Source organism: Tachypleus tridentatus, chromosome 2 (genome assembly GCF_004210375.1).
Source record: "Tachypleus tridentatus isolate NWPU-2018 chromosome 2, ASM421037v1, whole genome shotgun sequence".
Taxonomy (NCBI): Eukaryota; Metazoa; Arthropoda; class Merostomata; order Xiphosura; family Limulidae; genus Tachypleus; species Tachypleus tridentatus.
Window position 1 is genome coordinate 48,739,569 of NC_134826.1, and position 121,681 is coordinate 48,861,249.

Here is a 121,681-nt window from a genome sequence, read left to right on the forward strand (position 1 = left end):
AAGTTATATAAACACTATTTTCGTGATATGCAAAATGCTAAAAGTTATCTTTTCTCAAACGGGTCACCGTTTCCTTTTATAGAATTGAAGAAAAAAGATATTTTTTCAAGGTGTATAAGATATACGCAAATTATTTGTTATTTTAAATATGTTTGTTGGTTTGTGTGTTTTCTTATAGCAAAGCCACATCAGGATATCTACTGAATCCACCAAGGGGAATTGAACCCCTGATTTTATCGTTGTAAATCCGTAGACTTACCGTTGTACTAGCGAGGGATTTTTTGGTCTGGTTTTTAGCACAAAGCAACACAGTGGGTTATCTGTGCTTTGCCTAGTGTAAGTATTGAAATTCGATTTTTAGCGTTATAATGGGCCAGACTTACTGTTATTCCACCAGGCACCTCAATGGCTCAGCGATATGTCTGTGAACTTACAACGCTATAATTCGAGTTAGGTAAAGCATAGATAGTCCATTGTATAGCTTTGTGCTTAACTTCAAACAAACAAAACTGTTCCAGGGGGAGTTGTTGTAAGTTCAATAAAATCAACGTAAGAAGTATTTTCATATAATATAAAATATTATTTAAATTTTGAGTTACAGCGATTTAACATTTTGCAAATTTTTATAATACACATAAGTATGATTTATTCATGAATAACTTGATTTTATATACAGTTGTGGCAGGCTCCCCAGTGGCTCAGCGGCATGTCTGCGGACTTACAACGCTAAAAACCGGGTTTCGATACTCGTGGTGGGCAGAACACCAATAGCCCATTGGGTAGCTTTGTGCTTAGTTCAAAACAATAACAACAAACGTTGCTGTAGAATAGAGCATGTTTTTGTTATGTAGATTAGTTGATTATTTTACATGCAAATTTCACATATAGATCTTCAAAATTTAAAAATATGCGGATTTTATTAGATGTATATCAAAATTATTTTACCAAGACTGTGACAGCTACGTATAAAACATTATTTTAATAATAAAATCTTGATCAGTTTAATTATCAGTCGCATTATTTTTAATTCCTTAGTAGAACTCTTAAATTTATGAAGCTAAATATTGTATTTCAGTAAGAACGATGGCCACAACACAAATAGCCAACTGTGTAGCATTGTACCTAACAACAAAACAAACAAGCTTTGCCACACGTACAAATACTTTTCATTAATGTGATACTTCAGTACTTTCATTACAAGTTGTTACGTGAAAAACAAAATAAGGGAGGATATATCCTCAACTTGACCTTCATTAGTAAAGATCAACAGGAGAAATGAAAGATGCACGTGGTGAAGAATTATGCAAGGAAGAAGTATGACATCATCGGATAAAGCATTCAACATGTAATGGCGATTTTGCAGATTCTTGGAATAGTAAGAAGACTTCCATGCCACCAAGACTTACTAACGAGAGCTTAAGACCACATATTATAGTTGAAGTGGACGTGAAATGCACTAGTAATCTTAGTCCTTAGATGTTGCTTCCTCTTGCAGTTGTCCTCACAAAAGGAAATGAATTTGTCAAGATTTGCGTGTCCGTAAATTTCAGAAAAAATAGAAAGGTCTCTTTTAAGCATTGAATTGTGTATCACAGATAAACAGCATTAGAAATACTAGCAGCGGGTATCTTTCTGCACTCCAATTTCACGAAAGTGGTAAGGTGAAGCAGGGTAAAGGAAAGATTGGGATTGTTCCCTCAAACGGTTCAGACATCTTGTCTGCTGCAACATGATGCTAAACTTGAGCAGTTCAGTACTGATGACTTAGAATAGTTTTATTAAGAGAAATTCATTAAATTGAACTGGTAGTTGTTGAGATGTTTCATAGCTTTAAAACCATGGGAAACCCAAGCACCCTAATACTTAAAGGCATGAATCTCATAAGAATGTAATCGCTTGAATAAGTTACCTGAACATATTTCATCAAAAAGCCTCTGTAAGCATGTCACATGCTGTTCTTCAGGAAATCTTTATAGAGGAAATGCCTAGTGAATCCATGCATGGACATTAACATTTTATCTATAATAAAAACTGTGTTTGTAGCACAATATTTTGAAATGGTTACATTAAATCTGACAATGAAACATGTGAATAATGATAGCAGTGGTAACTGTAGCTGATTCGATTCTGAACATCCTCAAGAGTTGAAAATTATCATTTAGGGTCGACCGACAACTTCATTTCTACATTTATAACATGATGTTAAATGTAGAAACTGTGTTTCTTAATGTGAAAAAGTACTTTCCAGGTCCAGATGCACTATCACTAATAGTAAAGCAGGAATAAAGAATTACCAAGTTTAGCTGTGGCTTATCAAATCACAGGATTAACCATAGCTTGTTGTGAGGTCAGTACAGTACATATCAATTCTGTTCTCTTTAATACTGCAGGAAATTGCAGAAACGTCGAAGGAAAATTTTGTCAGCATCTTCTCTGACTAGACTAGTGAAGTTTGAGTAAGTTCTAACCATCAACTTAGTTAGACATAGTAGCAACAAGACACCTAGAAGGATAGTGACTGATTTGGAAATTACATTGTACGTACCTCTAGTTATATGTGGATGGCTTTGAGCTTCGAGGATCTGTTGAAAGGGTTAACAAAATTAAAGAATTAAACGTTTAAACAGATTTTTAAACTAGAGTTACAATTTTAGACCATAAAAACAAACATTATAGGCATATGTGTCATGCATAAAAATTTCTAATTTGGAACAGATCACAATATTCCACCAATAACATAAACAAAGCAAATGTAAACAATAAAATTCCGTTATCATTTTAATAACAATGCAAAATACTTGAGTCATAATACTGTTATTTTATCATGAATGTTTATAACTGAACGTTTTAAAATTCTTTTAATGTAAGCCCAGGATTTTCTTCTCTTCTTACAATGAATTTTGTAATATTAAACCATTGTAGCCTGGCATGGCCAAATGGTTAAGGCACTCGACTCGTAATATGAGAGCCGCGGTCTGGAATTCCCGTCACACCAAACATGTTCGCCCTTTCAGCCGTGGGGGCGTTATAATGTGACGGTCATACCCATCATTCACTGGTAAAATAGTAGCCCAAGAGTTGGCGGTGAGTGCTGATGACTAGCTTTCTTCCCTCTAGTATTACACTGTTAAATTAGAGACGGCTAGCGCAGATAGCCCTCGTATAGCTTTGTGCGAAATTTAAAACAAACCAAACCAATCTTAGAGCTGAACATTACCATGTCGCTTGCTAATAATAAAGTCCAAGGTTCCAGTCAGTCTGTGAACATGTTTCTCGATTTCAACTATAAAAGTATTATAAATGTGGCAGTCTATCTCATAGATGGCGGATACAGCTAACAATTATCTTCCCTCTGGTCAGCAGCTATAAATTTCGGAATGACCACTTTTGAATCTTGAATGTCTCTGACCTGGCCATTCAACCTATGTGTTGTATATATCATTTCGGTAGGAAAAACCAAATAGGATTCTTCTCAACACACGTAAGAAACGAAATCGCATTTTACAAATCTTCAGACCCGGCATAGCCAGGTGGTTATGAAACTCGACTCGTAATCGGAGGGTCGCGGATTCGAATACCCGTCACACCAAACATCCTCGCCGTTTCAGTCGTGAGGGCGTTATAAAGTAATGGTCCATACCGCTATTCGTTGGTAAAAGAGTAGCCTAAGAGTTAGCGGTGGGTGATGATGACTAGCTGCGTTCCCTCTAGTCTTACACTGCTAAATGGGGCCGGCCTGTCCAGGTGGTTAAGGCACTCGACTCGAAATCTGAAAGTCGCGGGTTCGAATTTCTGTCACACCAAACATGCTCGCTCTTTTAGCCGTGTGGGCCTTAAAAAGTAATGGTCAATACCGCTATTCGTTGGTAAAAGAGTAGCCTAAGAGTTAGCGGTGAGTGGTGATGACTAGCTGCCTTCCCTCTAGTCTTATACTGTTAAATTAGGGATGGCTTGCGCAGATAGACCTCGTGTAGCTTTGCGCGAAATTCAAAAACAAACAAACAAACCTTTTCATATACGACTGTGTCAACATGCAGTATTGTGGTGTAAGTTATCTAAAGTTAAAACAAACAGTGATGCTGGAAAAAATATCTGACGAATAGAAAATACTACCAAACAAAACTGATTATTAAGCAGCCGTGTGGTATTTCCAATGCAAAAGCGTTTTCACATATAGTAGGCAGACAAGCCTACTAACTGGAGAGTTTTAGTACAGTGGTAAGTCTATGAATTTACAACTCTAAAACCTGGGGTGTGATTCCCCTCGATGGACTCATCAGAAAGCCTGATGTGGTTTTGCTATGTGGAAAATAGCACACATACAAGCTGTAGATTAAGAAAACACTGGACGATAAAACATAATGATACATTTGCTGTCATACAACCACAATTACAAAAAAGAAAGACTCGACACCAATAGAAATTCAATAAATAGTAAAGTGTTTATTCTAAGAAAAGAACAATAAAACGACATTTATAAAACAAAGGAAAGTTTTGAGTGCTATGTGTCGAACTAATAACAGTGGTATAAAACCTTTAAGTAAAATATCTTATTAATTCTCTGTGTCTCCCAATCACTTCTGTAATACGAAAAACCCTAAAGTTAAGCTAAAGCAATGTGAATAAAAAAATCTAAGTTATGTTTGGTGACTGATCTGTGCCTCATGTGATTTACCGACAGCAGAGATAGCTTTTTGTGGTATTCTGAGATAATCTTATTTCCATAACAGCTGGAGAATTTAATAAAAAATGCGCAGGACATTCTGAATTTGGAAGCCGATTGAGTTTTACGCTATAACTATATGTATAAAGAAGAAATGCGCGTTTGTTTGCAACCTGAACCCTCTGAAACTATTGGACTGATCTCAACCAATAAACAAGAAACAGTATGAACTGTAAAGTATCTTATACTTTGACGTTTTTATCAAAAATGATATCAGTTTTTCAAATCACGTCTGATGATTTTTTGGAATATAGTCGTTTGTACGTTTTGCGTTATGGTTAAAGTTCCAACAAAATATCACGATAAACAAGAACAGAATTACCTGAACTTATTATTTCCATTTCTTTTGATTCAATGGATATTTTAAAATGCTACAGCGTCCTCTGAAACTTAAATGCTAAATTAAAATAGTGTTGATCGTGCTATTAAATTCCATAAGATTGTGAGTCCTTCGTCTATATAAAGATGACATCTGCATTTGTTTGTACCCTAATTCCTCCGAGCCTATTGGACCAATCTCAACTAAAATCTGTATGTAACCACCATGAATTATGGGAAATGTCTTTAGGAGTCAAAATTGAACTTAACCCTATTTCTCTATTGTAAAACCTGTTGGTTAATTACTCCCAGCCGATTGAGTCAATCTCAACCAATCTTATTAGTTTGACGCTTTAGACAATGTTGAACGTTTTAAAGGGTTTTAAGGTCAAAGTATAAAAGTTGCTGGACTGTTTCTCAAACAACCATACTTTTCTCATGGTTAATTAGACGTAAGGTATTCAAGGATGGAATCAGCTCAAAATCTCTAATTTTTGGTAGATGAAAAGTGAGCTGCAAATGTTGTTTATTAAGACGTTTTTTTATAATTATAAAATGGCTATAAAGTTTGTGTTCAAATTATTAATTTGAAATATATGATTGGTGTTAATAGTGTCAACAAGTAACTAGTCATTCTCTTACGACATTCATTGGTTTTTTCATTTAGCAATCATCCAGTTAATCAGTCAAGAACGTTCATAGTGTGAAGTTGCTGCAAGATTTCTTGTCTGTAAGGTTGATACTGTGTGCTATATAATAGCAACAAACACACGAAGGCAAATAGAACAAAATAGCTTCAAAAGTTTGATAGGCCACTTGCTCATGCTCAACTGCATAGATACAAATAAAACAATTTTTATGACGATAGTAACTATATAATAAACCAACATATAACATTTCTATTTTTAACATCACTTGTTACTATCGTTTTATTTCAGCGAATCTATGCCCCCAAACTTTGTTGAATTTCGCCGGTATCTACTCGAAAGCTATTTACTCTAGCCATCACTAACTCTGAAACGATTGAGTAGAGGGTAGGAAGATATTCAACACTACTCACTTCTTACTTTTGAGCTACTCTTTACCAAAAAAGTGTAGTTGACCATCACATTACAATGCCCGACAGCTGAAAGGGCAAAGATGTTAGGTGACGAGAATCAAACTCCTGCCCCACATACTGAATCAAAGACCCTAGCCACAAGATCGTGTCAGCACCTGATGATGTTGAAAATAATAATTTTTAAAAAAATATACAAATCGTAAGTAATGGGATACCAAGTTCATAACACCATCCTGTACTACAAACTCCCTCCCCTTTACCTCCAAGCCAGCACAGCCATCTTTAAATCTAGAACTACAATAGATCAGCCTTAAATCATGTGTTGCTCAAGAAACAATAGAAGTCATCTCAATCCAGTAAAAACATTTGCCTACAATAATAACACAAAACACATTTACATAAACACAAGTCATAACTTACCTAACCTTCTTTAGTAGGGTTAATCTAACAAACTAGGTATCCATAAAATAAAACAAAACAGACCCTTCAATAAAGAAAAATGTATTTATAATAATATTCTAAAAAAGGTAAAACCTTTACATTTTGCTGGGAAGTAACATTAATAAAGACGATTAATTGCATAACACAAAATAATATGAAAACCCTTAAACAATAAAACATTTGACAAACTTTTTACCTTATAAACTAACAAAAATGGATGCCTTTAAGAAAAAAGTGAATCTAAAAATGTTATTTAAAGTCAGTACTTTACATAAAATAAGACCCTCAAATGAATATAAAACATACTGCAAAACACAATAACTATCAGAATAATAGCAAGACAAATCCTTTAAACTAAAATTATACATACAATAAAATGTTATTTTATTAATACCTAAATACGTCTAAATAGAAAATGTAACAAAACAAAATACAAGCGGGAACATTGATAGGACACATGCAACACAAAGCATAAGCCAGTTAGGAAAAAAAATAGATATTCTGTACAAAGTAGCTAAAACCGTTAAACATAAACTTAAAACCTCTAAATACATATGTGGTATTTCACGCATCATGTGTAGAGCAGAAAAGTAAGACCAGTTAACAACGTAAGGTTTCTCAGACTTTAGAAATGTAAGATATGAATTATGAAGAAAGAGACAAGGTACAAGTTACATGAATCACCAACTGTTTAAAGGCACAACTTATAGACCAATAAACAACATTACAAATAGTGCAACGAATAAATGGGCAAGTAATCTCTGTGTGTGCGTTTGTCTGGTAGTGAGTGTATCAAAAATAAGTGAAAAAAACCTTTATTAAACATCTCACCGTTTTCAAACTAATTCCGTTGCGTATGTGTTTTCTGATAGCCAAGTCACATCGGGCTATCTATTGAGTCCACCGAGGGGAATCGAACCCTTGATTTTAGTGTTGTAAATCTATAGACTTACCACCGTGCAAGCGGGAAACATATCTCCCTTCTAAATGAAAGTAAAAAAATACACTAAAAGTAATCAATATAAAAGAAATTTAACTGACAGAAGTTCAGATTTTACTAAGCCTACTTTCTTTAACATACAAAATTCTGACTCCTTCAGAGATCAGAATCCAAAATAAGCCAAATAAACAAACATAAAAAACCGACAAGAACAAACAACCAATTAATTAATAAATTTGCTTAAAGTCGAAAGTTTGCAATAAACTTTGTGAGAATTCTAAATGTCAATACGATCTCAAACAGTCAAAGTAAAGAAAGTTAATAGAAGCCTATACTGAAGGTTTGCTGAATAGTTACATTTCAGAAACACATTAAATCCATATTGTAAATTTAATGCCCCTGAAAAAATGGAAGTTAAAGCAAAGAAAACTTATTAGAAACCTACAAGTTTGTCATGAATAAATTATAAGAGCATAAAAAATACACATGATTCTGAAACCTAAAAAAAACAAAAAACAGTATAAAACATAGCTCTAAATATAGACATTCCCATATAACACATTTTAACGCCTGAATGGTATACACAGATAAAAATGTTAAACCTAAATATGACAGGAAATGCATCAGTATATTATAGAAACAAAAAATATTAGTCTTTAACACGTGCTTTACAACAATAAGTTAAAATGCTACATTAAACAAATAAATAAGTACTCAAATACAATTCAGGTCCAACATGGCTAGGTTGTTAAGGCACTCGACTCCTAATTTGAAGGTCGCGGGTTCGAATCCCCGTCGTACCGAATATAGTCACTCTTTCAGCCCTGGGGGCGGTTTAATGTGATAGTCAATCCCACTATTCGTTGATAAAAGAACAGCTCAAGATGTGAGGTGAGAGGTGATGACTAGCTGCCTTCCCACTAGTCGTACACTGCTAACTTAGGGACGGCTAACGCAAATAGCCCTCGTGTAGCTTTGTGCGAAATTCAAAACAAACCAAAAAAATACAATTAATCAACTATTATTTAATTTTTAAGAACCCCTACCCTGCCAAAAAATTTTCCAGTGCAGCTGAAGATTTAAGTTGCAACAAGATGGCCTTCCAAATATTTCCTTTACGTCATGCACGATCTTTACAAGTATCCTTCAGGTCCTTACAGGTGAAGCACACTTCCTTCTTAAGTTGTGTTGATTTCTACACCTCAACAGACAGTTTTCCTCGCGATTATAAAGTGCCCGGATCTCCGTCCATCTAACAGTTATTCTTTAAAACCGCTATCTGTTTCAGTGTGGATTGCTATGAATTTCATCTGGGTTTTTTGAGAAGCTCTATCCTTTTAGCCTTCATCTCTGGAAAACAAAATGCACATGCGGAGCTCGTCCACCAGCTGCTCCTCACGCCTCTTCTATGTCGACAGCTTTGACCAGAGTTTAGATTGTGTCTCTCTATTCACTGACTTCTTTGGAAGTTCTGTGAAGACTATATCACATGGTCTTGGAGGTTCTGGAACACAGGTCACCCTGACAATGCTTGATCAATCTGGTTACCTTGCTTTCCAAAATTTAACCTGAGGGGAAAAGCTCAAAAAAACCTTTTAAATGCCTCAGATATTTCTTGGTCCCCATACCAAATTCTAAGTTTTACTGTTATGTTTGCTTCGAACCTTAGCATCATTGGTGAAAGTTTATGATCCAGGATAGAACTTCTCCTAGATTTGGTCACTCTTTCTGCCGATCTTTCAACCCTGACACAATACATCTAAGAATCATACATCGTTTGTCCACTAGACTGATTATTACAAGTGCTAAGAAAATGGTTTAATATCAGTTTTTGTTGTTAAAGCCAGCTAAGTGGTTCGGAATGGCCAAGAGGCTAGGGAGCTCAACTCACAATCTGTTGGTCACGGATTCGAATCCACATCCTGTGTTATAATATTATATTCAATCCCACTATTAATTAGTAAAAGAGTATCCCAAGTGTTGGCGGTTGGTACTGATGATTAGCTGCTTTTCTCTAGTCTTACACTGTTAAGTTAGGGACGGCTAGAACAGGCAGCAATCGTGTACCTTTGCACAAAAATCAAATCAGATTTTTCGCTACTACCCTTGTGGCACAGCAGTATGTCTATGAATTTAAAACACTAGAAACTGGTTTTCAATACCCATGCTAGGCAAAACAGACATAGCCCATTGTGCGTCTTTGTTCTTAACTTCAAAGAAACAACCAAACACCCAGCTGAATATGATTTAGATTTAAAAATAGTATCGAAATGGTTCAGTGGTAAACTTATAAGCTACGAGCAAAAGAACCTGGCATGGCCAGGTGGATTAAGGCATTGGACTCGTAATCAGAAGGTCGCGGGTTCAAATTCCCGTCACACCAAACATGATCGTCCTTTCAGCCGTGGGGGGAGTTATAATTTATGGTCAATCCCACTGACCGTTGGTAAAAGAGTAGCCCAAGAGTTGGCGGTGGATGGTGATGACTAGCTGCCTTCCCTCTTGTCTTTCTTTCACTGCTAAATTAGGGACGTCTAGCGCAGATATCTCTCGAGTAGCTTTGCGCGAAATAAAAACAAAACAAACAAATACAAACAAAAGTGACCGACCCCAGTTACGCGAAGAATTTAAGTTAGTCTGAGAATTTAAATAATTACATGGACTTTGAAAATGTTAATTGTGTTGTACTTTTGGTTTCACTCAGAGCCAAAGGTCTGAAGTACTTATATCGCGCGCGGATAACCCTAGTGTAGCTTTGCACGAAATTAAAGAAAAAACAAACAAAAACAATACTTATATCGCTCACTGAGAAATGTAACTGTTGAGTATTTCAGTTTTGCTAAGAGCCGCTCAACAATAGCGTACACTAAATCTACATTTTTATTTTTTAATTTACGCTACATTTTAAAATGTGAATGATAGTGTGGTGTATTTATAATAATTTAATATAGAATTTCCTGCTTGCGAAATAAAATTCGTCATCAACGTTATTCACAGTTGTTCTTCCGTCATCTCAAGAGTGAAGATTAAGTTTTACTTACATGTACAGCTTTTCAAATGGGAGACAGATGAAAGCTCAGACAGACACCACAGTTCGCAATATATATAACATAAATCTAAAATCTAAAATTCGTGTCTCGGTCACAGCAATCGTCGCAGTGTAAATAGCCTATTATTCAGTTTTGTGCTTAATCGACAAAGATTTGTTTTATTTTCGGACGTATGTTAATATCTAAAGGAGAAAAACTTCGGTTACAGTATGAATTGGTATTTGACTGGCATATTCAACTATATTATTTCACTCTATCCCCATTAGAAATAGCATTGTAATTGTTACCTTCCAAAACTCAAAATTTTCCAACCTTCCATCCGACAAAAAGCATCAGGTATTAATTTTTTTAGAAACTGAGCATTGAAAATATATTTGGAAAATAAATGACTTTGAGAGCTTACACTGTGGCGTCAATTTATGAAAACAATTTGTTTCGCAATTTCCCTTGTATGTATTACATATAACTTATTTTTCAATATTACTTAACATTTGAGTTTGTTTCGAATTTTTGTTTTATAATTTTCTGACCTATTAGGAAAGATCGAACTGGATAGGAACATTACGCTGTAAACACCACAAATAAAATTTACGATTAAAAATATAATTCTACCATACATTTTGAAATTATATAACGTAAATAATTATATATCAATATATAATAATACATCATTTAAAACAATAATTTTTATTGTTATGTGGGTCAATCGGTGTAATGATAAAAGTTTTATATTAATTTCAAAGTAATGTATTATTACGCTGAAAGTATTATTCCTTTCTTGTTCCACCATTTTTGTGTGAACGTGTGTGTTGGGTGACTGCACGATATTATTGTAAGTATTTTTTAAAATAATGTTGCGTATTTACGTATGACGCACAATTTGAAAAATAAATTACGGTTTTGATATATGAAATTATGCTTCTGGTAATAAATGAAAACAAAATTAATGAACAAAAAGTTAAGTGATATTAGACCAAGTAACGTTAACACTTTTACTTAGTGTTAGGCTTAAGGCGTATTTGCTTCGCCACGTGCTAAAATCTGATTTGTAATTATAGACAATTCTGCATCTGACACGTTAAATTTTTAAGGGATATTTACTTTAAATATGTAAAAACGAAACTTTAAGTATCCAAATAAAGAAAAGAAAAAAGATCGACCTTATGAGATTGTTTATTACTGGCATTAAAATGTTTTATACTGAACATACGCTACATGAGTGATAAGACTTAAAGTTGTATACTTTGGTGCAATCATAAATAATATAAATTGTACTGGAAATATTTTGATTACTCATCAAATTTGAAAATCTGAAGTTGTAATATTGGCCAGTTTCTTATTTTCATAATATTTTTCCTGTTCAGTTGAATATTGTCTTCCCCTTTTGGCTATTCTCTATGTCAGTACAACTCTGAGTGAATAACTTTTTTTTTTCTTCAATCGATGTAATTACCCAGCATTACACTTGAAATGAGGTATGTCCTATTATATTCAGTTAGCAATAAGAATTATTTGACAGATTGTTTAGGCAGTGTTCATGATGAAACTTTGTAGAACGGATGGCAACTACCTGTTGTGTAGTGTAGAGTATGACATTTTGAAAGTCTTCTGCCTTTTGTCTTCAAGTCAATGTGTGTTAATATAAGACCATCAACACTTACGCACACTGACTTGAAGACAAAAGGTGAAAGACTTTAGAAACATCATCATTTACACTTGTATCTCCATAACAGGCAGTTGCCATCCATTCTACAAATTTTCATCACCAATAAGAATGTTTTATACTTTCATATTGTTTTATTCATTATTTACTGAAATGGACAGCCTGCAAGCAAGTCTGCTTGATCCAGAAATGAGTCAAACAATCACAGTAGTGACAGTAAGAAACTAGTAATTACTATTAACCTACATTAAGACATCTAAAGTACATTTGTCTAACAGAAACCCTGGATCAGTATGACTGTTGTTTTTGAAACAGACAAGGTAGGCTTTGTGACTATAATATTTGTCTGCAGTCTACATGGACTGCATGCTATCATTGACCATCACTATATATGCAGTTCACTCTGTCACATATGAAACAAATTTCTACGTGTTTATTTCATTGGTTGTTGTAGAGGATAATTTATCAAAAGTATTACAATACCTCTTTGCTTATAACATTAGGGTTAGCATGTATGCAAATCTTATTCTTCAAGAAGTGTTCTCTATGATGATTACTTAAAAAAAATAATAATGCCTTATTTTATAGAAACCATGTTTGATAATTGTTGTAAATAGCTGTTTATTGAATTTTCAGTCCATAGCCTACTAAAGGGATACTGCAGATAGCCTAGTTGCTTTGTGCCATAAAACACCACTAAAGGGATACATTTGTGTTGTCTGATTAGATTCAAGGTGTTACACTTTCAGTTTTCTTTGAGATAAATTTTGCAGTATTGTGGTAATCCTCTCATAAATTGGTAGATAATGACTTGAATATGGGAGTGTAATGAAACTTTCATTTGTGTGATACATTGCATTAGAAGTGTATAACACTAATTTGTATGCTATGGAATAATGTAATTTTGTAATTATTCAGTTTGTCACCACATTTCTTCTAGGGTGTATATATTTTTGTTGTTCATGTTGTGTGCTAACCCTAATAAAAGTTGTGATGTAATTGGTTTATGGAGCTTCACTCCACATCTTATTATAATGAATATTTTATACTTGTGACTAGTTGGTCCATAGTGTAACTTTTCCAAGTTATAGTGATGAGGGTTAAGGTTGGTGGTGTATGTATGGTCAGAAAACTTAATCTTAGATTGACCAGAATAAAAATACAAATAGTAGTATTAGCAAGCTATAACTTATTATTAACTATTATAATATATTCTATATTTTTATTTTCACCATTAATTTGTGCTTAAATGTTGCAACTGGTAATTTAAGGTTACAATTTACAGTCTGATATTCCAAAACTTGAACACAACAGCAATTATATCTTTAAGCCTAATGTTAATTTTGGATTTTTGTAAAAAAACAAATTGTGTATGATGTTACATTATGGTCTTTTGAAAAAATTCATAATTCTCTAAAGGTAAGAGTTGAATAACAAGAAGAAAGCAAACTCTAGAACTAGTGGTTGACTTTTTTAGGAGTATTGGTTGGTTGTCTTGTGGCTTTGATGTATAATTATTAAAATTTCAACTGCCCTGCATCTGACATTTGTCTACTTAGATTATTAAGAATTGTACATTTTACTTTTAATGAGGGACAGTATTTACTATTTGTTTTGTTTTTTCCCTTGTGATTTCAAGCAACATGTCAGCAGACTTACAGTGGATGGTGTTAAGAAACTGCTCTAGTTTCATTGTGAAGAAAAGAAATATTAAGAAGTTTTTCAGCAGAGTAAGTATTTTCTCAAATTCTAAATGGCTTACACTTGTTAATTTCATGATATTCATTCAACTATGTATGTACATGTATTTATTTCTCAGTTATTTATATTGCTATCACATCATATACACACAGAAATCAAATTTGTATTATTTTATATTTATATATACATATAAGCCCAAATTTGTATTATAGTGATAACTTGTAGAGTTGGTTTATAAAATGGATTTAAAAGATATTTCAAAAAATAAGTAGTAAAATTATATTATTAATAAAAGTAATTACTTTTTTGTTGCAGAAAATACAACAAGAACTTAATTAAACTGTATTTGTGTATAAAATGCCATTTTGGAAGAAAATACATTGTATAATAAAAAATATTTGACTTGTGTTTGGAGATTTGAAATGTACTTTCATTTGAAGCTTCAAATTTCTGACTTAGGTGATGTTACGAATTGGTTTTGAATTTTTTGTAGGATTTTGTTAGTGAAATAAAGTTTAACCAGATGCAGAGGTGAAGTAATGCAAATATTGTATTATGCAGTTATTTTATTTGATAAACTTACACATACTGTTAAAGTTACATGACAGAGAATTTCTAAATACATTTAGTTACTTGGAGAATGTGTATTGTTTTGTTATTTTGACCAAAGTATGTAGTGTGTTTGTTGGATTCTTTGGATTTATTATTTTTAAACTTTCTAAGTGTATCAGGTTGTTTATAAAGTTATGTAACAATAAGTATAGAATTATCACAAATATTAATTATTTAAAGATGAATAATATGAAGAATTGTACAAAAGGTTAATTTTTTTCCAGTATTGATAGTGGTACTTGTATCTGTTTCACTATTTATTATTAATAAATTTAAATTGCTGGTGAATGTATTTATCTACACGTGTTATACAACTCTAGCTTATATGGTGCAATGCTAAGATTGGATTGTGTTTGGGAATTGTGGGCTTTATTGTGATTTTCAGGAAGCTGTGAAAGATGCATTTTACTAGAGGTGTTTTTACTCGCATAGATTGGAGATTATTTTTAAAAACTGTTCTACTAATAGGGTGAAAATAGTAAATCAGGAACAAGGAAGGAATTAGAATTATGGTGGAAACTGATTTTGGAGAGGAAGCAAGATTGATAGTGTGTGTTACAGTAGTAAAGTTGTAGCTTTAGAGTCAGGCTGAGTTAGTGTTCTGATACCAGACTTTTAAAATATTTAAACCTTTGTATTTCCAAGACAGCTGGTATGGATATTAAAACTAATTAAAATCCAAACTCTCTTTGTTAACCAGAAGATAACCTAAGAAGGTTGAAATGTTGTTCTGTAATTTATTTTAATTAAAGTATTAATACCCAAACTAGCCATCTTGAGAATACATATTTACTTCAAGTGGATATCTTGGCATCACAAATTCATCTACTTGTAATGAGAAAGGATATCTAAAGTTTTATGTAGTAAGAAATCTCTCGTTAAATATACGGATAGTTATTTTCAGTGAAATGAGTAGAAATAGTGGGTTTAGATTTTGTTTCTTAGCTTTGAAGACAACTTTGGAATTAATGTAAAGTTTTGGAGTTCAGAATAAAGAAAATTATTTAATTTTGATTTTTAGTAAAGCAGGATTGGAAGCTCAGCAACTTTAAAAATAAAGTAAAATAAAATAAGAACAGTATGTTAGTATTTGTTGCTAATAATTATATTGGTGTTTTGTTTGTTTTTAGACATTCATAAAAAGTTAGTTGAGCATTCTGACTATGTTTAACTTAATGTAAGTGAAAGATAAAATTTATATGATATTATTTTACCTTGAATTTAGGAACCACTGAATCCCAAGAATATTCATTCTCCAAGATACACTGGTACTATTCATAAGAAAGCTCTTACCGTGGAGCCACACCCTGGTGGGAAGGGTGTGAATTTGGTGTACAAGAAGAGAAAGTGTATGGTTTTTGTTTGTTTTTCTGTATGTGTGTGTTATTGTTTAAAAATTAAAAATATTCATTGTCAATTACCAACCAATTCTTGTGTGTTTTTTTAGTTATGATAATTCTAACCTGCAATATATAAGTTACAGAAGAAAATATGATGTCTGAAATTTTGTTTAATTTCTTGTTTCTGATGCTTTGCTAATCTTGAGGCTAGCAAACACAAAAGTAATGATTGTTATATTGTTTATTGCACATACAGACCAGAAGCGGCCAGACAAGAATATCGCTCGAATACAGTTCACAAGAGATGCCCGTCGCACTATGACAGGCATTAAAAAATTTGTTAATTCCAACCGGTATAGACGTGATCTTAAAATGGTTAGTTTGGGTTTGTTTTAAATAAGATTTTGACTGTTTTTATGAAGTTATAATATTTGTTTTAAATTATGATACTAAAAGAAAAAGGTAATTCAAGTTGATGGCAAATGCCAGATGTTCAAAAGTGTTTAATTATTTTCAGAAATAGTAAATAATTTTATAGTTGTAAAAAGAACTATAATACTTTGTTCTTTTACCATTTATTACTATATGAATTTTAATGTTTAGAAAAGCCTTACTCTAAGATTGTTTTATGAAATATCATAATGGTGGTTTTTTTGCTTTCTCAAGCCTTTTCCATGGTGCATTACCTATAATGCTAGTTAATAATAATTATTGGTTTCAGTGTGTTTTACTGCTACTACATTTATTCTTAGTTTTAAGTGTTTAAAACCCTTATTTCTCTATCTGTACTTAGGTCTTTTGAGTAAATATGTTTTTTCTGTTACCTGATTCATATTTATGAATCTGTTAGTTTGTTTTGGGAAGTGAGCCAAATGGGTAGTTTGTGCCATAATTACAGTCTTAATATATCTGTTGTAGGATGTTGGTATCATTGTTGATACTGTTATCACTGTTTATACGTGACTAAAATTGTCCCTTCAAAATGAATACTTGATTTCATTTAGCCATAGCAGACCATATGTTCCTCATTGAATTTTTGGCTCTCTAAACTGTGTATTTTCTTGATTTCCAACGTAAATGCTTCAAGATAACCTAAGAATGTTGAATGTGAAATATTTTATTTAAAGTTTTAATATCCATATCAATCGTGTTTACAATACTGAAAGAAAAGGATTGTTTCTTGATAAGCATACTGAGGGGTATTCTAGCTATATTTGTGCACTAATATTTCTGTATGTCTTTTTATGGAACAGCACTTTTAATTATTATTTCTTTGTGGTCAGAGTTGGTAAATGTGTATAAACATTTGTTGTAAAAGTGTGATTTTGCATAATGAAAAAAGCCTTGCATTCAATTTTAGTGTGAAAGTAACAACAGCTTGCATTACTGTTCCACAAGAAATAAATGAGAAGTTTTTACGTCTTCTGTATGATTGTTTAATGTTTTCAAGGGAACATCATACACTATTTTAACAGGTTACACTATGTAACACAAGTTTTGTTCCTGGATAGTATGTGTTATTTCTTAATTGCTTATGTTGTAAAAGTACAGAAAATGGCCATTATTCCCTTCAAACTTTGCTTTTGTGATCTAGATAAAGAAGTATAGAAATTAACCTATTTTCTATGTAAAAATGGGCAAATTTGCACATTTTTATTTACATACAATCTGAATAAAACAACATGTGAATGAAGATTTACATGTATTTATAGTAAAGTGACACAAAAATGTTTATAGGTGAGTAGTTTTTCGAAATTTGCGACTGTAATGTAAATCACTTTCACGTATCAGCCCCAAATATAGTCTCCCATCATGTTTTCATTATACGTTCCTTGTTAGTGGCATTCAAAGTCCAGTATATCTTGGTGGAAGTGCTTGTCTTGCTCTTGAGTATGCTCGCATGTTCTCCTTGAACTTATGAAGATGAGCAACAAGGATATGGACTTTCAGGGACATCCTTCATCTCATTTTTCTGTAGTTCTTCAAGAGAGCGTCAACCAGTTCCACATAATTTTTGGCCTTGTGATTGCCCAAGAAGCCCCCGAACAACTGCGACAAAGCTACTCCAAGCTTGTTTTTCCTTCCTACTGAGTTTCTTGGGGAGTTTTGTACACTCCAGGATCTTCTTTATGGTCCAACAAAGACACCAGCTTTGACTTTTGCCTCAGGCAGCTTAGGGAAGAAGTTTTGAAGGCTGCAGACTCCTTATCAAGAACTAGAGTTGTGATAAATTGTTTAATAAGACCCAATTTTATGTGCAGTGGTGGGAACATCTTCTGGAGGTCCACTAGTGGCTCACACTTGACATTGTGCCTCCCCTCAGAGAACTCAGTTCGTTATGGCCAGCACTTCCTATTGTAGTGCATTGCGGTGTCCCTGCTGTCCCAAAGGCAAAGATAACAGGGAAACTTGGTAAAGCCTCCTTGGAAACCCATGAGGAATGTCACCATTTTGAAGTCACCGATAATCTCCCAGCCATATTCATCACACTTCAAGGCTTCTAGCGCAGTCTTGACACTGTTGTATTCCTCTTTGAGGTGCACTGAATATTAAAAGGTCTAAAATTTGTATAATATAAAATCTTACTATTCAAGCAAGCAAAAATTGTCTGTCTTACCTTCTAAAGTTTTTTTGCAGTGCTCGCAGGTTAAATGAGATTCCCAGGGTTTATCTTTATCCCCGACAGGCCCTGTAGGCTTCATGCATTTTAGCAGGTGCTGTCACAGAGTACTTTTTTGCTCTTGTCTTGATAAATTGGCCACATACATAGCAGAATGTATCTGGAGAATGCTTGCAGCTTCTTGATGCCATCTCTGAAAAAATCAGATTGGTCTATGTGTTCACTTAGACAGTTAGAACTAAACTGAAGTGGTGAATGGTGAGCCCCTGTATATATATTACTATGGAAAGTTCTAGAAAATTCTAAAAGATTCTTGTAAGTTCTACAACATTCTAGAACGTTCCTGAAAATTCTCTATCAGCTACTCAGCACTGAATCTACCTGGAATGTTCTGGAAAATAGGTAATTTTGAAAATTTCATTACCCAGGTCACAAGAGCAGAGTTTGTAGAGAAAAATAGGTCTTTCCCATTTACTTTAGGCACAAGCAATTGGGAAATAACATTTTCTGCCCAGAAACAAGAAAAAGTAAAACTTTTGTTACATAGTGTTGATTTTTTAATTAATAAGCAAGGTAGTATTCTCTTGTAGCAAAGTGCACATTTTTCAACAATATTCATACATTCTTTATAAATGTAATCTTTTGAAGAAGTGATTTGATTTTAAAAATTAATTCTTTTTGAGGATTAAGGAATTAGTATTTTTAAAAATGTGCAAGTAAATTGTGCCCTCATAAAGGGTCTCATGTAGTGATTTTTCTTTTTACTTTTCTAGCTTGCACTCCGTAGAGCCAGTGCTATTCTCCGCAGCCAGCGACCTGTATTACCAAAAAAAGGACAGCGTAAGAAGGCAGATTAAGAAAAATTATTGTTTGGAACGTATGTAAGAAAAAGTGAATAAAACTTGCATTCATACTCTGAGAAAGTATTGGGTGTGTTATTTGTGAGATCAGCAGTGTTTTCAACAACTAGAAAATTCCAACATATAAGTAATTTTTCAAATTAATAACATTGTAAGTCTAGGAATTTAAATTGATGACACAAAACACTTTGATCATATAATCTTGTTGAAATGATGTATATTTGTAATAAAGATTATGTCACTATCATTCAAGCAAACTTTGACTTTGAAATCTAGAATTTTTTTTCAACTATGGTGGGAAAAGAAGCAATCTCGTGAAGGTTATTTTTCAAAGAAAATTCTCAGGTTGGTGATGGCATTGGGCTGATTGTTTACATTTGCTCAAAACAAGTGAAAGGACTGATTTTGATCTGTTATAATTATTTGCAATCAATGCTGATTATGTATACATTGTGTTTTGCAAAAGGTAACACTAAATTCAAAGTTTATATTTATTAAAAATTACTATTCTCAAATCACAAGAGCTCCATGGTGTTTACTGCATTTTTTTCAACAATCAATATAGAAATTTTAGTTCTAAACTTAACTATATAGAATTAGTCAGGGGTTAATTTCCTTCTGAATATTGTATTTCTTCTATGCTGTATTGTATTCATTGTCATAGAATATTTTTCTACATTCAATGCAGTTCTTTCTTTGTGTACATTAAGTGCTTCTTGTGTTGTGTATTTAGGTTTGCCATTTCACCTCCTTAAGCCTAACTTAGGATAATTGTAATAAGAAGCAGTTGAAGATTAGTGTAGAAAACACTTCTGATACAATTGGTCACTGCCATCCATCTCATTCTGTCCTGCCGTTTTTTCCGTGAGAGATACCACAATTCTCTTCAGTTATTCTGAACATTCAAAATGTACAAGCTGCCATTTGTTTTGGTCATCTCCACAGTACTAATTAATATTTCTTATGTATCCGTTGCAACACATTCCAATCTAAAATTTAAATTGGGGGGGGATAAGTAAACAATTTTTTGTAACTACTCTACCAACACTTGAACTCTTTCATCCCCTCATGTGTTGTAGTTACTGTTTGCTTATGGGTATTTGATTAACTTTATTTCTTAACTATAAGCAAGAGTAAGACAGTTTACACAGAAATGATATTAGGTTTAGGGTAAGTATTTTATAATTTAAATGTAAAAATTGAATATCACGTTTCTTTTTTTTTTTATAAATTTATAAATATTAATATAATCAATGATTATAAAGTATTGTGTAGCCCAAATCAGACAATTTTATTTAGTGGCAAATTAATTTCCATTGTCTTTCAACTAGGCAATAACTTGTTTGTCTTAGGCGGATAAATTATATCATTTACACATTTTGAGATGTTCAGAAAAAAATGATTTAAGATTAAATTTTTACCACAAGGAATGAATTATTTAATTAAAGTGAACATATCACTTGTGCATAGACTTTCTTGAGTCATTGGATGTAAATTGCTGAATGTAACAGAACCACTTGTAACTACCCTTGGTCAAGTAAAAGTTACTAAAGCATTTTCGATTTTCCTAAACATTTACCAAGTTATCAAGATTCATAACATTACCCTCTGTAGGCACGTGTAAATTGAGACAGGAACTACTGATTGAAATGTGTTATTTGCAGGGTATGGGTTAACCTTGTAGTAATGTTTTGGATATGGTAAGCTAATTCCGAATGTGTGTGATACCACTAAATATTCCCAAACTCTAATTTGTGAGTGTATTACAAAAGTGACCAGCAATCCATCATATGTGGGCGATAGGATGTTTCTGACTGTCTGCCTTCAAAATTATGGACAGTAGCGGATAAAAATAGTAGTTTGCCATAAATTTGAACACAAAATATCATAAGTTTATTACAATAATACCCTGTTTACGCCAGTCGTTAAAATGCTCAGACATGTGTTTAAAAATGCGCATGCTCGCGCACTTTTTCAACGGATGTAAATAAAGTGTGTAAATATACTTCAGTGAACATTTTATACAACGAATTAATAATTTATTAACATTTTAAAAAAAGTAACGACAGATAGTTTAATTATAATTACGCGCAATGGATTATCTTTGCCCACCACGGGAATTGAAACACTGTTCCTAGGGTTGGACGTTTGCATCTATACCGCCGTACCACTGGGAACAACAGGTAGTTTAATAATAACAATACAATTTTATGTATTAAGTACCTTAAAGGTTATCCTTAAATAAATTAAAACTGTATAGTGATAATTACTTTTTTTATTGAATAGAGGCAGCATTTCACAAAGGAGCCTGGCATGGCCACGTGGTTAGGACGATTGACTCGTCACCTGAGAGTGGCGAGTTCGAATCAAAGTCACACCAAACATGTTTGCCCTTTCAGCTGTGGGGGCGTTGTAATGTAATGGCCAACCAAACTATTCGTTTGTAAAAGAGTTGGCGGTGGGTGGTGATGACTAGCTGCCTTCCCTCCAGTCTTACACTGCTAAATTAGAGACGGCTAGCGCAGATAGCTCTCGAGTACCTTTGCGCGAAATTAAAAAAACAAACAAGTGTTGCTCCACTGTTTTTACCAATTAGACTCCTAACATAGTTTGTTCTTTGCCAAATTTTAGTTTTTATGTTATTTACGTGGTTTGTCCAAGTAAGTTTAGAATCATACGTTAATCCTAGAAATTTTACATATGTAGCAGTCTGGAAAAGTGGTCCATTCGTGTAAATCTGTGGTTGTGCTTTTTAATGCTTCGTTGACTTTGAAAATAACACTAGTTGAGTTTCCGCTGTGTTTACTGCGATTCTATATTTTTGGCAGTATTCACATATTCTGTTTAGTTGCTGTTGTATGTTTGTGGCTGCTATTGGTGGTGTTGGGACACTTTTCCAGATTGCAATATCATCAGCGAACTGTGACGAGTATTCATGATTTGGATCTTTAAGAGGCGTATTGTTCACATACATGATGAAGAAAATAGGGCTAACCACCCCTCCTTGATGCCGGCTTCTGGAGTTAAAAACTCCGAGAAAGTTTCCTCTACGTTTACTTTATATTGTCTGTTTTCCCAATAGTTAGAGAGCCAGCGAATAATTCTACGCGATAGTCCCATTTCATTCATAGGGGAACGAAGACCATTATGCCATACAGTGTTGAATGTCTTCTCGATATCGAGGAAGCAAGCGACAGTGCATTTTTTAAAGCTATTTATTATTGTTTCAGTTAACCTACCTAAATGATCTGTCGTCTGTCTAAATATTCTGAATCTGTTTTGTTCCTCAGGTAATTTTGATGTTATCTCCAAACATGTGGAGAGTCTATTACTTATTATTCATTAAAGAATTTTGTCAACAACACTGGTCAGGCTGGTTGATCGATAAACTGATGCACTTAATGGTGGTTGTTTGTTACATAAGTTTGAAGTTACATTTCAGGAAATATATTCTCCAGACAGCTGGTGTAGGTATTAAAGCATTAATTAAAGTACAGAACAACGTTTCGACCTTCTTAGATCATCTTCATGTTAACAAAGAAGGTTGGAACGTTGATCTGTACTTTATTTTAATTAAAGTTTTAATATCCATACCAGCCATATTGAGAATACGTTTCACGTCATCACGAATTTCAGGCAATGGTATTTTTACCCAACTGATGGTACCCTGACTATCTACAAATAAATGTTGATCCATTGTGCCATTCCCTAAGGACCAGGATCCATATTCCTACAAGACAGTTATCAGAGCATAGAGCAGATGATGAAATTTTGATAAAACCTTTTAGACATATGTATCCTAACCATGAAGAAGCCGCAAAGGCGAGACGTTAGTTTACATAAAAACATTTTACATTTATTTTGAATGTAAAGGTCTTTTTTAAATTTGTATTAAAATGTGTATGTTCCTCCAGCATGCATTACAACTTTTGAAATACAACAAAAAATTTGATATACCCCTGTGTAAAGCTGTATTCAATTCCCTATATGTGCAGTATAATAAATCTGTTCGGGTTTAAACGGAAACTGAGAAAGCCAAAGACAACCATACAACTTGATTGAACTGTGAGAAATAATACAGGACTGAGAGACAATGTTTCACAGTTGTATATTGGTAAATTGTACTGAAGCATATATATAATGCTTCAAGTGAACCAAAGGCTCACGTACAAAATACTAATGTATTGTATAATGTATTCACTTTTAAGTTTTCTGCAGTCGTGTTTTGTATGATTAATAACTTTACTATCGGCTGCCACTACTCATTGTTTGTGGTACTATGGTTTGGTACTGGTAAATTAATTAAAGTTCTTTTTATTATATTCAAGTTCCAGCTATAGGAACGACGCAAATGGGTAACTTTGTTAGTTAATAGTTACATGCGAAGATTGAAGACAATAAATACCAATTCATGTAACATGAGAATAATGTGGTAAAACAATCAAAATAACTAATACTCTTAAAATATGTGTTTGATGTCATATATAATAAATTTATATTTTTATATCCTTTACTACATTCATTTTTATGTTTGAGTAGCAGAAAAAATGAATTTTAGTTTTGTTTGTTCTTCATTGAATTTCGGCTACTCGAGAACTATCTGTGATAGGAATCTTTAATTTAGACCCCGCTTTAACAAATGATTGACAGTGACATCATATCGCCCCCGGCCTGGCATGGCCAAGCGCGTAAGGTGTGCGACTCGTAATCCGAGGGTCGCGGGTTCGCGCCCGCGTTGCGCTAAACATGCTCTCCCTCCCAGCCGTGGGGGTGTATAATGTAACGGTCAATTCCACTATTCGTTGCTAAAAGAGTAGCCCAAGAGTTGGCGGTGGGTGGTGATGACTAGCTGCCTTCCCTCTAGTCTTACACTGCTAAATTAGGGACGGCTAGCACAGAGAGCCCTCGAGTAGCTTTGTGCGAAATTCCAAAACAAACAAACAAACAACATATCGCCCCCATTGCTGAAAGAAGTGAACATGTTCAGTAAAAAAAAAATCCCACTCCTGACTCGTAGATTGCGAGTTGAGTTTAGGCCTGGCATGGCCTAGCGCGTTAAGGCGTGCACTTCGTAATCTGAGGGTCGCGGGTTCGCGCCCGAGTCGCGCCAAACATGCTCGCCCTCACAGCCGTGAGGGCGTTATAATGTGACGGTCAATCCCACTATTCGTTGGTAAAAGAGTAGCCCAAGAGTTGGCGGTGGGTGGTGATGACTAGCTGCCTTCCCTCTGGTCTTACACTGCTAAATTAGGGACGGCTAGCACAGATAGCCCTCGAGTAGCTTTGTGCGAAATTCCAAAACAAACAAACAAAAGCGAGTTGAGTATCCTAACACCTAGGACCGCGTGAAACACCAAATAATAAAGTATGGATTATATTTAATTTGTAGTAACTTTAGAAAAATAAAACTTTAAGGTTAAAGTACAAACCTGGTTAATTATGAATTCAAAAATAATACAGTACATTCTTAAATAAACCCTCTTTGAGCATTTTTGATTTAAATTTACCTGCTTCAAGTTTATTTATATTTTGAGTATTCTTGGATTTGTTTTAAAATAAATGTTGTAGTCTTACAGAGGGCGGTTGTCGTGTGCGTGGAATCATCAAAATGTTGATTTTGTGGTGTTCAGCGTAGAGTACAGAGTGTATTTCGGTGAAATAGTGAAGTAATAGTTCTTTTTTCCTTATCTTGGGATATCATGGTAAGGATTCGGTTTTGCAAATTTGTTAAATTTTTTTATTGTAATTATTTCTGCGAATAATAAATTTAAAGTGAACTGTTCATTATTACTATCAATATCACAAGTAATCGAATATTACTAACTATTATTTAGTATTGTAATAATAGTTGTGAATTTATATTCGATTACTCTTTTTATAAGTCTTAAAAATTCTTCAGCTAACAAACAAGTAGTAGTAGGGTGGGTATGATTTACTTATCTGAGAAGTTATCAATCTTCTAGTAGAGCTAACTAATTCAATACTTTTAACAAATTATTACACTTATAAGTTAAATACGTGTCTTTTGAGAGGTTATGGAAATGAATACATTACAACTTTTTTTATGGTTCTTGTAACATATGAATCTATGATATTGAGATTAATAGATTATAGTGTAATGATAGTAAAAGGAGTACATGCCACTAACCTCTCGGCGCTGTTACAGTTATGACAAGTATGCGTGTGAATCATATATACACCTGACACAATACCGTACGATGTTTGGATATTCAGCTAATAGTTTTACATAATATATATGTATATAATTTTAATGAACTTTATTATATACGTGTACATAAATACTTGTATCCACGGGCTAGAACCATACTATGAGAATGTAAAGTATTTGTACAATGTTTCTAACAGTAACAGCCTGTTAACATTTACATTATTGTTTGATATTTAACAAAATCTAGTAATTCAGCATTATGACATATGTGGTATTAGTAACAAAACTGATAAAAAGCATTGTGTATATGGCTCTTTATTAAAAAAAGTTTTTTTTTAATGTAGTAATATTTTTTAGTGAAAGTATGGACAATAATACTGTTAATGTTCCAAAATCTCCTTAAATTTTGTAGTGTGGAATTTAAACAAAGAATTTATATTGTTCTATGCATACATTATTGTCAGGAACTTTATTAGGTAACCAAAATACATCATGATTTTAAAATTTGTGTAATTATAATATATGTTCACACTTACATTACATCATACCTGTTCATCATTTTTGTTGATATTATTAAGCTAGTATAAGTTTCACAAGAAAGAGTATGATTGTAACCTATTTTGTAGAAAGTACATCTAATTTTTATTCTTCCAAAAATTCAGTTTTTACATAAATTTTTAGTTATATATGTTAGAGATAATTGACTTGTAGAACTAGTGCAAAGAATAATTGAACATTTTTTTTACTGAAATGTATATTATTCTGCTGAAATTAGGATAAAATTATTTGTAAATTGTGAGTTTAAAATGAGTGGGTGAATTAGAATACCCATAGTTATATTAATCATATTATAATTGGTATTAAAACTTTACAAACTTAGTTGCATTAAATGTAACTTTTTTCTATGAAGTAATTTCTTTAAATGCTGATTTCTTATCAGTATCAGTTTTTATGGTAAATGAAAATATTAGTGCACCTTTTATGGCACTCTGTTTTTATTCACACGTTCACAAGTTTTACATGCACTTTTGTAATTATGTAAATAATTTTATGCTAATTATCTTTCAAATATACAAGTAAAATCTACTTTGCATTATGAAGCATAAATTATGGGTTTATTAAGTATTACCTTTAGTTTTCATATGTAAGTATGAAACATTTGGAAATTTAAATTCATGTATTATGTTTTACTACCTGTTTTAATTGAACTGCTTTTGGTTTGGAAAGTGTATCCTTGCTAAGTATTTGCGTGTTGGTGCTTAACTCTAACTTTTTGCAATAACGATATTCAAATTGGCCAAATTATTCAGAGTATGAGACATGCAGAAGCAAACTAGATGTTAACCTGGCATTGTTATTACTTCTACCTTATTGTATTTTCAGTTTTGAACAGCAATTTAGTATCGTCTCCAAATTATGAAATACTTTGAGTTCAGATAACTCTAGTGATAACTGAAGTGTAGTTTAAGAAAGTAGTAAGCCATTAGTGTGTACATTTCAATCTAGGTGCCATTTGGAAAAATTGTATGAAGTTGCTAGTTTACAAATAGATTTTTTTGTACAATAAGCTATGGTTATTAATTCCACCTCAGTATGCTTACTAATCTCATAAGTATTGATTATTCTGTTTTCAATCAAGTATTTTTTTCATTCTCAAACTCATTTTCATGCTAAGATTCAGGGTTTAATCCAACCTTGCATTAAGCATGTGTTTTGCAGCTTCTTGCATGGGTTTCTAAAGTTTTTGTTAATTTTGATATCTAATTGTTTTGTTTTTGAGCTTAACAAAATTCAAACCAAATACTGGAGCTGGTAAATTTAACAGTAAATAAGCAATGAAATATATGCGTCAAAAAGTAGTGTAACCGACATTGTACTATCAACTACTGTGATGATTCTGAAACTTGAATTTTTGAAATTTCTTCAAAAAACAACTGTTTGAAGTATTCTGAGAGTAGTTGACTATATTATATGCCATTTTTATTTCTTTTTGCTGAGACACTAACCTTAAGTAATTTGAGAATGTGTGCATATCTATTATTTTTACATGGTTGTGTTTTGTTTTCCAGTTTAATTTACAGTATCACAATGCTGTTTTAAAACATTTTGGTTCTATTTAATATAGATTACAGTGAGGTACAAATATAAGTACAGGTTGTTATAATGCATTCTTTGATAAGTAGTATTGAAAACTAATGAACAGTATTTCTAAAAATCAATGGATAGCCAGTTTTTGTGGATAAAAGTTTAAAGACTAAGTTTTAAATATGTATGTAATTATTATTTTTTCCTTGCACTGTTTTTCTATTGTTTATCTGATATACAAAAACTACTCATAAATGTTTCGTTGATGCTGACAGAAAAAGAAACGAGCTGTTTTAATGTATATTTTATTGTTTTTTACTTACGGAGCACCGTAGAGAGAATTGATTGCAATTATGTGCTCATCATGATAATGTAATTTTTGAAACTGAGATTGTTATAAAATGAAATAATTTCATGAAATGTTGATACCTAGATGTACATATATATTTTAATATCACTTTTGTATATGCACATGCATAGGGGCCGAGGGTGGGTGGGGTCACTGAATCTCCTATTTTTGTGATGCAAAAAAACACTGCTGCCAAGTTTGTGTTCATGCATATGTTTAACATCTGCTCTCTGCAGGTTAAAATATTACCTGACGTATACACATATCAAAGACATTGTGCGTGTGTTCTATCTTTAAAAATAATCAATAAATAACGCTACTGTCAACATTGAAACTGTACACAAGAACATGTTAACATGCTATTCCAGTAGAACATACATGTGTGTGTATATATATATTACTGAACTAGCAAATATACTTTAGTGAAACATACATGTGTTAATTTAAGTCTAGTTTCCCATGCGATGTTACAGCAGACTGTTGATTAGTTGACTTTTCATTGGATATTTATGAATTTTATCTATACAGCCATGCAGTTGTTCAAGCTGTATTTCGTGAAAAATTTCTTCCAAATTTAATCTTACATCACTATTTTTTTTAATTAATTTTCTTGGGAGGCATACCCCCCAGACCCCCATAACATTAGCATCCTTTGTATGCTGATTGTGCTTGGTACAATATGTGTTGGCCTTTGATATCAAGAATTAGACCCCTTCCCCTAAAACATTCTGCGTATGGGCATGTTGCATGTTGGCATTTTATGTCATGGGATTCATATTTTAGCAAGGTGTAAAATTTTGAGAATTGTATAAACAAGCAGCAAAGGAAAATAATTAAAAATGATTGTCCTGCATGAAACAACTAAATTATGTTGACAATTGTTTCTGTACTGGTCAGTCAGTGAACTTGTGTAGTTATGAAACAGATAGGGAAGAGGGGGAGATGTAAATATCAGTGAGATAAGGATTATTCTTCTGTCTGATGTCATCTATCTGAACGAAAGTATCATAAAGAATGGTGTTTATTTCTTTGTTGGGCCAGACATGGCCAGGTGGATAGGGTGTTTGACTTGTAATCTGCTATTTGTTGGTAAAAGAGTAGTCCATGAAGTTGTCAGTTGGTGGTGATGACTAGCTGCCATCCTTCTAATCTTGGTTTGATTTGAATTTTGTGCAGGGCTATCTGTGCTAGCTGCCCCTAATTTAGCAGTGTAAGACTAGAGGGAAGGCAGCTAGTCATCACCAACCACCACCAGCTCTTGGACTACTCTTTTGCCAACGAATAGTGGGATTGACTGTGACATTATAACTCCTCACAGGGCTGAAAGGACGAGCATGTTTGGTGTAACGGGGATTCGAACCTCTGATCCTCAAATTAGAGTCGAGTGCCTTAACCACCTGGCTATGCCGGGTCCCCTCTAGTCTTACAATGCTAAATATAGTTTTGCGCGAAATTCAAAACAACAAACTATATATCTAAGTGAATGTGACCTACGTAGAGAAAGGAGTTTGTTCCTGAAAAGCACCTAGATAAACAGACCACTTATTTATTTTTCATGCCGTATTTAATGTATGACGAATTTAATTTTTAATAATAAGAATTTTAAATTGTGAAGTTTCGCTTGACCTTAAACAGTTTTAAAACGGATACATTATGCGAAAATTAAGGATTGATCTTATTAAATCTTAATATTTAAACATTTCACGTCGTTTTTATGTAAATTTATTGTGTAATATTTCTTTAAAATTCAGATGAATAAAGCTATGATTTGCTAAATTTTAGTATCAAAACCACATTGCGCTAAGAACAAACAAAATCTGATTTGTTTATTCGAGAACACACACGATGTACGTAAAACTATATTTTTATTTCTCACTTGAAATGCCGGTTTCTTGTGTATATTTCTTACACAACCATGTTTTTATCTGTTATAATAATACTAAGTTTTTGTATGCCCTGAAAATGCAAGTGCATTTCATTTCAATAGATGTAAACAAACAAACAAAAAAAACTTTAGTCGGCGTTTGTATAACATAAGCCACGATAGTGGTTCATAATAGACGTCGCATAGGAAGTTGCTCAAAACGAATACAAACTTTGGGTAAAATAACCATCTTCAAAATTAGATGTATTCTTCAAATAACACAATCTTTTTTTTAAGTAGTTGAGATCGTACAAGTATTGATAATAAATAAGTGATTTAACGATTGTTGGGAAAAAAAATTAAAATTTGTTCATATTATTACTGTTATTCATGTTATTATTTCACAAGCCTATAGATAGGTATTTTGCATCAAAACCAACAGATATACTGTACAGAACTCCGTGAATGCCCATGACTTATTAAAAATTGATTATTTTTCAATTACACTTGATTTACGTGGTTATAAATACGTAATAATGCATGCGAAGCTGTTCTGAGCGATTGCTTTTGTATTCGACACGTGTTGAATGCGTTAATACTCGAAACCCTAGGCACAAAGTCTCCAGCGTTAGTAAATAATTACTTTAAAAAACATTAAGCTTTATTTAAAGTGATGTTTCAGACGTGTTTATAAGAAAAGGCTGCTTTTGTACGCCCATTGCTTTGCATTAAAAAGCCACATACAAAATAACTGAAGATTGAGAATATAAAATATGCAGATAACTATCACAAAAAGTTAACAACCAACACTGGACATCAAGTGGTGACAGCTTGCTCAAACTACAAATCCATATTATGACTCCACTATAACATTATTGCAAGTAATATCTACTGTGGTGTGTGATCACACCTGAATTTTTCAAAAAAAAAAAAACAAAAAAAAAAAATGAGTAGTTTTAAACTTAATTCAACCTCCATAATTTTGTTGGTCTGGCATGGCTAGGTGGTTAAGGCACTCGACTCGTAATCCGAGGGTCGCGGGTCCTAATTCCCTTCACACCAAACATTCTCGCCCTTTTCATCCGTGGCGGTGTTATAATGTTGCTGTCAATCCCACTAATCATGGTAAAAGAGTAGCCCAAGAGTTGGTGGTGAGTGATGATGACTAGCTGCCTTCCCTCTAGTCTCACACTGCTAAAATGGGACAGCTAGTGCAGATAGCCCTAAATTAGCGCAAAATTCAAACCAAACCAGTAAATGTACCACGAATGCTGTTTATACTTTTCGCGACCATTAAGAACCAAACGTAATAAAGGAAGTTTTCTTCATTCTGCTTCTTGTGAGTTAAAAAAAAAGTTAGTGCTCAATCATGAGAGTGTTTTATGTTAGAAGAGTAACAGTCAAACCCTAGATAATGGGTGGTGAAGTGCTTCCGACGGTCTGCTTTCCTCGTGTTCAATAGCTAAAAATTAGGGATAACAACAGGTAACGTTAGTAGTTTCACCATAAATTCAGAATACAAATGAGATTAGTTCGCGTTCCGTTTCTGTGCCAACGTGCACTTCCACGCACTTTGTAGCCGTGGGTGCGCAATAAGAGTGACGTTTAATTACACTATTCAGTCTCCAAAGAGTAACCAAAGAATGAGAATTTTGTTCTGTTGACTTCCTGTCTTCCATCTTGAGACTAGTCTGTCACTTCCAAGTTAAGGACAGCTATGTGTAGATAGCGTACGTTGGATAGCCCACGTTGTATTGACTTTAAATGCAGCGACTTTCTTGGGTTTATAATTCCGATGTGCGATTCTAATTTTTGTGTAGTCTGTTTGGCGATATTTTTTTATGGAAATAAAGCGAAATTAAGGTCGCGAGTTCGAATCGAACCAAATATGCTCGACCTTTCCGCCGTGGGGGCGTTATGATGTAACGGGCAATCCTACTATTCGTTGGTAAAAGAGTAGCCCAAGAGTTGGCGGTGGGTGGTGATGACTAGCTGGCTTTCTTGTAGTCTTACACTGATAAATTAGAGACGGCTAGAGTAGATAGCCCTCGTGTAGCTTTGCGCAAAATTCAAAAAGCAAAACAATTCAAAGCTAAAAGAAAACACAACTCGTAGTCTTTACGAAATTGACAAAACACAAAAAACAACAGCCAGAATTATATGTGAATGGCACTCTACTCCAGATTGCCCCATCGGCAAAATTTTTAGGTCTGACCTATGATTCAAAACTAACTTGGATCAATCATGTGAACTAAATTAAAAATAAAGTCTGGCGAAGAACTAACTATGCTAGGAGTCTAACTGGTAAAAACAGTGGAGCATCTACAGATAACATACTAAAAATCTATAAAACATATATAAGACCTGTAATAGACTATGCAGCTCTAGCATGGATAACTGTGAGCAATAAAATAATTAAAACCAAACTGCAAACAATCCAAAACACACTCCTCACAACTACATACAGAGTTTCAAGAACTATATCATCTCAATTCATTCACAAATACTCGAACATACCAACCATACCAGATAGATAGATACCTACATATTACAATAATGTACTTTAATAAGAATTGGATGAAAAACGAATTACTATGCGAACTAGACAGGTACCTCATACATGATGAAGTTAGTCCTAAATATCTCTCCCCAGTTAACTTATATTTCAAATATAAAAATAAATAAAAGGAAAAAAAATTATAAAAAATAATAATAAATATATATATATATATATATATATATATAGTTTATTTATTTATGTATTTAAAAAATGCCACCAACAAACTTGACATTCTGCTAATAGAATAAAATAATAACTGTATACGAGCCAAAATACATGGACATTGCTCTGAAAAGGACCAAATAATATTCAGTTCACAGTTACAAATATCAATCAGCCAAGAATATAAGTACGGGGAGGAGGAAGAGGTCATAGAGAACCTGACCCTCCAGGGTATGAACTTTTATTACCCAAACACCGACGACATTCATTCATAAATTAAGTTTGTGCCATTATTATATTATATTATATTATATTATATTATATTATATTATATTATATTATATTATATTATATTATGTTATGTTATGTCTTTTCTATGAAAAGAGGGGAGCTTTTCTTCAACAGTTACGGGTTTGCCCCACTCTCTTAGGTCATTTTTAGGTCTCCGTTCGGATTTTAGGAAATCTAAAGTCAAACATTATAATATATATATATTTGTGGACACGTTTTATCGGTTGTTAAACCTGAAATTTTACTTTTGCTTGTAAAAGGAATATTCCCCAGTACCCTCCTCCCCCTGCAGTAACATTGCTATATGTCTGCGGGCTTACAACGTTATAAACCAGGTTTCGATTACCACGGTGGGCAGAGAATAGGTAGCCCGTTGCACAGCTTCGTGCTTAACTCCAAAAACAAACCGACCAAAAAAGTACCTAGTGTATTGGTCCGGCATGGCCAAGTGTGTTAAGGCGTACGATTCGTAATCCGAGGGTCGCGGGTTTGAATTCTGGTCACACCAAACATGCTCGCCCTTTCAGCCGTAGATGCGTTATAATGTATCAGTCAATCTCACTATTCCTTGGTAAAAGAGTAGCCCAAGAGTTGGCAGTGGGTGGTGATGACTAGCTGCCTTCCCTCTAGTCTTACACTGCTAAATTAGGGACGGCTAGCGCAGATAACCCTCGAGTAGCTTTGCGCGAAATAAAAAACAACAACAAAAAACTAGTGTATTTCGCGCTAACAACGTTACGACACGGACCTAATAATTTCTCTCTCCCTGTTTAATTTCTATGCAGTAAGAGTTGCTTTTGCCGGAGGACAACTGAACCCGGATGGGCACGTTGAACAAGAGAAATATTATGATGACTGGGAGCTCTTGTAAGTGGTTTCCCCGTCCATTGGACGGGAAGTTTATACTAGAATAAATTATCCCAAGAATTCTAAACAGATAATTTAAACAATAATTCCTTCCGGACGTGCAAAATATTGGTAACTCTTTACTTTAGGAAATCGTTCTAATACGACCGAGCAACATTAATAGTAAAAAGGATTAAAGTTTTGAACAACCATATCATCAACGTGCCCATGCTTTCTGGATGAGGTGAAGAGGGTTCACAATCAAAAGGATAATGATACGTAAGATAAACAGTAAAGAGGTACTCCTGGAATACAGGGGTGGATAATTTAAAAATAAAGGTGTCTTAATTCCTTCTGTATCTCTAGCAAAACAAATTCGACAGTAGTTTTTCAAATGAAGGTTTAAGGAAGGGTTAGGTTATTAATTTCATTGTTTTAATATGAATAAGGATAAAGTAGCGGAAGTTAGTCAAACTTTGTACATTTATAAAAAAAAAAAAAAGTTTAACAGTAATCGTATTGTTTCCGTCGTCACTTTTTCCAACCATTGGCATACTCGTATAATTGTATTTGAAAAATGTAGTTATATATATATATATATATATATAAAAGGTAGTCAAGTCTTGTAGTTGTGATAGGTAACATTCTAGAAATGTGTTTAGGGTACTGGTCATAGGATCTAATTTCCCTGGGATCCTTTAAGGTACTGATCATATGATTCAGTCTTCCTGGAAACGTTTAGGTGCTGGTCATGTGAGTCAGTCTTCCTGGAAACGTTTAGGTGCTGGTCATGTGATTCAGTCTTCCTGGAAACGTTTAGGTGCTGGTCATGTGATTCAGTCTTCCTGGGAATGTTTAGGATAATGAACAGAGGAGACGTGTATCATGAGATTGATCGCTTTCATAATAGGTGGTATCAAGTGTAAGATGTGTTAAGTTGTAGGACTGGTTAAACAACTCCTAACTATGCAAGCAGATACTGAACAAAAAGTACTTAATATTAAGTAAGGGATACACAGATTGTCAGAACTAACTAAATACTGAACAAAACCATGTGTTGAAAAGAAAGTTTCTCATTTTGTTCAAAAGCTATTTCTACTCAACAGAGACTTCAGCTTTGGGGAAATAGAAAGACATTGAATGAAAGCTCTGGAGTGTCCTTGAACTTGGATGATGGAAGTAGAATAAAGAATTTGGAACTTCCCTGAAGCAGATTGTTGTTGAAGACAGGTCCTCCAGCCTTTATGTAATGAACAGATCTTCTGTTGCTTCATGGAAGTAGAGCACAAGGGATTAACAGTTTCTATAATCTATAGTATATTAGAGAACAGGGGATTAACAGTTTCTACAGTCTGTAGTGTATCACAGAACAGGAGATTAACAGTTTCTACAGTCTGTAGTGTATCACAGAACAGGAGATTAACAGTTTCTACAGTCTGTAGTATATCACAGAACAGGAGATTAACAGTTTCTATAGTCTAGTATATCACAGAACAGGAGATTAAGAGTTTCTACAGTCTGTAGTATATCACAGAACAGGAGATTAAGAGTTTCTACAGTCTGTAGTATATCACAGAACAGGAGATTAACGGTTTCTACAGTCTATAGTATATCACAGAACAGGAGATTAACAGTTTCTATAGTCTAGTATATCACAGAACAGGAGATTAAGAGTTTCTACAGTCTGTAGTATATCACAGAACAGGAGATTAACAGTTTCTATAGTCTAGTATATCACAGAACAGGAGATTAAGAGTTTCTACAGTCTGTAGTATATCACAGAACAGGAGATTAACAGTTTCTACAGTCTGTAGTATATCACAGAACAGGAGATTAAGAGTTTCTATAGTCTGTAGTATATCACAGAACAGGAGATTAAGAGTTTCTATAGTCTGTAGTATATCACAGAACAGGAGATTAACAGTTTCTACAGTCGGTAGTATATCACAGAACAGGAGATTAAGAGTTTCTATAGTCTGTAGTATATCACAGAACAGGAGATTAACAGTTTCTACAGTCTGTAGTATATCACAGAACAGGAGATTAAGAGTTTCTACAGTCTGTAGTATATCACAGAACAGGAGATTAACAGTTTCTACAGTCTGTAGTATATCACAGAACAGGAGATTAACAGTTTCTATAGTCTAGTATATCACAGAACAGGAGATTAAGAGTTTCTACAGTCTGTAGTATATCACAGAACAGGAGATTAACAGTTTCTACAGTCTGTAGTATATCACAGAGCAGGAGATTAACAGTTTCTACACTCTGTAATATATCACAGAGCAGGGATTAACAGTCTTTGCAATGGGCTATTTAATCCACCCTCCGAGAAAAGTAATTGTTAGTGTTTCAGTCATGCTCAACAAGAACATATGGTAGGTTTACATTTTTATTATTTAAGTTACGTCACATTTTGAATTGTGAAAGATAGTGTGATTAATTATATCTCAGAACGGTGGTATGTGTATTAACACTTTTATTGATAAAAAAAAAAAAAACATTTCGATCTTCCTGGGTCTTCAGGTTAACAAAGAGAGAGTTTGCAACTGACCATTGCCGAGCACGTCTTTGGGACATGAATATAAACAGGTACATCCCTAAGACATGTGCCCGGCAACGGTCAGTTGCAAACTCTCTTTGTTAACCTGAAGATGGCCAAGGAAAGTCGAAACGTTGTTCTCTACTTATCAATAAGTGTTAATATCCACACCAGCCGTTCTGAGAAACATTTTAATTTCAAGTGGGTTTCTCGTCATCAGGAGTGTGGTTAATTCCTAACAATATAGTTTAGAATATCCTGCTTACGAAATGGGAAATAGCATTTGGCATCAACATTATCCATGTCTGTTCTCCCTTGATGTCAAAAGTGTTGAGCTTTGTCTGCGTGCGCAGCTTTTGAAACAAGAAACAGACATCACGATACGCAATGTGTATAAGGTGTCTGTGGTTATAACTCACACCCAGAAATACATTTTTACGTACATTCTTAACCTTTGCTAAGAATTACTGTAATTAAAAGTATGGTTGACGATAAAAGTAATAAATAAAGTAATTTAAATATTTGTAAAATAATATTAATTTTAATTCTTGTGATGTTTTGTGTTTACAGAGAAGTATTTTCAGCTAAGTTGATGCTGAAAATTAATCACGATAGAACTAAAATTGAAACAAAAAGCTTCCTAACTTACAAATATCGAAATTGGTTTGTGTTTGTTAGGTTTAATGTTGGGTAATGAAAGATGATTGAAACAGATTATTTCGTTTTTACATGTTATATGTATTATTTATTTAGACCTATTTGTACGCTTTATTCACTACTGAAAGAACCCATGTTCAAGAAGTGAAATTGATTTGAATACATGTGTCGTCATCTGTGGTAAACGAAGCTTACTAGCTAAATTTCATGCAAAGAAAAAAGTTTAACTCGCAGAATGTAGTTGCAGTACCTCCTAAATCAGCATTTGTGACAGGTTAATGTATTTATTTTTTATGCAGACGCTTTTTTTTTTTTTTTTTGCAGAATAGGCTTAATGTGTATATGGCTGCTAGTAATCGGGGTATAACTGCATTAAATTTGTTGTGGCAGTTAGCTAAGTGAAAAAAAATCTACCAAAACATTCAGCTAGTTTAGAGAGAAGAAAACACGTTGCAGTGTTTTTTATGAATGTTTACAGTGTAGTGTGCAGTACGACCATCTTTCAAGGTCAAAACAAGGAAATTTCTAACATCTTGTTAAAAAAAAAAAAAAAAGGTAGATTGAAACGCATAAAGAATTGTTTATCGAGCGTGGTTAATACATTTTTTTCTTGCACTCTTAATCAGTGTTTTGAAATAAATTCATTCATCTTGGAGACCTTGTAGTTGTCCTTTAACATTAAGTGCACGATATGCCACAGGTGTAGGAACCACGTGACCGTCATATAGAGCACACAAGGCCGTTCGTTACGCTGGCGCGGAGCAGGATTTTGTTGCCAAGACGTTATATGATGACGTCAATACCTTTTGTTGTGTAATAATATTGGTATTATTCCTACTTGTGGACGTTTGAGTTTATTAAAATATAACAGAGAGAAAAAGCTGTTATATTGTTGTAAACGTGAAGGCAAAGTAGTAAAAGATACATATAAACAGTAGTTACATACTGTAGCCAAGAGAAAAAAAAGTGATATTTTGAACAATAGAAACACGAAATACGCACTTGGTGATAAATAAGAATATTTTATCATCTCTTCATGATAGAAAATAGCGTATTGCAGAAATTAATATGTATTTGAAAACTGAACTATTAATCTTGAAATTTGAAACCTAAAATTTGCATGTCTTTTCTGTGGCCTTAAGGGAATTGTGGGAACCGAGTTGAGAAGCAGCTCTGATGTTTATTGGTCAAGCAGTTCGTGAAAATATCATGCGAACAGCAGCGTATATTCTGTTTCATTTCAGCTTTCAGGAAAGCTCACTTTGCGAAGTATTCTAGTTTGAGGATTACGTTACAAATAAACAGTTCTGTTTTTATTACTAAACGAGTTCATTTTTTTATTATCAGAGAATATATTTACAATGGCCATTGGAGAAACCATTGTTTTGTTTTTGTTTTGCACGGTTTTACTGGGATAGTAAATAATACCTATCAATTTGTTATACAGATTCGTGGTGTGGAACTTGGATCCAGGAAAATGTCTCGCATCCATGTTTACTCACTCTCGCTGTAAAACAAGCTAACTTTTGATGTTGCATTCCTGCTCAAAAATAGAATTTTGCAAAAATTTGGTGTTACTGTAATAAAGATAAGGTGCATTTGTTTAAAATTATAACTTTAGAACTTGCATGTAGTAATCAAATAAAGTCGACCACCAACATTTCTCTAATTTTTATAAATATTCTAGAAGTTTTTTTTTTTTAACAATGTTTCAATTTTGAGCCTTTGCTCTTATGTTTTTCTTCATAGGAATTGAATTGTATTTTTGTTTGTGTTCAGACAATTTTTTTGTATTTTGTATTTTCCAATCATGCTTTCAAAATTTTTAGACTTGTATTCGACTGAAAAATGTGTTTGACAATTGTTTTATTGAAATAGAACCATTTCTTACTAACGAGATACCAATTTTATGCAACAAAGTGCCGAAATTTTGTGATGTGTACTTTCTCCATAGTACCAAGTTACCTATCTAACTAGTTAGATTTTAGCTTGGAAACAAACACTTTTGTTAACGTAATTTAGTTCTCACTTAAAAACCAACAAATTTTCAAGATGTCTTTACTTTTTCATGTATTTTTATTACTTTTTAGACCATATAAAAATATTTGGGTGAAACGTTACCCCTTTATGTTGTTATTACCAAACCTGGTGAGACATTGCCCTATACCGTGGAACTTGTTCTGAATTTCGCGCAAAGCTACACAAGGGCTATCTGCGCTAGCCGTCCCTAATTTAGCAGTGTAAGACTAGAGGGATGCAGCTAGTCATCACCACTCACCATCAACTCTTGGGCTACTCTTTTATCAACGAATAGAGGGATTGACCGTAACATTATAATGCCCCACGGCTGAAAGAGCGAGTATGTTTAGTGTGAAGGGGATTCGAACCCGCGACCCTCAGATTATGAGTCGAGCGTCCTAACCACCTGGCCATGCCGGGCCTCGCACAGGTATTGACTAGAGAATCACAAAATTTTATCTGAAAGTACAGGGTTAAAAACAATTTTAAAATGTACCGTGGAAAATATCGCTACTGATAAGTAATATGTATTGTAACAACAATTAATATGAAAAGTAGATTATGCGTCACTGCTATAAACAGCAAAAATTTGTAGTTAAGCCTTTGAGTGGAGGAATTTAACGGTTAAATAATCAGTTTTGAGAATCTTTCAAACTAATTATAACAAAAAAAATCAAATGAGTCGATTAATTGGATTACACTGGTTTTCTTGGGGTGTGACAGTAATAAGTATTGTATATTAAGGTACGGGTGGCCCATTGAATTTTATGTTAAATATTTGGAAACTTAGTTGTTGTTTTTTTGCGCATTGTTCAATATATATAGGCTTTTAAATAACACAGCCTGCGATGGTTTTATTGTTTAGAATATTTTACATATTCTACAGTAGCACCTGTACACTGAATCCGACAACGATGTCCATTTCTTTCCATCGCATACAAAACTTTCACAAAACGTCATGCACTTTACATAAGCCAATCGTTTTCACTGAAATCGAATCACATTTTGCTGTGCTTCAAATGTTGATAACCACTGGATATAGATTTCTATAGACCAATCGCGACGTGAGAGCCTTAACGATCGTGTTAGAATCCAAACGCAATAAACAATAATAAAAACATTTGCATTGTGGTAAACGAATTAATAATTTGATTTAAGTAACAATTTTTTTTTATTTCCAATTTTTTAAACATTTTTTCGTGATAGAAAAAAAAAATAATATTTTCGAAACCTGCGTAGCTAAATTATGGAAAATTCGTTATTAAAACCTAAACAACTTTTATGAAGTTTAAATTCGCAGGACTGTATTTATTAAAGTTATGAGCGAACTTTCTGAAGTAGTATTTTCTCTACCCCAGTCTTTTTTCCAATTTTTGTAGATTTTAAAAATAATATGGTTAAAATTACCTTTAACTAAAGATGTGTTCATGACCTATGATACCCAGACCAAATAGTCTGGTGTTGGAGTTTATTGTCGTGGTCTGACTCTCGGCTTTTGCTCTACAGTGTTATTTATACTTCTGATGTCATGTTGTCCCAGTTCGAAGATCCGTTTCGCTTACGCAGATGTACAGAAGTACATGGGAGATGTTTATGAATATGGTATAGCATAAATTAACGTTTGCACTTGTGTTTTGCATTGCAACTGGCATATTGACTTGGACAAATGGTTGTAGGCGAGACGTAATGAAGCCGTGTCTCATTGGCACGTGGCTCATATAAAAATTATATTTCCTCACTGAAGAGTAGTGACAACAGTTTAGCCTAATATGGAAAGTTCACTTTCTGATAAAAAAATAATAATTAAAAAAGCAAAATACTTTTATATTCCACATAATTATAAAATAATTTTATTTTCAACCAGCGTTTCGCTGTTGCGGTTTCTTTAGTAATACACAACATTTTTAAGACTTTTTCCTGATGTTCAACTTAATACGCGAGCTACAATATGTGACCATCATAAATCCATTGGATGAACCCTTGTGATGCACTTCGTGCCGTTTTTGAGAAGCATAACTGGCAGGATGAGTAAATTTTACATTTTTGTAGACATATTTCATTCTCGATAACAATATACTTTCATCTGTTATGCATGTCTGGTACCTCTTTGTCCAACAGTTTGTCTATCCTCTGTTATATGTTGTTGTTTTTTCGCATCTGTACTACTGCTTTTACAATGTGGTTTTATTAACAGAGTTCCTAGTGGCAGAGTGGTATGTCTTCGAACTACAACTCTAGAAACCGGATTTCGATACCTGTATTGGGCAGAGTCCATTGTGTAGATTTGTGTTTAAATACAAATAAACAAAATAAATCGTATTAACAAGTTAAATTTTATAAAACAACATACAAGCGCCATTTTTTTTCCAGTTCGTGGTGAGAAGCAGTTAAACATTTTTTAAGAAACTTTTCTCTCCGATAACACTTTCATTGACCTCTGAATCATCCAATCAGCTTCTCTTACGTCAAAATTACCTGGGTAATAAAAGTTATCGGTACAATAGTTACCTCCACAATACTGTATTAAGAACTATATAATAAATTTTACTGAAATGTATATTTGTTGAAACCTTAAAAAGGAAAATAAATGAAACCATACGGCATGTTGATCAGAAAAAAAATTAATTGTGGAAGCTGATTTCTACGGCTCGAATAAAGTAGTGAACTACATAAAGCTACTGGGTTTAAATAAGAGGATAGAATTTATTATAAATTATTTGTATTGGATAACTAGGAATGATAGCTTTTCCATTACAGATAAACAGTTCTTGAGATAACGTGTAGAATATTGTATCTTGTATGTAAAAATATATATAACATACACTTGGTTTCAGATTATAAATCTGAAAGACAAAAGGGGCGCATAAGCCACTGATCTAGCCGTGACGTATTATTTCGCAATATATATTTGATTTGCGTTCAGCAGTTCGTGTTTTGTATATTACAAATGTAACTCAGTGTGTTTGCTTATTTACAAAAATGGCCCAGCATGGCCAGGTGGTTCAGGCACTCGACTCGTAATTTGAGGGTCGCGTGTTCGAATCCCAGTCACACTTAACATGCTCGCCCTTTCAGCCGTGGGGGCGTTATAATGTTACGGTCAATCCCACTATTCGTTGATAAAAGAGTAGCCCAAGAGTTGGCGGTGGGTGGTGATGCCTAGCTGTCTTCTCAGAAGTCTTACACTACTAAATTAGAGACGGATATCGCAGATAGCCCTCGTGTAACTTTGTACGAAATTCCAAACCGAAGTATGTGTATCATTAAACTGACGTAACTTCTGCTAAAAAATTATGGGAGCTACAAAACAAAACCAGGGGAGTTTTTAGTTCAGATCTGTATTGGTAGCTTGGCTTTGTTATAAGTTTACAATAATAATTCATTCATTTATTGACTTAAACATTGTCTTTCTTCCTTTTCGATTCAAGCGATCGATACACCTTTCTTCTTGCACGAGCCTAGAAAGCAGTCTTGAGATGTTATGATACAACTGGTCTACTTCATTTGTTATTTAAGAAATCAGGTCTTAATTACCATTACCATAGAGTTGTATTCTTCAGGAAGGGTGTCTGGAGTTCAACAGTCACCCAGTGACGTCACATACATATATTTTACATTCATCTTTTGATCCACGTGCATGTATTATTCTGTACTTTTCCACGAGGACAACAGATAGAAACAGGTTTCGAACTCAAGATTTAGTTTTTTCAGAGTAACGAACTCGGATACCATTTTTTTTTGTCTAAACAGCAGTTGTTGGATTTCACTTCACTGATGTAGTGAGAAAAAAAAACGTATTAAGTGCAGAAGGAAATTTAGCAAAATTTTGTTTTAAAATTCGTCTTGAAAGCACAAAAACTTTTGTACAAAATAAACTGAGAAAATGGTATTTTTTGGTATTTGGGACTCAACAACTTGGTCATTTGGTTGATATATACACACACATGTCTGGTTTGGAAGGTTGCGAGTTCGAATTCATTTTAGCATTAGTTTTAATTTAGTTAATCATATGGTCAACTTTCAGATAATCAGCGGGACTTGTTACAGTCACGCGTAACCCAGCTGAATTATATTAACACCAAAAGTGTTACACGGTGTTCATGTTTTTTCATGTACAAACTTTTAGTTCATAGCTCCGTCATCACTTGACCGATTTTAGATCTAATTACAGTTTTAGACTCGGGAGGTCAAACCTTTTCGATTAATATATTTGACCGCGTCCTAGGTCTCGTAGATTAAGTCTGTCTCACAAAATTCAGTTTGAGGGTAGGTTGGTAAAGATCCTGATGAGCGGTAAAATCGAATCGAGTGTACGTATGACCCCCTCCCTGCTTAGCATTGTTGACACACAAAAATATAGCTTATAAGGGAAAAAATGGCCCGATTGATTTACTCTCATTCTCCCTAAAAAATTTCAAATACCGCAGTTATTGAGGATTACCTTTTGTTTAGAGTTATTCTGTATGTGGACACTCCGCTGACTTAGATAATTCTCACAGCACGATAAACTGTTGCAGCCCAAATCTATAATGTGCGTATAAACTTTTTCCACTTGTACGAAGATTTTATTCAACTAAGCCTAGATATTGGATAGCTTTGCCATGTTTAAGAGACAGTACACCACCTTTCATCAATGACGTTATAAAGCATTATCCAATCACGCTTGCTGTGGTTATAGAGTACAGGCGCTCTGACGCTTCAGCACGTGTGCGCGTGTACACGTACATGGTGTCTCCTTGACACTGGGTCGTGAAGGCTACCGCGTACTCTCACTTTATTCTCGTGACGTCTAGCAACATAACTGTGGAGAAGGTCGCTTCCAGTGAGAACAGTTTGAGTTATAAACGTGTGAGTTTTTTACTTGTTATTTTTTTCCTCTTTCATTCTGTCCATCTGTTTTCCACTAATTGTTGTTGTTTTTTTCGCCATTTAAATTTCTGTTTGACTTTCGCCTATTGGAAAGTTAATTGAAAGATTAAAAAATATATCAGCTCAGAAAGAAGTTTAATATTTCTTTCTTCGTCGTATAAAAATATTTGTTTCGTGTGTATATAAACTGGAAATATATACCTTGTCTTAATTTAGTCATTTTCGTTGCACGAGCCCCAGCTCATGTGGATACTTTTATCTTGACGAACGTATACGAAACGGAATGTTCCGATGTCTTGTGTTAATCATTTGAGGAAATGCAAATGTTAATTCTTATGTAACGTGAGCCATTTTTTCATATTTTTTGTAAGTTAACCTACTTCTTAGTAAAAACCAAGACACTTATTTATTCATGATGTATAAGATTTATTAACAGCAACTGTTAAAATATGCGTATACTATAGTACATCCGTTTGTGTATATGTGTAAGCTAGGTTTATAAAAGATGTCAGTCCATCTTAAGGCTCGTCGGAAATTTCGTCGTTAGGACTGTTAGAACAAGTAAATAAATAAAAACTAACTGTAACCTTTAACCTCACATAAGGCTTCTTTGTTCCTTCGGGTAAAATCGATATATTTTAAGTCTAAGCACTGCTTCATTATCTAATGGAACCAACAATTATCGTCGAAAAATGATTTATGGTATTATTTATTATATTTCCCGCAAAATAAAGATGGCGTTTTTCTGTTTGTTCTTTTGAGTTAATGACGAATGAGTAGAAATATATATAAGTTGTAAATATTTCAGTTTATATTAATGCAATGATTAAAGATGCACACCTCCTCTGGTAGGTGAGATTTGAGGTATTTTAAACTGTGTGCGTTAATTTGAGTGGACGAAATACAAACTTCTATTTGGCTTCGGCAGAGTCTTCACGATAAACAGTCTGCTTGGAATGTACAGTTCTGAATGACGTTTGAAGAGAACCACTTTTATAGACTAGTCCTATATCTCCTAGCTGCTAGTTTCCACCGATTCCAACTTTGTAAACTGTTTAGCCCTAAAGCAATATGTGACACGTTACAACATACAATGGGCTGTTAGCTCATCTTTCTCAAAGTCCGGGTTCTTTCGCCAAGTATATCCTAAATATATATTCTCACAAATCAAAATGGTTTTTATCCTAGTCAAAAGCTGTAAATACATTATTACATTCAGAGATTTTCAAAGTTAGACAAGTATTATAAGCACCATTAATAACAATTTATTTTTTTTGTCTTTGTAGATTATAAAAGGTTTATATATGTTTTTAGTTTAAAACCTTTTTGCCAAAAAAAAAATAGACGGATAAATGACATGAAAAATGTATGGTAATTTTTCTGTCTCGTGGAGTGATGTCATCCGTTGCGTGGTTACGTACAACCAAATCTGGATGTGCCTTATTGGGCTCTTAAGTTGATATCCATGAGAAGACGTCGGTCTATATTTATAGGCGTCGTTGCAACTCACGCATGCAAGTATACTGAAGTAACGTCATAATACACAATTTTGAAACTGTGACGTTTTAGTTTTCATTATGTGGGTTACTTTTAAAACAATATTAAATGATTCAGACAACAGAGAAAAACGCATTAGTTTGTACACGTTTCAAAAGTTCATGTTTGGAGTTTGTTTTCCATCTGGTGACGAAATACATGCTTGTAAGTATCTTTGTGGAAAGACAATTGTTAAACTGTTTGTACATTTATTATTCTGTGTTACAGAAAAATCAATTATCGTCAAGTTTTAAAAGCTTTAAGAAATCTCAGTTTATTAAATGCAATAAAAATTTTAGTTTTGTATAAATATTTTTTGTAATCGACAAATGTCTCTGAACCTAAGAGAACTAAGTGTAGCGCCCCTATAACCATTAACCAAATGGAATAAACTGAAACCAATTATTTCAGACTGTAAGTCGTTGATTATATTAGTTAGTGCGTTTAGATAAGGACTTGTGAATGATATCTCAGTAAAGACCTGTGTTATGATTGTGTAACTAAGTGAAAATTGTGCATTGATTAGTTATTATGTGAAGATGGTTCAGTGGTGGTATTATGACGTCAAATGACTGCGCGTGTTCATTTAATGGAATGTGATAGTAAAGAACTTGAATTGGATTTTGGAAATATTTAATTTTCTTTTATCACGTAATTTGTTGTTTTCTTATTCGAATAATGTATTTCAAACTGTTTTATTAGTCCACTGGTGACCAGAAAATTGTTTATGGTAATCAAAAGTGATTGTGAAAAGAAAAAATTCAACTTACCAGCAGGACAGATCCACAACCTGGAGAAATGTTACGAGTGATTTTGCAATAACGTGTTTAAAGCTTATGTTATTACACACACGCACATACAAACATTGACACTGATGGTATTTCACTCTTAAGTAGTAACTCCGTAGTGAATTATACTTATTTTGAATGAAGTAACCAAAAATAAACATCTTAAGTTAAATTTAAGTATTTACTACGTCATCCAGTGTATGATTGTTATTACATTACAATATTTGTAAAACAATAGTCATGGACTCTAACTCTTGACATTGTTGATAAATTGGAAATTTTTATGAACACAGAACTAGTAGGCCTAATTTTCACGCCATACTATTTTGTTAACGTTTGTTCTTTTGTTCATTTTTTGTAATTTCGCGCAAAGCGATATGAGGGCTATCTGCGCTAATCGCCCCTAATTTTGCGGTGTAAGACTATAGGGAAGGCAGCTAGTCATCATAACTCACAGCCAATTCTTGAGGATTTGAACTCGCGACCCTCAGATTACGAGGGTTAATTCTGTAGCTTTTTTGCGAAATTCGCCCCAAACCAAACCATATCTTCTTGTCCAGAAGAAGAAGAGGTAGTTAACCCTATTCTATTCATCATGTATGTGACTAATGTGCCATTAAGAGACCCAAATTATGGGGATGCATCGCAAATTTGAGGAAGATGTTGCGGTCTGGAAAAGTGCCCCCCCCCCATTCATAGCAGCGACAAATCTACAACCGTTATTAAATAATATTGAATAATACTGCCAAAAGTATCGCATGCAAATAAACGTAACAATAAATGAATTATTGAAACTTTGTAGAATGGACGGACACTGCCTGTTGTGGAGACAGTGTTGAAAGTCTTTGCCTTTCGTCTTCAGGTCCACTACACTTGTCTCCACAACAGAGATTTGCTGTCCATTCTACAAAGTTTCATCATGAATACTCTGCCTAAACAATCTATCAAAGCACAAATCAATTAGTAACATTCACGAGACAAAACATGAAAATAGTTCCTTCAAAATTGTACATGAATGGAACACTTCTCCAAACCCTAACCTCGGGAAAATTGCTGGGTTTTATATTCGACACGAAGCTAACGTGGGCGAAACAGACAATATAATAAAATCTTAAACACATATGTAAGACCTATCATAGAATACACATGCCCAGCATAGTTAAATATAGTACCTTAACACAAGTAAAATAATCAATACACTTACTATAGCATACCAAGTTCTTACAGTACGTCGTCAAAAGTTATATGCAAGTATACAAACCATAGCCGACACTTGTATAATTCTCTAAATTACTATCAGAAAGGTCCCCCGCTGGTACAGCGGTAAGTCTACGGATTTACAATGCTAAAATCAGGGGTTCGATTCCCCTCGGTGGATTCAGCAGATCGCCCGATGTGGCTTTGCTATGTCAAAAAAAAACAACACGCAAACACAAACTTTCAGAAAGAAATTGGCAAAAAAAACACACGATCTTCTATGAGTAATTGATTGCTACTACATACATGATAAAAGTAGACCTAAGTACCTCTCTTCTGTTAATATACATTTTAGAAAAAAATACCTAATAAGGCCACTTATTACTGAATAATAAAACAGACACAAGTTTTGGGTTAATATATTAACATTTTAAAAAGGATTTTAAATGTAATTTGTTTTTGTGTTAGTCGAGAACTGGTAATATGTGTTGACTGTATATACCGAACTGTTCGTTGAATGAGAGAGATATCAAAACCGAACATTAGAAACGTTATACACAACACAAGAATGGTAATTAGGAAACCTACATGGACATTTGCTCTGAAAGGAGTAGGGGCACATGCGGTTTACTCTGACCCTCATGTAGCATCAACAGGAAACAAAACAACAGTACAGACAGGAGGAGGAGGCCCAAGTGAGCCTTGACCATTCGTGGTCTGCAAGACCAAGAACTATGTAAGAAGTAGTTCTTATTTCAGTGGCGTCAGTCCTCATTCACATATTGTAATAACCTTTCAACTTGTCTCGCCCACTCTGTTATCGTGTTAGTCACACCCATACTCGTGACATTACCTGATCTATTAATGTCATGAAACCTGACATAAACGTAATTATTAACAATACAAATCGTCAAGAATAAACTAGCTGGTGTTTTTCTCCCAGACTTATAGCACCCACTGCCTAAGTTACGCAAGTAAACGTTGTTGAGTAAAAGCTTGACCTTGTCTGTATTTCTTGTCTTAAATGACGTGTGAAGATTCTTTCAAGGACACGGGAACACCGATATTTTTTATAGGAACTTCAGTTGCATGCACTTGTAACAGACGTTTTACAGTAAGTTGTCAGATGTAGGGGTAGAATGATACCCTCTGCATCCTCATACATAGGAGCTTTTTATGCCGTACAGAACTGTTTAACAATTACACACCAAACCCCTCGCGAAGTATCGCACGTGCACGAACAAAGTTGTTGTTTTTGCGTCTTTAGAACATTTAGTGTAATTGTTTGATGACAAATTTTGGTTGAATACAAAACGTGCAATATTAACTTTTATTAGGGTTTAGATATTAACTTCTAGAGAGGAAGTTGGAAATCACCAGGGGGTGTGAACGAAAGGGGAATTCTCCTTCAGTAGCTGAGTGTAGAAGCTCTTTTTTTTTTTTTTGGTAGGTGTAATACCATTTGTTTCCATGCATATGGTTGTATGTGTGTTGATATGGTTCAGATATATCTAGTGTGTGTGTGTGTAACGCCCTCTTCCTCTCGAGATAACGGTAAAATTTAAAATCTGGATAAGACTGGAAATCATTATAAATATGACGATCAAGAGAATAATTCCAACGAACCCACTTTCATTTTCTGGAAGGTTAATTAGGATCACTGGTTGTGACTTTAATAACATTAAAACTGTTTCACAACATAAAAGTGATAAATATTTTGTTTCCAGTTCTGTGTGGGTTTAATAATAGTTTATTGACTTTGTATTTATATTTCACACAAATTGTTTTTGCACAACACATCAGGCTGATAAACTAAATTTACGTGGATTGTAAAAGTAGGATGATGTTTAGTTGACTTGTATATATGAGCAGATCCAGTGGACTTGCACGGTATTAAGACGCCCTTTACGAGTCTCCTAACCATTAATGAACTTGTGTGATTGTAATATCACATCACGTTTCCCTTGTTGAAGTCAACGGCCAGGGCGAGAGTGTTCCTGGATGAGCTCAGTGGTCACGTGTTCGCGACTAGGGCGTGACACACTGTATGATGGATTTCGGCTGTGGTCAATCAAGTGTGAGAGGAAATGAGCGCCATAACACGTAATGACAATCAATACTTAACCCATACCGGGTCAGTCGCAACCCTGGTTGCCAGTGACCACGCCTTCTGGTATCACACCAGGTCGAAGGTGGTAGGTATGCTACTGATTCTCCTATCAATAAGCTCTATGAAAGAAACATTACCATCGGCACTTGGAACATAAGGACATTGAAAATCGCAAGGAAATTGAAAGAACTTGCACATGAGATGGACAAGTATCCCTGGAATCTACCTGGGCTCTGAGAGATGCATTTCAACACTTTGGGAAAACATCAAGCAACGAACGTAAGGTTTATTTCAGTGGTAAAGAGAATAAATATGAATATGGGGTTGGATTCCGTGTACAAACAATATCATGAACGTTGTTATGCTGTCCAGTGTACAGCAAACTCATTACCATCTGCCTGAGGTCAACTCCATTCAACATTACACTAATACAAGTGTATGCCCCAACCTATAACTACGATGATGAGATGGAAGACTTTTACAAAAAGACTGCACAGCCAGATGGTTAAGGCGCTCGACTCGCAATCTGAGAGTCTCGGGTTAGAATTCCCGTCACACCAAATATGTTCTCCAATTTCAGCCGTGGGGGTATTATAATATCGATTAATCCCACTATTCGTTGGTAAAAGAGTAGCCTAAGAATTAGCAGTGGGCGGTGATGACTAGCTGCCTTTTCTCTAGTCTTACACTGCTAAATTAGGAACTGCTTGTGCAGATAGTCTTTATGTAGCTTTGCGCGAAATTAAAACAGACAAACAAACAACCCAAAAGGACATCTTCGTCATACAAGGAGACTGGTATACAAAAGATGGTGAGAATGTATAGATGGTTCTGCAATACTGAATCAAACGAAAGAGGACTCAGGCTGCTGGAGTTTGTCACAATCTGTGTTGACTAATACTTTTGTGGCTCACAAATGATCCAGAAGACGGACCTGACACAGTTCAGGTGGACAACATCAAAACAAGATTGACTATATTGTGGTGAAAAAACACTTTCGAACATGGATTTAACATTGCCAGAACTTGAAGTTTTCTGGGAGCAAACATTGGAAGTGATCATAATTTGTTGATGATATTCCATCTCCATCTGAATAAAATCAACAAACCAAAGCACACAAGAATCAAATTTGACCTTTGAAAGAGCCTTATGTGGCAGAAACCTTCCGAACAATGATTGGTGAGAAATTTGTATATATTACCATTTTGGGTGACGAAGATATGAGATTCGATGACCATCAGCTTCAACACAACATTGACAGACGCAGCCAACAAAATCCTTAGTAATCACTACTGGACTAAGAAACTCTGGGTCACACCAGATATTCTGAATGTATGTGATAAAAGAATCGGAAAAAAGGAGAAGGCATTCCTTAAGGAGTGTAAAGAGTTAAGTCAACTAGAAAGTAAAGGCATGGAGTACTGGATAGAAGAATAGTGCATTGAAATTGAAAAAGTCTTGAATAAGAATAGCAGTAAAAAACGTAACTTCTAAAATATCTAACAATCGTAAAACCAGGGCTAGCCACACCACCAAGACAAATCAGAAAAAAATGTCTCGTAGAAGAACAATATATCCCTCATCAGAATATTGCTCAGAACAATACAACCACAAGACCAAAAATACTACACTGCCCTCAAACAACGGAAGAGGATAACTATCCTGTACTTCGCAAGGAAGTAGGAAACGCAGTGAGATCAGTGAACAAAGGGAATTCGGTTGCAGTTGACAATATAACAGCAGAGCTGGTTTAGGCTGGGGGAGAATCTTTGATCACTGCCCTCGGAACAATCTGTAGTAAGATCTGGCAGACAGGAGAATGGTCCATCTCTTGGACTCTGTCACCAGAGTGAAGTCATGTTAAAAATCATGAAACAGACTCAAACCCCAAAAAGGAAAAAAAACAACAAAACATTGCTGAAGAACAGGCGCTGTTTCGAGAAGAATCAAATACTATAGAACAGATCTTCAATCTTAGATATTTTTTGTGGGAAATATCTCTGAAATCAAAAGGCTTTTAAGAGGATTATGGCATATAACCATGAAGCGACAGTCTTGTGTGAGTCATTAAAAACTTTTCTGACAAGGCCATGAGTGGATTCCTTATAAATAGCAACTTAGACGACTGGTTTTAAACGACGGTTACAGTTCGACAGGGATGTTTGCTGTCACCAACCATCTTTGACATATTTATAGAAATAATTATGACTGCCTTGGAAGTGCAAGTACTCGTGCAAAATCAGAGGTAATCCAATCGCTAACCTTTGCTTTGCAGACGACACTGATGGCTTAACAGGAGAAGAGCAGAACTAACCAGATTGGAGGAATGTCTTAATAAAACATCTACAGCTTAACGTAGAGATCAGTGTTTATAAGACTAAACTGATGACAAACAACATCAGTATTGAGATCAAAGATCTTGCGCATCTCATATAAAGATCATGATGCTAACGAAAATCCAACAAGCTATTAGAGTATTAGACCATACGAAGGTCTCTTGACCACTGTCAAAAAAACTGCAACTGAAGTGGTATGTTTACCTATCACAGTTATCTGGCTTGGGAGAGACCATCTTGTGAAGACACCGTGAGAGGGAATATGAGAAGAGGTGAGAAGACAACATTAAGGAGTGGACAGGCCTGGAGTTAGTCAGTTCCCGGAGGGTGGTGAAAAATCGGGAAAAGTGGAGAGTGGTGGTTGCAAAGTCGTTAGTAATGCTCCAACGACACCGAGTGTTATGTGACAAAGTGAAGCGATAACTTGTATTTTAAGAATTGTAAAATCTTGTTTTTGTATTATACTTCTGTTTATTTATGTTTTTGTTTGTGCGTCTGTATGCGCGCGTAAATATTTTCGTATTGTATAAGTGTGCATAATAGCGAAAGTGGATGTGCCCTTACCGACTATTAATATTTGGTTTAAAATTAGTCTTGGGTTAAAAAGCACACAGCTGTCAGTGATATCGACTCTAGGATGTTTCATGTATTAATTTTGTGTGACTGACTTGATTTGTTACGCGTTACATATGACGTCAACTTTTCTTGCAATTATATCATATCCGGTTAGGAGTCATATACAAGTTTCAACGGTTATAATTATAATTAACATTACACTTGTAGAAGTAAATTATAGCAGTGTAATAGACCGTCTAAGAAAAACATATGTATTATAGAAGTAAAAAGATTTTAAACAATGGTAAAAGTGAAAAAGATCGTACATAAGAAAAAACGTGATATAAACGTAACATTTTTTATTGTTTAAAACGATAGTGGAAGTGAATAAAACCGTCTCTGAGATAAAAGTGCGTATTATAGCCGTGAGTTTTTTATATTTTCTCTTATTGACAAAAGTAGTTAAAACGTTCGCTCATCGCATCTTTTTTTATCAAAAATAATTATTGTAGATAGTACAAGAGAATTACTAAGAGGGTTAAGGTTTGAAAGGCACTAATTGCCTAGACTTAAACTATAGGGTCCGACAGGTGGTTAAGGCGCTCGACTCGCAATCTGAGAGTCGTAGGTTCGAACCCCCGTCACACCAAACATGCTCGCCCTTACAGCCATGGGGGCATTACAACTTAACGCTCAATGCCAATATTTGTTGGTAAAAGAGTAGCCCAAGAGCTGGCGGTGGATGGTGATTACTAGCTGCATTCCATCTAGTCTTACACTATTAAATTAGGGACAGTTAGTGACGATAGATCCAAAGTCTTACGTATAGAATGTTTTCAATTTATTACAAAGGCAGTGAGGCAGTTTGGATGAAACTACAAATATGATGTCGAACCATATATGAAATATATTAATGCAATATAATAACACAACGTACAATGCGTGAATTTTTTTAGCTTCTTGTGTATTTTAATTGTTTATGGTGCAAATTTAGGATTATAACCCCAAAATCATCCCCTTTTCTCTTTCATTTGGGCTTATTTAAATAGGCATAGTTGAATAGCATCTTCGAGCTGTGTGTACAGAAGGATTATGATAGACAAGACATTCCTTTTATTTCATTCATTTTTATGTGCCATTTATGATAAATTATTATTTTTTCCTTTATCAGTTCTTTCTCCTATTTGCAGAAGTTCCAGTTGAAGTTTTTTTTTTTTTTTTCCAGTTATCTTACGTGGGTTATTTTTCATCGCATAAAGAAATTATTGCCGCTCTATGAACTGGCGTAGCTGTACTCGGCTGTAGTTTCATGTGTATTATCTATCTAAACTGTGAGGCTTAGCGTTGCGAAATCTCGCGAGTACAATAAGCGGCGCCGTCGTTCAGAACAGGGGGCGCTCGCTGCATTTTCGAAATAAGATACACGTACAAAACTGCTCTTTTATAACTTACCCTCAAAATGGCAGTTTACTTGGTTTAATTGGAATATAGAATGTGTCACGTTGGTCAGAAAGTTTGCGATCGTGGGCGTGTTTTTTAGTTAAACAGGAGTGAAATGAGAGGATTCTAAAATTATAATGATGTGTAGGCTCTTTACTGATTTAGTGAATCACCAAAACCACTCCTACAGTTATATTGTAGTTTGTTTAGCTGAAGTAATTATTAATACGTGAGAGAGTAAAGCTTAAAAGCTGTTGCGTTTTAACACATTAACAAATATAATTCACTTATTATTATTCGGAGCTCTGCATAATGTAGAATTGTTTTGTAGACGACGCTTTTGATCCATCTCGCGACTTGTTTTAACAGAAGTTCTTGTGGTAATTTTATGATATACACTTATCATTTTTAGTTTTTTTGTAGCGTTAGTTTACACAGTGGGCTATCGCTTCTCTGCCCACCTCGAGGAAACGTACACCAAGCGTCCGCTTTTTCAAATCAGTAAAATTATCGCTGATTCAACAAGGGATTTCATAATATTAGAATTGCTAATGTTTGTAGTATTTGTAATGTGTTTGTTACGTATGAAGTATTGTGCGTTCATACACACTTACATTACACAATGTTATGGCATAAGTTGCAAGTGTTAAGAACACTTACGACCGACCATTGTCATCAAACGTACTTGATATCTCAAGTGTATATCAATTGCATGTACAATTCTACGTGAACTAGTTATGTTCGGTACGTTGTAATAAATACATAGCGGTTATTTCGATGAATAAATCTCTGTGCTTGGCTCCACCTTCCTTCCGTTTATGAATGTATTCTCGTAAATTTAGAGCTTGGGATATAAAAAAACAAAACAAACCTTGCACACATTCAGTTGGAATATGATAAAAATAAGACAATTAAACAAAAGCAAGCAAATTAATAGTTTTGTGTTGATTTTGTTGCTAAGTGTTGTTATATTACAAGGCGTCGCTTTTGCAGTGAAAGATAATTGTATTAAAACCGGGTAAAGAACATTCTGTGTGGTTGAGAATGATCGTATTAGTGTTGGAAAAGTTGAATCTGTTTTAAACACATTCTACCTTGCTGTAAAGGCTTTAATTTCTAAGAAAATAAGACTATTAAAAATAAATGTTCTAACAAAAATAACTAACTGAGAAAGGTTATCAATGTTTTCTGTAACTTTTAACCGTGAAAATGACTAAAATATAATATTTGCATCAAATTTAAATTGTGACTTCTTAAAATCTGAGTACGTGTTCAGTAAATATGAAAAGTTCATTAAAATTTAGATGGTTAACTTTGTCCCTGAACGATTTCGCGGAATGTGTTCTAACAGAATTGGATTTCGAAGTGGTTGGTTAGACGATTGTTCTAACCACGAGTAATAAATTTGTTTTAACAGTACGTTATTTCTCTGTTCGTAAATTCAGTGTTAACTGACTTCTGATCAAAGTAAACTATTCTCGCAAGGTAGAACCAGATATTTACACAGTAATGGGTGCAGGTTAATTAAATGTACTATTCCAACATTACCATTTATATAAGTGGTATTGTTACATCAATGTACGAAATTACGCATGGTGATTAACAGAAAAACATGGAGTACGTTGGAGATTAAGCCACCGTAGACTTGAAGGTGCTAATTATTCGTTGTATATTAAATCACCGTAGAGTGAAAGGTGTTAATTACAAATATACAGTTGTTGCTACAACGTTTTTGGTAGTGTATTTCATGAATTTGTAAACGAGGTATTATTTCGAAAATCACGGTATATCATAACGCATGTATAAACACAGATGTGTACATGCAACCTTACAAATATACACGTGAACTGTAATGTTTTAAAATAAAGATCGAGAAGTGAGAATTTGGTAAAAGTGAATGATTAGTAGCCGCAAGTTATGTAAGAAAAAATATGACAGAAAATATAACTAATTAAATACATACTGATTAAATATTTAAATAATAATTTTTAAAGTTAAAAAGCACGTGGACTTTGCAATTAATTATTTTACGAAGGATCATGCATGACCTTTTCGTTTTTTTTGTTTGTTTTTTCCTTTGGTTGCTCTTTGTCGTGATCAATGTGGGGTTATTGAACGCGGTCTGAAGAGCCTTTATAAGATAAATAGTGATTTTTTGTTGTTGTTGGGCCCCTCAAGTGGTGATGTACTGCGGGAGAAAGCACGTGGTACTATGGCCGGTGTTTCCCCTTAAGGTATATCGTCTTTTTCACGTGCACATCCAGGTCTCTGACTCATCATAAGGTCACAAGTCACTCGAGGTCATTGGATTCATTTGTGTTGTTATACGGTTTTAGGTGACGTGTTCACAACACCACCCACGGACTGACATCCATCGGTATAAAAGAGGGAGAGGGAAAGATTTCTATGTTCATATTGTACAGAAATGGTTATTGACGTGGTATTTCCGAGAAAAAGATTAGCGTATTGATTAAAACCAGAGCAAACGAATAAACAAAAACTGAACTTGTATCGAAATATTAAAACTTTACAAGATAATTTGTTTCAGCTGTTTATCCGTCTTTTTAAAAGGCAATACAAAAAATGCATTAGTTTCATAATATATTTAATGTGTATCTTTATATATTTTCTTCACATTATCAATACAGCTATCTATCCGGAAAAAAGTGTGCTGTGTCGGTCGAGGTTGACTTTACTCTGTTTGAAGATGTTATTAATTCAACGATTTTCATGGTTTAAGTAATTAACTAAATCCATTTAGAAGTGGTTTACCATCAGGCTTCAAAATTTCTTTACCTGATAAAAAGTCGTGAATAATTGTGCCTACTTCAGCCGTTTTTGATATAAGTATGAAAATTTATACATACGTAAACAACAGAAACACATTTATGCGGTTTAATTTGAAATTAGTAATACTAATACTATCGTAGAGTCTCATAAACAGAATAATACATCAAAGTCGTAAAGGTTTTGTAATACATGTATTGATAGTTCTGTTTGTTTTTATTTACTCTCTTGCTTACTTAATATCCACGGTTGTCAATTGTATAACTTTGCCCCTGACAAAAATCTCAAGTTTATTATACCACTACTGTGTTAGTGTTGAGTTTTAATATGTTCAATGACTTCTCTCCCCAAGTTAGATAACTACACAGTAGATATGCACATATCAAAAGTAAACGTTAACCAGTGAACTAGTGAACCCAGTCATACAATACTCGGGAAATATTAGTTTAAATAATTTAGTTAGGCCTGTTAAAGTGGTTATCATACTTTAACTCAATTTAAGATAAGCAAGTATAAGAGAAAATATGCCACACAAAGGGACACTAATTTATGAGGGGAACCTCCAAATTAATGTAGTTCGTTAATCTGATTTTAGATTTGGCTCCAATATGTGTGTATTATTGCTTCCCTTCCCCTTCCAAGTGTATTGGATTTTGAATGAAGAAAAAAAGAAATCAAGCTATGATTGGATTGTTCGTTTAGCAGACGACAGTTAGCTTTGATTTCATGAAATGAAAGTATGGGGTTATTTGGTGATAGTACTAGACACAAAAATAATGGCATGTATTCAAGGAAATAACATATTTGATATGTATTGCAGAAAATGAGACTTTTTTTGTAATAGAGTAACACACACACACACACACACACACAAATACCTTTGCATAAAACTTAAACTTCTCCTTAATTGAAAATAAAGTACAATAACACATTGAAAACGTTGTAGTTCTAAGTTTTGTGAACTGTTAAAAATGAATAGCCACAAGATTTTCTAATGCTCCGTCTTACCATTGACAGTTGAAGTTCACAGTTAGTTCATTATTAGCAACCTTTTGTGTAGGAAAATTATATAGTGTTTTAAAGCAAGAATATTCTGTGAACTTTGAAGTTTGAATGTAGTTGCTTAAGTAAATGATACATTTCAAAATAATTATTCATCCTTTATATTTATTTGTATGGATTTGATTTCAATTTGGTGTGTGTATTGTGTTATATCAAAAAACAAACAGTATTTGTGATAAATCAATAAAAAGAGATGTTGAAAATTAAGATTCTGCCATAAATGTATGAAAATACAATGTTTATAACCATTGGACAGCATATTAGTTAGAATATTTGCTCACTCGAGTCTATCTGGAGAAAGCCACATTCAAAAAATAAGTGTATAATGCAGGAATTTTTTAAATCACAGGTGATGATGTTTTTAAAATATCCTATCTGATTTGTACCACCATTAAAATTGAATGGATATTTTATGTATGTGTGTATTTTATTACATTTTCATTAATGTGTCACTTTTTTTTCCATTTAGATATCAAATAACAAATAACTTGGAAAATGAAAAGACCTGTTCCTTTACAGACTAGATTATGGCAATAGAAATGGTACATATCATATGGAATACATCACTGAAGAAAGGAGTACCTGAAGAAAAGAGTATTTTTTCATGTTCTCCGTGAATAAAAAACATTAGTTCATTATTTTTAGTAACCGAAGCTAAATGCTTATAACAAATTATTACTTATCTGTGATTATCTTTATGCAACTTTGGTCTCTAATGAATTTAGATTAGTGTTTGATAATGGAGAAAAATCGTGGAGGATCGAGCGATCCCTGCATGGTCAAAGGTTTTCAAAACATTACTAAGACTGAGATAGGTACTATGCTGATGGAAGATGATGATGGTAGTGACGAAGAGGTAATGCAGGTTGTAGCCAATGAGGCAGTGAACCTTCGTCTGAGGAAACAGCAAAGGGAAGTGAATGGAACGATAGTTAAGGATGATCAACAAAGTCGAGAACGACCTATGTCTTGGGAAGGAGAACTGTCTGATGATGATTTGAAAAACCCAACATCAAATGACTCTAGTAAATTTCATTGTGTGCTAAAAGGTTCCAGTGAACTTGAACATTCAACAAAAAAATCCTTATGTATGGTAAAGAAGAGTGATATTGTTAATTCTGGTGATGTGGATGTAACCACAGAAAACTTTAAGGTAAAGTGATGGTGTTTGGTTAGGATGAAAGTTACCACTCTACCAAAAGATGGTTTAGTTCTTGTGTTATTACTGAACAAAAAAGAAGGTCACTACTGTTTATTACACTATGTAACAAAATCTTTACTTTTTCTTGTTCTTGGCCAGAAAGTGTTATTTCCTAATTGCTTATGCCTAAAGTAAATGGAAAATACCTATTTTTCTCTTCAAACTTTACTTTTGTAACCTGAGAGTGTATAACGAAAACATGATGGGAGACTATATTTGTGAAAGTGATTTACATTAAAGTCGCAAATCTCGAAAAACTACTCACTTCTAAACATTTTTGTACAACTTTAGTATATATACATGTAAATCTTGATTCATATGTTGTCTTATTTAGACCTTATGTAAATGAAAATGTGCAAATTTGCTCATTTTTACATAAACAAAATAGGTTAATTTGTAAATTTCATTATCCAGGTCACAAAAGCAAAGTTTGAAGGGAATAATGGCCATTTTCTGTACTTTTTACAACATGAGCAATTAAGAAATAACACATACTATCCAGGAACAAAATTTGTGTTACATAGTGTTGTCAGTGATCAGGCTTAGTTCTAGTGTTACCACTGGACAAAAGAGAAGCTTATTTCTGTTTATATTATCAGTAATAAGCCTTAGTTTTAATACTACCACTTCAAAATATGTTTACTGCTATTTATGTAGTTATTAAATACATTTAGTTTTAATCCTATACAAAGGCACTCTGATGGGGATGGTTTGAGACAATTGTTTTTTTTCAGTTTTCTATTATACTATCAGTGTTATTATTAGATGTTAATTCTTAACCAAGAGCATGTTCACAGAATCCATATCTTTTTGGAAAGAAGTAAGTGTGCTGATAAAATACTAAAACTAACAAGAAGTAAATATTAATATGGGGGTTTAACGATATAGACGATATATGCAGCCAGACGGTTACAGGTGAAAATGATAAAAACTGATAGAGAATCAGTTTTGATATGTGAAATAATATATGTAGTGGTGGTGGTACACAGTGAGAGAATGTAGATTGATTCAAGTGAGATAGTAAACAGATAAAGGTATTGTGGCTAAGTAGATTCTAGGACTTGGTACAATGTTTCAACCGCTCATGTTATCATCCTTAAGTGGACAGGTTTTAATGATGGAGGGGGTTTTTGTATTTAAATCAGCATTCAACAGTATAAAAGTGAGCAAACAATGTCTTTAAATTACAGAACCAATAGTGGTTACGTATGCAACTGCATATTAGTATACCTGTTGACATATTACTTTATATCTTAATCTTTCATCAAATCTTATAGCGTAGGCACCTGTATTAGCTGGAATTCCACCACTGTAGGTAATTCTACATTATCAGGTTTTAGTAGTTGTACATTTTTAAGTTGAGGTTAGTGGTGTAACCAGAGGATATTGGCTCCAGTGCAGTTACCTATAATACTACATGTATACGTTCCAAACATCACAAAAAAGTAAAGAAATGAAAAGAAATTATCATTGCAAGGTCTTCCAAAGTATGACTTAAAACAATTCTTGTGGATCTAAACAATGTCATGCACTGAAAGCTAACTTTCATTTCTAAATACTCCTCACTTGTTAATATATTAAGTTTTTAATGTAATAATATAAGTGTCTACTCTTTATTTCTTTATAACATACATAAAACACTAAAATGAACATTATATTTAGTTAACATGACACACAAAAGACTATAATGATTATTACACAACCATTTCGAGACATAAGTACCACAGCTGATATTTTTTACACCATCTTTTGGCAGTTGTTGTCGTACAGGTGTGTAATGTTTGTGTTTTGAATGTTTTTATTTTATTGATGTCCGTGTTTGGACATCTTTCAGGTGCATCTCTCAATGCCACTGCATTGAAATAGTTACACCACTGTTTATGATACATGAACAAGGTTTTAACAGCTATACTTTTGACCTGTGGTAATAGTGTGTGGCCAGGCTTTAGGAACTATCTACACAGCTATGTAGATAGGTTTTTTAATCTAAGTTGTAGCAGTTATAACGTCTGTTTAAAATACAAGTGAACTATCTAAAATGTAAGAATTATAGTTTAAAAACTGTTTATTATTAACAATAATAATTATTTTATTGTGGTAATTTGATCCTTGACATTAGCTGCTGTTTAATTTTCAGTTGTTGTATAATGTTATTCTGCTTTACTTTATCAGGTGTTGTCCCATTTTGGTGCAGTGAAAAGAAGCAATAACAGTGGTAGCAGCATTCATAGTCCTCAGATCACATCTTCAACTCATCATCCTTCTGTGTTAGATGCAGGCTGTAGTCCATTTTCTAGTAGCGTTCTTACACCATCTGCCGTTTATCCAGCTGATGTCCACTCTTCCCGACAATCACTGGATCTTTCAAATACCTGCAGTTACAACACGAACCTTGAAGCTACTCTACCCAGTTCAAGGTCCTCTTATTCTCCTGCTGAAAGTCCAAGCATTGGTAGGCATCATGGGCCATCAGCAGTGTATCCTGTTATACAGAGTCCAAATTCACTAACACCTCCTATAAGAAAGAGTAAAACTGGAAGCAAGGGAGCTGGCTATACTCCCTCAAACAGTCCTCATCAGGTATATTGTACAAAATGTTTTAAATTAATTCACTTTGGTACAACCTGATTTTCAAGAATTGTTGCCTTGAACTTTCTGTGTGAATCAAATCATAGGTACTACAATGAAACTTTTCTACTGATAATAATAGCGACTGGCATATTTGTTTCAATAGTCCATTATGGTGTGTACACTTGTCTCAATTGTAAGCTCTAAGAAATTTCATTACATATAGAAATTTAATGAGGGTGGTAAGGTACTAAATTTTGTCACATTCAAGTAATAATTATTAATTAGGAAAATAATTTTCATAGCTAAAATGTTTTAACGCAAGATTAAAAGTAAAAGTTTGAATATAAAAATATTTTAATGTAACTGTAAAACATTATCATATTTGTAAGACACGTACATTTTATGAACCTTTGTTTTTCGTATTAGATAGGAAAAAAGAGACTCCAGTTTCTTGCAGGTTTTAAAACAAATTTTGTAATTTTTTAAATCCAACTGTGCAGTTTGTGATGAATCTGTCTTGTGTGAATGTTCGTTTTTGACAGATATGATGTTCAGATTAAACCTTGTTGAAAAACAATAACAGACATAAAAATTTTGCTAGTCTCAAGACATTCATTTTAATTGATTTGATTGATTATTTGGAATTAAATGCATAGCTACATAATGGGCTATCTGTGCTCTGCTCACTGGATATCAAAACCTGGTTTTTAGCAGTGTGAGTCCATAGACATACTGCCATGCCATTGTTTTTTAATTTTCTAAAATTTTCATATGTTTTATATATACATTCACTGAAATAATTTCTTTTAATAGCTTTCTACATTATAGAGCATAGGGAAGTTTGAGATACTTATTGCTTTTAGTTGTGCACAAAGCTACACAAAGGGATATCTGTGCTTGGCCCACCTTGGGTATTGAAACCTGGTTTCTAGTGTCATAAGTCTGCAGACATACTACAATGTCACTAGGGGAGTTGGGGATAAAACTGGAGTATGTAATATCTGGAAAAAGTTTGTATTTATTAAAAATATTCTTGAACAAAAGCTGTGGCTTAGGGTGTCCATTTTACAGAGACAAAATCTCAGTAATTTAATTTACTGAGGTGTTATTCAGCTTTCTTTACATATCTGTTGGTCATCATTTTCTCTTTTAGGGCCAAGCATTGATTGTTGTACTTTTGCTATATTCTTTTTAAAGTATAGGATACAAAAGCAGAACATTATAGAAACATTAGAAGACTGTCATAGCCTTCATTTTACTTGCAAGTGTAATTTCAAAAGGAGTTTTGAGTACATTTAATAAATGCATTAAGGATGCGCATGACCATAATGGAATATTAAACAAAAGAAAGTTATCAAGAAAAAAAAATCCCTCGGTAAAATAAGAACAAAATGAAAGGTTCTTCTGTTATGCCTTCAGAAATAAAAGCTACTGTCATTTTGGATCATGAAGATGGTAATTAGGATATCAGTGAAAGTTGTCCTTTACTAACATGTTTGATATAAATGTTGATAGTTATCTGCTGTTATTAAATTTTTTTGATAATTGTTTATGCTGAAATATTTAAATTTTTGGTTATATTTACACCAATTTAACTTCTTTGTAATAGGCTATCTTTGACAAGCAGTTTGGATGTTGTGTCAAAACCAGTTTCAGTTTTACTTTTATAGACTCAAGTCTGAATATTACAATAACTACAAGTGAAAAATTGTATTCCAAGATCCAATGAATGTTCACGTCATCAGATCTTGTAGTACAAGTTAAGTTACAAATTCAGGGTTAAATAAAATAAAAAGTTGAAATATGTTACATTTTTGTAGCTCTTGATGATGGAAGCCTATAGAATAGAGAGAGGGAGAGAGCTAGGTGTTTTCATGTCTTGCACATCACTTGTAAAATTATTTGTTTTTTAAATTTATTTGAAACACCTATTTTGATGTGTGTTGATTGTAGGATAGACCCTTGGTAGTGGAAGGTTACCTTTATTCTGCCCTTCAGGGTCCTAACCAGGTCAGACACCATATTCCTGATGGTCATGCTGTGGCATCTCCTAACTGTAGTCCTGCTCATTCCAGGAACATGCCCCTTAATAGACCTATACCTTTTGGGGCATCTCCATCTCCTACTCTTCACCAACATGTTGCAGGTATTAAGCAAGACCACATCTTGGCCTCGGCTTTGGAAAGGCCCGGTTCTTACAAGTATAGTTCTCCTGAAACTTGTTCTTCATTGTCTTATCACCCCTCAGGACAGGAGTCCAGATCGACAGGTTAGTGAAACAATGCAATAGCAAGTGAGAATTTTTAATATCCAGTTAATTGAAAAAAAATTATGGCATAATGTTTATCTTTGTTACATGTGTGAAGTAGTAAACACTCTAAGTGGAGAATAAATTAATAAGGTGGAAAAAAACAACTCTTGTTACACTCTTGGGATGTGCAAAAATGAGGCATGTTTCAGGTAATAAACTGAAATTAAAAATAGAAGATAGTACTTTATCTATTTCATTATTCAGTTCTGATGCAATTCTGTTTATTATAAAAGTTTTTCAGCTTATAAAAAATATTTGCAGCTTAGCATTTAATTTTCTTCCATTCTAGGTTCAAATTACAAAATAAACCAGAAATGGAAAATCTTTAAAAAAACACAAAGACCACAATTTTCATGAAAGTGCATAATAATATTGAGGATATTGTGTGTTAAAATTTAAACTGTAACTTTTTTGTTTACTTTGTAACTTGCCCCTTTTTATTTATTTTTAATTGATTTTCAATTAAATATAAATGAAAATAACCATTCAAGATTATAAAGTGCTACTTAATTTTTAATTTAGTTCAAAGAATTTTGTTTTACCACTGGTACAGAACTTACCACTCAGTATTCACTTTCATTAAAACCTGATTTAAAATGAAAAACATAATTCCATCTATTAAGGAAAGAAAATATTTTAATCAAAACCAGTTTGACAATTTTACTCAATGAGAATTTTAATAATTTTACGTTAAGTTATTAACCAAAGTAATATTTTTCAAAACTGGCTAAAAACTACCTGGGTAAGTTTTATGACAGCAATATTTCTACAAGTTACAAACCAAATCCAACACAAGTTTATAATCTTAAGAACTTTCATATAGTTATGTCACTGATATCAGTGTCATAGAACATGTGTTGAAGTATAAGACTTAGAGAGAATATAGCCATGTTTTACACGATGAAAATTGCAAACAAATGGTTCCTAAATACTTGAAAGAAACATACTTGAGATTGGTAGCAAATTATATGGCAACTGAATCTTGAAATGCATGGACAAAAAAAATATAATTATATTGGAAATTATTTAAATGAGAAATTTATTGGAGTTCAGAGTTCACAAAACCTGCTGAGTGAGAACTTTTGAAACTCATTAAGCCTTAATTTAAACTTTGTGAAATATTACGTTTTGTTAATTGAAGGAAAACAAAGTCACTAAAAGCACGGACACTAAGCCTGACTTGTACCTTGGCACAGCCTGTGATTGAACCAGTAATCAAGCTGAATTCCATAGTTCCTTTGTGGGAGATTTGATGCATTTTTCACATAATTTTTGAAGAGTTGAATGAAGTAATTTATTTTTCAATGATATATATCACCAAATTAACACTAATATTTTTTGTCAAGATATCAATCCCAAAGAAATTGAAAATTTCTACATATTGCCTCAGATGGGTTAACTATCTAGTAATTTTGTTTTTTGCACGTAGCTTCAAGTGCCTCAGATGAATCTACAACCAGTGACTTTGCAAGTCCAACTAGGATGCCACCTGAAAATTGTGAGGACAGCCAAATTCCTGACTTACCATCGAGTGTTTTGGGAGCATCAGGCATGACTGGAATATCTCGTCAACAGCTTCTGAATGGACCATGTCCCATTTGTGGAGATCGTATTTCAGGATTTCATTACGGAATATTTTCTTGTGAGAGTTGTAAAGGGTTTTTTAAAAGAACTGTACAAAATAAAAAGAACTATGTTTGTCTGCGAGGAGCTAGTTGTCAGATTGTGATAAGTACTCGAAAGAAGTGTCCAGCTTGTAGATTTGATAAATGCTTGAAAATGGGCATGAAACTGGAAGGTAAGATTTTGCTGTAATTGTAAATTTTTGCAAATTACTTGGATGCTAAATGTTGTATTGTTGTTTTATGTCAACTACTAATCATTTTAAATAAATGTTACATAGAATATATTGGTAAGCATGGAAAATGTACAGTGATCATTTGTTTTTTTATATAATAATAATAATTTAAATTCTGCACGTAACCTATTTTAAAACATGCAAAATAAATATTAATAATGTTGTAAGCTATTAAAGAAAGTCTTCACATTTGAGAGTAATAAGTGCTTGGTTATTTCTCAAACACATTTTTCAGAGCTTTTTAATGTTTCAAACAGAAACCCTATCCATTTTTGAATTTTTTTTTTTTTTTACCCATGAAATCAGGGGCATAATTTCATAATTTATTGGGGGTATATTGTGGGGGATTCAGAGGTAATAGTATGCACAGGCCTTATTTGGAGTTCTTACATGCTGCTGTACACTTACAGATTAAAATCTTTGTTAATTTTCTGTTGGAGTATTCTAGATGTCATTCATATTATGTTGACTTTCAGAGTAAGCTTAATGTGAAAAAACAAAAACAAAGTTCAGATAATCTGAACTCTAAACATTATTTATCTTTATAAATTTTTCTGTTGTTTTAGTAAGTATCAGTTAGTTAGTATTAGGTAATAATATCTAATATTCAAATGTTGTTGAACAGTGTTGTATTAATTTGTGATCTAGTACCTTCAACAAAGTGATTAGTTACTATTTCCTTTGTACACTACTGAAATACGTTTTTGATGATGAGAAACCCACTTGAAGTAAAAATGTATTCTCAAGGTTGCTGGTATGGGTATTATCACTTCTATTAAAATAAAGTATAGAACAACTTTTCAACCTTAGAGTGTTTGTGAAATAATCAGTTTGCAAACTTTATTAACCTGAAGATGGCCAGAGTAGGGTGGAATGTTGTTTTATACTTTATATTAAAGGTTTATTACCCATACCAGCTGTCTTGAGAATACAATAACAGTTATTATAAATTTTCCATTGTAAGAACTGAAGCACATTGTGTCATGTGGTTCCGTGATGAACAAATAGCATTGTTAAGCGTGAATAACATTAAATATTTGTCTTAATCGATTATGCTTAAAAATCTGTTCTATATATTCATTAGAGGCAGAATGGATTATATCAAATTTTTTAAGTAGCTTTCGTCATTCTTGTGCATATTTGTCATTGAATTATTGCACATAGGAGGTACTCATAAAAATTAGAATTTGATGTTTTTTATTAATTAATTTTTGTTAATAAATACATTAAAAAGTGAATTCAATTTCAGCGATTCGAGAAGACAGAACTCGAGGTGGCCGCAGCACGTACCAGTGTTCCTATGCCTTGGCAAGTCAGTCAAGTTGTGATTCTAAAGGGACAAATAGTGTCTCTTCATCCTCTAGCAAGGAACAGTTACATATCAAATCAGGACTTCCTGTGCCAGGCTGCAGTAGAGGTTAGTAGTTCCTTCAATTTATCAGTATACATTTTGTTTGGTTAATTAGTGACATGATAACCTTGGTTTGTAATAAGTGTCTTTGCAGCATTAGCTAGAAGGTTTATTTTTTTGCTGTGTTGGTAGAATACTTACTTTGTACTTGAGAGGTCCCAGCTCTGATCTTGTTTATTGGAGATTTGGATTTCCACAAACATTGAAGCCCAGTAATTGGTCTTCCATTCCACCTTCAGATAAGGCCTAAGGATGGGCCTTATTTGAGGGAGGTGGAGAAAATTTCTAATGCAAAGCAGCCTTTATATTAAAAGTTTTAGAGTGAAAGTTGAAGAAATGAATGGAAAAATATATATACCACACTCAACTCCAGTAAGTCTCCCATTTTGTGGTTTTTAATATCTGTAATGCAAGCCAAGTAGAAGTGTAGTATAAAGGTTTGAAGGTGTTTAAAATATATCTTGTATTACAATTATAGCAAAAGTTATTGCTTTTCACATACACTGCTGGCCAAAATCTTAAGGCCAATGAGCATAAAGAAAAAAATATGCATTTTGCATTGTTAGATTCAACCACTTATTTGAGTAGAGCTTTGAAAGATAAAATTAAGAAAAGGAAAAATAAAAATAAAAAAACGTTTTAGCATATGGTAGGGAAAATGTGAACACTATGAAATTAGCCTAAATACTAGCTGGTCGAAAGATTAAGACCACACTGAAATGAAGCGTTAATTGGTAAACACCAAACAAAATTTAGTAATTTGTGTTCAAGCATTAGCATGGTCAACATCTCCCACTGACATCTCCTGTGTTACATTGAGTAAAAACATGGCAAAGGCTAAAAAGTTGACAGAGTTTGAATGTGGCAGAATTGTTGAGCTGCAAAAGCAAGGTCTCTCTCAAAGTGCCATTGCTGGTGAAATTGGACATAATAAAACTGCTGTTGCAAATTTCTTAAAAGACCCTGAGGGATACGGAACGAGAATTTCAAGTGGTCAGCCCAAGGAAATTTTGTTAGTGTTGAGCAGGAGGATTCAACGGGTTGTCCGGCAAGACACCAGCCAATTGTCGAACCAGATTAAAGGCCTTACTGATGCAGAATGAAGCTCAAAAACAATAAATAAAAGCTTTAGAAACCATAAAAGTCTTCAAAAACCACTCCTCCTTTCACACCACGAAACAGCTTGGTTAAACTTTGCTGAGAAGCACCAAACATGGGACGTAGAAAAGTGGACGAAAGCTTTGTTCTCTGATGAGAAAAAATTTAACCTGGACAGTCCAGATGGCTTCCAGTGTTACTGGCATGATAAGGATATCCCACCGGAGACTTTTTTACATGACACACTGGAGGAGGTTTCATCATGATGTGGGGTGCTTTCTCCTTCCATGGAACAGCAGCTGGCTTCATTGGCCTTGTTAGAGAGAGCATCCTTATTGATTGAAGACCCTTGCTTTTGTGGAAATGACTTGATCTTTCAGGAGGACAATGCTGCAAACCCACAATACCCGCATAACAAAGGACTTTTTCATGGCGAATAATGTGATTTTTTGGACCATCCAACGTGTTCACCCGAACTGAACCCCATTGAAAATGTTTGGGGGTGGATGGCAAGGGAAGTCTATAGAAATGTATGTCAATTCCAAACAGTGCATGATCTTCATGAAGCCATCTTCACCACTTGGAATAATATTCCAGCCAGCCTTCTGCAAATGCTTATATTGACCATGCCAAAGCAAATGTTTGGAGTTATTCACAATGATGGCCATGCAACTCACTATTGAGACCACTTGTTGGACATTTCCTACTTCTTTTTGACATGGTCTTAAACTTTTGACCAGCTAATATTTTGGCTAATTTTATAGTGTTCACATTTTCCCTATTAAATGCTAAAAAAAAGTTTGTTTTTGTTATTTTCCAGTTTCTTATTGTCATCTTTCAAAGCTCTACTTAAATAAGTGGTTGAGCCTAACAATGCAAATTGTATATTTTTTTTTATGTTTATTGGTCTTAAGAATTTGGCTAGCAGTGTATTTATACTCGGGCACACTTACACAGAACCCAGGCCTCAAATATGCAGGTACTGGAGGTTTATCATGGTGCCTTCTCGATATAAGTGAGTAAAATTATTGTACACTTTATGATATGATTGAACAAGAAATATTAACCTAAAACGTGATATTGGTTGGGTAATAATGAAAAAAATGTGATTGGACAATTATGTGAGAAGTATCTACCCTCTGGCATTATAGCTTCCTTTAATAATCAAGAGGCAGGTGAAGGAGAGTTTAATAGTAAGATACTCTTTACTCTTGTTCTTGTTGTGTCTGCCAGCTCTTGTTACTAGGATGCTTCTCATACTTATTGGGCCAGGTGGTTAGGGCACTCAATTCACAACCTGAGGGTTGCAGGTTCAAATCTTTGTCTCACCAACTGTATTCTCCCTCTCACCATGGGGCATTACAATGTGACAGTTAATTTCACTTTTTGTTGGTAGTAAAGTAGCCCAATAGTTGGAGGTGGGTGATGATCACTAGCTTTCTTCCTTCTAGTCTTTTACTTCTAACTTAGGGACTGCTAGAGCAGACAGCCCCTGTGTAGCTTTGTGTATAATTCCAAACAAAGCAAATAATTTTTAATAATTATGAATCTCATCTTTGTAGCTCTGTTCTAATTAAAAGACAGTACTGTTCTTCTGTCATTCACTTTAGCAAATGCCTTTCTGCTTCTCTGCTTTCTGTACTGTGTGTACCACTCTCTGCTCTTGTTTGTATCTCATCATTAGTGACATGTTGATAATGTTCTTTGGGGGACCAGGTTCCAGACTGTTGCATCATTGTTCTGAGATAGCTAATGAAAGACTGATACAAGAAGTGCTGTCATCTGTTATTTCTTTTATCTGTGCATTTTGTGTCTGTTAAATAAACAGGTATGCAGCATATCTTGTTAGCCAACAATCCTAGTGAAAGAACCTTTTAAATTGTGCTGCTTTTATCTCTTATGACAAAGACTTCCTGTGTTCCACAGAGATGGTCACTTTTGGGCTCTACTTTTACCTTTGTAGCAATGCCATCATTATCACATCCACATCAACTGTTTCTTATGCATGTGCTACTCTTAGACTTTTGCAGTTGCATGTAAGCTTTGATAAAGTTGTTTCATCAGCCATCTCTTTTGATAAAACTGTTAGAAACTGTAGAAAATACAATGCTTCTTTAGTGTCAAAGTGTAGTGTTCCCAGTGCTCCTTATAACTTGAAATTCAAACCACTGAGGTTTGAAAACTCCTTCATGAAATAATTATCTAAAATAGGGTGATATAATTTATTAGCAATAAGCTAGGTAGTATTAAAAAGTTTCAGTAGTGTATATTGAGCTCAACCTCTGTTACGTCAGTAACTACAGGAGTGGATATTTAGACTGTTCTGCTAGTTATACAGGGTGAAACATTGAGTTACAATTAGAGAAAAATACAACTTTACACTTTATCTGACATTGTTAACAAAAAAAAAGCCTAAATTACCAAGTTATTCAAAATAAAGAGGTTGCAGTACTTCTGATAACAGAGATGCAGGGTATGGACAGTTCAGATCTCAAATTTATTTTACTACACTCGCATGTTGGTTATTAAAATGTGTTCAGTGCTACCAGCACTGAGCTTCATTAGTTTCTCTTCTTATTGTTTTAAGAGTGAGTATATACAGCATATTCTGCATGTAACCACTGGATGTTTGTGTGTATACCTATTTTTAATAATTCATGAATGCACTTTGATTCATCAGGGGCTCTGCACCTAGATGACTGATTGGGTTTAAATAAACCCTTTTAAATCACCTTTAGTTACTTCATTCATTGATCTGGCATGGCCATGTGATTAAAGTGCTCGACTCGTAACATGAGGGTCGTGGGTTCGAATCCCCGTCACACCAAACATGCTCACCCTTTTAGCCATGGGGGTGTTATGATATGATGGTCAATCCTACTATTTGTTGTTAAACAGATAGCACAGGAGTTGGTGGTGGGTGGTGATGACAGCTGCCTTACCCCTAGTTTTACACTGATAAATTATGGATGGTTAATGCAGATAGCCCTTATGTAGCTTTGTGCAAAATTAAAAAAACAAACAAACAAACTTCATTTACTGGAGGAGTTTACCTAAAACTAGACAATTAGTTACATGGAGTGAGGCTTTAAGTTAAAAAAACAAAAATCTTTTCATTTTCTTTAGCACTGTCAAAGAAAAAATTTATTAAATTATCAGTTTACATAAAACTAAAGGATCTGAATGCTCATGATAGCTTGAAGTTCAAACCATTCAGAATTAAAAGTTTTGATTTTTTGTTAATGTACAGTTGTTTGATCCATTGGAACTGAACTAAGTGTTAAGATTTTCATTTTTTTATAATTAAAATTAAATTTTTAAAAATTATGTTTAAAAAACAACTTTTTAGGTGGCTTTTATTTTTATTCTTGAATTCCAAACATTTTTTTGTAGGAATTGTTCAGGGTAAAGTACGAGGTGCTATTAGATTTGTATGTGTTACAAGGTGTTTATACTTTCTTAAATAATGAAACTGGTGTTAAACAATTTAGTACAAAAAAAAACAAATCAGATATTCATATAAGTTTTTCTATCTTAATATTATTATGCGGATACATGGCTTAAGTGCATGTGTGATATTTTGTGTGGAACTTTACATACAACTATAATATGTCCAGACATTTACATAACTTGTTCTTCTTGTTTTTGTTATAAATATTTTTGATTTGTTAGAATCTCTAGGTATACAAGTATCTTCTACACAAGGATCACAACAAGTTCCTCAACTTATTCAAGAGATTCTGTCAGTAGAACACCTGTGGCAGTATTCAGACAAAGACATAAACAAAAGTGAGGAGAAGGTTAACAACAGCGAGTCGGACTTTTTTAGTAACATTGCTGACAATCGACTCTACAAGATTGTTAAGTGGTGCAAAAGTTTACCTCTATTTAAGGAAATTCAGGTAAGGCAACTGTACTTGTGAATTTTAAAGAGAAGAATTGAGATAAAGTTTACAGTTGTTTAAGGGAAACAGCAGAAGAGCCAGTACCTTATAAAGATATAGAACAAATTATGAATGACACTGAGAAAATGCTAAGGATGTGGTATTTTTACATTCTGTTTTTCTGTAGTGTGATTTGTATTTGACTTGCTTGCATATTGAACCACACACTTTTTTTTGTGTCGTTATTTAGTTCCTTGATGACACTATTTTTCTAGGTGGAGGAAAATGAGCTGAAAGTTACTCTTCCAAACTGGGAGATGGCCCTGGTGTAGAGTCAATCAGCATTGGCTCTTAATTGTTGATTATGGTGATAGTTAACTGCATTTTCTGAATGTGAATTACTAAGTTATGTTATCAGTCAAACCTTGGCTTGCTTACTTTTACATTTAGTTGTGGATCTCTGCGTTTGATAACTTTTTGATGTTTATGTGCTGTCCACAATCTTGTACTTGTTTCACTCATATCTGTGTTTTATGTTATATGCACTAACATCAAATTAAGTCATCAGGACATGAAAAATTAAATAACAGTTTAGTTATTGAAAGACAGCATAACAAACAATGCCTACATGTGAAAAAACAGACAAACCCTAAAACTTATCGCTAAACTATAAGGCAAATCTGTGGCAAACCAAATAAAAAAAAATCAGCTGTTTGTACTTTAAATGTGTTTGGTTAAACATGATATAATCAGAACTCTCTGTAATAGTTTTTAGGTCATAGTCTGTATAATCCATTAAATAGCCAATAGAAACAGATCATCACCAAGGGAGCTCAAACCATTACCATCTTTTATTTGAACAAACATGAACTGCAGATAAGTTCTATCTAAAAAAAATGTTTTCAAGAATGGTTTGAATGTAGGTAAGGTGTATACTTTGTCGAGGGTCAAAGAACTTGATAAACAAAGGTTATAGTAAGCTTTGCTAAGCAGATATAATTAATCATCTGAAGAAAGTAGTTGTTGTTTTTTGTAAAGTGAATGTGTATTTGGTAAAATATAATCAGCTAAAATATGTTTAAACCAGTTTAATTCAAATGCCACAGAAGTTGATAATATTAAATTATCTATAACATGTTACTCATCAGCAGTCTTACCTGAAACATGTAACAAATATGAAGTATTCCTCATTGTTCTATTTATTAACAAAAGCATGCAGCTTACTAATGTATAATTTATTATTAGGATTAAATCCATGTACTAATTGCTACTTGCATCCCATAATGTTAAGTTTCCAGCTGTAAGTTATACCTGCAAAAACCTGTCATAATCATAATTGTTTATCATAAAGGAGCTTTAGATAACATTAGTAATGATGGATTTGAACAAAATTCTGTCATCGGATTGTTACTGTTTTAGTTCTAACAGTTACTCAACCATACAACATGTCATTATTAGAAACTAACATCCGATAAAATGCAGGTTTAAGGCTCTTGTGAGTATCTAACCTGGATGATTATCTGGAAACACATACTACAAACATTTTGATGCTACCACTAAATGTCTAACATGAAATTAGAGTGAAAATATATCGTATTGCAATGGTTCAAATGTATAAAGAAATAATCAATAATACAGTTGGTTTTTTGAAAATGTTAAATTTATTACTTTCATCAAAACGTTTCATTAAAAAGTTTATTTAAAATCCTTACCGATGATTGGGTATTCCAGTGCAAATACTGAATATTTATTTTAAAACTTGAATATCAGTGTATTGCACAGCTTTTCGAGAAAGACAACTGTCAAGCTTTATAAACTAACAGGGCATACAGGTACTCTACCAAAACTTATCTCTTGACATATCTATCAGACAGATCTCGCATTTTAAAAGTTCTAATGTGATGAAGCATGTTACATTGACTTAAACATTAGTTTTATTAATCAAATATGTTTATTTAAGATTTATGTAAAAAAATGGAAGGTTTCACATATAAATTATAAATTGTACATTTGCCAACATAAATATCCCAAATAAAATATATTATTATGTACACCTGGCACAATGTTGATAGATTTGCTAGAATTTTTTGTAATTTGTAAGATTTTTTTCAGAGAGCTAGAATGCTAACGTGAACTTATGAGTAGAAATAGTTCTTTAACAAATTACACATAGCCTTTTTCAATTTTATAGTTAGTGTAATTTATATTTAACTAGAATATGTAACATTGTGTAGATGGGTTATTTGAAAATGATTTTACCTATAAATATAATAGCTATGTTATAGATTATTCGTATCTTTCTTTATCCTAGCCTTAGGTAATCTGTGTATATTGGGATGGGTGGTATGGATATTTTTACTTCAATGTGGGTTTCTTATCACAAATTACTTGCATAAGCTTATTCAAACTTGCACATTACAACCTTCAAAGTGATTTTATTCAATGTTATTGCCAGTTGTACTGGTTCAAGTGTTTATTGTAGTCATTGACTCAGTATAGATCACATGAGGAAATAATCAATATAGAATATAAATAAAAGTATATAAATGCTTAGCCTTATATTGGAGTGTGTGTGTACGTATACAGGGTGTTTGGAAAGTCACTGCAGTTTTGTAATCGTATTTTATTCAGTCTATTATTTATCTCAAGCCAGCAACTGATAGCAGTGTTTAGAAACAAAATAAGAAGGATCCAGGCCTACGGGGGTCACTTTCAACATTGTCATTCATATTTACCTCCTGTATTCTATATTGAAACATGTCTATTAATAAATATACAAGTGCACAATGACTTTCCGAACACCCTGTATGTAATAGACATGTATACATACACACTCAAACACAGGAGTAATCATTTAACTTTCACACTTATTTTATTGAACATTCTTAAGCTATGCTTGGTCAGTCATTGACCATGGTGTGGTCATTGATTTAATATATGTCACATAATTAACATAGTTGTCATAACACGTTAGTGTATTTTTTTTATCCCAGTTTTGTGTGTTTCAACACTACTGTAGGCATTTATCACACAAAGATTTAAAACTATTTGTTATCTCTAACTTTCAGGTTCTACACTAATTATCTTTCCACTTTTAATTACTGGTTAACTCTCATTGGTTCTCTTCATGAGTCTCTTTTAAAGCTTATCTGTTGGGTAGGCTGACTTTAACAAGGTCGTGTAAGTTTCATAGGAATAACTGCATTGGCTCAACATAATATACATGGTATATGAAGCCTTGCATGTGACATTTCTGCTTCAATGCTTAGTAATATGCAATGCATATCCAACCATGTCAGAAATTCCTGGTACGGTGACTAAAAAACACCATGAACAGTGAGATACCAAACTGATGGCCTAATCAGAATTGTATGAGGTTTTTTATCATGTACTTTTTATTCATAAGTAAGAATAGTTATTGTTAATTATGATTTTTATTAAAGATTTTAAAAATTCTTTTGGTAGAATCTATTACTTTATGTTGTCAAACTCACATCTGCTGTAGCCTATAGTGCCAGGTAGTAGTGTTAAGTAGGATGTATGTAGAATACTAACAGATAAGAATAATATCTTTAATGTCAAAATAAAACATTTTTTTTTTTTACCGAAGCCTGTAAATTAACTGTGTGTGTGTGTAGTAGTTTCTTATAACAAACTAATATATAGTCAGAGGTATAAATTTGCTGTTGTTAATGTAATCCTTCCTTTTGGTTTTGTTCTAATTTACTTAAATCTGTCAATATTAATATTCTCTAAAAATGTGTGTGTATAAAAGTGGTTTATAGTGAAGGCAAGAGACTGTCAAACTCGTGCCCTCTCAATCAGAAATCGTTACTGGATGGGATTGAAATTGAAACCACGATGCAGACAGACAGTGTTCACTTTATATTTACTCTCCTAGCTATTGGAGAAATTGGCATTTAGTATAAAGCTTTCTGGATGAAGGGGCTGGAAAACCAATAAGTTCTTAAAATATTGTAATGGGAAATATTGTAAACATTGTATGGGACTTTTTTAAATGTATTGTATTCTTTCTATGTTTATTAAGAAGTTATTTAAGTTGACAAAATAATTTTTTCAAATGGGAAAAATTTTTGTCAAACTAGATAGACGATCAGATTGCTCTCTTGCTCAACTCTTGGTGTGAGATGCTTCTTCTCAGTTGCTGCTATAGGTCCATTCCAACCCCAAAAGAAGTTCGAATCTCATTAGGAAAATCCATGACCTTAGAACAGGCTCAGAAAGTTGGGCTTGGCCCAGTGGTGGAAAGAATGTTGAATTTAACGGAACATTTACGAAGGTTGGACATAGACCAGTATGAATATGTTTGCCTGAAAGTCATTATTCTGCTAACATCAGGTATGTTTTTGTGAATGTTAGCATGCAATTTAAAAGCTAAAGTAAAAAATGAAATGATAGTGGTTATCTGTGATGCATACACTGAGCCATATGTTATTACTGTACTCTGGTAACATAGCCTGAAAATGATTCTTCACTGTGAACACTGTTTGGCTTACTGAAACTGTATACACATTTATGAAAAGATTCTGTTTAATATTTTATAGACAAGAATAGAGATATTAAAGTGAAGAATATAATTCTCAAGTAAGAACTTTTAAGATACCCAGAAAATTTTCAATGTACAATTACAGTAAGACCTCACTTATCACACCACTATGCTTTAAGCTAATTTGTTATAGAGCTCTTGTCTCCTTGAGATTTTTTTCACGAATGAGAAAAAATTATGAAAATCCATCTCTCCATGAACGCTACTTTTTCATACTAATGGTAGTAATGCACTAAATAATTTTTATTTAATAATGTAATGCAACATGCCAAAAGCAGACAATTTCTTGTAACTCTTACAATTTTTCTGGTGTTTCTAAGAATGCAGTGTGAACTATTCTCCATCTACATAACTTTGTTCCTGTGATAAAAAAAAACAAAAAACATTTTCATAGGAAGCAATCTACATCACTTAATAGACAAAAACCTTGCCTATTTATTGGTTATAATTAAAGTAGTTGAATATGTGAGAGAGAACTAAATGTACTGACAAATCCTGAAAGAGATGATATGCCAGGGGGGGTAGGAGAGTTCTGATTTTCTATTTGATAGCTATGTAACTGGGGGGGGGGTAGGAGAGTTCTGATTTTCTATTTGATAGCTATGTAACTGGGGGGGTAGGAGAGTTCTGATTTTCTATTTGATAGCTATGTAACTGGGGGGGGGGTAGGAGAGTTCTGATTTTCTATTTGATAGCTATGTAACTGGGGGGGGGGGTAGGAGAGTTCTGATTTTCTATTTGATAGCTATGTAACTGGGGGGGGGGTAGGAGAGTTCTGATTTTCTATTTGATAGCTATGTAACCAAACAAGATTGAAAGCTAATAAACTTTTTTTTCTAGTAATGACAATATTATAATTTACATTAAATTAACAGTTTATTTTACTAATCACTGAGGACTATGGTTTAGCCTTCTGCTCTAGGATTGTTCCTTTTCATTACCTTTGGTCATGTTCTTAATATAGTAACATTACTATTTGTATTAAAGTATTAGAAGTGCAGCTTGCTGTATACCCAAATGTTTAATTTGTGTTGGAATGTAATACACATACGTGAAGCAAAACAGAAAGTGGGTATCACAAAAATGTGATGCACTCACACTAATATCTCTGTTGGTATATCTCTTATGCTTTAATCTTACTTGACGTATTAACATACTTCAGATTATTAAGTTGTATAATCTACTCACTCTTAAATCAGATGTCAGTGGACTAAAGGAGATAGAGAAGGTTCGTATTTATCAGAAGCAAGTTCTTGAAGCTCTGCAAACTTACACCCGGGTTCACTATCCAGAAAACCCAAGCAAGTTTGGAGAACTCTTGCTTCGAATACCAGAACTGGAACGAGCTTGTCAGGTTGGGAAAGAATCTCTGTGTAGCAAACAGAAAGGAGGAGAGATTCCTAGTTTTCACCTTTTGATGGCGCTACTTCGAGGTGACCACTGACGTATTTGTGATACAGAAATTCATCTTTGCCGGTTGTGTATCTGTGATTTATATGAAGCAGCTGCTCGGTTGATGAATGTAAGTTATTTAGGGTTTTGTGTTGAACACTTGCCCACATTCATGTAGTGCCATGTGGTGATGCAGCCACTTAAAAAAACCCCAACAAAAAACACATTTCAGATCTGACTGAGAAAGTAGCTTGCTCAACTCAACATCTTTATTTTCAGTTGTAGGTCGACAATGTTGTTCTGTGGACTTGTAGATATGTCAAGTTATTTCATGCCTCAACATAATAGAATGTCTTTTGTATACCATTGCCTCTATATTTAATAACCTAGTTTACCTTACCCACTATATTATAGAAAGAAGAAGGCTGTCTTTCAAACATCAGTATTATGTAGTTGTGGATATGGGTGCTAAGAAACTATTGAGTAGTATTTAGTTGTTAACAAAATTAATATGGTATTGTAATAAGACTGTTAGTCACATCCTTCTTTACTGGCCAATAAAAAATATCTTTGAACAAAGGCAAATTGAAGAACAAGTCTAGATGGGAGTTTTACCTCTTGTCAGTAACCTTGGGTAAATGCAAAAGAAAAAACAGCTGTGCTTCATTGTATTCTCTGAATTACTCATTGTCAGTAAAGAGGGATTTCATTAAGTTTATTGTCAGGACTATAGTAAAGTACTGTAATACCTGTTAGTGGGTAATAGTTTGTACTTCAGTGGCTTTTTTGTTATAAGCCATAAAAATGGCCATTTTCTGAAGCACTGAAGATTTTGGTAGACGCATAGTTTCTTATCATACTCATGACTCTTTACCATGACCTCAAGTACACATTTCACTTTGTAAAATTATTTAGATTTTTACTTGTGCCACTTTTTACACCCACAAAAGTCTTTAAATGTTTTTCTAGAGTGTGTCTTAGAAAAGAATTTCTGCTTTTAAGCTCTCATGTCAAAGTAACTGGCAGTATTTTTATGCACATTATTCTGACATGGTGTTCACTTCTTAGAAATGTTTTAGTACTAGAACTTCAGTTAGCCATTGAAATAGAGGACAAACTAAGTTATCAGAAGGTATAGTGTGATTTATGTTTTATTTCACTATTCACTTTATATCACCAAACCTCACTCAAAAGATGAAACCAGTTGTTAGTAGTGAAACTTTTATTCTATTTTCTTGTCAGCTGTAAAGTTATGTCATGTCTGAGCTGTAACATATTTAAAAGTTATATCATATCTGAGCTGTAATATATTTAAAGTGCTTTTTTTTTACAGCACAAAACATCATGTTTAGTTTGCATTCCTTGATTTTTGTTTGTCCAGGTACCTCGTAGATCATGCAGTATATGAATATTAAAGTTAACCTTTATCATAATTTTGAATCTCGCTGAATCTGTAAAAAAAAATTTCATTTTCCTCAACCATTATTTTGTCTCTAAGAGAAGATATATATGCAGATTTATGTCATTTCATTTAAAAATTATATAAATTATATAAACAACTAGTGATTGTAAACGTTTTTTTGTCAACCTAGAATTAAAACCAAAGATGTTGGTATAACACAAGTAAATGATTTTAAAAATGTATTGTGTTTGACTTGTCTTTTACCCATCACAGGTTATCTATATTAATATAGTTATTTGATGAGTAAATAACATTTATGGTACAAATTTGTTCACTAAACATCTCGGTGGAAAGGGTGTATTTAAATCATGTCCTTTTTTTTTTTATTCTCTACATATCAAAATTATGAATTCAGGCAAGAAAGAAATGTAAGATTTACAACCTATTGTTCAGTTAGACAAGTTTCAAGGAACTCCACCCCCTCAATAGTAACCCTGTACAAAGGCAAAAAGAAAATGACTGTGTTTGATCTTTTTCTTTGAATTACTCCTGTTCAGGGTAAAGAATAAGGTGGGTGAAATATCCCTATACTAATCTTAGTGACACATGGTAAATCCAAAACTTTGGTGATGAGAGGAAAAGTTTTTATTTTCCCCTTTAGAATTGCTTACATAAGTTTGAAAATATTTTAATCTGTCATTAATAAAAAAAATTAAAAAAAAGATTGTAAGAGTTTGTGTAAAAGTAAATATTTTAAATAAGTCTGTGTTAAAGTGGATATAAAAGCAGCAGCTGGCTATTGCTTTTTGGTTTATATTTTTAGTTGAAAAAAATCAAACAGTGAATGTTGTGCTTTACAAGTTTAAGATAGCTGTCTTTTACTAGATGTGACTTGTGTTGTTAATATTTACTATGAAATGTGTGAACAAACATTTTGAGGTTTGTCCTCAGCATTGATTATCATACTTTAAAACTTAAAAAAAAAATAATTTAAAGAACGACCAGGTAATATAACGTGTTTGTATATTGATATTAAGAGAAAGGAATGCTATGCAAAGCAAACAGCCTGTTCATGTTTCACCTAGTGAATATTTTAATAAAGTAATTGTTTGTAACCTTGTCTCTAAACATTTTTTGCTCACCTTTATTTTAAAAATGAAATTATTCATGTTTAGATAAAATGTATCAGAGCTGCTATTCTTTCTTTTTATTAAATGTTTCATTCATAGTGTTTTGTAACTTGAAGGGGTGAAAACACGGTTTGTAATTTTTTTAATAAGTGGAAACATCAAGTAACTTTGCATTACATAAATACATATTTCCTTGCGATAGACACACAGTTTGTGAAGTATTAGATCTTGTTTAACAATTCAAAGTGCTTGGGTACAATTTCTCTTGGGTAAAGTTAGATTTGTGGAGAGATGTTATTTAGTATTTTACTATGCTTAAGACTGATATATTACCTTCATCTGTTGCTATAACAATGGAAATCTTTATACCAAGGTGCTGTTCTTTAAAATCAATATTCCTGTTTTTTGTGGAATGAGTAATTTTTAACTTTCTAATAGTTGTTTCCTGTGGGCAGTAAAGTTTAATTCTTTTTATGAAATTCTCAGTACAAATGTTGGTAGAACTATTTTAATGACTAACCCTCAGTCTTGTCAGTTGTACCCATTCCTAGAAATTATGGTCTACAAACAGTATATTAACAGCTTTCATTATTTTCGTTCCAATCCCTTGGATAAAATTTCTGGTCCAGATTCTTTTTTTCTTTTTTTTAAATAATCTCATTCACCACATCCTGTTTTTTTTAAAGAAAGATGTAAGAAAGATGCATATCTTAAAATAATTTAAAAAATGTTTGGGGGATCTGATCATTATCCAAAATTAATTCACTTGCATGTTTTATGGTGTATAATTCTTTAAAGGAGCTTACAGGTTTAAAAGTTTAGTATTTAGATATGTAATAAGTGTTATTTCTAGTGTTTTATCCACAATATGTTACATTTTAAAAATAAGGAATTTACATCAATAATTTATTTATGTGCCCTTGAATATTGAGAAAATGCAACAGTATTTTTAGAGCTTATTGATATGTAAGCTGTAATATGTCACATTGCAAAATGTTTTTAGTTCTTCCAGCCCTGTGATGCATGATGTAATATTTTCTTCAATTGTTGTCAAATGTGAGGAAATGCTCTTTTTTTTCTTTTTTTGTAATCAGGCCTCAGGTACTATCAAAGTGTGTATGTATGTGTCTGTCTCTTTCCATCTGTCTTTATTTACTTTGTCTTTCCCTCTTTTTTTCTTCCCTTTCTGTTAGGCCTGGTACGACCAGTTGGTTAAGGCACTCAACTCATAATGCTCATCCCTTTCAGCTGTGAGGACATTATAGTGTTATGGTCAGTTCCACAATTTTCTTAGTAAAAGAGTAGCTCAAGTGTTGGTGGTGGGTGGTGATGACTAGCTGCCTTCCCTCTAGTCTTACACTGCTAAATTAGCAATGGCTAGTACAGATAGCCCTCATGTAGCTTTGTGCATAATTCAAAAACCAAACCCTTTCTGCTTCCCTCCCCAGAGTTGGATTCAGGTTCTTTAGGACCAACAGCTCCCATCCCTTCTGAGAGGCCTTGCTTGTAGCACAACATGATTTTTTTATAATCCACATGACTTTTATTAACATGTATTAGTAGTGTTTGAAAATTTTATGAATTATTTATGGACTCCCATATTTAGATATACATGGTATTCTCAGATGAAATGATTTACACATAAGTTTGTGATATGCTTGTTTAATATAGGAAATTTACAGAGTGATAATAACTTGGAAATTCAGGTGAGTTGTAAACAAAGTGAGAAATAAACAAACTGAACATGTGCATAATGCCAAGTGAAACAATCTATTAAAAGTGTGCATACTTTTGTAGACATGAAACAGTTACCTTACTAGTGGATTAATAGCATCCTTTCCTGAAATAGTTATTTATGGAACTGTTCATTACAACTGGTCAAGTAGAACTCTGAAAGCATAGATCTTCCAAGAAACTTGTATTCTTTCTTTGATAATAACCATGTGACTGATTATTCACTCACAGAAGCAGTTGGCTCTAACACTGCATGGTCAGTGACCCTTTATACACAGATGTGCATAATTACTGCAACATCACTTTTGGCAGAATAGATGCTATTTGTTGTAAAGAGCACCAAACACACAAAAGCAAGTAGAATGAAACAGTTCCAGTACTTCTGTTAACCCTGTATTTATTCTAAACTGCATAGGAACAGACTGAAAACTTTTAAAAATTCCAGTGTCAATAAAGATGTTGAAAATACACATGATATACCAACATGACACATTTAGATAGTTCAGACGTGATTTAAGAAGGTTTGTTGATGGAAAGACAATAAGGTAGATAATCCATGATGACAAGAAAACTCACTTCTAAAGAAAGTTATATAGTATAAAACGGCTGATATGTGTAGAGAAAGCACTGTGTAGAGGAGCGAATCACCAGTTCTAGCCAATATTTTTATGACAAGTTGAAACACAAGCAAATAACCCAGCATTACATCTACCACTATACTGGTACAGATATGTAGATGACGCGATTGCAGGATTCACATCTACAGAACACGCTAAATTTTTTTCAATGGCATTAACTCTATATATCCCAACATTAACTTCACATGTGAACAGGAAGAAAGCAATCAAATATCATTTCTTAACCTCAAAATTACAAGAACCGATACACAATTCAAAACGGGAATCCACCGAAAAATCACCCATACTGGACTATACATTCCTTGGGACTCAGCACATGAAACAAAACAAAAATTCAACATACTAAGAAACCAAATAAACACAGCCATAAAACCATGCTCACCAGATAAAATTAATGACTAATTACACAAAATAAAACAATACTTCTTCAACATCAAGTTTCCTCCATAGATTGTAGAAAACATTATATGCACACACCTAGATAAAAAGCAAAACCAACTAACAAAAGTAAATATGCCCCATGATTTTAAAAAATTATGAAACATATACTGCTACATATCATATTCCCAACATCAACAGAAAAATAACCAACATTTGGCAAAAACTAGTAACAAAATATGACATTCAAAAACCAAGCACAAAACTAAGGTCTATACTATGTAAAAACTACACTGACAAACACCACACCAACATTGTTTATAAAATCAATGTGATAACTGCCATGACTTCTATATTGGAGAAACAAGTAGAAAAATGGAAACCAGATTCAAAGAACACAAAAAGTCACCTTCACACGTTTTCGAGCACTGCAAGTCAAATAAACAAAACATAACCATAGAAAATACCAAAATACTAAATAAAGAAACAAAGATAAACAAACTCAAAATTAAGGAAGTCTTACTTGTGCAACAACTCAAACCCAAAATAAACCAATACAAAGAAACACCTTTGTACCTATATTAATAAATATAATCAAACATCTAAGCACGCCCTCTACATTCCTACACTCAATTACACAACCATCTTCAAACATGTGGTCAGCTTTTGGTCAGTTATCTCTCTCTCTTTGTGAACTTGACGATGAGCCGAAGGGTTAAATGTTTGCTCCTCTACACAGTGCTTTCTCTACCCATACCAGCCATTTTATACATGTATAATAAGGTAGATAGTTGTTCATCAGTTGTAAGTCCATTAGCGAGCTACCATGGAATGCTCTAACCCATATATGCACTGTTTACTTTAATTAAGAAACAAACACAGCTGACTTACCTAATGCTCTTTAAGGAAATCAATTTAAACTAGGAGCATTAAAATCTAGTAATAATGTTACAATATGTAAAAGTTGCATTGTTATAAATGTGTGTGTGTATGTGTGTATTATCACATTCTTACTTACTTTAATTTAAAATGTCTTATTATTGTAATATTTTCTCTCATTGGGTGGATTATTTAATAATCATTATGCCAGATCTAATCAATGTAACTAACAAATTCATTAATTTCTTTAATGTTTTCTATAACCACTTTCATCTGAAGGTCAGGCTATTAGTGCAAATCTTTTGATAAGATATATAATTTACTATATGTATAATAACATTTAACAGAAACTTCAATGATTAAGAGTATGTATACCTAACTCAGAAATAAACTTAGACGTTTATCATTACTGATATATAACCAAAGAGATGTGATAAAACTCACTTTTAATATTCAAAATCTTTTTGGACCACTGAACTTGTGAACTGACAGAATATTTTTTCACTTAACTGATCACTCGTGTTTATAAATAATATACTCTTATCTCTAGATATTAGATAAAATTTCTTGATTGTTATAGTGTTACTAAAACATTCTGAATATACTAATAAAAAAAGTGCACTGCACTGTTCCTTCACTAAGTATTGTTGCTGGTTTCCTTCTCTGAGTGTTATGGTATGCATATTTGATAACCTCTTATCCCTTACCATTCATGTTGTTCTGTCACTAGCAGTATTCTCTCTGAGTAAGTACTTGAACAAATCCATTGGTATCTCCTTCCTCCATGATCCTCTGGACTCTTCAGCAGGTTAACTTTCTGAAGCCAAATTCTTCTCTGAAATTTCCTATTTAGCCATTCTCTCCAAGACAACCACAGAAGATGACCTTTAGCTTGGGCCACCTGTACTTCTGGATTCTGGAAACCACAGAAGATGACCTTTAGCTTGGGCCACCTGTACTTCTGGATTCTGGAAACCACAGAAGATGACCTTTAGCTTGGGCCACCTGTACTTCTGGATTCTGGAAACCACATAAGGTGACCTTTAGCTTGGGCCACCTGTACTTCTGGATTCTGGAAACCACATAAGGTGACCTTTAGCTTGGGCCACCTGTACTTCTGGATTCTGGAAACCACATCATTGATTATTTTCAGTAGAACACATGGATCTTTTCAACACCTTTTCAGTTTTGGAGTTTGTTCTTTCATGCAGCAGGGATTGTGTAATAATTTATCACACCTATGAAATCTAGGTTTATAAGTATGACTATGATAGTGACATTTTATTTTACCATAAATTGGTTTAAGTTCTTCCAGGGTGAAATTATGAATGACATTAGTGGTGTTCAGAGTCTCTGTGCAAGACTACTGTGTAACTGTCTTCTGGATGCAAATACAAAATGTTCAGTAGTACATTAGTGGTGATGGTGTGTTGTCTATAGGTTTATGTACTGCTGTTTAATAACTCCTAAGTAGCAATAGATCTTAATTTCACATTTTATTATGTTTATCTCACAAGATATTTAAAGAACTGTTGTCTTGGTTGTTTTATGTTCCAAACACCATACATGTTTCTGGAAACAAGGCTAATTCAAAATTTCATATTTGGTCTGATTGAAGTTCCATAGGCACCCCAAATTTTGAAATAAGTTTATTGACAAAGTTCTTTGATAGTTTCTACTGCTTCTAGCCATTTGGTTGGTGAAATAATCAGAACCATTATGTATCTATTTCTAACATACTGTATGACAAAGGAACAAGCATGTCAGTAGCAACTCTCTTAAATGATGCTACAACATAAAAACTACTGTAGTTTTTCATGTTTCTTTTATAGATATTTTTGTCCACAATTGTTTTCACAGGATTTATATCAGTTTTCTACAGATACGTAATACTCAACCAATGTTCTTTTTGACAGGAATCAAGTTATTGGAAGCTTGTGGCTTTGTCGTTACTTGTGGTTGTCACTTCTTGGTTTACAGTCTGTTCTACTCTAAGTTCATCTTTTTTGCTATATTGTTTTTTTTTTCTGAACTGTTTAAACTTGTCTTTAAGATACAGTTTTTGGGGTAATGTGCCAACGTTTCCATACATAACGTAAAAGTTGTACTTCTAAAGTTACTCAATACATCTTTATATTTGGCCTTCAGTAATTCTTCAATTGCTTCAAACTATGATATGTTTAGTATAAACTTTTGTTCATAAAGCTAACAAGGAAATTGATGCAAGGGTCAAACAACTCTTACTAACTTATGCTGAACTTATAGAAACAGGGTTTGAATATGTGCAACTTACAGAGCACAGACAACTCCTTGTGTAGCTTTGTTCTTAACTACAAAGAAACACACCTTTGGAACTGTATGATGCTTCCTTTCTGCAGGATTCAGTTTCATGTAGTAAGTAGTCGCTTGTTCCTTTCCATGTCGTACTTGTAATAATACTGATTCCACTACAAAATCAGTGGTATTGTTGAATGAGTATATTTTCAGGAGTTGAGTGTGCTAACACAACAGAAATGGTTAATTCTTTTTTGTTTTCAGCTTGTTGAATGTTTGTTTACAATGAACAGTCTTACAAAACATATTTTCTTTTTGAATAATTTGTGCAGATGATCAGTTCAGTTACACCAGAAAATGATTTTACAAATCAAAAATAATAATTCAAGAAATCGTCTTACTTCATGCAGGTTCTTTGATGTTGATTAATTCTAGACAGAGTCAATCCTAGATAGATCTGTGGACTCTCCTTCTATGCTGACTATATGTTTTGGGAAACTCATCTGTTGACAGAATAAATCAGCTTAATGTTTTCTTTCTAGGACTTTCCTTAGTCCATCATAAGCTTTATCAAAGTTCTTCCTTATGCAGTTATGTAATCCAAGTGAACTAGTACAACGTTCGAGAGTAATTGAGAGAGAGTGCATGCCCCATTAGTCATTGAGATGGAGTAGGTGAATTACATAATCCAAATGATAGTACAACAAACTGCAACTTTTCGTTCCCTGCAGTAAAGACTATTTTCTCTCAACTTGTTTCATTGACCTGTATTTACCAATATCTGCTCTTAACATTTAATTTTGAAAAACATATTAATTATGTTAGAGAAGCCAAAGTATTAGTAAATCCTTGGTATTGGGTAAGTGACATTTTGTGTAACTTCATTCATCTTCTTCTAGTCCACACTTATAGAACATTGAGGACCCAAAGTCTGCAGTACTTGGCTCTAATTCTCACTACTGTAAGATCAAAACCACAGCTCCAGTTATACACTCCTTATAAGTTAGGTAGTAAGATGCTCTTACATGAGAATTTAACATCAGATTTCCTATACATTGCATCAAAGGTGACTATTTCTTATATGCATGATGTGGAAGTACTACTTACATAGCTTCACATTGTGTAATATCCCATCTAGACTTGATTTGAATTCTTTGGTTTGTTGGGTTGATGATCTCAATGATATTTTTATTCTTCAGAACCATGAGTTTTTCTCTATATTAAACCCTCAGGGCATACTAGTGTTTGGTTCTTCTTTCCTGAATCACTACATGTAAGTTTGTTCCCATAATATATATATTTATATGTATACAGCAAAATTTTTTATCCAAGAGTCAGATCTGTGTTGCATTTCATCAAATTTTAAATTTCATTGTCACTACAGTTAAACTATACTTTTCTTTTTAAAGATTTTAAATACTAAAACCATATACAGATATCCAGTAATGTCACTATGTAGTTCTGTGCTGAACATCAACCAAAGAAAGGTTTGTTGGGTTAGTTTTGATTTTTTTATGTGAGATTAATTAAGAAATTAATAACAAAGATGCAGTTGCAGATATAATTATTATACTTACATTATTATTTTTAGTATTGCTATGGTTTTGTGTGCTTAAGGATAGAGGTAAGAAAGAATATTGCTTACACTTAGGTTGTTATTGTTCCTCACTGGATCAGCAGTACGTCCTTGGATTTACAATGCTAGAATCAGAGGTTTGATTCTTCTTGGTGGACAAAACATATAGATTGATGTGCCTTTGTTATAAGAAAAGACACAAACATGTTTCTGCATTTTTAGGTTTTTATGATTTTAGCATTTCTAGTGTGAGTCTCAGCTGCATTGTAGGATTATACAGGTAAGTGAGAGGAAAGAAGTAAATATGTCAGTTGTAGGTTACTATTAGTGTTATTTTACTACATGAAAGAAGCACAAGCCTAATTATTTAAATTATTGTGGTATTTATTCCAAGATATTTCAAAAGAAAACACATTATAACTTATGGTGGATTTTTTTAAATGTTATTTGGCTTTATTATTTTAATATTTAGAAATTATAATTGAATAACAAAAACTTACTAGATTTACTAATACTTGGGACTGAAATAGGAGGCATAAGCTTTTTAACTTTGGCTTTAGTAGTTTAACATATAGTATAGCATTATATTAGACTTAGTTATAATTAAACTTGCAGTGAGATTCTAAAACAAATTAAATGAATTGGTTTATTTAGTAAATACAGCCTTAAAACTAGTTAATTGTCAAACTTGGGCTCAACAGTGTTAACAACATGCTAGTGGTATTTAGTCATAGTATTAAATGTTTATTTTAATTATACAAATAATACAATAGTAAAGACTGATGAGATAATGAAAAAGTGCTCAAAACAAGTAAGTGAAGTGTGTGACAAAATCTATATTAATGATTAAGACTAGTTCAGGAGTTAAGTGTTCTCAGTTAGGTGTGATAGGTATAATGAATGGGTTTTATTTGGTAGCTTTGGACTACTATGCACTTTTAAGGAAGCTAGTAGTGGGTATGCTTAATTTATATATAGCTTGCAGGTTGGAGGAAACATTGGAGACTATCCTAACTAAAGTTGAGGAAATAGATAAAGAGAAATGTATACTGTAATAAATGACAGCATGATTTCAAGAGGACTTTAAGCTTCTACATGTAAGGAATAAGTGAACTAAAATTAACAATAACATTCAGGAAATTAGAGTCGTATTAGGGTTAAAAGTTGTAAACTTAATTGTAAAGACTATTCTATTGAGCAATGGGTTTTACCCCTTGGCTTATGTAGTTGAGGAACTATTGGAGAAGAAGAAAGCAAAAGAAATACAGAAGGATATGGATTATGAACTTAGAGATTATAATTATACATGATTCCTTGATACGGGATGTAAATATGGAGAAAAGAACTAGATTATGCTACCCTGGGGTGCAGGTGGAAGGCCTAACTGACAGAGCAGGAGATGTAATGAAGAGGACTGGCAGTGATACAGTTTTTGTTTTGCACATAGAGAAGAGTAAGTCAGAAGAGTTAATTAATGAGCACAAGAGGTTTGATAAAAGCATTGAAAGATAAAGGCTGTAAATTAATTGTGTCACGGATAATGCCAAGAATTAATTGTGGAGATGAAATTTTGAGTATGTCACTGTGGCTAAATGCAAGATTAAAATTAATATCTAAGGATGAACAAGTGGTCTGGTTGGACTTGTGGAATCAGTTCAGAGGGAGGAGGGAATTCTTTGGAGAGTATGGTCTACATTTTAGTAGAAAAGGGTGTGCCATGTTTTCAAGGGCTATTACCTCAGCTGTAAGGGAAGTTTTAAACCAGGACTAGTTAGTGGTGAGGGCAAAGATAAAGTAAATGAGATTAGAGGAAAGTTTAGTATAGGAAATCAGTATATAAGTAATTATAAAAATAGGCTTAATTGTTATTGTTGTAATGCTAGAAGTGTAAGAAATAATTACTTTAGAATACTAGTAGGAATACAATATATACATAAGGTGTGAGTTGCATCCTGTTGAAGTTGGGAATATTAAGAATAATAGCAAGGAGACTGAATCCATTTGTGTTTGTGGATATCAAAGAGAAAAGCTTTTAGTAGAAATTTGTTACAAACCACCAGATGGAACTGATGAAATTAATGAGAAACTTTAAAATATTAAAATTTCAGCTGTTAGTGATGTCAATTTTGGGTGATTTTAATTTCAAACATACTGATTAGGAAATGCTAGAGTCAAACCATGAAGTGAGAGATTTCTGGAAACTGTTCAGGATGGATTTCTTTACTAAAGGTCAAGGATCCTGCTAGAATTAGCACTATTATATATTTATTGTTAACTTTTAATGTAGAAATGGCTGATAAGGTGAAACTCATGGAACACCTAGGAGCAAGTAATCTTTGCTGTATTATATTTGATGTTTTACTACATATGGAAACAAGGAATATTTGGATTCCAAATTTTGAAATCATGCAATAAGAATTATCTGTTGTGAATTGGGCAGTGAGTTATTTGGAGACACTGAGCAAATGTGGAAAATTTTATATTCTTTACAGGAGCAGTAGGTTAGCTACATTTAAAAATCCAGGTTGACTAACAAAGGGTATAGCAGATAAAATTAAAGAAAAGTATTAAATATTTTAAGAAATTTAAATTGACTGGTGTTACAGAAAATTATGAAGTCAAGAAAGTTGGTCAAACAGGAAATTGGACATCTGAAAGTTTTATGTAAAAAAAAAGAAGGATGAAAACATAAATTAACTGTAAGGATTCTTAAAGTACATTAGGGTCTAAACAAAATGTTAGGATGAGGAACAGGACACCATTGAGGAATGATGAAGTTAAGCTTGTATCTGATGATTATGAAATGGTTAAGTTATTAAATTTTGCTTTTTCTTCAGTTTTTACTAATGATATCTTAAGCAGTGTTCCTCATTCTGAGAAATTGACAAATGAAAACAAAGTTGAATAAGACAACTGCATAAATTCTGAGCTTGTTAAAACTGGAAAGTTTAAAGAATGATGAGGTTCCTGGGCTAGATAATATTTCACTGAGGGTTTTAAAGGATGTCAGTGATTAGGACTGGATATGTGAGCCAGTTGCCACAATTTTTTGTATATCCTTGAACAGTGGACAAGCACCAACAGATCAGAAATTAACTAATGTCACTCCTATTTCAAGGAAGGTAATAGAAGTCATACCATTAATTATAGGCCTATTAATCTTGCATCAGTTGTGTGAAAAGTTTTAGAAAATCTAATAAAAGATGCTTTGCAAAGTCATATAACAAAGTTTGATTTTATCAAATAGTTAACATGGTTTCACTTAGGGGAAATCTTACATTAAAAGTCTTTTGACATGTTTTAATAATGTTGCTGCACATGTAGACAGGAGAAAGATGTGGGTTTTTAGAAAACATCTAACAAAGTGCCACATAAAGTTTGTAGAAAAACTTATCTCTGTAGGTGTGGGAAATGAGTTAATTAATTGGATAGAAGAGTTGCTTGATGAAAGAAAGCAGAAGATTGTTATAGATGAAGTTCAATCATGTTGAATCAGTATCACAAGTGGTGTACTTCATGACTCAGTCTTAGTTGATGGAATAGGCAGTAAATTACTTAAATTGGTTGATGATACTAAAAATTTTGGGTATTGCCTAATGTGAAAAAGATAATGCTGATTTACAAAAGGATGTAGATCATTTACTAAGTTTAGTAAATAAATGATAGATGGTTTTAATTCTTAAAATACAAGATACTGCATGTAAGTTGTCATAATTTGAATTCTAAGTATAATTTGGATGGGAATAACCTTAACAGTGTCACAAAAAAAGGATCTTGGTGTCATGTTTGATCAGTCTCTAATGCCATCCAAGCAATGTGCTTTTGCTTGTGGTAGGGCAAATAGAATTTTAAGTTGTATCTACTGAAATATTGAATACTAACCTAAAGAGATTGTTATTTAATTATACAGGTAACTGGTTAGGCAACATTTGAAATATAGTGTTCAGTCTTGGGCTCCTTACCTTAGGAAACACATTGAATTGTTGGAAAGGGTTCAGAGCCAAGTTACTCGAATGATACATGGGATAGAAGAACTGTCACGAGAGGAGATTTTAACATCTTAATTTTTTTTTTTTTAAAGACGAGTTAGAGGAAATCTGATTGAGGAGTTTAAGATTATAAAAGGAATACATAATGTAGATGCATCAACATTTTGCACATTTAACAGGAAAAATTATAGAACTAAGGGACACATTTATACTTAAGCAAGGTAGAAGTTGTCTTCAGCTAAGACAATTTTATTTTTCAAATAGGGCAGTTGGTCTGTGGAATGGATTCCCTTTAGATGTTGCAGACAGTAAACTTGTTTGAGTTTTAAAGAAAGCTTGATAGATATATTTGAATGATATGGGCTGACTTTAATTTTTTAAATTTATGTATTTAATAGTTTCAGTTTGACTTGAGGATGGGACAGCCAAGATGAACCAGCAAGTCCTTTGTTGTGCCTAAACATTGTTATAAATCATAAGCCATGAAACTGAAAGAGATGTAGCAAGTGTGTGTTACATTAAAACTTAAAGGAAGTTAGAGTAAGTGTAACAAAAAGTGTATAGAAATTAATAACAAGTTTATAACACTGACCCTTGCAAATTGGAACATTAACATATTGCATTACCACCAAAAGTAATATTATTAATAACACCGACAAAGTTATTATATTGATGAAGTATGCATTCTAATTATTGTAATATAAACAATTTTTAGTGTTATTACTCTATGCTACTAAACAGAGGAGAGCAATTCATTAGCTACATTATTACTGGATATGTTGTTCAATTTTAATTTCAATTCTGATACAAGTAGATAGCTTGCTTTTATCAGAAGCTGTTAATAATATTTTAAATGACTTGTATAATTATTTCATCAATGGATAACTTTTTCAAAGTTGTGTTAAATGGTTTACTCTTCTTGTTATTACAAAGCAGAGGAATTGTGTAATTTAAATATTCTTCAAGCATGTTTTATTACTTTTTTTTAGTAGTATTGTAGATATTTATTTCTATTTTTAAAACTATATATTATATCTTTTATGACCCAAAAGATTAAAATTGTAATGATTGTACATTAGATTTTTTTTTTCATACACTTATCATTGGAGCACATCTTGCAAGGTGTTCAATTCATTTGTCCGTGTATCAGTGAAAGGACAACTTATCTCTTTGGCAGTACAACACCAGAGAATTATCTTTGGCATATTTAGGATAATAATAAGCTTTTTGTCCTAGTGCTGGCTATTGGAGATAGGACATCTGTGTTTTATATATTTTGGAAACACTTTTGTTGTTGTAAAGACAACGTTTGATGAAGTTACTTTTGTGCTAAATGGTATTTTTGTGAGTGCATTTGCATATAATGTTTAATTAGTGTTGTACTTGATAAAGACTAAGAAATGGATAGGAGCTCTGTAGGCTGTTTGGTTGTGCCATGACCTGTTACCATAACATGAAGAGTCATTAATGGGAACTCATAACAAACTTATTTGGTGGTCTAATAGCTCAAAAAGATGGTTAGGATGTGTTCACAATCCCTTACGTTGTTTGGTTCATTTAACACTGAAGACACCTTGAAGAAAGTTGGAAAGATGTGAAGAAACTGGGAGAGTGAATGGGTTGAAGTCATACAAGGTGATAGATATGAATAAAATACATAGTGATTTTCACAGTTGTGTTTCAGTGGATGATAAAAGCATCTTTGTTAACCTTGCAGCAGTTGCTGACATATATGGATTTTTATTTGGAAATCTGCAGAACAAATGTATCAAAGATGCTTTGGAAATGTGCAAATATTTTGCATATGGTATTAGTCTTTTGGAAACTGTTGAGACTGTATACCTGATTAAATACAACTGTAACAAATCCTACATTTTTTGACACAGTAGATAGTGATTATGACACAAAAAATCAGTTTGATTATACACAAAAAGTTAGTAAAAGATTAACTTTAGAAATGCATTTGTCCTTTTTTTAGTTGAAAAAACGTGGTATGATGTTGAACCATTGTTGACAAATAGCATTCAACAGGCTATTGTTTGGCTGACATCTTTTAAGGGGATTGTATTAACATCAAAACAGAATTTTACTTTTATCATAGGATGTTCTGATGCTTTAATATTCTGCCAGTAACTTCAGCTTAATCCTCACATCTGTCAAGTTTTCATGTGGCTTAGTTTCAAAGTTTGACTCCATATTTACATCAAACCTGTCACTACCACCTAAAGTGATAAACACAATATCTTTGCTTTCTTCATGTGATTTATTATTTTCAACATCTTCGAGTTGTAATTTACTGGTATCCACTATTGACAGTTTCATCTGTTTGTCATTTGGGATGTTTATGGATTTTCTGTCTGTAATTTATGGTGTTTGTTGTTCTGATCAGGGTGGGTGTTACATACACCCTCTAAAGACCATTGATCACAGTTCACCATGGTTGCACATTTTCACAATAGTTCTTTCAACTTATCACCAAAAAAACTAACCTGATATGAAAGAGCTAAGCACATGCATTACATTTAACTGTTTCATGGATCACCCAGAATTACCCAGTGATTTTACAACAGCATTGTTTCATGCACAAAAAAAAAAAAAAAAAAAGATATTACCTTATTTGAGAAGATACAGAAGTAGATGTACAGAATTGGTAGTGGTGATATGACAAAACTTCATAGTGAATATTAATAACTTCCTCTTGTGGGAATATTTAAATGTATTGTTAAAAACTGACAAATGCTTAAGTTCCCATGTACTTCATCTTCAAACCCAATGTCTTCTTCAGGGTTTTCATCTTCATCTTACTGTGTCCAAAAGGACTGTTCTTCGTGTATGAAGTTCGTTTTGGAAAACTAAAATTTCATTGTAAAATGAACTAAAATCTTCAAAAATACAGTAAAGAAATTCTTTTTATTATGCTATTCAAAATGATGATTGGGCAATAAAAGAGGCATCCACTGTAGTTCCAGAGGTTTTGCATGGATCAGATATCTATATGACTGATTCAGTAGCATTTGAAACAAAGTTTTAACCCTTAAACAGCAGAAATATTGCAGGTAACACTATCAATTGATGATGGCTGTCATTTAAGGGTCAACTACACATCTACCTATATTCCTGTGTCCAGTAAAAATGTGTTGATAATGGTTTTTGTTTTTTTTTATTTATGACCAGTGTAAATTATTTTTATAAAAGTACAAATGTAGCATCTGGTAAACTTTTCTGTTTGAAACTGTTAAAAAAACAAAAAACAAACTACGCCTAATTCTCAGTAAAGTGAGTTTGTAGATGTGGAATTGCACCATTGTAATAGTAAGACCTACAACACTGTGGTAATTCTCAAACCTGTTGTGTTGAGTTCCGGTGAATGCCATTTTCTGCATTATTATTTTAGTTTCACCCTCAGAATTGTCTGTCTTATAACAAATCTCCAGTTATTGTTCTGTGTCTATGACCTATTGACTGTGTAAAATTACTCATGCTGATTTCCAAAAATGAAATTAAGATGTGTGTCTTAGTGAGCTTCTTGTCTCTTATATAGATCACTGCAGATCTTAAGTGATCCAGATCGTGTTTACAATGCCTATAGTATGTATGATAAAAAAAAAATGCCGATACCTGTTATGGGTACCAGCTCAGCACTGATGAATTTATCATTATCAACAAATGTAAGAATGATATCAACCGAATGCAAGATAATATTCATCTTAAGAATATGTCTATCCTCATGCAGAGTAAAGCTAATTGTAAATGGTAAATATCTTTTACTGCTAAGTAAACTTGGTTCCAATGATAATCCTGCCATGTAATTACTTATAACTGTTAAAAAGGAGTATTTGATCTTGAAAGAAGCTTGACAACAATTCGTGATGACGAGAAATCCACTGAAGTGAAAACGTATCTCAAGACTACTGATTTGGGTTTTAAAATATAGTTAGGTTATCTTCAGGTTATAACACTGTGAGCCAATTTAACAAAAATAATTTCAGCTACAAACTTCTAATAACATTAAACATAAAATTAATGAATTTAGAAACATTTTCACGAACAAAAGTTTTCTTTTTCTCTTAGAACTAATCTCAACCCAGGGGACAGAATATTCAAACAGTAGATGAAAATATCAACTTAAAAATTTTACATTGCTATTTAATAAGTTTCGTAGGACTATTGTGTACATAATATTCGTGGTTCATTATTACAATTAACTAGCATCAAATGTATATAATCACAGTTCGGTACAAAAACTAGCATCTAGTTTCCATTACATGTGTTGTTAATGAAAAAAGTTTTAACAATTACTGTGTTAAACCATCTCTATTACAAAATCATGAACTACGTTTTCAAAATGTGCAGCTACTGATAATTTAGTATGATTAAAGGTAAAATACGCACCAGTACAATAACTGGTAGGTGTATAGAACAGATAAGTGGTAATCAGAGTCCAAGTTTTTTTTTTTTTTTAACCTATATGATGTCCAATATCTTAAACAAATTTGCAGTAAAAGAAAATGGTATTGCTGCACAAGTTTTTAAAAGAAGTAGCACTTTTATAAATTTGCATGTAGTTAATTGCACCGGTGTTGACCAAATATCGAAAGCTAACTTGGGATGTCTTGAAATTGTATATGAACTACTGGTTGCGGTATATAACATGAGAATGTTTGAAATACTGAACTCGGATTTTACCTAAGTAGAAATAGTTCTAGAACCTTTTCTTGGTTCTGACCTGATTTTAACGTTTGATTCTCCTCTTGACCGTCACAACCATCTGGACCTTTATGTTGCAAGTGTTTTAGAATTTTTGTTGGGTATCACTGTACCTGAATATAACAGAGAAGAAAAAAGGATGTTAAATCACGAGAAATTCCACTTTAGCTTTTATATTTATTTTTGAATGTGTGCAGCTTCTTCATAAAACTGATCATGAAAGTCAATAAATTGATTTACTTCTAGCTGCCTTTGTCCTAGGCCTGGCATGGCCAAGCGCGTGAGGCGTGCGACTCGTAATCCGAAGGTCGTGGGTTCGCGCCCGCGTCGCGCTAAACATGCTCGCCCTCCCAGCCGTGGGGGTGTATATTGTGACGGTAAATCCCACTATTCGTTGGTAAAAGAGTAGCCCAAGAGTTGACGGTGGGTGGTGATGACTAGCTGCCTTCCCTCTAGTCTTACATTGCTAAGTTAGGGACGGCTAGCACAGATAGCCCTCGAGTAGCTTTGTGCGAAATTCCAAACAAACAAACAAAGCCTTTGTCCTACACTTTCACTGTAGTAGTGGAACGAAGAGTAGCAGCAAACGTCCAAGATGAAGTGGTGGACAGCAACTTTCGAGCCTCAGCATATGTAATATTATGAATCGTTTTCAAACACTGTACGACTTTTACTTCCACCCATTTATGACAAGAACGAAAGTAGAATGGGTGAGAGCCATTGCAGTTGACACAATGAGGGTCTGTTTCACACTCATAAGTATCATGGTCCTTGCCACCGCAACGAGCACATGTTAATGAACCACGATATAACGTCTTTAAGTGACTGTACCACTGACACTGGAAACATCTAAGGCTGCCAGTCTATAGGAATTCAAGGCCAAAGTGGTGTGTTAGGGTTAGACCCATCAACCACCAGGATCCTCCCCATCACGAGTCACCACGCACGGCAAACACGTGGGTGGGTGTTCAGATCCCAGAGGAGGTAAACTGAAGGAACGGAACCTTTTATGGGATCTCCACACACCACGTACAGGAATCCACACCGAGAGGCTTACTGTTCTATACATGGATTTACAAATTTCACCACTTAATACGAGATGTCTTACTGCTCTATACACCGCTGGCGAAAATCTTAAATGCAATGAACATAAAGAAAAAAATTTGCGTGGTTAAACTCAACCACTTATTTGAGTAGAGCTTCGAAAGATGAAAATAAGAAAAGGGAAAATAAAAAACTTTTTCAGCATTTAATAGGGAAAATGTGAACACTATGAAATTAGCCTAAATACTAGCTGGTCAAAAGTTTAAGACCATACAAAAAAGAAGTCCTAAACAGGATAGAAAATGCCCAACAAGAGGTCTCGGTAGTGAGTTGCACGGCCGTCATTGCGAATAACTCCAAACATTCGCTTTGGCATGGTCGATGTAAGTGTTTGCAGAAGGCTGGCTGTAATATTATTCCAAGTGGTGAAGATGGTTTCACGAAGATCATGCACTGTTTGGTATTGACGTCTATTTCTATAGACTTCAGTTGCCATCCACCCCGAAACATTTTCAATGGGATTCAGTTCGGGCGAACACGCTGGATGATCCAAAAGAATCACGTTATTCGCCATGAAAAAGTCCTTTGTTCTGCGAGCATTGTGGATTGCAGCGTTGTTCTGCTGAAATATCCAGTCATTTCCACACAAGCGAGGGCCTTCAGTCAATAAGGATGTTCTCTCCAACATGCCAATGTAGCCAGCTGCTGATTGACGCCCCTGTATAACCTCTAGCTCCATTGTTCCATGAAAGGAGAAAGCACCCCCGATCATGATAGAACCTCCTCCACTCTGTCGTGTAGAAAATGTCTCCGGTGGGATATCCTTATTGTGCCAGTAACGTTGGAAGCCATTTGGACCATCCAGGTTAATTTTTTTCTAATCAGAGAACAAAACCTTCTTCCACCTTTCTACGTCCTATGTTTGGTGCTTCTCAACAAAGTTTAATCGAGCTGTTTCGTAGTGTGAAAGGAGGCGTGGTTTTTGAAGACGTTTACGGTTTTTAAAGCCTTTCTTTCGTAGATGCCGTGTTATTGTTCTTAAGTTGCATTCTGCGTCCGTAAGGGCCTTAATCTGGTTCGACGATCGGTTGGTGTCTTGCCGACCACTTGAAATTCTCGTTCCATATCCCTCAGGGTCTTTTAAGAAATTTGTAACAGCGGTTTTACTTCGCCCAATCTCACCAGCGATGGCACACTGAGAGAAATCTTGCTTTTGCAGCTCAACAATTCTGCCACGTTCAAACTGTCAATTTTTTAGCCTTTGCCATGTTTTTACTCAATGTAACACAGGAGATGTCAGTGGGAGATGTTGACAATGCTGATGCTTGAACACAAATGACTAAATTTCGTTACGTGTTTACCGATTAAAGCTTCGTTTCGGTATGGTCTTAAACTTTTGACCAGCTAGTATTTAGGCTAATTTCATAGTGTTCATATTTTCCCTAGTAAATGCTAAAAAAGTTTATTTTTATTTTCCATTTCTTATTTTCATCTTCCGAAGCTTTACTCAAATCAGTGGTTGAGTCTAACAACGCAAAATGCATATTTTTCTTTATGTTCATTGGCCTTAAGATTTTGGCGAGCAGCATATAAGAGATTATTCTATATTATCACAGAAACACGGAGAATTTCAGCGCAGATAGCCCTCCTGTAGCTTTGCGCGAAATTCAAAACCAAACACATATACAGAGAATTTAAGCAGGTTTGTGATATTCGTAAAATTTGAAATAGAATATTTTATAAATGTAACAATCTAGGAGGTCTTGGAGCTTTCACTCGCCTATGGGCCCGGCATGGCCAGGTGTTTAAGATACTCGACTCGTAATCCGAGGGTCACGGGTTCGAGTCCCCGTCGCACCAAACACGCTCTCCCTTTCAACTGTGGAGGCGTTATAATGTTACCGTCAATTCCACTATTCGTTAGTAAAAAAGTAGTCCAAGAGTTGTCGGTGGGTGGTGATGACTAGCTGCCTTCCCTCTAGTGTTACACTGCTAAACTAGAGACGGCTAGCACAGATAGCTCTCGTGCAGCTTTTTGCGAAATTCGAAACAAACCAGACCAAATACTCGCCTATGAGATTGTTGAGTTCAAATTTTGAGTAAAAATGAACTACTTGTACTACGTCATATCGCTGTAGGTCAATTAGTACATTCAGTGTTGCTAATTTAGTGGATTTTTTTTAATTAGCTTTAATTTTTTTAAATGTTCCACTTAGAAAGAAATTCCATATCGCTGGTTGAAAATGTAGTTTTGTAATATTATTTGAAGCTTAGCGATTTTCTTAAACACACAATTGTTTTCTAGCAACAGAAAATTTAGTCGTTTTTAAAAATTAGATTTACTGTTGAAAATGTCTTACTTTGAAAAAAGACTCTATTTAGTTGGCTGAAAATGTAGTTTTATGATATAATTTTGACGTCTTTGCTGTTCCTTTTGTTTTCCAATTGCTTTCTGACAACAAAGCGAGATAGTAATGACAGTTAATTATGGAGAGTATTCAACTGATAATATGGTTGTGAAACGTTTTTTAGGTTTCATTACGATACCATACAGCCCACCTTCGCCCTCATAGTCTCAGCCCTTATTAAAAATTGAAACACTCTTTGCCAACTGATGTAATATTCTAATCAAATAGTGGACTTTGAGTTTTACTGCTACTGTTGTAACGCATCCCTGTCAGGTAGTTAGGGCGCTAAACTTGCACTCTAAGGGTTGCCGGTTCGAATCCCCGTCCCACCAAACATGCTCGCTCTTTCCACGACCGTGGGAAAATTATAATGTGACAGTCAATCTCATTATTCATTGGTGAATAAGTACTCCAAGAGTTGGCGGTGGGTGATGATGACTAGCTGCTTTCTCCCTGGTCTAATACTGATAAATTATGGACGGCTGGCACAGATAGTCCTCGTGTAGCTTTGCGCAAAATTAAAAATCAGTTACACGCCTGTGGTCCCAAAATGCAGAGCGTGATGTTTGTCTATTACTAAATTCATGTTTCAATGGAAAACAACCAAAAATGTAGTCCGAAAGTTATATTTTGTTTGTAGTGAAATAAACAATGTTTTATTTATATTATGATTGTTATTTATTAATTGAAATAACATTCGTAGGAGGCCTAGCATGACCGACCTATTGGTTAAATCACTCGATTCTAAATTTGAGGTTCGCGGATTCGAATCCCTGTCATTGAACATGCTCGCCCTTTCAGCTCTGGAGGCGTTACAAATTCGATTGCTAATATAAACCCAAGAGCTGGCAGTGGATAGTGTTGATAGCTGTCTTTCCTCTAATCTATCGCATGGCCAGGTAGCTAAGACACTCGACTTGTAACATGAGGGTCGCAGGTTCAAATCCCCGTCACACCAAACATGCTCGCCCTTTCAGCCGTGGGGGCGTTATAATGTCACGACCAATCCCACTATTCGTTGGTAAAACAGTAGCCCAAGAGTTGACTGATGAAGTAAGTAAACATGTATATAAATAGAATATAATAAATTCTAAAAATGTTTTTATATGTATTACAAATTGCTAATCTAAACTTGTAACAACAAAGCATTCACTGAAACTTAAAATTCAGATTGTTATATAGTGGCGCCATTGTCAGCTTACTTCTAAGTTAATAATGTGCAATGCGGGTTTAGTGTTGCCCTATTTTCATAGTATATCGCAATTTTCTCATATATTTTCAAATACCGGAAGTGGTCTTGTGGCGGAACCACCGGTACTGTTTTCCTCTATATAAATAATTAATATTTATGTTTTTGTTTAACCGAGCAATAATTAACAGATATTATCACCCTTCACAAAAGTAGTTATAAAGAAAGGTGTATGCATCTACAAAGTGTATTGTGTGAATTACTGCTGTTGTCTTAAAAACAGTGTAAGTAGTATATGCTTAGATGCTCGTTGTGTTTGTCGAAAAGAACACAAACAGCTGCAATTTAAGCCTCGCCAAAAAAAATATTGTAACTTTAAAACACGCTGCTTTTTGTTTATAGCATCGACCTGTTTGTTTCTTGATTAATTCAATAGCTATAAAACAATCTTCAGTGTTTCAGCTGTAAGTCATAGGGATTATATGTTTGTTGTTGTTGCTTATTTAGCTACATGAGGGATATCTGCGCTAGCCGTCCCTAATTTAGCAGTGTAAGACTAGAGGAAAGGCAGCTAGTCATCATCACCCACCGCTACTCTTTTACTAATGAATAGTGAGATTGACTGATATATTATAACGCCACGCCCACGACGGTTCAAAGGGCGAGTGAGTATGTTTGGTGGAACAGGGAATCGAACCCGCGGCCCTCAGATTGTGAGTCGAATGCCTTAACTGTCTGGCCATGCCAGACCTAGAGTGTTCAGAGCGTTAAAAATCGGGGTTCGACACTGCTGGTGAGCACACTACAGATATCCTATTGTGTAACTTTTCGCATAACAACAAAAGTAATCAAATATTTTAAAATATGAAATTGCGTTTCATTTAGAATTATGTTTAAAAAGGCAAATGCGTGTGCGTCTCTTTTTATTTTTATATATATATTTTTAAGATTTTAAATATGCGGAGTTATACCGCTAGAAACCGGGTTTCGATTCCTTGTAGTGAACAAAGCACAGATAGCTCTTTGTGTTTAATACCAAACAACAAACAAAATTTGAGATATATATACTATAGCTACAATGACCTTTTTTGTTATAATCGGTTTAAGTATGTTTTCCTTATTCTCGTGCTCTTCTCACTCGTGATGTAATCTAAAGTGTCGAAACCGAATCAATGCAGTGTGTTATCTGGAAAAGGCTGAGTTAAACCCAGAGACTGCAGTTGTCTAACTGCAGAGCTGAGGTTCCGCCGTTCCCAACGCAAAATAGGTGCGTTATAAGAGTAACAATTAAATCTTATTAATAATAGACCAAGAGTTGGCGGTGGGTGGTACTTTTCATTTACATAGGCAGGTATCGTCACGTTGTTATGGCGCTCGACTCATAATCTGAGAGTTTCATGTTCGATTCCCCGTCATACCAAACATGCTTGCCCTTTCAAACCTGGGGGCGTTATAATGTTACGGTGAATTCCACTATCCGTTGGTAAAAGAGTAGCCTAAGAGTTGGCGGTGGGTTGTGATGACTAGTTGTCTTTATTCTATCTAGTCTTACCCTGCTTAATTATAGATGGCTAACGCAGATAGCCCTCGTGTAGCTCTGCCCGAAATTAAAAAAAAAAAAAGAAAGAAACATCCAGGGAAAAGATCATCTTCAAAACCTCCATCTATTAATATTACTTTTATAATGGTGTTATAGTACTATAAGTTTGTATGTACTAAAACCCGAGGTATATTCTTCATACAATTACTTTTTGTAGGAGTGGGGGATTGGTGAATGGAGATTCTTCTTGTTTCTTGTTGTTTATTTTACATTTTTCAGGTATCGTTATTAAAACCATGAAATTACGTACACGAAGATTTACGTTCTGAACGACCAACCAATTAGACTCGCAGTTCACCGTCCTCAAGATGTTGCGTGGATACGCTGTAAGAACAGTGGTGGTATCCAACTACCAACTATTTAATCAGAAAAACAGTAATTCAGTTAACGGAGGGTAACTGCCCTTCGTCTTATTGTCAGTTGCAAATCATAGACTACGCGAATTTTTAACAAGCAAAACTTAACGAATACGATAAAAGTTCTTCAGTTTATAAAAACTTTTACACACAAACATTTGAAAGTGAGGCGTATTTACAGACTATTATATAAAGAAAAAAGAAATATGTTAATTAGCCATAAATTGTTTTAGGTGATTTTTGCTTTACGTTAGTTTCTTAGGTATGTAAAACTTTACGGGTAATAAAGCACAATAACACGATGAAATATCTAATGTTACTTGTGGTCACGTATCTCTTTCTAACGTTTACTTATGTTTCTTGCGCAGATAGCCAAGTTGCTTTGCGCTATAAAATACCAAACCAACCGACTTACGTTTCTATTAGCACCTCCTTACAAACTTCTTGTGACGTTAAACCTTTTCATGTAAGTCTGAAAATTTATAACGCTAAACAACGGGTTTCGATACCTGTAGTGAGCACAGCATAGATCCCATTGTGTAGTTTTATGCTTAACTCTAATAATGGTGATGTGTAAGACTGTTACATGCAAGTTCGATTATCAACGTGAACGTTACAGACAAGCAGACGAATCGCCCTAGTGACATTTGCCGTAGTCTTATCATTGTATGTATAGCACCTGACATACAGAAATGAATATTGTTTTAAAAGACGCCTCGTTTAGAATTTAATACATTAGTTCAAAATTTATCTTTTAACAAAAAAAAAAAAAAAAAGAGTTGCGTAAATTAACTAGTATATTAAGTGGTAAGTTATTTGTGCGTAGGGGCCTGGCATGGCCTAGCGCGTTAAGGCGTGCGCTTCGTAATCTGAGGGTCGCGGGTTCGCGCCAAACATGCTCGCCCTCCCAGCCGTGGGGGCGTTATAATGTGATGGTCAATCCCACTATTCGTTGGTAAAAGAATAGCCCAAGAGTTGGCGGAGGGTGGTGATGAGTAGCTGCCTTCCCTCTAGTCTTACACTGCTAAATTAGGGATGGCTAGCGCAGATAGCCCTCGTGTAGCTTTGCACGAAATTCAAAACAAACAATTTGTGCGTAGTTTTTCTTTTCCCTTTTAAAATGAAGTGTATCTAGAACAGCAGCGTTATCCAAATTTTTGTTATCCAAGCCCCCTCTTTTTTTTAATGAATTGAAGAGTGGTCTGGTTTGAATTCCGCGCAAAACTACACAAGAGCTATCTTCAATAGCCGTCCCTAATTTAGTAGTGTAAACTAGAGGGAGGGCAACTACTCTAGCCATCACCATCCACAGCCAACTTTTGGGCTACTCTTTTACCGACGGATAGTGGGATTGATCGTGACTTATAACACTCCCATGGCTGAAAGGGCGAGCATATTTGGTGGAACGGGGATTCCAATCCATGACCCTCAGTTTGCGAGTCGAGTGCCTTAACGACCTGGTCGTGAATCAAAGACTTGAGCAATGAGAAATAATACACGGATTTTGATTAAAATATTATGTGAATTTTAATAAGTATTTATTACTTTGGTTAACAGAAAATAAGTTAAAACATTTAATTTTACATTATACCACCTCTGACTCATCTACAATCACTCGTTCCCTTCCTGGGGCTGGGGGACATATTTTTAGGAAATGCTGTATCACTTTAAACAGAATATTGTGATTTCGTAACCTGTGTATCTCAATATTTATGTACACTTATCGATATGTAAACATAGCAAAGATAATCGATTTCTGTTTTATCATATAAGATATGATGGTTGAGAGAAGTCGAAAATCCACGCTGTACTTGTAGAATGTTTGATAATTATTACGTGTTAAGCCTAACGGAAAGTTTGGGGCAGACTACGTATCTTTACAAACTAATTGTTATAGGTTAACGAAATAAATTAAACATTTTCTCGTAGATATTAAAAATTAAATCTAGAATATTATATTTTTAAGCGAGTTGCTATTCATAAAAATATCAATATTTATACGATTCCTTCTTCTGAGAGAGAAGATATACATTAAGCCATAAAGTTTTACTAAAAAAATTGGGATCTGTTTGTTATTTACATTTTTGAGTTAAATTGAGACAATAGATCAATAACCATTGGTTTTCTTGGTCTTCTGACAGGAATGAAAACTCTTATTTTTGCATACCACGCTGTGATCCAAGCCGTTACCACAAACTGGATTACAAAAAGTGATTTCTTTCCCCACTTTAAGATCCAGCCTTAACCACTTTTGATATTCCAAACACTTATAACAGGCCCGGCATGGCCAGCTGGTTAAGGCGCACGACTCGTAATCCCAGGATCGCGGGTTAGAATCCACGTCACACCAAATATGCTCGCCCTTTCAGCCGTGGGAACGTTATAATGTTCTGGTCACTCCCACTGTTCGTTGGTAAAAGAGTAGCCCAAGAGTTAGCGGTGAGTGGTGATGAATAGCTGTCTTTCCTCTAGTCTTACACTCCTAAATTAGTGACGGCTAGCGCAGATAGCCCTCGTGTAGCTTTGCGCGAAATTCAAACCACTAAAAACATGCATTTTTCCGTGATATCTCAGCATGTCTTATGTAGAGTATGTTATATTTAGAACACGTATATTTTATGACATTATTAATCTAAAAAAATATATAACTGCAATTTTGTTTACAGCTTAAACAAGGATGTCATTTTTATTTTTACAAAATATCCATGGTTTAGAAAAAAAAAGCTGTAAATGTATTTATTCACAATTTAAATTAAGTATGTTTTTGCGATATTTTTGGAGTTAGAAAATCCCATAAGTATATTTTATCAACAAATCGATCCTATATTTACCAAAGAGGTTTTCTTGGTGTGTTTTTTTCTGAGAACCCTTTTTCTAAATGTTTTTATACACCAAACTGCTTGTAGGACCATGGTTTTATTGGTTTAATTACAGGGTTGGTTCTTAATGAGGTACGAGTCACACACTCAAATGCGAACAAAAATGTCACTGGTATTGGAATTAATTCCGCAAACTACAACTGTTGTCTCCAATATTTTTCGCGCAGAAAACGTATGATTTCACTCAGCAAATTTTAGTTCAGTTTCTTACTCCGAGTGTTGTAACAAACAAAAACTTGTAAACTGCTCAATATGATCTAATATGTGGACCCCGCCAGGAGAGAGTTACACATGTTTGACATGTATTTCTCTGCTTATCAATAAAAATGTTAATACCCATACCAGCCGTTCTGAGATATATTTTTATTTCAAGTGGGTTTCTCGTCATCAAGAATGTATGACGTATATTTTTACATGATACTTTTAGATCTTTTTGTTTGTTTATTTTCAATTTCGCACAAAGCTACTCGAGGGCTATCCGTGCTAGCCGTCCCTGATTTAACAGTGTAAGACTAGAGGGAAGGCAACTAGTCATCACCACCCACCGCCAACTCTTGGGCTACTCTTTTTCCAACGAATAGTGGGATTGAATGTCACATTATAACGTCCTTACGGCTGAAAGGACGAGCATGTTTGATGCGACCGGGATTCGAACCCGCGACCCTCGGATTACGAATCGAATGCCTTAACTTCTAGATCCATCACAAATATTTTTTTTCAGTGATATTGTAAGACGTTTTTTCCATTTTAGCAATAAATATTTTATACATGCTTATTTGTAAAATGAATATAAAAACAGATGCATGGAAAAAAATGATTTTGTTTGTTTCGAGTTAAGCACGAAGCTACATAGTGGGCTGTCTGAGCTCTGCCCACCTGAATATCGAAACCCAGTTTATAGAGATGTAAGTTTGCAGGCATGCTACTGTGTCATGGAAAAATAAATATACAAAGGAAGGAGTTTTAGAACCCCCTTGGAGCGTACCCATGACCCTTAGGACTACGTAATGAATAACGCAAGTAATGTGTAAATAACACTTTGCCTCTTAAAGGTGTGAAAATACTTCGCGTCTTCAAGATTTAAAAATAAAATTTTTCTTCTTAAAGATGTGTAAATACCACTTTGCTTCTGTAAGGTGTGAAAATAACACTTTGCTTCTGTATTCTTAAGACAGCTGGTATAGGTGTTAAAACTTATTGTTCTGTACTTTATTTTAATTAAAGTTTTAACACACTTACCAACTGTCTTGAGAATACATTTTTACCTGAAGTGGTTTTCTCGTCATCACGAAAGACTTTGCTTCTTTAAAATGTAAAATAAAAGTTATTTTTTATTTTTACAAACTCGATGTCGCTAAGAGATATTTTTAATGACCAGGAGCCGAATTGGCAGCTCAATATAACGAATACAGACACCGAAAGGCCGGGTTAAAAAAACGCACGCGCTACTCCCTTGTGCTAGCTAATAATTATACCAAACGTTTTAATGGTTTTTTTTATTTGTATCTAGTGTACAAAAGTTCACGTGTACTAGCTAATAGTAATAGTAAACCCTGTAATTCTTTACTAAGCTTGAACTTTAGTATTAACAAGGTTTATAATTTCAACACTGACTAAACTAGTGTTCATTTTATATAAGCTGTTTAGAAGTACTGTGTGATATTGCGAGTATAATATATAACCGATGTGCATTGTTTGTAGTGTCGTATATTATCTCGAAGAAATGGCTAACATTATAATAGGGACAATGAAAGTGCAGAGAAAGCAGTTCAGTAATTCGAACTTCTCCACAGATAAAAACCGCCGGTGACACCTGGCGCATGACTGTGACGTAGATTGATGTCATCGAGAGCTATTCGTGATTGGTTGGAGTCATATTGAAATCCGTGTGCGACTTTCCCTCCGTGGAGTGACGCTACTGTCGCTGTCGTTACTTCACCTAGTGTGTCGTGAGATATAGATTATGCGAAGGTAACTGCTTGAAGTTGCGGAGAAACGTTACTATGACTGCGAACGGACAACTTGAAATTGGTTATTGCGAATTGAAGGACGAAGACGAATTTTTTTTATGCCAACGTACTTACCAGAGTGACGACGACTTTGTGCATAAATCTGTCGAATTAGGAAAACGTGGTTATGAGGAACTTACACCCGAAGAACACCAGCTCATCTTGTTATGTGGCAACAATAGACCGGACATAACGAGCCTACAGGACCTTGATTGTGGATCCTCAAGATTACTGGATACGATTGAGGAGGAAAACTCTGATGACCTTTTCAGTCTCAGTGATGGGGGTTCGTTAGGTTGGGGGTCGTGGGATAATCAGAGCACGGGGTCTAGTGACGACCGTGCAACTGTGGTGGAGCTCCCTTTAGGTATACAACAGAAACTGGAAGTGTTTACAACGGGTGCAGATCACGTGACCGAGATCGTAACTAACGATATACCTGGATTTGGAGGAAATGGCGGGAGTACCTTAAGGATTGAAGGTGTTAATGAGTTTATGTTAGAAGACGTAACTGAGTCTGAAGTACAACGCACGTGCGAATATGTAGCAAAGGGCGTTAGCAAAGGTAGTGTTAAAGAAAATGAATACATGATACATAATACGAAAGAACATGTACCCATTAATAATTCCATTTTTGTATCTGAAACAAACGAAATAGATAATGTAGGAGACACAACAATACGAGTTGAAGAGGAAGATGTGAAAGACGAACGTGTTAAGTTTGTTAATGAAACTCAGATTGGTTCTAAGAAAAATTCAGCCAGTGTCAGCTTGGAAGTTGCTGAATTGTTTGGATTAAAAGCAGACAAAAAGCCAAGTTTTTCTTACAGCAGTGCATCCACTCCTGATTTTTTTACTTTACAAAATAACGACTTGTGCGATGAAGAATCAATTTCTGACAACCGCCAGTTACAAACACCACGTAAATGGAAATTGAACTGTATTGTTCCTGTAGAAGAGAAGAGAACAAACTTGGAGAAAACATTTTTCTTATCAAATTATTCTGAAAACATCGATGGAAATGTGTGTGAATTAGAAGTTAAAAAGGAACCGCACCATAGTGATTCAGATATTTCAAGTCAGACTTTATCAACTGAGAAGACAGCGGATTCGCTAATATCTTCCAGTGCATTCATGTTAGTCGAAAATAGCCCAAAGGAAAGTAGTATTCATAAAGGAGACCAGAATCATAAAGCGTGTATCAATGATAGTTTCGAAACATGTGCAAAAGATGGCAAAGGCACGTTAATTTCAAACAGCTTTAGCGATCGCGTAAATAACGCTAATGACGTAATTAAATTTCAAGAATCAAAAACTAACCCGTGCTTAAAGATCTTCGATGGTGACGTCTTGATGGATAGTTATAGCAGTACTCGAAAGGACAATAAACCTTGTTTGGTGGCAGAAACGTGTGTAAAGTCCGAGAAATCGGCTTTTTTAGAAAGTGGTCACGCTCAAGTAATTCTAAAGCGAGAGGCAAATCACAGAACAGAATCGCCAAACAATGGGTGTCTCTCAGGAGATGAAAACTACTACTTTCACGGTCAGAACGTTCCAGGAGTACACTACCCATGCCTAACTACTCTTCAGAACAACGACCTCAGGGCAGGGACATTAGCCTTGCAAGATTATGATAAGAAACAAGTTAGTGCTGTGGATTATTTAGCAAGACTATCAGATCAGGTCAGTAGGCAAAAGTTGTCTCCTTACTATTCACCAGCTGTATTAATTCCTGTATCAATGTCTAGGAACGTTATCCTAAACTCTGTAACAAATACTACACATTTCAATGAAAATTGTCACAGAAGCACTAAGGGGCCAGATTTAGCGCAGTGCCATTCAGACACATTAAATACACAAAGTGTTCACATTACGTTAGAACCCAAGGAAAGAACAGGAAATGGATTTGTTCGCGTACAAAGCAACCTCGTGGATTTCCCACCTGGCCGGAAGACAGGAGTCACAAGTCGTTTTCACGAGGAGGGCTACGTGCTGAAAGAAAATAAAAACACGATTAAAGAAACTGAAAAGTGCCTATCTTCTACAGCTAGTAACCCGTTGGGAGACTTCATTATACGCGGCATTTCGTGTCACAACAACGTGTCGTTTTACAAAAAGACTGATCGCGAAGAAGCTGACGATAAAGGACTAAGCCTAGAAGATGTAAATAAACAGGCATCGTATTTTCAAACCAATCAGCTGGATGCTTATTGGCCGAATGAGGTTGTTAAATTTCATGAAGACACCTGCAGCGATTCCCGTAACTACATCATGAATATTTCAGGTTCAGCTTTAAAAGAATCGAACTGTGAAACAACGTATTTTATAGGCAGTAGTGATGGTATCACGAACACTGCCAACTCTGGCTTACTGACTGAAAAAGACGCAGTAGCTAGAAGTATCAACCACGTGTGTGATGAAACTAACATGAAGGATGAAGAAAGAAACATCTTACAAGAGGCATCATTGGCGAAAGAAAAGCTAAAAGATGAAGATGGCAGTTCTGCTGAGCAACTAACTGTTCTGTCCTCTGTTACTTCAGGAGCAAACTACCAGAAGAGGAAGAAACATCAGAAATTTGACGACCTGACTGTAAGGTGCGAAATGAGTATGTGTGAGAAATACATTAGCAGTAACAGCCGAGACCGCCATCTTTTGGAAGGAAAGAAAGGAAATGTAGAGAATGAGATTTGTATTTTCTCTGGAAACAATGAACTATTGTTATCACAACAGGATGTCGTGGAACTTAATTCGGCAGAATTTCAGATGGACTTCAACTGCAAACAGAAGAATAATTACTCCTTAGTAAATAATATTGAACTAAAGTCAGCTTCGGAACGTGTGAGAATACCGAACACGAGATACGTAAGAGACCTTCCTTTATCATGTTCGAAGCTTGTTAGAAATGATTCGAAATTTGCACACAGTGGTGATATTTCACTGGACAGCTGCTACAACTCTGAAAAGTTCATCTCCGACTGTGCAGTTCGCGACAAAGATTTAATCACTAGCAGTGGCAAAGTTCCAACATCCTTCTCGGCAGATGGTAAAATTAGTAGCCAAAACGACAGAAGTAGGCGATTACAAAAGCTTCTAGAGAGAGACAGGGAAAGAAAAGCCCGGAAACGCTTGTCATCTTCGCAGGAAACTACGACAAAAGGAGTCGTGTTTCCTGTAGAGAATCACAACAGCAAAACATACGATAATGAGTCTTCTTTAAACAAGGGAAAATGTTTTTTAGACGATGGTAACGAACTTGGAACTTCTAAATTATTTTCAGCACTCTGTGATGAAGACAAGACCAGTGAAATAATAGTAAACGGTAGGGAGGCTGCGGTAGCGTCATCTGTTGTCCAATTTAAACATTACGAGTGTTCTGAACAGGAAGAAAGGCATCGCATATCTGAAATAACGCTTGGTGGTCGTGTATCTCCTGAAGGTTCAGCAGCATCCCCAGAACCAGAAGAACTCACAAAGAACGTAAGGAAAAACTGGCGGCGAAATACATTCCCTCCCATTTCTTCAGGTATAATTTATAACTGGGGAATTATTCCGAAGAACAAGAAATACGAAAATGATGAGTTATACAAATACACCACTTTATCAAGCAAAAGACACGTCCTAGGATCTGTAGCATGCGATAATATATTATGTAAACCAAATATTAAGACAAAAGCTCTGTCACCTACCGGAGAAAATTGCTACTATAACGATGTTTCCAGATACGTAGATTGGTGCCATCTTGTTAGTTGCGATGACTCAAAAAATAACGAACGTGATGTTTTGTCTGTGAAAGCAGACGAACATAAAAATATAAACATAAAAGATAACATTTCGTCAGAAGGCAAACATACACTAAAATCTGCTATTTTCTACCCTAAAAACAATCACTGTGAATCTGAAAAAACAGTTATAACATCACTGAATTCGAGTGAATCAAAACATTTCGTGAACTACGAAATTGCTGTGGGTACAGCCAAGGTCTCCACCTCTACTGTCGTAAAAACAACAGAAAATGAAAAAGACGTTTCACGATCACTTGTCAGCACGGGCAAAAATATTTCCACTGGCGCCGAAATGAGAGGAAATATCGAACCCAAGACGGGACTGGGTGGATCAAGCCCAGATATTTTTTCGGTTGTCTCAGCCACATCTGTTTTACCAGAACGAGTTTCCATCAGGAAAGATAATGATACATCTAGATTTCACCGAACACTTGGAGAAGACAGGCTTGTCCGACGTCGCCGGACACGCAGTTCTCCAGACCTCCGACAACTTGGCTACGTTGTCCAGTGTCTTGGCTCTGTCCCTCTCTCCGCCTTGTTGTCAAAGCCGGTGAGTGAGAGGATTCAGGAACTGCAAACAAGATCTAAAGGTCAAGACCTTTCCTCTTCAGGTGAAAAGGTCAGTCTTTTAAAACGACAATGTAGCTGCACACAGAGTGTGAAAGATAAAGCTGCTAGGTTTGAGGTTAAACAAATACTGTCCAGTGATGGCCAGGGGACTTGTACACCTAAACATTCACAGACAGAAAATAAAGTCACCGTAGATAAAGGTAAGTTACAGAATTTTCCCGTTTTGCACAGTTCGACTAAAAACGTGTTAGCTCAGCCTAAATATCAGATATTTTCTTCCCTGGAAAGAAGGGAGAAAAAAGAAGGACCAACATATGAAAAGGATCTTCTTCGAATAAAGTCGACAGTTTCACCTAAGTCTGCACGTGAGGATAATTCACTGGTTGATGTGCCAGTGTGTCAAACTATCAACGGTATTGAAAACATCTCTCGTGCTGTGCCATTAGTGGCTCCAGAAAGTGGCACGAACACCACAACGGACAATAAAAATAATAGACAAAACACCAGTAGAAATAATGGGGATTTAGACTATCATGTAATAACTGTGAATGAATGTAGTGGAAATCAAATTGTTGATAGTTTGACTAGTGACGAAATGGATGGGAAAAAACTTAAGGATTTCAAAGTGAACTCGAAACTAGAAATAAAGGATACATTGTTAACAACTGGTCATGATAATTCATCGTCGAAGGAACCGTACCAGCTACCAAAAACAACTGATTCTGTGGCATCAGTGGAGAAAAATGAACGGTTAACATTTCATCAACGACACAGTAACCACACCACAACAGAGGAATCTAAGGCTATGTTAGCTCCATCAAACAGAAGTGTAAGAAACAAAATACTTAAAGCTAGGAATCAGTTTTTTGACGAAAAGAAAAACTCGGAGACCCAACAAGTTAACAAAGTAAAGGTGGACGCTTTCGAAAAATTGGAAAGCTTCCGTCGGAGAATGCACGTAGATCGGGCGAAACTTCTGGCCAGTACTCCCGATCTAGTTGCTTCGGTGGAAGCCGCTGTAAGAAGTAGCTGGAGAGGTGGAAACAGTACATGTCTGACTGGGAAAGATGACAACAGAGAACTCGGCAACCCCCGAGCGAAACCTTATCGGCGATGTACCGGAGAAATTGTTTGGCCCTCGAGCCTCGTGCAAAGAGCTAATCGGCAAAATTCAGTGAGAATAAAATCTATACAGGAACGGAGCAAAAGTCTGGGGTATCTCGAAACCAACGTGGACACTCTAGAGTCACGGGAAGTGTTAGGAACGGAAACTTGTATCTGCGACCAGCCACAACATCACAGTCCACTGTCGCGTGCGCAAAGCATGGCAGTCTTGAGAGCAGATAATGAAATTAAGCACCCCTTAACGACCCTAGATAGTTCACGTGCTCGAAGTATGGATTTTTTATTGGACGAGGAAAATCGTCAGGCCACCTTACCCCCCGAAAACGCTCTAAGCTCTATGAAGACAAAGTCTGAATACGAATTACGTATAGAGAGATCTCTAAACAAACTAACCCTTCCTCAATGGTACAAAGGATCAGCTAAAGAAGGGTTCATCTTGAAACGTCGAGAGGGGCGGCACCCTTCATGGCAAGGTTTGGGCTCCAAAACCTCTTCTTCGTCTAGTTTAGCATCCAGTTCCATTTCGAGTAGAAACTTAGTCGCTCTTCCAAAAGTAGCTCATTCAGAATGGCAGTTCACAGATTTGTCTGAGGAAAGTCTTTCAGTTGGTACTCCAGGAGTAGTGTTTCCTCAAGAGCATCATATTTTTTCCCGAAGGAGTAGCTCCCGCTTATCGACCCATAGTGCTCCTCCATGTAGCGCTTGGGAAGACTGTGGCTCCTTCAGGAAACCCTACTTGGGGTGGAGGGCAGCCAGGGTAACTCCAACAACCATCGGTAGCGTTTTTCCAAGGCCAGGTAGCCTCTCTGGATCTCCCGAGGTGTGTTCTATGGATACCTCTCGTGCTTCAGTACGTCACCACGACCGTGACCTCACTTTGAAGATAATTAACAAAGAATTTACGAGTTATAAAGGAGAGACTTTGTCTTCCTCTCATCCTTACTCAAGCGATGTGCAGAGAAGATGGAAAACATCTCTTTCCTCGTGTGATCCACAGCCTGACTCACAGAGTGATTTAACTGTTCTAGAAATCCCCTCAGAGAGCTACCATCCGTTCAAACATGAGACCAAATTCAACGTTTCACACATTAGTTGTTCATCTTCCCCATTCAGTGGTACCACCGAAAGCTTAAGTCACTCCAGAGGATCGGCTGATCCCTCAGTTTCGATGTGCAATAACAAGAACTATTCTGCGTCGCGGAATTTTGAGAACGACATATTGAGTTCAGCGACGTTAGAAAAGTGTGATCATTTATATGGAGATTCTAGAGACTGCTGCAAAAAATATTCACCAGAGGTCAGTGACTGTGGAAAAAGTGTCAGTAGAGAGCGATATTCTTATATTCAGAGCCATGAAAATCAACTAATGGTAAATAACTGCAAAGAAAAGTATTCCAGAATAGCCTCAGAAGAAGACAGGCCGAAAGTGACCGTTGACCAACAGGTCATTTGGATGGAATCGTCTTTTGTAGGCCAAAGACCAACTACATCGATGGTTGTAATACCGTCTGAAAGTTCCGCCCATACTGAAGATAAACTGACCAGTGGGCAACACTTTAACTTACAGAACATTAACAGCAATTCGAATCACCATGACTATCTGGTGCGTGATTTTCGAAGGTTTGGCATCACACTTTAGCGCGGGTCACGCATGCTTAGAAGCTAGGAAGCTTGAAGTTGACCAAATTAACAAAAACCAAAGCTAGCCTTCTTATAGAGTAGAAGTAAATATTTTACATATTATGTTTTTAGTTCTGTTACGTCACTTATGTGTTTTATTTATTTATTTACGATTAACATGCCAGGCGGCTCGTGTGATATTGTAAACAGTAATTTCGTTGTTAAACTTTGCACGGTACGAGAGTAGGATTAGTTTTAAAAGTGTATTATAGCGATTTTTTATACTGTTGGTTGACAAGTCACAGTTATGCCCGAATATCATTTGTATAAAATTTAATATTAGATTTTAAATTACGAAAGTTTTGTGTAAATATGAACAAACTGCCAAAAAAATATGGTTAACATTGTATTCACTAGAGGTCGTTCTTGGAATTGTAAAAATAAAATAAAATTGATTTTTCACTGTGTGTATTGATTTCCTTTTGATTAAAACTGAAACTAAAATGATCATATGCTCGTATTGTATGCTGCAGCTAATTAATAAAGTAAATCATATATTCCCCCCCTCAATAAATTACAAAAATGTTTAAAAACGTTTTCAGAACTGGTCATTTTTCAAATGCTCAGCATCCTCCCCACACACACACACACTGAGCTCAGCATGGCCGATAAATAGTGGGACTGATCATCACATTATTACGCCCCCACGGCTGAAAGAGCGAGTATGTTTTGTGGGACGATTGGGAAACAAACCCGTGACCTTGAGATTGCGGCTCAAGCGCCCTAATCATCCGGTCATGTTGGGCTAATCAACCCTACTCATCGCCAACTCTTGGTTTATTTATTACTAAATGATAGTGACATTTCTCGTCACATTATAACTCCTTCACGGCTAAAATCATGTTTAATGATAGAGGTCAATCATGCACTACAAGGCCATGCCGGGCAAAGTAAAATTAGTCGATATATTTTTACAATAAAACTTAATATGATATGGCTTTGTTTTTCATTGATACGTTTATAAAATCATTTTTTCTACAAGCTACAGAATAAGCTATCTGCGTACTGCCCACCGTGGGTATTGAAACTTGATTTTTGGCATTATAAGCCCACTGATTTTTACCGCTATGCCAGCGTGTTGTTCTCACTGTATTCTATGATCTACGCTCAAATGGTAAATCTGAAAATTGTTGTTGTTTGTTATTAAGCCCAAAGGACTGTCTATGCTCTTCCCACCACGGGTATCGAAACCCAGTTCCTTGAATAAATCTAGAACAAATAAATATCTGTAACAGTGATTTTGTTATGGGTATTAATACTGTAATTTAATAACTGAATAACGTATTTCAGTTTATTACGTATAAAACTGCCCCCCTCTAGTACAGCGGTAAGTCTATGGACTTACAACGCTAAAATCATAGGTTAGATTCCCCTCGGTGGGCTCAGCAGATAGCCTGATGTGTCTTTGGTATAAAAACACACAGAAATATACACGTGTATAAAATTTACAAAATAACCTGCATGTGCATAAATACAGAAAAACAAAATTAATTTACGCCTAATTCACCAGTATGTACTGTAGTGACATTTTTTGTGCATAGAATAACTTTGATATTTGTCGTATCATTATATTCTATTGCTCTAAAAATATTATATTTGGATAATGTTATCTATCAAGTAGGGAAATAATTAGAATGTGAATAGCCTTAAAGTAACATTACATTTTTTTCTTCTTTCTATTAAAGCATATCTTCTACGGAATGTTAGTAAACACATTTGTTTTTACGCTTTGTGATCAAGTTTACTGAGTACAGAACAACAGAAGCAGGGAAACTTACGGGTATGAAGAGATTCACGCGCTTGCGCGAGCTGTACAATATTTATGTAGCACTAATGCTGTTCCCTCCCCTTTTTTTTGTTAAATATTTGTTGAAGTCATTAACTTTTCATATATACAGTACAGTTTTCTTGTTATTAAAGTCCTATAAAAAATAACGGCATATTACCAATACCATTACCTTACCAATACATTCCTCTTATTACCGTTGTTGTCAACTTGAAAACCAGCATATTAGTTGTTTTAAAAAATGTACCTATTTATACTAAACTTAACGTAGAGTTAGAGAGTTTACTTTGTTTTTATATCCTAGCAACATTAAAAGGTTTTATTATATTCGAAAAAGTAAGTTTTTTTTTTTTATTTAGGTTACATTTGGTTCTTCATAATAAAAAGAAACGTTAAGCCAAGGACTGAAATGAGCTATAATTACTGGTATATGTTTTTATAACTCTTACAAGAAACAGAGTAAAAAAATCCAGTAAGTTGAAGAGAGGAGTATTCTGTGTACCATATATCTAAACTTTTTTTTCTCTTGGCCAGGTGGTTAAGACACTCGACTCGTAATCTGAGAGTCACGGGTTCGAATCTTCCTCCCACCAAATATAGTCGCTCTTTCAGCCGTGGTGGCGTTATAATCTGAGGTCAGTTCCACTATTCGTTGGTAAAAAAGCAGGTCGAGAGTTGGCGGTGGGTGGTGATGACTAACTACCTTACTTCTCTCTAGTTTTTCACTGCTGTATTAAGAACGGCTAGCGCAAATAGCCCTCGTATAGCCTGGTGCAACATTCAACACAAACAAATAAACTTTTTGGTTATCGCTTATACAAAGAACATCTCTATATTTGTGCATTGTTGACCGTAACGGTTTATGATTTGCCTTTGATATGGTTAGGCTGAGCTAGAAAACTATATAGACATGGAATAAAAACAAAACAAACAAGTTTCGTATGTCACAAAGCATCAGTAGCTCCAAGTTGCAACATAAACAACCGGAAAACAGGAAGTAGGAAATATATAACACTGAACAAATAAATTATTTTTAAGCTGCCGTCATGCTTTGTTTTTTCAGCACACCTGTTGCCAACTTTACCAAAAGAAATCTCTTAAAGGACGAACTGGTGAAAACGTAATAAAAATAAAACAGAGACTATAGAGCAGGAAGCGTTTCCTCAGTAGCAGTAAATTTATTTTCGAAGGTACAGTTCATTTCACCGAAGTCGTACATTCATTTCTTTTGTTTTTATAATTGCACTCATCGCTACACAAGGGTTATCTGCGCAGAGTCGTTTCTAATTTTAAATCACAATCTAAAGACGACTAGTATGGGTATTAAAACTTTACAATAAAGTACAGAACAACGTTTGGATCTTCTTAGGTCATCTTCAGGTTAACAAAGAGAGTTTGCGACCGACCGTTGCTGGGCACGTGTCTTAAGGGCGAGAGTGTGAACGGGTACAAGATTGTAGGGGTGTTGTAGTTAGATGTTAGGTTGTTAACTAACATAGATAGACTAAATAATAGGTAGTTGGTTGGGAGTACCTACCACCAATGTTTGATCTACCCTTATCTAACCGAATAGTAAGATTTGATTTTCACTCTTATAGCGCAACCACGCCCCCAAAATGCGAAGCGTGTATCTACGACATGACTCGAACTTTAACTTACAAACTTACAGTTCGGGCACATTGAACTATAGACCACACCCGGTCCAGCATTTTACATGGATGTACTTTATAAGACTAGAAATTATACATTTATTTAGGTTTAGTTTGTCCTAGTGGTCAGAGTGACGGGCTGCAGTTCGAAAGGTTCGAGGCTCGAACCACACTTTCACCTCCGAATACATGAATTTCTTTTGTTAGTTCAAAGATGTTGAGACAGCAGGTGCTGTTGCGGGCTGTTCTTCTTCTGGTCAGTAGTTAGAAATGAGAGACGACTAAACGAAACCTTGGGTCGCTGACCTGATCGACTAGCCCATGATAAGGTATATTTCAGGTTAAAAATAAAATACTTGTTATTCGTGTTAGTGCCTGTGTAGTTTTAAACTTATGTTTATTTTGTTGGAAAAGTTTCAGTAAATTTTTTCGGACTTACTCCTTAGATGTCGCCAGTTTCTCATGATCCGAAAAATCGAGTGCATATGTTGTTGTTTTTTTATAGCAAAACCACATAGGGCTATCTGCTGTGTCCACCGAGGGGAATCGAACCCCTGATTTTAGCGGTGTAAATCCGTAGACTAAAAAAAAAATCGAACAATACGTTTCAGTTAGAAACTGGTTCGATGCAAGCTTTTTTTTTTTTTTTTTTACACACATAACCAGTTTGTGTTATTTTTAATTATAAAACTGTCCACTCCTTTCTTTAGGACAACAAACATTTATTGTACGCGAATAATTTTCAGGAAAACATTGAACTACAACAAAATATTTCTCAAACTAGCACCGTATTTTCAGAAACATAAAGTCATCACTCTTCAGTTAGCTGTCGTTAACGCATTATGTTGTTCTAAGTGCAGAACTTAGTAGCATTCCAAGCCTATACTTCTAGGCTTCTGATGTAATCTTTCATGGAACATTTATCCGTCTTAGTGGAGCATGCAAGATATGCGTTGTGATATACAGAATATTAAACCCTTGATCTCTTGCAAGAAAAACACAACAACTATTTTCTGCGATAAAAACATTTCTCTATGAATTTAGAACATTACATCATTGAGCTTTTACAAGAAGAAAACGAGGACTATTTTCTGAGACGAAACTATTTCTTTGCGCATCTATCATGTAATTTAAAATACATTTAATTGTCAATAACCTAAAGCTAAACAATGGGCTATCTGTGCTGTGCTCATTGTTGAAATCGTACTTCAAAAGGTAGCGTTATAAACTTTCGTGCTTACGTTGAGCTGCTGGAAGTCGTCGTGATGTTGGGCCTGGAGTCTCATTGGATCATTCAGTTGTTGTTTGGTTTGAATTTCGTGGAAAGCTGTTCGAATGTTATCTTCTCTATTCGTTCCTAATTCAGCAACGATAGATTAGACAGAAGGCAACTAGTCAACACCCACCGTAAACTCTGAGGTTACTCTTCAACCAATGAATATTGGGATTGACCGTCACTCATATCGCCACCATAGCTAAAAGGGCAAGGAAGTTCAGTAAATGAGGTTCTAACCCTCGACTCATTGATTGCGAGTCAAGTGCTCGAACCATGAGACTCGTTCGTGTTTTCAGTATATTTGATTCAACGTTATGAAATCAGCCACAAGAATTCGTTATAAAGACGCTAAAGAACGCACGTATTTCTTCGCAGATGCTTGAAACATTTTTCAGAATAACCTCAACTGGTAGAATGTTTGGCTGCATAAAATATTTCTCTCTCTTTTCTCTTCTTTTAGTATATTGTAATTAAAATGAAGAAAACTAGTCCAAGTTTTTGAAGTATTTGTTATTAAAAAATTAAATATGCATTAATTTTTCGTGTGATCATCAATTTGTGACGAGTAAACATTTCCACGACACAAAGAGCAGTGTGGAAACGCCTTCGCATTTTATAATGGCTGAGGTAGTTGGTATTGAATGTAATATCGCTACATATTTTTAGGCCTAATTATTGTTGCTTAATAAATATAAATTTTGAAAAACGAGGTTATTAAGCGTGAGAAGTAACTCACATTTTTGTGTGAGAGAGTTTAAAAGCGTGAGAAACTTTGCAATAAATCTTTTCCAAAACGCTGAGATACAGCAGTCGATTCCATCGCAAGCTAGAACGAAGGTCATTAAATTAAAGTAGATGCTTGAAAAGTAATTAGGTACAAAACAGAAGGCCTGGCATGGCCTAGCGCGTTAAGGCGTGCGCTTCGTAATCTGAGGGTCGCGGGTTCGCGCTCGAGTCGCGCCAAGCTCGCCATCATGGGGCGTATAATGTGACGGTCAATCCCGTTTTCGTTGGTAAAGAGTAGCCCAAGAGTTGGCGGTGGGTGGTGATGACTAAGTACACTGCTAAATTAGGGACGGCTAGCACAGATAGCCCTCGAGTAGCTTTGTGCGAAATTCCAAAACAAACAAACAAAAACAGAACAGAATATTATAGACGGCGCCAAAATAATATGTTGTCTTGAATGTTGTGTCTTCTTAAGGAATTGTATGAATAACCCATGGCATTCTGCAGCTTTTTAAAGGTGGTCGAACAAAAGGTATGATTGGAAGAATTGCGTTGGTGAACCTACACCTTGTTAGCCTCGTTTTCAGGTGGAAACCTTTTTCAATTATGTTTCATACTATTACCTGAACCACTTGGATGGCTTTTGTTACCAACATTTATGTTCGTGGATTGTCACCTTCTAGTCTTATACTGCTAAATTAGGTACGACTAGCGTTGGTAAAAGAGTTGCCTAAGAGTTGGCGGTGGGTGACGATGACTAGCTACCTTCTCTCTAGTCTTACACTGCAAAATTAGGGACGGCTAGTGCAGCTAGCTCTCGTGTAGCTTCGCGCGAAATTCAAAAAACAAACAAACATAACGTTGAATAAAGTCTTTCAGTGGTTTCAATATATAATACTGCATTTCCTGTTGTAATTGAGCCAATCCAAAAAGCGTGAATATTTCCAGTTTATTTTGCATGTGTAAATTATATTATATAATAATATAATGTTTGTGTGTTTTCTTATTGCAAAGCCACACTAGGTTATCTCCGGAGTCCAACGAGGG

General features: G+C 34.4%; 2 protein-coding genes across 9 annotated transcripts; both read left to right on the plus strand.

Annotated features, from left to right (window-relative positions):
* Positions 1-11,225: 11,225 nt before the first annotated feature.
* On the plus strand, positions 11,226-19,391 carry RpL28 (ribosomal protein L28). 2 transcript variants are annotated; one of them, XM_076486936.1, is made up of 6 exons: positions 11,252-11,364; positions 11,897-12,007; positions 13,835-13,925; positions 15,734-15,857; positions 16,105-16,223; positions 19,242-19,391. In XM_076486936.1, the coding sequence occupies exons 2-6, from the start codon at positions 12,003-12,005 to the stop codon at positions 19,323-19,325; spliced, it is 423 nt and encodes a 140-aa protein (XP_076343051.1). In that variant the 5' UTR covers positions 11,252-11,364; positions 11,897-12,002; the 3' UTR covers positions 19,326-19,391. The 2 variants fall into 2 exon arrangements, with proteins under 2 accessions (XP_076343052.1, XP_076343051.1); XM_076486937.1 differs by lacking the exon at positions 11,897-12,007 and having other exon boundaries at positions 11,226-11,364.
* Positions 19,392-24,896: 5,505 nt separating this feature from the next.
* Positions 24,897-92,800, plus strand: LOC143243155 (uncharacterized). 7 transcript variants are annotated; one of them, XM_076486958.1, is made up of 10 exons: positions 24,897-25,030; positions 34,761-36,032; positions 58,022-58,705; positions 60,926-61,333; positions 63,278-63,593; positions 65,065-65,433; positions 66,743-66,910; positions 71,675-71,904; positions 75,993-76,245; positions 77,653-80,362. In XM_076486958.1, the coding sequence occupies exons 3-10, from the start codon at positions 58,292-58,294 to the stop codon at positions 77,895-77,897; spliced, it is 2,403 nt and encodes an 800-aa protein (XP_076343073.1). In that variant the 5' UTR covers positions 24,897-25,030; positions 34,761-36,032; positions 58,022-58,291; the 3' UTR covers positions 77,898-80,362. The 7 variants fall into 7 exon arrangements, 4 of the variants coding, with proteins under 4 accessions (XP_076343073.1, XP_076343074.1, XP_076343068.1 ...); XR_013024122.1 differs by lacking the exon at positions 34,761-36,032 and having other exon boundaries at positions 24,907-25,030; positions 77,653-77,975; positions 79,663-80,362; XR_013024118.1 differs by lacking the exons at positions 24,897-25,030; positions 34,761-36,032 and adding exons at positions 42,005-43,720; positions 92,244-92,800 and having other exon boundaries at positions 77,653-77,975.
* The last annotated feature ends 28,881 nt before the right edge of the window (positions 92,801-121,681 follow it).

Bases quoted from the DNA above. Each gene is read 5' to 3' on its own strand.
- LOC143243155 (XM_076486958.1), top strand. From the start codon at position 58,292: ATGGAGAAAAATCGTGGAGGATCGAGCGATCCCTGCATGGTCAAAGGT. The intron at 71,905-75,992 runs GTAAGGCAACTG...TTGTCAAACTAG, and splicing joins CTCTATTTAAGGAAATTCAG to ATAGACGATCAGATTGCTCT. The intron at 76,246-77,652 runs GTATGTTTTTGT...CTCTTAAATCAG, and splicing joins CATTATTCTGCTAACATCAG to ATGTCAGTGGACTAAAGGAG.
- RpL28 (XM_076486936.1), top strand. The intron at 15,858-16,104 runs GTATGGTTTTTG...TTGCACATACAG, and splicing joins GGTGTACAAGAAGAGAAAGT to ACCAGAAGCGGCCAGACAAG. The intron at 16,224-19,241 runs GTTAGTTTGGGT...TTACTTTTCTAG, and splicing joins ATAGACGTGATCTTAAAATG to CTTGCACTCCGTAGAGCCAG.